This window comes from Melanerpes formicivorus, unplaced genomic scaffold (assembly GCF_026170545.1).
Source record: "Melanerpes formicivorus ecotype bairdi unplaced genomic scaffold, bMelFor1.0.p_v2 SCAF_33, whole genome shotgun sequence".
Taxonomy (NCBI): Eukaryota; Metazoa; Chordata; class Aves; order Piciformes; family Picidae; genus Melanerpes; species Melanerpes formicivorus.
This window is the reverse complement of record NW_027142385.1, coordinates 3745204-3888693: the sequence shown is the minus strand read 5'-3', so window position 1 is coordinate 3888693 and position 143490 is coordinate 3745204. Positions and strand designations below refer to the sequence as shown.

At 46.5% G+C, this 143490-nt stretch overlaps 1 protein-coding gene across 2 annotated transcripts; it reads left to right on the top strand.

Moving 5' to 3' along the window:
- The first annotated feature begins 40994 nt into the window (after nt 1-40994).
- Nucleotides 40995-141858, top strand: LMX1B (LIM homeobox transcription factor 1 beta). Of its 2 annotated transcripts, none has more exons than XM_068155706.1 (8): nt 40995-41529; nt 41804-41990; nt 130781-131013; nt 133912-134090; nt 135098-135175; nt 135574-135640; nt 136305-136466; nt 136634-137211. In XM_068155706.1, exons 1-8 carry the CDS (start codon nt 41391-41393, stop codon nt 136684-136686), a joined length of 1098 nt encoding a protein of 365 aa, XP_068011807.1. In that variant the 5' UTR covers nt 40995-41390; the 3' UTR covers nt 136687-137211. The 2 variants fall into 2 exon arrangements, with proteins under 2 accessions (XP_068011807.1, XP_068011806.1); XM_068155705.1 differs by lacking the exon at nt 136634-137211 and adding an exon at nt 138196-141858 and having other exon boundaries at nt 40996-41529.
- The last annotated feature ends 1632 nt before the right edge of the window (nt 141859-143490 follow it).

Genomic DNA, 143490 nt, shown 5'->3' with positions numbered 1-143490 from the left:
AAAACCAGAGATACAGCTTTGTTCAAGTGGGTTTAAAAAAAAAACCCACCAAAACATCCAATCAATGATTCGAAATAGTTAAACATCTCCCAAATAAATTTTCTCAGGCAAATCTACCCTCACTGAAATATCTAAGGTATGGCATTACTGCTAAGGATTTTGTTAAACTTTCTTTCTACTTGATTCTAAGCAAATTAAAGAAATAATAATCCCCTGAATAGTCCAACCCAGAGAACTTCCTGCACAAGAAAAAGGACAATCTACCATGCATTATTTCCCCCTGTTCTTTAAAGTGTAATTATAATTCGTGCTGCAATTTTAGCCAAAGCAGCAATAAGTATATTTTGAATACATAATAAATTCACCCGGTATTTATTTGTTAAGCTGGCTAAACACAACTGTAAAAACCCAAGCATTTACCTTGCTGTGATTAGAGGCAGCAGACGCCCTAGAAGGGGAGGCTCGGTGATGGTCTATGTGCAGTTGAGGAGAAGCCCGTGGAGGATTAGGGTGTGTTAAGTCTCTCTTCAGACAGGTGCACAAACACTTCCCCCTTTTAGGTGCTACCTGCTCTTTACTGGACGTTTATTACAAGTCAATGCAATTTCACAAAGCACCTGCATGCAATAAAAACCTATTACATGTGTGAGGCCTTAAGGAAATTAACGGTTCCTCCCTAGGGATGCATATTTTGTTAAGATGTTTATTACAGATGAAGTGGTCCTGGGGTAAAACATTAACAAGTTGTAGAGTGATAAAAGGAATTTTATCATTTCTCAGTGACATAAATAGGAAGAAACCTTTAACTAAATCTATAAAATTCCTGTTTCCTAATGAATTTGCTTTAACTATTTATTAACGGGATGAACTTGCTTAGGCCACGATTTGGTTTTCTTCTTCATCACCCCCTCCCCTGCCCTCCTAAAAATCCCAAGCAGGAGCAGTCCAGGGTATTGTCTGGGTAGTACTCCAAAAAAAAGAACACAAACCTTATCTCAGGATCAGGTTGTTTTGGTGGTTTTTGGGGGTTTTGTTTAAAAACATTAGTTTTACCCTTATGACTTTAAGGCAGAGTCATAAAACTCAGCTCACTCTTGTAATACTGAATTTTAGAATTAAATACAACCTTTAAATTCTGCATTATTATTATTATATTCTAACTCATAGCACTCAAATTGTATGTTAGAATTCAGGGTTCAGTCCAGCAATTTATTTTTGGTTACCACTGCAAATGCAAATTCTTCTTTTAACACCATATTAACCAGGTTTGCTGTGCACCATTATTAGAGATGAAAGCACAGAATACTGGCTTTGGACTAAGAATGCTCAATCTAATTGAATTATATGAATGTAGTTAAATGTCTACTTCAGAAAGGCTATATTCACTTTCAAGATTAGTTACTCCAAGAGTTAATGGGCTATTTAAACAACATAGTCCAAGAGCCAAACACAGGTGGGCTGTGTTAATAACTTTATTTAAACCGTTTTTTCCCCTTTTGAGAGGCACAAGCCATCCATTAATGCATTCATTAGAGTTTATGGCATAGTTCTGCTTTTCTCCTAATGACACTATCCAGACTCAAACTTGCTCAGCTAATTTAGCCCAGCTGCCCTTTGCCTCTCAGCAACAGGTCCCTTGTTCTTCGGCCGTACATGCTGAAGTGTCATGATGATTAGTTTTTTGGTCACTGCCGCCCTTTGCAATATTGTTTTGTGTATTCTCTGCATCAAAATTTACTTTGTCTTCAGAACTTTTGCTGAAAAGTTTGTGTGAAGCAGCTGCTGGAAAGAGCATGGCAGCACCGAGGCATCGCCACGCTTGCTGCAGCCCTTGCATTCCAATGTGATTGAACATCGTGGTTTATTACTTTACCCTGACCAAACAAGCTCACAGGTTTTAATATCCAGCTCTGCTGAAGGTATTTGTGGCAGTTCCTTGCAACTGCGGCATCTCAGCTTTGCTTTGACTTTTGAGTTCTAAATCCGATCCAAAAATGCCTTTTACTGATGTCATTACAGTTGTAAAACATATAACTGAGGACAGAAGTGCCTGTTTCTTCCAGTAGCTACAATGGGGGTAACCTGTATGTGCTTAGTAACGAATTCCCCAGGTACTAATGAACATCACAATGAATAAGAATGACCAATGCGTCACCCTGATCTTAACAGCCAGGCTGGGTTAGACTCTGCACTGTCAGCTGCCAGCACTTGTCAGGGTTTATTCTGGAATGTTTTCTTCTGGGTCAGTTTGGGTTTGCATGTCTGATGTTCCTGGGAGTTCTGTGTTAGCTGTTGGTTTTCAGTCTGAAACACTGCCTCTGCCCTGTACAAACAGTGAGGGCTGTCTTGACCACCGTGAAATGCTGGACTAGCCCCACTGCTGGGCAGGGAGGATCACAGTGACATGGAACTCAAACAGCCACAGGGATGAGTGTTCATAGATGCTCTCTAACGGATGTATTTGGAGGGAATAACAGCTTAGAACACCTCTATACCTAGAGATAAGTAATGTAACTTCAGTGGGAGTACAGTGTGCTGCAGATATAACATGTGTTTCTACTTTCTCCTGTGTCAATTGTATGAATAATTTATACTGATTCCCACTGCAGAATCTCTGTGCTGGCAGACCACAGCACTAAGGCGTTCCCTTGTAAAGTGGCATACATGCTTCTAGCACTGTATAGTACTTGTAATTATATACCTTGCCTTTTAGATCATTTTGTGCAGTAGCTGCTGTGTGGTGAGTTCTGCCCAGTCACTGCTGCACTTTGCAGGTTCAGTTTGGTACCTGCAGTCAAGGCTGGGATGGGCTGGAGATGAGCTCTGGCCAGGCAGACCACTCTCTGGCTGGATAGCCACTGCCAAGAGGTGTTGAGCTTTCTTGAAGTTCATCTTATCTTGTGTGTCATTGCCTGGTGTCACAGGCAGCACATGGCTCCTTCCCAAAGCAGAAGTGTTCTTTGACCATGCAATAGCCTCCCAAGAGGAAGAGGAACAGCTTCATATACCTTGGTGACTATATACTTGTGCCAGGCTCAGTGGGACAGCACTCAGGCATGAGGATACATGCAAGATGTTGTCCACAACCAATACATGAGGGAGGGACACTAATGTTTGTGCTGTGGTGAAGGAGGGGTGGATACTGTTTGCATCTGACTTTGTTCCTGATAACTAAAGCTAAAGGCCAATGTGGAAGAATAGAGACCAAATGTGTGCCAGGTCCCCTCAAGTCTTCTGCTTATGTTGTTGCACCAAATAGCTCTTCTGAGAGAGCTGAGTACCTGAATGCCAAGCATTTCCTGCCATGAATAAGTTTTAAATGGCTGGTGGAAGAAGGCCTGCACAGAGCAAGGGGAGAGCAGGAATGTGGCATCGAAGAACACTGTGAACCCCAAGAGCTGCATACTGGTAGTCCCAGCACTGCCCATGCATTTCCAAGAAGCCTGGGCCCTCAGGCTGGACCTCCTGCATCCATCCAGTTATCCAGTGCTTACTACAGCTGGGCCACCATGAAACCTTTGGGAGCCTAAAGCTCTCCTGCAAGTTGTGTGCTGATTCCCAGAGTGATACAGGGCGATGCTCTGTGTTGGTAACACGTCTTGCAGTTCATCACAGGGCTGCCTCTGAGGCTGTGGAAATAACAAAGGGAGGAGAGGCAAGATTTGAAGACACATAAATCTCCCTGTGTGCTGCTCATATATCACAACCTGCAAACCTGCAGGGAAGGAAACTTTACCTTAAATACAAATGAATGGAACATTTTCCAAGTCAACTTTATTTTGGGTGGTCTTTTTTTCTTCGAATTATTTTACAATTTTTATTTATTTATTTTTGTCCTGGAGAGTTGTTTGGTGCTGCTTGTACTCACTTGGACCCCCAGTCCTGGGGCTCTGTCTCCCTGTAGGAATGCCTGCATGGATGGTGGGTGTGAGAAGAGGAAGATTTGGGTGGAGAACATCCTCTCCCCTTTGTGTAGGAGGTAAAGGTCGGGGCAGAAGTTTTCCGGCTGTTCTTTATCGCAGATCGTCGCTGGCGACTGGTGCAGGACGGTGATGTCCAGGGAAACCTGCCACCTGCACTCACATGGTCCCCTGGGCGGGGTCGCGGCGCTGGCTGATGGGAGGCCGCTGCCGCCTGGGCCAGCTAAGCTCTGCTCCAGGCCCCACGCGTGTCCCTCCGCCAAACGGCCGCTAGGGGTCAGGCCGGGATGGCGCAGGGGCCGGGCTGAAGGCAGCGGCGGGCTGAGGAGCCGCTGCAGGGGCGAGAGGTAGCGTCAGGCCGGGGCGCGTCCCGCTGCCCTCAGCCGCCGCTCGCCAGGTCAGCCCGGTCCCGCTACTGCGGTGCAGCTGCCCCCGGGAGCTCGGCTGTGGAGCCTGGAGCGAAAAACCCAACTCCAGCACGGGCACTGCCCACTGCGTAGTGTCTGACTGTCCAGGACAGGTGGTTCAGGGCTATATGGGAATGCAGCCTGCTGCAGACAGCGTTTTTGGGGTGAAATGTCATGGAATGGTTTGGGTTGGAAGCAACATTACAGATCAGCTAGTTCCAACCCCCCTGCCTTGGGCATGGACACGTTCCACTAGAGCAGGCTGCTCAAAGTGTCATGCAACCTGAGCTTGAACACTTCCAGGAATGGAGCATCTATAACTTCCCTGGGCAACCTGTTCCAGTGTCCCACCTCCATCACAGTGAAAGATGTTCTTTCGTTTAGCCCAGCTCCCTTCCAGGAGCGTTCATCGGCCCTTCTGGCCCACCAGGACAGCATCTGCTGAAACTGCTGCAGCTGGCTAGAGGACCCTCTGCAGCCATACTTCCAGAGTAGCAGGAGGTGCTGTACCTGTCATGATACCAGGTGCACCCCTGCCACAGGAGCAGATCCCCATGAGATCTGACATCCACAAGTTGTCCCACAATGTGCTCTTTAGAATTTCTGCTAGGCAGAAGTTTGGAGATGTTCTTCCCTTCCCATTCTTCGGTGTGAACTGCTCTATTACTCCAAGGCGCTTGTCTGGCATGGGGAGCAGTCATGTTGCTGATGCTGCTGTGATGCAAACCATCTGAAGGCAATTGTAGCAGAAGTCAGGTTTTGTCACCCTGCCCAGTTAATGAGTTTATCCACGTGCTGGGATCCCTATTCCTAGCAATGGGAGAGAGACACTATAATTTTACTCTCTTTCAAAACTGCTGGGAGTTGTGGTAGGACTGGTGATGCTGTCAGCCAGAGGATATGGGTAAAAGGTATGAGGTTACCACACTAGAGTGGTCAAGTCCTTAGTGACAGCTCATGCAGTTGCTTCTAAAGCTGCCTGTACAATAGCAGTGCAAGTGCTCTTCAAAACCAGAATTTATTTTGTAATTAGCAGCAAGGACAGACATTCATCTTGAATCATTGCTTCCTTGTGCAGCTCTCCCTGCACCTGGAGAGTGCACACAAATGTCCTATGTGACCCATAAGCTGGGACGGTTCTTCCATGCTGGCTGTCTTGACAGCACTGGGCTGAGAGCATCCCTCCTCACCAGTCACCTCTGTCCTGCAAGGTTTAACTCTGATCTGTTGTAACACTTGCACAGTGAACTCTATCAGGTTGGAGACAGAAATGAAAACAAAACAAAACACAGTGGCAGGGCTGCTTGCTTGCTTTGGCTGTGAAGCAGCACAGTCTGGAGCAGAGCAGAGGCAGTTGGCATTGGAGGGTGTGTTCCTTGCTAAATTCATTTGTAGATGGATGTTATCCCCAGATCAAACGGTGTATGAGGTCAAAACATTGTTATTTACTGTTTCCACTATGCTATTTTAACAGGGAGTATATTTATGGGCACAGCTGACTGTGTGTGCTGGAGAGCTGGCCCCGCCAAGTGCTTGGTGGTGAAGGGAAGTCAGTACCAGCAGACAGCTCCTCTGCTGCCCAGCGCTCAGCCTCACTGCTGGGGAAGGGGAGGGAATGGACATGGCATGAGGCTTGGTAGGCTCATGGATGGATTTGTTTCTGTTTCAAAATGTTTGTGAATGAAATTCAGTGCTGCACTTTGCTAGACATTCTGCAGACAGTCATGTCCTCATATTAATCAATATTCCTGAGGTCAGACGTGCTGTCTGGTATGCCTGCCTGGCAGTGGGCCTGCCTGCTCCCCTTGCTCACAGGCTGCTCCACTGCCTGTTTGCTTCCAGGAGGGAACAGGCAAGTTCTCCAGGACGCCAGTGTTCAGTGGCTCTAGGAGCCTGATGAGGTTTCCAGCAGTCAGAAATGAGCAGCCGGGCAAGGTCACCTCAGAAAGCACTCATCTGCTGTCCTGCTGCTGGAAGTTACCTGTTGCCTGAGCCTCTTGCTTGCTTACAGCCAGGTGCCACTGTCTCCACAGAAAGAAGAAAGGGGCTTTGAGGTGCTCTGACCACAAAGGTCACTGGGAGCAAGATGGAGCATGAGGGAGAAAGGGAGCAGCAGCCCTATGGAAAGGCTCAAGGCATCTAAATGACTGTGATGTGTTTTGTGTCGCTTCACCTCCTCTGAAGAGCCTCTGTTATTAACCTCATGCCCAAAGCGGCTGCATTCTCTATGCAGCTATTCAGAGCAGCATGCCACATCCCTTTTTGTGCCAGACACCTCTGCCTTCACTGAAAAGTAGTGAGGAGCATTGCATTCTGAAGGGTGGAGGTGAAATCACAGAAGCTCCTGTGAACTGAACCCAGGCAGCAGAGCAGAAGAACAATATTGAGGCATTAAGTCGAGTCTTCTCTGTCCCACTGCAGCCAGGAGTGCAGAGCTGAGTCCTCAGGGTGGGGGGATCCGCTCCAGCTTTAGCCTAGAAAGCGCAGACATGTGTCCAGTGCTGGCACAGCCACATCATAGGGAGCTGCACAGAGAGCATTAAGCAGGACAGAGATTCTCTTGCTTGTGGGTATTTATGTCTGCAGCAGATGTAAAGACAACATGGACCATTCCACAAGAGCCCAGGAGTCCTGTGCAGCACTTTTTGAGGGGAAAAACAGCAATGAATTACAACTATAGATGATTTTTATTGCTTTGTTTTGGGGGCTGGGGTTTTTTTTTGTTTTGTTTTTAAGTCTCTGTGCAAGAATTGCATGTTGCAGACTGTGAGCATCGTTATGAGGGATTACCAGTACCCTCCTTCCCTTTTTCATGTCGCCTTTATTTGATGGTTTTTTGGCAGACTTTATGTAGGCATGTGAATTCCCTATGTTTTCTGCAATAGTCTAAGGATGAATTAGCACTCTCATCAGCTTTGAATGTGAAATCTCACTCTGCAGAAAGGGGAATTGGGTCCAGCAGGCACCTACCATATAGCTGGATGAATTGGAGCAGGATGTTGGAATTGTAACATCTCGTGACCCTGACGCTTTCATCTGTGGTAGCAGTGAAAGAGTTAATGCATTAGTTAAAAAGATTTTTAGCACAGGTCTGAACTGAGGCTGACAATCCATTATTCATAACTCCTCAGAAACCTGTAGCTTAATTCTTTTCTCTTTCTTTTGTGATTTACAGAATATTACAACAACTGTAAGCACTTTGCAGTTGGATTTTTATTGCATGCTCCAAAGTGAAGAATTACGATTCAGGATTCACGATGAGCAAATGTGTTCTGGTGTTTGTACATCCTTTTCATCTTCTCTGCCCCCATCTAGAGCTTGCCCCTGCTCAGAGCAGAGAACTTCTGCTGTCTGTAGGAGTGAACACTGCTGAAGCAGCTCTGCTGTTGCTCTCGTGAGAGATGACACACTGCAGGCCCATCTGCACCTCCACACAGAGCAAGCCAGCTCTGGGTGCAGATGACAGCTCCTTGTGTATCCCAGCAAGCAGGGAAAGGCTTGTAGGACCTCCCAGCAGTGCTGGGACAAGAAGGGAATGCTACAATGGGTCTAGCACAGGATTTTTTGCAGTTGCACTCATTTTGCCCTTGCACTGGACCCTGAACATCAGATCAGCCCTGAGCAGTGGCAGATGCCAGCCTTGAGTGTGGCCATCACTTGTGTTATTTGAAGTAAAAGTCCTGTTCTCAGTGAGGCACAGCCAATTGGGAGAAACAAATTTGGGGACTGCTTTGGGACCAAAAAGCTCCCTGCCCTGCAGCAGCCTGCACTGGGCTGTGCTGCCCATGCCAGTGTCTGACAGCAGTCACTCATTTCTGCTCTGATCAGCTCCTTGAACAAAAAATTGGCAGGAAAATCACTGCAGTTACAGTTCAGAAACACCTCCCTCCAAGGAGGTTTGCAGGGACACTTGAGGACTGAGAGGTGGTCCATCATCCAAAAAGCATTTGGATGCCTTTGCTGCAGCTCTCCTCTGCTCTGGAAGGACAACTGCAACAAGAGATAATTTTTCATTATGGACAAGAGAATTATGAGGTACAAACAAGCGCGCACAAGAAGATTAATAAATTACTCGGGATTAGCTTCAGTGATGGGAATATCTGCTGTGTGCAGCACTGGCCTGGCAGGACAGACAGGATCCTGTGCAGTGTTTGTCACAGATCAGAAACACTAGCCCTTTGACAGATGCCACGTAGATCTTCATTTCCAAATTCACCCATCTGAGAAACATCTGTGTGCTTAGGCTGGCAAATCTCAAGGAATGCTCTGCCAAGCAGTCCGCTTCCGCTTTTATAGCTCCGTAATCCTCACTGGGGACTCCTCCCCTGAAAAGAACAGAAGTGTGTGCACCTCTTCAGGGAAAATGCATAGGTCCAGGAGAAGTCTGCGAGGAAAAGATTCATGGCATGATCAAAAAGCACCCAGGCCTTTTACAGACAGGGCTCAATAGGTGCTTTAAAGAGTTATAAATAACAGCAAGGAGGAAGGGAACAGATTAAAGAGCCAAGCGCTGTGCTCTGCGCTGTGCTAGTCTAGGCACAGCCGTGATGTTTGCTTGCTGCTCTTGCACAGCAAGATGGCCCCAGCACCTCAGCAGAGTTGCACACATGCAGAGAAGTCACCCAGCACCAGAGGATGATGCGGGCCATGTGGATGTCCCTGTTGGTCACACCAAATCAGATGCCTACAGGGCTTGGCTTAGGCCTCTGCTATTTAGAGACTGCAGGATTTTCCCTGGAAATCCACTGCAAAGTGAGCTCTTGAGAAAAGCATTGAGTTAGCCCCAAGTTTCCATCAGTGCTTTTGGTTAGGAAGGTAATTATGCAGCTCTGTAGGACACACAGATAAAGACAAACATGTCAGCAGAACGCCTAGCAGCAGCTTAGATGTGTGTAAGCAGAGGTGGGAGATGGAGGCTTCACTGTGCTTGCCAGGGAAGTGAGTTATTTAACACAGGAACATTTTCCAAGCTGCTTCTAATATTGGCACATAGCATTTTTGGAGTCCAAAAGATCTTCTTGGCCCCTAATTCCCAGTGGTGCTCCAACACGCAACTGTTGTGCAAGCACACTGAGATAGTGGTTGGATGGGGGATGTTTGCTGTTCCCAAATAGCAATGGTATCTCTCAACATCCTCTCTCCTGCAGCAGTGGATCTCTGGCTCTCAGAGCATGGGCTGACTCCATACCTGCTCCTCTGGCTGCAGGCAGTCCCTGGGAGCCGCAGAGATACGGTGCTCACAGGGCAGAGGTGTGAGTGAAGACGCTGGTATTGCTTACTGTGTGCTCTAGAGCAGGTCTGTGACCATTCTCAGTGTCCCTGCTCTTCTCTCTCTCCTTTGCAGCCTGTGGGTGGATTCCCTCAGTGCCCTATCTCTTTGCGTGTGTCCCTCCAACCTTTTTGGAGTCACCAGCTCCTGTGCTAGTTATGAAACAAGGCCATTTCCCCAGGGGCTTTTGAATTTGGAGCAATTCTGGGAAGGCTCTGGATTTTCCATACACAATCTGCAGCAGTCACTAGGGGGGGATTTTTGTGCTTTTGGTTTTTGTTTGATTTTGAGAGAAACCTTTGGAGAAGTATTAATAGCCTAGGGGCTGCCCCAATTTTTTCCATTTGTGCAGGCAAAAGAATATTGATGGGGAGGGGCAGAGACACCCACAGCACCCTCAGGGCTAAAGATCTTTCATAGGAAATTGTTGTTTTCAGACAGATGAAAGCAGATCCCTTTCATTTTTCATAAGTGCATGCAAGGAAAAAAGAAGAAAGTGCTGTTCAGGTGTGCTAATGTTATCCTCTCAAATTCAGGCTCTGTCTTGGTGGAGCTTGCTCTCAACTAGTCCAAAAATGAGAGGCTGGAAAAGAATAGCAGAAGTGGCTTGTTTTTAAAGAAGTGTCCCCTGAAAATGGGTCCCAGCAAGTTGAAGGCACAACAGGGCTTTTGGCTGTCTTGACGAGGAAAGGCGACACAGTGACAGGCCATGGTGGGGTTGGAGAGAGGGATTGCATGGCTCCAGTTTACCCAGTGCTGCCTCGTGCAGCCAGCTGGGGCTGTCACCAGGCTGAGGCCACGGCCCCTCGCCCACCCTCCTGCCCCAGCAGCCTTTGGCCTGGGCTGTTTGGCCACAGCACCGGGGGAAACCGCACCTAATCCCCTGCCCACATCTGTGCATCTACTGTATGGTCTTTTTTTCCCCCCACCCCACCCCACCCCTCCTGCCAACAAGGAAGGCAGTGTGTTTTCTTAACATTTGAGGGCATGATTTATAAACAACCATTAATGCGCCTTTTAACCTCTTTTTTTCATTGTTTAAATTTCAGATTTTTTGGATGCAAACTCCTTAAATCAGTTCAATATGCTCCGAAGGGCTTTGCTCGAATTTGGGTTTGAATTGCTTCCAAATGGAAACACTTACACCACACACTCCAAAAGCAGAGAAAAAGAAAACCAGGAGGCACGTCAGTGATTTTAATTGACTCTCCACTGTGCATGTACTTCTAAATAATTGAAGTGTTTCCAATACTTATAGATGCCTCAATTTGGCAGCAATTTGGGTATAGGCATTGCAAAAAAAAACACAAAAGAGGGGGAAAAACAAAGAAAAGGCCAGAATCTAGAGGTATTATACGTAAGGCTTCACGAGGGATTCACTCTGGATTTAATTGGGATTCCTGTAAAGCTATGCAGAACTTTGGCAATGGGACTGGAAACCAGGTGAGCTCCTGGTGAAGCCGTGTGAGTTTTGGTTATGGCCTGAGTGGCTTTGAGGTTTTGGATGGAAACCAGGCGAAATTCACTGATTTCACCTGATCCTTCTTCTCAGTTTGGGGTTTATTTTTAGTTTGATGCACAAAACCACACTGGAGGGCTCTGGATTTCCCTATTTGGGGGCCTTTTTGAATGAGGCAGATTGAAAACCAGTTGTTTAAAGATTGGGCTGTTCCTCCCTGGAGGACCTGTAATGTTCTCCACTGGCTCCAGCTGCCCTGGGATTGGTTTCTGCACTATGTTACAACAGACTGATGATGTATTTCTTCTCTGTCATGTGCCAGCTTAGTGCAGGCTTGATCACTGGTTGCAGACAAGAAAAAAAGTCATCAAGAGAACAGAAAATTCACACCTAAACACCATAAAACTACAAGATTTGCTCTCCTGAAGTTTCACTGAAGTGAATTCCTCTTAATCCATCTAATATAAAATTTCATAGGTGTTATTTTTACAGTTGCAATACCACTGGAGTAAGTGAGACAAGGTATCTCCTGCAAAAGCTGCTTTTGTGTGCAATGGAAGTGCCCATCTACTGCCACCCCAGCAGGATAGGTCTCTAATCTCCTTGTCTGGGCTGGACAAGATGCTGCCCTTTCCATCTTCTTTCTGGAGAGGCACCTTCCCTGTGTTGGGTTTTAACATAGGAAACTTCTTGCACATGGCTTTGTTGTTCATGTTTGAACCCCAACAGCTTTTAAATATCCATTTTCCTATCAGACAGGCTGGTTCTGATGTTTCTTCTCACTGGGCTGGCAGAAGCTGCTGTTAAGGCTGCAGTGTGGCCCTGCTTGGGGTGGGAGGGATGGCAAACAGGTCAGTTCTCAGCTGTGTGGCCGTGCCCAGCATAACCAGGTGGTCATAGCAAGCTGGGGACAGTGGTACAGAGCTGGCAGGGAGTAATCCGCTCTGTGCAGGGGCAGCCATGAAGCTACCAGAGCAAATACCTCAAGCTGCACTTCCCTGGTAGCTTAAGTGTTTTGGTTACATACCAGCAGGATTTGACATGCATCTCACTTTTTCTTTTCTGCTTGTGTTTATTAGATATTCCTCTGACCTTTCTGATTGTCCCTGAAGAAGGAAGCTGTGGTTTAGTAGTGCAAACACTGCGAGCACGCTAAAGAAATGCCAAAAACATTCAAAACACATGTATGATCCTGTGTTAGTTTAGGCTCAGTCTGAAACCTGTTGGGATGATGCTCAAGGCACTATCTGGGCCTATGTGTAATCTTCTCACGTTTTATTCCTGTGCACTATGTTTAATGAAAACCACCTGAAGCCCTCATGCCCAAGGTTGGGGAGATGGATTCATTGCCAGGGCAATGCTCCCCTTGGGTTTCTCCTCCCAAAGCCCAGCTCCTCATTACTATCAGGAGCAGCAGGTGTTGGATACAGGGTGGTCATTGTGCTTCCCCACAAAGCCCCTGTGAGCTGTTTGGGTTTGGTAGCTGGAGGCACGGAAGAGCCCAGCTGCCCCTGCTATGGTGTGACCAGGGACATGGGTGCAGCCTGGCTGTAAACCCCAGCGCTGGGCCTCTCCTCAGGGCCATCATAATGGCACCCACAGCATGAGGGGCAGTTCTGTGGGCATCCTGGCTTTCCTTTCATTCTTCTTTCATTCATTTGTCACCACAGAGACAGGCATGGGCCAACCCAGCCAATGCCAGCAGCAGGTGCTGGAGTTTGACCAAACAACATTGCCAATTCTGTTCATGATGCCTTATTTACTGCTATCATGAGACCAGCTATAGCTCTTTAAGTCTGAGGGGGAAAAGATGTCAAGACCCCAGGTCAAGTGGCAAAGGAGCTCCCAGGCTGCATCTCCTGCACTGAGGTCAGTAAGGCAGTGGCTGAGACACCCAGGCTGCTGCTGACTTCCCAGGGGCTCCCAGTCCAGGCTAAGGTGCTCCCCAAGGCTGTGAGGCAGGCAGGACCAGCAATGGTGAGAAGTGAGCAGCAAAGCATCCCTGGAGACAGTATGAATCTGTCCCTGTGTGAAAGACCTCATAAAGAAGTGTAACCCTTCAAGTTACACTTGACACTCTGAAACAGCACTGAAAATACAGTGTATGGCTTCCTTTTTCATGGGCATAGCCAGAAAGGTTTCAATATTCACAGAGGCACTGAATCCCTGGTCTGTGAGGACCTGAACATATGCTTATAGATTTGGATGAGGAAGCAAAAGGACTCAGGGATTTTTAAGATCTGAGTTGGGAAAGTTATCCACAGAGTTAAGTAGGAAGGAAATGTTACTTTGAAGCTTTGTTGTGAGCAAATACAGTTCTAGACTAGTTTGCAGTTTGTTCCAGACAATGCTGACCATTTCTGTGCTATTCCCTCATTTTCAAAGGCTGCTTTTATTTTACTATATCTGTTCCTTTGCTTTTTAAGAAACCTCAGATATGAAATCCAGATTCCAGGCCAAATTCTGCCTGTCTCAACTATTTAATATCACTTCCCACACCCCTCACAGCCCGCTCCCCAAAGTTTCTAGTATGGATAAAATAAGTTAAGTTTGGCTTTTGTGTTTGCTGCACAAAACCATACAATCCTTAGCAGCACAATAATTTCCCTATCATCTTATACCTACCATACAATCCTTAGCAGCACAATAATTTCCCTATCATCTTATACCTACCATGCAATCCTTAGCAGCACAATAATTTCCCTATCATCTTATTGCAGCGCATCTCCTCAACTGGGTTTAGCATCCCACAGCTAGGCTGTTCAGATTTCAGACCACTGCCATCAGAACCCAAATGACCAGGCAGCAAAAGGGACTTCCCCCACCACAACAGACTGAACATTTTCTTTCCCAGATACAGCATGTCTGTTATTCTGACAGCATGCATTGTCCATTTCTAAAGTATCTGTTGTCTGTATAGTGGTGTGTGTAAAGAAAGGCATCCTGTGGATTCTGCCATCTTTCCTTTCTAGCGAGGAGAGGACACTAGGCATGCTGCACCCCAGCAGAACATACACAGATGTATGTTTTCCAAACCAAAGTCCAAAACATCACCTGCTCCTGCAGCAATCAGTTCATCGGGTTTCACGATGCTTTGGCACGAGTTGTACAATCTTTTCATGTCCGCAAACCAAGCAATCAGAAAAGCATGTGGGCAGGGAAGCTCATCCCCTGGCATGCAAACTATGCACACAGGGGGAAGATGCAGAGGAAAAAGAAAAAAGCTGGAATTTCCAGTGCCTGCGAGTCATACCGCCCAGAGCACATCTCGCAGGATGAGTGCTCTAATGAAGCACAGAGCAGGCAGCCTCACTTTCTGGGGTCCAGGCAGTAACCCTATCCTCCGACCTTAAACATTGGCTGCACAGCATCATCTGAGGCCACATCATCAGGGCATCCACAGCAGAACAAAAATTGAGGGGTTTGTTCCTTCTGTTTCCTGTTGTTCCCAGTGATGTGGTGCATGTCCTTTCTCCCCAGCCTCAACATCAGACCCTAACGAGGTCTAGGGTGACTGAAGGGCACGGTTCAATTCGGTTGGAGCGGCATCAACTAAACTAAAGATGCTAACCTCTGCCATCTGGCAAGACAAACTGTACATAAATAAAGACAAACTTTCTTTCAAGCTTCAGAAGGGAATCACATGAAGCCTGAGAGCACCCTGCAGTGTGAGTGTGCAGAAAGCTGTGGTTCTGCAAGCCTCCCACCCCACTGGAGGCATCCCATGGTCCTAAGCTCTCCCAGGCAGAGTGGGAGGCAGCAGAGGGGCAGCCCAAAACTTTTGGTGGCCCAGCTGCTGGTCATGCCCTCAGTGATTTGCCTATTGCTTGTTACTGCCCAAGATACCGAGTATCTTTTTCCCACAATTTGATTGCCTTCATCCTTCTTCCTGTGCCCTGAGCTTCAAGAACAGAGGAGCAGTCCAGATTTGGCCAGGAATTAATACATACTAAAGCATCTCTGCTTTAGCTGTCGACATGTTTCCAACCTGGAATAATTAGGACATATCAAGCATGTTGGAAAGCAGTTGCCCCCCATTGGATTTCCAGCCTGATCTCTGAGCCAAAAGAATCAGAGAAGATGCAGTGACTTGGGGATATGCTTATACAAACCAGACTCTCCCTTCTTGCATGCTGTATACATGGATGTGTTACATGCACCAGTCTTTCAGCAGACATCTCAGTAAGTGGCCTCCAATGCATAAAATAATTCAATCCTCTTCATCTCCCTGTTAAATCCTTCCTGTATTTTTCTACTTTGTGATATTACCTCTCCTCCTGAGCTGTCCTGCTGGCACTCTTGTAAGATTTGACTGATTGCAGTCTCTCATGCACATGTGGTAGGACTGGTTGCACACATGTGCCTGTGACCTTGTGTCATGGCCCTGCTTTTCCTTTGTATGGGTGCTGGCTAACTCTGGGAAAGAGGTCCAGAGATGATGGTACAAGCTGTGACCCCAGTAGTCCCCAGGTTCTGAAAGATCCCAGGACTGTGCACTGGATGCTGTATCTGTTCTCTGTGTGCTCTACCCATGCACTTCATCAGCCCACATGAGGCTGTGACACTGGCGGGAGGCTGCTAAGCTGTTGCTGAGGTCGTTTGCCAGATTCTGAATAATGGTGCTGGCCAGCACACAACACAGATGATCAGCTGCAAGAAGCCCCTTGTTTGTTTCTTGTTAGATGGTAGAACCAATTATGCAGTCTTGGTACAAGGGTAGATACTCTGGGTTGGGTGGTGGTGGGTTGCAGGTGAAGCACCCTGAGCTCAGGGTCATCTCCTTCCATCCTCACTCCTGTGCAGCTCAACATGCAGAAGTGCAGAGGAGGATTCAGTCTCCCCCCAGCTCAGCAGCAGTACTCCTGGAGGTAGCCCGTCACTGTTCTCTCAACTTTCAGGTCGTGACAAGAAATACAAGAGGTTTGAGGTTCCTCTGTGTCACACGCATAGGACATTTGTGCTATGTAATTAATTGCCCCCACAGTGCAAACATACAAGAGGAAATAAATAGTATTAAAGGTGCATAATGCCTGGGAAGCATGCGCTGTGCTCTGGGCTCTGGGGAGCAGCTTGATTTCCTGAATGCATTTTGAACCTACCACTTCTGACGGATCTCGGTGTTTCTCCAAGCTATTTGCCCATCAGTTACAGGGCCCACTTCAAGCCCAAAATAAGGTTACCAATGTTTTCTACTATTTTTTTATTAACCACCTCCACCATCTTGTAATTTAAAGCACCTGTCCATTTAAATTTTCTTTCTGACCTACTAAATAACGCTGCATGATACACACAATGAAACTAATGGCTTTTGGATGATGTTGTTGAAAACTAGCTTATGAAAAGTGAGTTGAATGAACCACACTGCAGGAAATCCTTTTCATACCCCCTGGAAAAGTGAGCTGGAACACCTTTCTGGTTTGGCTTATGGGGCTGAATTCTTAAACAGTTATCACTCACTTTGCACTTGAAAAATGAGGACTGTCTTGTGATTTCTCAGTGTTGTTGGTGTCACTGTGCAGCCCTTCCTGTGGCATTCTGTGAGAAATGCCAGAGGCTTTGCACACCCAGGTGCGTGGCAAAGCCAAGAGTACTTGCCACTACAGACAGCACCGTGCAGAGACTATCTGCTGCCTTCTGCTTCACCTACTCTTATTCTTACAAAAATAGAAGGCTTTGATTTTTTTCTCGGAGTAATGAGTAGATTTTCTTCCAGCTCTGTGCTTTTACTCCAATTACCACTTTAGTACCTGTGAATCTTTAAAGCACAAGCTTGGCAAGTAGAAGGGTGCAGGCAGCACGCCAGGTGGAACAGGACTTTGTTGTGGTGCTCCAGGTATTTTCAAGAGAGGTTTCTGGGGGGCTCCTGAAGCTGGGAGTGCCAGCACCAGCAAAGGAGGTGTGTGGAGATGACAGCCCCTCTGAGCAGCTGGCCAGCTGTGCTGTGTCCTGTGCCGCCTGCATATTGGGCAGAACTGGCCCAGACCTAGCTCCTGACAGCAAGCAGCAGTGCCAGTGCTGGGGAGATCTCCTTTCTCCAAGCACTCTGCTGAATGAGGTGGCCATGCTAACTCTGGCCACAAGTGACATAAAATTGTCGAACTGACATGGGGATTTGCAGGCTCATCCTCTTGCAGGTGTCCCTGCACAGGGGACAGCAGCCCTGGGAGCAGCCCCTCCCAGGAGCCACAGGGTACTGCCAAGAGTTTTGAGTGCTGACAAGAGCTCCCACGAGTGCAGCACAGCCCAGAGCTGCTGCGGGGCCAGTGGTGACAGCCTCACTGGCGACCGATTTACAGAGGGGAAAGTCCTTGCTTTCAGAACAAAGTGTGCAAATAAACTGTTACCAACCCAGAGCGACACAAGGCTTTCGCTCCCGTCAGGCAGCTGTGCTCAGGCTCTCCAGCAGCTTCCCCAGCACAGCAGCAATGGTCAGCACGGAGAGCAAGTCCTCCCTAGAGGGAGCAGCAGCCGCTCCATCGGCTGCCACCGACACACACCGCTCAGGCAGCGCTCAAAGTGCCAACTCCTGTCAGCGGAGGTGAAAAAGCATGAGAAAGGACCTGTTTACCGAATGCTTTCTCTTCATTTTCTGTGCTTGGGCATCACATCTGTAACAGAACTGTCAGAGACTAGGAATGCGAGAGGGGGGGGGGTGGTGGGTGTGAAACCCCAACACAACAGAACAACCAATTTTATTATGGAAAATGTCACTTCTGAATGGATTTCTATTGTTGCCTTTGGAAGAAAGTTCTAGAGGTTTTGCTGTTGTTTCATTTGGACTTTAAATGTCTTTGTACAGTCATAATTTGGGGGGGAGGGGGGAGGAAATAATGAGTTTATGCTGCCATTAGTCTAATGAAGAATTTTTAATTTTGAATAGGAAAAAAGAATTGGTTTGACTGAATTCTACCTGCTTCTAAGTGCTATCCAGGAGCTTTGCTATGAATCTGACCAAATAGATGAAGACTTTAACAAACAACTCATATAGATCAGATGTAATATGGCTTTATATATATACACACACACACACACATCTTTACAGAAACTTTCACAGGGGGGCTTTTTACTTATTCATGGGAAAACTGGAGAAGTAGAGATTTGATTTCTTCCAATCCTGAGGAGTTTTACTTGGGCAGGGAGACACACTGTGTGCCTTTCATTCCATTGGCTGAACAGACTTTTGTTTCATTTTCTTATTTGGTTGCTTTTCTTTGTTGCATCACATGGGAATGAGCAGGAGCAAGGGCACCCCAGTGCCCAGGTAGTATGGCATGATGCCTTCTCTGGCACTGGGAGCACACCACTGGGGTGGCCATGCCCTGGCACCACACTGTCCTTTGGGGAGAGCATGCTGCTCACACACCTCACACCTCGAGTACTGTGTCCAGTTCTGGGCCCCTCAGTTTAGGAAGGAGGTTGACTTGTTGGAACGAGTCCAGAGAAGGGCAACGAAGTTGGTGAGGGACTTGGAGCACAAGCCCTATGAGGAGAGACTGAGGGAGCTGGGGCTGCTTAGCCTGGAGAGGAGGAGACTCAGGGGTGACCTTATTGCTCTCTACAACTACCTAAAGGGGGGTTGTAAACAGGCAGAGGTTGGTCTCTTCTCCCAGGCAGCCAGCACCAGAACAAGAGGACACAGTCTGAGGCTGCGCCAGGGGAAGTTCAGGCTGGAGGTCAGGAGGAAGTTTTACACAGAGACAGTGATTGCCCATTGGAATGGACTGCCCGGGGAGGTGGTGGAGTCGCCGTCACTGGAGGTGTTCAGGAGGAGACTTGACAGGGTGCTTGGTTACATGGGTTAGTTGATTAGGTGGTGTTGGATGATAGGTTGGACGCGATGATCTTGAAGGTCTCTTCCAACCTGGTCTGGTCTATTCTATTCTATTCTATTCTATTCTATTCTATTCTATTCTATTCTATTCTATTCATCCCACAGCTCCTGCTGTGAAGGGCACAGGAAAAGTTGCTGTATTAAATCTCAGTTGTGATTTTTGAGTCTTCTGCTCTCTTCTGCTAGCTTGCCATGACCTGACTTTGTGTGCATCGCCAGCAGCTTATGAGGGGCCACCCATGAGGCCTCTTGTTCCTTTGTGCTAGCAGCTGGCCCCACTGAGTTCCTGGCTAGCTAGCCTCACATCACTCTGGGAGTCAGGAGATGCCAGGATTTCTCTGGAAATTGTCCAATGGACTTGTAGAGATAGCAGATAGATAACATTTGTCCACTGCCCACAGATGAGCCTTGTAATAACTTTGTCCATGTAGGTACTAGATATCATGTTACCCCTGGATCAGCCCTCCACAAGCTCAGGGATGGTCTCTGGTAGAGTGTCAGAGCCTGATGCCACTAGAAGTGCTGTGACAGCTGGGAGGGAAAGATTACCAGTCATCTGAGATGAGGGAGGCCCTGGAGTCTGGGGTTTGGTTATACATTTAGAAGCTATTCTTAGTAACGGTGTAGGATAACGCTATCCGTAGTTAGTTACAGATTGATGCTATGTGGTGTGCTGTGGTGGTGTCTGTGGAGCATTAGTGACATCCACTTTGGAATTAAGAGCAGAATGAAATACAAATAAATAAGCCAGACAGTAAGGTGACCATGCACACTGCCCCATGCAGGAAAGCAGCTAGAAAGGGAGAAGCCTGGAAGAAAAATAATAATCATGAAAGCACAGAGACAAGCCAACATAAACAGCTCAGATCCTCACCATCAAATTCTCATACTCAAGGGGAGCTCACAGGGCCATAAGGAACATTCTGATCAGCACTGGATAGCATTCGATGGGTTTTTGCCTTTTTATGCAACATCTTCACACCTCTGAAGGCCCCAGCACAGCCCTGACATGAGTCTCAGGCTCCCTGCCTAGCCTCATGTGCCATCCCGCTTGACAAAGCAGACCCTGACACCCAGATCTGGAGGAAACTGAGGACAGGACCAGGGACCCACAGATGGGCACAGCCATGGTTTTAGTTGTGGGGTGCCCCAGGTTCTCATGAAGCAGGAGGAGCACAGGTTTCTGTGCCATGATCCCAAGATAAATCTGCTGTAGTAGAGCATCTTGTGCTCAGATGATGCCCAGAGCCAGAGGTGCCTGGCAGACACCCACATCCACAGCTGGGGTCACAAAGCCAGGCAGTTTCTGGTTTTTCACGGAAAGCCACCGCTGCTGCTGGCCGGTCAGGCATCGTTAGCTACATCCTGGCAAGGGCTTGCCACTGGCCTCTGAGGTTTGTCATAGCGAGTACGAAAAAGATAGTTCAAGAGCTAGGTAATGATGTGCACTGAGAATTGGAGACTGCAGAGATAAAAGGCAACTAGTAGCAAAGCAAAAAGACTGACACCACTTAAAAGGGCAGGAGAAGTAAAATGGCTAGACACATCATAGCCTTAATAGGAAACACATGAGAGATGTTGATCAGAGAATGCTGGCAAACAGATGAGGTCTCTGGAAAAAAAAAAAAAAAGACAAAAAAAAGAAAGGAAAAAAAAAAAAGAGGAAACAGAAAACAAGATGGAAAGATAAAATTTCAAAGCAAGCCCTAAATGGGTAGCAGTTCCAGCTAATAGGAAGACCTGTAGCAATTCTGCCAAGTAGTACACAGGGAAGCTGATGATCATTAACATCTTGATAAATTTATTATCAGGCAGTTCTGTCCTGTCATTGACAATTCCTTCCAAGAGATTAGAGGTGGTTTGGTGATGTGAGTAAAAGTAAGTGAATCCCTAAACCAAATGGTCCAACTGGTCCTCATTGTTTACACCTTTATGTACTGAACATGCAGGAGTAAACAGAACCGCAGGCATGAAAGCAACCACCACCAGAGTCAGGGCCTGCAACTGTGTCACTTTCTTTGATCTTCACCCAGCATCTCCTGTGTCCCACATGGGATTGCCCATTGGCTTCTGGCACAGTGAGGAAGAGCAGAGCAAGTCTACACCAGAGTTTCCTATCTGCTGCATGGTTTCTACTAAAAGCTCTTCTTAGCATCCACCCTGTGAAAATACAATCAGAGAGGCTCCAGCAGCAGGTTCACAGCAGTGAGCTGGAGGCACACCCAGGGACCCTGGTACTTGCTGCCCGGAGATGCCAGCTGGGCTCAGGGGCAGGCTCATGCTGGAGAGATACTAGATGTATGTATGCCACTGCTGGCAGGGATTTCTGTAGTGCAAGAGCTGCATCTCTGCAAGCCAGCTCAGCAGCAAGGGCAGCCTCACTCCACACACAGAGCCACTGAACCTACAGAGAGGAGAAAAACTGAATTTCAGCAGTCCTGCTTGCTCCTGCCACCACCTGGAGAGCCACTCTTGCATTTCTGCCATCATTTTCTGAAGGATGTGCAGGCTCTAAAGCCATGCTGAAGCTGTTCACCGAGCAAGGAGCCCCTAACTTGTAACTCACTGCTAGGAAGGCACAAAATAAAAGTGCAAAAATGAGCTGAAGAGCTGACTGTGTGCAGGAGGCAGGTCTGCTCTGCTGCACTCCGCACAGGATACAGCACAGGCAGTGCTCTGGGAAGATTCCCTCAATTGCTTTATGCAGCTTGATATACCTTGATTAGTTATCTTTTTTCTTAAGTTAATTATTCATGCCTCACACCATGTTTTGCAGCGAGGCTTTGCCACATTTGAAACTAAAAATAATCTTCTTACATTTTTAATCAGGCCTCGTTATGAATGGCAGATGCTTGAAACTGCAGTGAAAATCATCATCAGTTGTGTTTTTTGGCTAAATTCCTGCTACACTCAAAGCTTGAGAAAAATCAAACACATTTGACAGCTGGTAGAATGAAAGGAAAGGATAAATCTTATCCCGACAACATACACCATATTTACCATGAGCTGTTAAAGAAGCATCAGCCTTCACCCAGAATACCATGGCTGCAGTAACAGAGCCCTTAGGTTACTGTGATCTCCTCAGGGAAGGAGAGATTTGCTCTGAGGGTGCTGGGTGTGGTGCTGGGTGAGCCTATTGTCCTTGTTTACACAGTACTGCTTCATCCAGGTGCCATGGCATGGGAGCACAGCTGGGGCGGGCAGGGGTCTGTGTTCCTTTAGGAGCACAGCTAGGATGACTAAAGTTCCATGTCCCTTGGGAGCATGGCTGGAACAAGCAGGGGTCTCTGTCCTTTGGGACAGGAAGGGATCTGTGTTCCTCAGCAACATGTCTGGGACAGGCAGGGGTCCATGGCCCTCAGGGAGTACAGCTGGGACAGGACAAGGTCTAAGCCCCTTGGCTACTGGGTCCCCCAGCAGAGCCATGGCTATCCCTGGGTGCTTGAGAGCAGCACTCACCACTTATTCCCAAGTAAGGCTGGCAGCTATGCTCCAGTGGCATGGAGGTCGTGCAGACATGGAGAGCTCCTGAGTGTCTTGTTAGCTTCTCATTTTGCCACAAGCTTCTCTTGTTGTCTGTAGATAAATACCTAATAAACATGACCACTTAGAAGGCTTCAAGACAAGAGATGTGTTTCTGTGCTTTCTCCAGCTCCCACATGTGTGAGACAGAAACCACATGAAGCTTCCTGGTTGCAAAGCACAGGCTGGAGCAATGGGGAAGGGAGGATGAAGGTGGCCAGGGTAAGGATTGGAGGACTGGGACAGCTGAGGTTATGCTGCAGCACTAAGTCGGGGACAGCATCTGACCCCTGCAGCCCTTCTATAAACAAGGGGTGATCAATATCACCCTCAATCATGGCACCAAGATGATTTCCCAGTAATTTAAGTACAGAAAGATAAAGTTTCAGCTAACTTGTTAACCTGATTGGTGAGCACTAACTCCAGTGTCACATTTGACCCCCCATATAATTGGGGAATTATGATTTGCATTCATTTGCTCTTCACATGTGGGTCAGAGGTCTGCTGTGTGTCCTACAGCATTTGAACAGCTGGTTTGAGGTAGTGGTCGTGCCCTTGGAGTCACTTGGGCTGGTCTCATCACGATGAGTGGACTTGGCAAGGTGATCTACCCCTTCCATCCCACCTGGAGAGCACAGCATAGCCTTGGTGTTCATTCCTTATCACAACTCAGTTATGGGACTCCCTAAAGTTGTGAACTTTCTGCTGGTACATACTGCGTAGCGTTGCTCGAAGGCTGTCTGCCTGTGAGATACATTCCTGAAGGGAACGGGGAATAAAAAAAGCATGTCTGAAATCAAAATGCACAAGTTACAGAAAACTCTCCAGTTTACTACCAGAGGTTTGCATAATTATTATTTTGGCCTGTTTTCACTTGGTTTCACACTATGCAGATTTACTAGTTCACAATTAAAGACTGGGGTAAAAGAGCTCTGCGGATGAGTGACGTACCATGTTGGTAACACGATGCTCTGTGTCTGTAGCAATTAGTATGTTACAAACTCAGTATTATATTTAGCTGTCTATGGGATGTAATCAACCCCAAATTCCAGCAACTGCCACAACATCTGTCTGCAAAGGGCAACAGGAGTGGCTAACCTTATCTAATTTTAAAATGAGCTACAGCCTCACACTAACAACAACTCCACCTTTTCCAAGTAGAAGGTATTTTATTTAGCCAAGGAATGAGCACTTCTAAACTTCAGATAGAGTTAGAAGATGTGATGCCACAAAAAAACTAAGGAAGTGTGTAGCAAAAGGGCATCATTTAGGTTTTGAGCATGCAAGAGGCAGCGTGCCCTAAGAGATATATGCGCTGTGGGGTAATCAGTGTTCAGAGGATATTATGGCAAGGGTGGACTCTCATCTTTATTTCCTATCTTCATCATCAATCCTGGGCAGTTTCACCCTGGCCCAGCCTCTTCTACACCTCCCACTCTGCCCCACCCCGTTGACCTGTGACAGTACCTGAAGTACTTTGCCATGGAGCATTCTCCAATTGAAGCTGCAGTGAGGTGTTTCTTGTGTGCTGTGGTGATCACACTGGCCTCAGCTCTTGCACCATCAGCACCTTTCAGTGCCATCTAGGAAAATACTTCACCCTCGCTCTGGGTGGTGTCAGAAGCCTTTTGCCTAGGAACAGCATGTTTAGCAGAGTGGGGAGAGCTGGTTCAGAAACTTACAAATCTGGCCTTTAAATGCATGGTTTAGCAAAGGACATTGGTCTTTGTGTCCCTACCATGAACAGCAGCTCTGAGCCCAGCAGCATCCTTGTTTGTAAACTCACTTTCCTGATAATAAACAGCCTGTGCTGGACAGGAGCTTTTGCCAGGTGAAGGATACTAGACTGGCAGAGAGAAAAGCTGGGTTTTCAAACTTCAAAGTGCATTTTGCCAATTCTGAAACTTACTGAAGTCAGTCACTACGAAGCGTCCTATGGTGGGTTTGTGATGTGCGTTCAGCCTGAGGAGCAGCTGGGGACACTGAGCAGCGCTGATTGCTGGGTCCACCTGGCCTGGGTGGGCTGGAGAAGCTGCATCTCCCTGCCAGTCTCCTTTTGTTTGCAGAGTGGTGCTTTACACAGGGCCCTAGTGTAGACAATGTGTAAACTGTTGGGAAAGAAGAAAATGATTTTGGGTTGAGCGCTTTGACTGAACTTTGTCCTTTTCTCAAGCAAAAGAAAATATTATTTCACCCTTTAAAGAGCCACACATAATAAGAGGCAAAATGTCAAGACCAATGTTGATATAAACCCCCAAGGAAAACAAACATCTATGTGGCTTCTCCAAAAGGTCTCACTTCCTCACCCCTCTCCCCTAGTTTAAACAGATTTAGTAACTGAGGAGGAAGGGGGGAAGGAGGGAGGGCTTCTCCCCTGGTCGCTGCTGAAGGTCCTCTGCATGGACCTGATTCTGCAGCGTCCTCAGTGTAAGGGTCCAGTCTTGCACATACCACCTGGCAGGATTCAGGCCTTGGGGTGGTAAAACCTCCATCTCCTCTGAGAAAAGCTGGATACACAAAGCAGAGAGGGAAACATGAAGTGGCATAAAGCCATGGATCCATGTTACCACACAGGGTCACACAGACTTTGCCACAGAAAGTGTCCCATGATGCTCGGGAGGACAAATGCGTCAGAGCTGCAGGATGTCCTTGCCTGCTATGGGAGCTCTGCCTCATCTGAGCAGATGGGCGCACTGAAATCATCAGACTGTTACCTGTTGGAATGTGTTGGCTTTTTCAAAGAGTTATGTGGGGTTAGAGCTATTGGCAACTGGCACTGAGGAATTAAAATGTGCTTATGTGTAGAGTCACCCTGGTCTTGTATCATCTTTAGCACAGTGAAGTCAGCAGCAACGTCAAGGCTGTGCTGTGTGTTTACAGAGCAAGTTGCCCACCGCATAGAGTCACAGTTCCTGCTGGCTTTATCTTTCCCCTTGAGCATCCTGATGCTGCAAAGGTTCTAGTTTTAAATTACTTTTGTTCCATTGCTGGGGACAGGTTCAAGCTGTTCCAAAGCTATTCAGCAGTTAGCCTGAAATATGAAATTCCCAATGACAATGCTGTTACCAGGAAGCACAGGCACAGTAATTCCCACCCACAGCAGCAATAACTGTCACATGGTGCCACACAAAGTACAGAAATTAATAATTAAAAGCCTTGAACAGGCTTTGGAAGAGCTGTGTTATTATGTGCATCAGAAATAGGATAAATCACAAGCAATTCAGAAGTATATTCCCAGGTTCACTCATAACCATCATGGTATTTGGAGTCCCTTTGGGAGCAATAAACGACAGAGAGTCCATATTATAAAAATAAACATGAACTTAAGTGGCAAGGATTCATTTAAACCAAAAGGGAAAAGACTTTACTACTTCCACTATCAGTTTAGCATAAGTAGAGCAAGTTCCACCTCAGAGCATATGCCCAGTGCTAGGAGAAGTCGACAGTGGAGGGAGATGGTTGACAAGGTCTGCTTCTCCTTGAAGCTGTTTGTCCCAAGAACAACTGTGAGCTTTCTAACTGAACTGTGCAGAATGTGAGCCCTCAAAGTGCTGTTCCAAAGTGAAAATAAAGGGCAAAATGCAGCTGTTTGTGATCCCACTGTGCTTTTATTCAGCCTTTTTCCTAAATGAGTGACTATGACCCCCCCCTATACACAATATTGAGGTTGTATGTATCATAGGTGTCACAGGATTCATTTTTGCCTTTAGAGCCCCAGATCCAGGAGCCCTGGGGCTCTATGGAACTCCCAGCACTTCCTTTAAAATGTGAGATTCTAGTCCCTGTGCTCACATCTCAGAGCTGACAGCACCACTTGTGGTACTTGAGAGCAGGAGGAAAACTCAGCCATTATTTATTGATCTCAGTGGGTTTAAGCCACCTGAATGGACTTTAAAAACTATAATTTTTAAGCTTTTTTTTTTTTTTAGAATACAGATTTCAATATTTTGCCAAAAAATTCTTGTTGAAGCTAAAATGACAGCAGGCTTCTCCAGTCTGATATTCCTTTATTCTTCTTCTGTAAAAACAAGCTTAGAATGTGCTGCAGCACAGACCAGCAAAATAACAACAATCAAGCAATACCACAAGAGCAAACATGAAATGCTAATCAGTTCATGCTGGGAGGGGGACCCAGCTTGGCTCAGTGGTCAGGTTCTCAGCAGGATGGAGAAGGGATTCAGAAGAGCCATGAGACAGGGTGTCAGCGCTTTGAAGGCAGACCCAGACTGCAGCCCTGAGCAGCCTCCTGAAGCAGGAATGGACAAACCTTTCCCTGCAAACTGCTTCATGACTTCAGCCCACCCCATTCAGTGGGAACTTTACCTGGGTGAGGGCTACCAGGTTTGGCCTCACACACACTCTTTGCCCACAAACGCTGCCTTTTCTCAGATCTTAGCTGCATCTTGCCTCTGATGTTGGCTCCTCCTTCCAGGCTCCATTTCAATTAGCTCCCCAGATAAATGCGATTCTGATGTGTGGTCTCACGGTGGGTTATTGAACTGGCTCCAAAATGCTTTTCACCAAGCAGCAGCTTACTTTCCACTGGGTTATCATACCCTGTAATTCACTTCACACTTCAGATGTAAAAACCCCGCGGGGTAAAGATACACAAGCACTTGTCTTTTGCTTGATAGCACGTTTTTTCCTAATCTCTTGAAGAACTAACATTAAAATTACCCCTGATGGAAGACAGAGCGCGGCTGGTATGTGCAGCGCAGCTCGGTAGCTACGTGCAATCTGCTGTAACATCAGTAGATGGAGCTAGGTGAGAAAAGAAAGATTCGAGAGTGTGAGTGTTGCTCCCACGACGCAGGTTTAGCTCTTGATTTGACCTGATTACGAAAAAGAATCTCTCATTTAGTTTCTGATTCTTTGAATGTAATATAGGGAATAGTTCTGTGTAGCTCTGCCAAGATGATATCCAGTGGGAAACAGCGACTTTTGGAAAAGTAAAGACTTGGAGGCAGTTTAGCCTGAGGGATGAAGTGTACCCCTAGGGGAAGGGAAAGAGGATAGTTGTATTATTTTTCTGGGAAGTGAGAGATGAGGACAGTAATCTGTGACAGTGGCAGCAGGGGCTTTAGCACTGAAATACTCCTTCCTCTTCAGTAATCTCTGGAAAGTTACTCAGGTGAGCACTAGTTATCTTCTGCATCTCAGAGGATGCACTCTGGGTGTGTCAAGCTTGAGAAGCAAATTCAGAGAGTAGGTGCAGCATCCATGCAAGCACCTCTCTGCACATTTGCAAGTTCTCTTCAGTGTCCTATGGTGAAACGTGATAAAGATAAGCAAGATGTAATTTAGTGTGGCTCTTTCTCTGGTTTGGCATCCATTTTATTTTCAGCATCTGAAGTTTAAAACTTTACCAGGAAATATTTTGCATGTTGAGAATAAAGAAGGAAAAATTGCTTAACGTTATTCCAAGCTTCCTCTGCTACTCTCTGTCACCCTTCCTGAGACTGCACTGGGTGTGATGAGGCCAGCATCACTCCAAGGACAGAGGTTCCCAGGTGTGTCTTAACTAGTCTTAGACTTAGCCATGGTCTAGTCATGAGGTCTGTGGTGACAGGTTGGACTCGAGGATCTTTGAGGTCTCTTCCAACCTTAGTGATACTGTGACACTGTAACTCTCACAAAACACACTTTTACACCTTTTGTGTATGACCAATGGTACCAACAGATCTAAAACAGATGAGTCAGGTGTTTTAAGGAGTCCTTTCATTGCCAGCACTCTTAGGGAAAAAGGAGCATGGCCGTGGGAGGGTGCACACGTGCTCACCCTTCCTGAATTCCCTGGGGAGGACCAAGACCTGTGGGCAGGTGTCTGGGAAGGGCTGGCTGTGCCTCACACCTCTCAGTGCTTCTCTGCTTGCCGAGATCACGCAGAGACAGAAAGGAGTAAGATCTTTTCATGAAAACAAGAGAAAAAAAAATCTGAAGATATTCTATTTCTCTAGAAGTATTCAAAAGGCAAATAAAAAGTGTAGGGGTGGGGAGTAAAAAGCCCTCTAAAACCCCAGCCCCATTGCTGCAAACAAATTACGCCTGCAGTGCTCAGATATAAGTCAGTCAATGCAACTGGCAAACAAACCGATGCTTTACGCTTGTAATTACCCAAACGTTCCACACTTAGCATATAAATATTAAATCCTCATAAATAATGTTGTCAGGTCTATTTGATTTCAACTGCATTGTGTTGCTGTTAAATGAAACAAATGCTGTATTTAAATTTATTCCACTTGCAGTTCCATTGTTCAACTTTATTTTGATTTCTTTTGAAAGACAAAGAGGAAAGCACATCCATCCTATACAGCAGGCTACAGCCAAAATAAATGCACATCAACTAAGTTTATTTAAACAGACACGCTCATAAAAAGTTAACAAGACACCAAATAATTGCAGGAAAAGGCTAAAGTCCAACTCTGTATGGAGCCCAGAGGTCTGAGTTGTATTTAAGGCAGAGATCAAATAAAATATGCATTGACAGTATAACACCAAGTCTTCTATCATCAGTGATGCATCCATTTTTTCAAGGCCAATAAACTTTAATGTGCTGGTGGGTTTGTGTCCAAATCACATAAAATGTCCTGCCATAGAGCATGTAGAATAGACTAAAATGGGGTTTACAGTTCAAATCATTATCCTATTACTTTTTCTTTTATTCTTCCCACTTCCATTTTGAAGCAGGAGCTAAGTTGCTCACTGGTGCTTTAAATGTGTTTCCGCTGCAGAGGAAAACACATCTTGTTATCTCCAAACTAAAACCAGTTATCTGAATTTACCTAAGTCAGCCCCCAGGTCATGCTGATCACTTCAGGTGCCACATGGGGGTTTCTTAGCAGGTAGATGAGGGACCATTTGCTCTCTCGAGTCACCTCTGAAGGTCTCTCACACTGGATGCCATCTCCACTACCAGCAGGGAGAGGACTGAGGTCTTGAGGAATGGGTTTCTGTGGGACTTAGGCTGCCTTTGCCACCTCTCATCCCTATGTGTTATCAGTGCTGGTTATCAGTGCCAGTTCATTCTGCTCTTTTCCTGTGTGTATGGCACCCAAACATCAGCTTGGTGTAAGCTTAAAGGCCAGAGAACTTTGCATGTAAAATCTTGTGGTTCTAAATAAATTTATTCTCTATTTCAATCTCCTACTTATGGAAAAAGCCATCATCCCCTCAGTAGGGGATTAAAACATCCTCCCCTTGGTAGGGGATCCTCCTGCTTTGGGGATCTTCTCCTGTGCTCTGTCAGGTGCAGGTACCATACCAAACCTGTGCCCTTATCTGGTGCACAAAGAAGAGGGCTCTCTCATCTCCCTGCTCACAGATGTGTGCAGGTGTGAGGTGCCCAAAACTGAAGGAGGTGGAGGGTCCCTCTAAAGCCAGGAGGACTCTGGCTTGTGCAGACAATGACTGTCCCCAAGTGCAGGTGTCAAGGTTGGGTATGGCTCTGGGGTAGGGGATGTCGGTCTCCTCTCAGTCTGCACTGAATCCATATAGGATGCTCGGTGGAGAGGAGTTTGACTCTTCCCTGGGTATAGACCCATCCCAAGCAATGCATTACCTCAGAGGTTAAGAAAATTCTTTTCTTCTGGCTGCAAAGAAAAACTTAGAAACCTGCCCAGAAGATACTCTCTGCTTTAGCCTCTAGGAATAAAAATGAAGGGTGGTTTAAGGTCCTGCGTTACTGCACTACTCTGATGAAGCTTTAAAGCTAAATGGATAGATTTCGAACACCTTGGCTTAGTGATACTAAAATGAGCTGCCTTTCGTTGATTAGTTGTTATTATTATTATTATTGTTGTTGTTGTTGTTGTTGTTGTTACTATTATTATTCTGACAGACACTAACGTTCCTGTCTCCACCTGCTGGAGACCTTGTCTGCATCCTGCTGGAGAAATTCAATTCCCATTTGAACGTTCATTCCAAATTATGAGCTGGCAGGTATCGTTTGGACTCAGGAGTGCCTGTCTGTAAATATTCGAGGTGTATTGAGGTTGTAGGCTGGCAGCCAGAATGTATATGTTGGCAGATGCTCCTTTGGAAGGATTTCACTGTAGTGAGACCAGGGCTGAAATTTTAGGGGTTTTTCAATTATTTTTTTTTTTTTAAATATGCCTATATGATTCTATATCATTTTAGAATACATAAATAAGCTTTACATTGTTTTCCCTGGGCACTGGCAGGATTAGAACAGCAGTTTCAGAGGTGAAAGGCCTGTAATTAATACAGCATGCCAATCAAATCCCGTCAGTGAAACACATTTCATTAATATTTGTTTTTTTTTACTCTTAAGCCATGTTATAAACATTTTTAGCAGTTCACATCTGTCTCTCATAGAACAATTGTAATTTAAATTAAAATGCTATTTTTTTCCCCAAGATAATGACATTTTAGAAGCAAACACTCTTGCTGGTGGACATGTGATGTTTTCAGCTCTATATCTCAGTGCTCAAAACTCTGTTTCACCATCAGTGAAATCTGCTTTATACATCTTTCACCTGCCAAAAGGAAAAACACTGTTTCCCTAACAATTCCTCTTCTTCTTTAACATGTTCTACCCTTCACACATTCTGTTACCTACCTCTTCCCAGCCTTTTCATTGTCTATATTCAAGCAGTTCCAGCCCATCTTTTTCCTGCCGTCCTCTGCCGCTTCTTCACTCAAAGCCCAGCCCTGCCCAGGTCCTGGCCATAGAGACATTGTCCCTTCCTTTTGGGGTCTGGAGGTCACCGCGTCTGCCCTCAGGTGATGAATCCAGAGATTCAGATCCAGAGATATCTGACACTAACAGCAGTTGTTCAGTGAGCAGCGGCTGCTCTGGCAACGGAGATGCTTTAAGATTTCATAACAAAAAGGTCAACGCCGTGTAGCATTTCTCCATCTCCTTTGGCAAATTGAGCTTGGAAATGAAAAGTCTTACGGGCTGCACAACTGTCTGCCCCCACTTTAACAGAAGGATTTTAATATCTTATCAATAACTTATATTGAATATATCTTATTAATATCTGATTCTAATATCATCTTTTACTACATCACACTTTTTCTTAACATCTTGATTGCAAGTCCCTCTTCCCACACAAAGGCAGAGAAAAGAATCTCTTGCATTAAAAGTGCCAAAAGCACGATTTTCACAATCCTGCATGCTGCTGAGAGATCGAAATCAGCTAATTGAGGTTCTGTCCGTTCCGTGTGTTCTGCTGTGAAATTCCGCCGTGTGATAAAGGGAGTCTAAATGTGTATGACCCCTAATCCTATCACTTCACCAACTTTCATAGCAGAGGAAAACAGGACGTGAAAGCCCCTTTAATGTGCTGTATTGGCCTCCAGAGTAATCTTATAACCTGTCATATAAAAAAACCGGTATAACAACACATCAACATACTCGGTCTTCCCCCCACATTTATGAGCAATGGGTTTATTCCTTGACACTAGTAAAAATTAAGACCCGGACGTTAGTGTGCTCTTGGTATTTAAGAATCTGAACCTCGATATCTGTCCCAGCAGATCCCGACTCCGCAGCCGGTGAGGGGTTGAGTCTGGTGCCCAGCCCGCTGGGGCTTGCGGGGGTCCCGTACCGGGGCTGCCCAGGGGGATCCCGGGGCTGGAAGTGGGTCGGATCCTCCGCTGAGCACTGATACGGGGCAGAGAGCAGGGCAAGGCGGCTCTCTCTTGTCTTTTCCCCTTTTTTTTCTTTCCTTTTGGAGCCCTCCGCGCCCCGCGCAGCTCCGGGCCGGGCTGAAGCGCCGTGGGTTCTCGAGCGGGGCTCGGGGACGTGCCGCCCTCACCTGCGGCTGTTAGAGCCCGGGGAGCTCTACTCATGCTATTGCAGCCCAAATCAGAAATATAAACGCATTTATCGATTAGTTTATATTACGGCCTTCTGGGGGGCGTGTGGGAGGCGTTTTTTTGTTTGTTTGGGGCTTTTTAAAAATATATCTGGCTTAAACAATGCTGCGAGTCGAACAAGATTTAAAACCATGTGTGGACAAGTGGCTGAAAAAATCAGAATTTATGCTGTGAAACTCGCTGCTTCAGGAGTGTAAGATCATCACCGAGGAGGTGTGTGTGCGGGGGTGGGGATGGCATACTATCCCCCAAGCATTTAGGTGACCGAGGCTCCAGCAATCGAATACAATCCCGTCTGCAGGGACACCATTGAAAACGAGACTTTGAAGTTCTCTATCCACTGTTCCAGTTATTTGCTTTATGGTCTCCCTTCACCCGGGTTAAAAGGGTGCTCCAAATCGGTGCTAAACGTGATTCTTTCGGTACACGTTTGTCGGATAGCCAGACTTTTCTTCCGGAACACCTTTACTCGTGTGTTGTGCAAATATTGAACTCCAGAAATACTCAAGGAATTCCTACGGGAAGAGCAAAACCAAGGCTGGGTCTGGAAGTGGCGAACCAGCCCCATCGCCCCCGGAGCACTCTCCCCTGTTTCCCACCCTCGGAGCCTCAAGACCACCGAAATGTGAATAGAGGGGAAAATCAGTCCCGGCAGTCCCGGCCAAAATGACGCAGATCCCTCATTCTGACCCAATATAAAACCGGTGAAATAATTAGAGGAGCAAATCAGTAGTGCGGGGAGGAGTGTCAAACGGGCTCATCTGTCATTGTCTAAATGAGGGTGAAAGTGTTTATTTGTTCGTGATAACCTTTGAGCCCCAGGATCAGAGGATTTCTTTTAGGATTTCTTTTAGGAAAACACCTTTAGAGGGGATTCCTCTTCAGTGTGATGCCATAGCTGAGTTTATATCAACTTTCGCTCCGAGATAACGAGAAATAGTAAGCTTTTTGCTTATTGATAAAGGGAGGAAAATAACGGTGCTGTTGAGAACCTGCTGGTGTCCAGAACGGGGCGGGAGGGGAGAGGGGAGTCGGGTGTGGGCAGAGCGGGCGGCGCAGGGGGCACAGCAAAGATAGCCCAGGTGCTAGGCAGGCAGAATCCCCGCGTCCCGGAGACCTTCGGGGCTGCCCGGGATTTGCTCTTGCCAGCACTCGGCATGTCAGACATTCAGGAGAGAAAAGGGACGAGAAAATGCTGCCAGAAGAGCTTCGTGAACATCTCCAGAGCGATCAGTTGGCATCAGGTGAGAACGTGTCATGCTGCGGGATTACATCACGCCACCGCTCTGCGTGGCGAGCTGCCAGTCCAGTGTGTGCTGGGGAGCAGCAGCCTGTGAACAAGATGGATCCGATGGACTGCGGGGCCGGGGGCTCTCGGCGGGTCCTGCCTTCGGGTATCCTCTGGCTTTACTGAGCGTTTCTTCGCGGCACAGAAAACGCTTTCGCATTTGGCTTCCTTCTTGTTGTACCGCATGTACTCGGAGTCCCGAAACAAATATTTCCACCCCTGCATTCCTCAATGACAGTGAAATAATCACTAATACAAACCAGAGAGGAGCGCTCCGCTCTTCGAAGAGTGCTGGGACCGGCCAGGCTGCAGCACTATTTATTTGCGCCGTTCTGATATTTCCCTATTTTCGGTGATCGGTTGTGTTTGCAAAGGCGGTTCAGAGCCACAACTGCAAAGCCCAATCAGATAATGGGATACGATTACCCACCGACTGCATTTTCTGCCAAACTGTTAATTTCTTTACATAAAAAGCGATGCCGTCTCTCAGGCAAAGCCCTCTTCTCATTCCCTCCAGACTTTTTGTTTTTCCTTTCTCCCTTCGAGCAGGGGGAAGGGCCTCGGTCCATCCCGGCACCGCACCGGGGATGCGGCCCAGGTCCCCGGGAGCTGCAGGGCCACCTTCCCTACGAGAGGGTTCTACTCCGCGTCCCCCCTCCCACTAGGCCCCTCAGGAGCAGGCAGTTGGCCACACTGTGCCCTGGTCTTCTGCTCAGGAACAGGACCTGGTCTCTCGCGGGAGCGGATGCACCAAGGCACGGAGCGAAGGGAACGTCCCGGTCCCCGGGGCAGGACGGTGCAGCCTGAGGCTGCGGGTAGCGCTGCGTGGGCGCACAAACGGCCAGACCGGTAGCGGTTTGCGCGTCTCCACGCACCGGCCCCACGAGGGGCTCTGAGACAGTGTGAAAAGGGAACAAGCATCGTCCAGGGCTTAGAGGGTCGGGCCCCGGCTCCCGGCGGAGAGCGGACGGGGCAGCTGCGAGAGTGTGGGATGAGCAGACCCGCGGTTGGCCGGTGGAGCCTGTTTCGACAGGGCTTGCCGCTTTCCTGCCCGCGCTCTGCCGGTCCCGGTGCTGTGGGGAAGATAGGGGAGCGGCTTGGGGCACCGGTGGTTCGCGCTCCCGTCTGCACGGCGAGGGGAAACGTTCGTCGTGACCTGGAGGCTACCCGGCCCCAGGAGGAAACGATTTCTTATCGTTATTATTTCGGGATATTTTGGTCCCGAAAATCGAGTTTTATTTAAATTCCTCGATTAAGGGTACACAAATGATGCCGCAGCGCGTCGGAAAAAGCAGAGGAGCGTCTAACTCCTTTTCTTCCTAGCACCGTGCCCCTCCGACGGGAGCTTGCTCTCCTCCCGATCTCGCCGCCCTCGGCAGCCGCAACGGGAACTCCCGCGGAGTCGCTCGACACCGGCAGCCCGCCCGCACTGGAAGCCGGGGCTGCTGCTCGGGGGACGGCAGTTCCCGCGGGTGCCGGGATCCACCGGGCAGCTCAAAGCGGCCATCCTACCGCAGGAGCGGATTCCCGGCGCCTCCCTGCAGCACCGCCCGCCCGACAGGAGTGCTGGCGCCGAGCGCTCGCTGTGCCCGTGGGGCCGGGCCGGGCCGGACCGCTACCGCCGGTCCCTCCTGCCCAGGCCGCCCCACGCACCTGCCAGTTCGCGGGAGAAAAAGTGGAAGGTTTGGCGTCGCCTCATCCCTTTCCGTCCCGCCGACGCGCCGCCCCGTTCACGCCTGTGAGGTTGAGACGGCTGCCTACAGCCAGTATCTGCAGGAATGCGTCCCGCCGGCGGGGACAGTCCTCGGAAGCAGCATCGCCGGGCCCAGCTCTGTGGAGCCCCTGGCATCTCCCGTGCCCTCGGGGCACCTGTCGTTCCGCAGCGCGGGGAGGGTACCGACACGGGCAAGGCCTCCGCCGCGCCGGCCCAGCCCGCTCCCCGGGAGTGACGAGGCCCCTCCAGCACCCCCGGGGGCTGCAGATCCCCAGGGCTGTGAAGGGGCCCCGAGGGCCCGAGTGGCAACACGGGTTTGGAACACCGCCGCCTCTCCCGCTGCCGGCCGCCGGGCCTGTTGTAGCGGCCCCCAGATGAAAGGCTGCGCTCGCAGGATCGCTCCGCGCTGGCAGGTCCCGGCCCCCCCAGACCTACTCCCCCCGCGGGTGCACATGTCAGAGTTCACAGACCTGGCTGCTGCCTTTACAACACTGAGCTGTAAAAGAGCGGATATTAAACCCTTATAATGGATCCAACTCCAAGGAGAGGTTAAATTTCCCAGTGAAACGAAGGTATTTGCCCTGAACTGGGAAAAGACACCCCCCCTGCCCCCCGGGCTGGGAAACCCGCGGAGCCGTCAGAGCCTGGCGGTAAACTCTGCCCCCAGCCCTGCACCTGGCACCCCCGCCGCAGGGACACATGTGCGACCCACGCCGCTGCCAGCCGGGCCTCGGCCTGGCCCGGTCGCCCCGTCGGGTCCCTTCCCGCACAGGGACGGAGAGCCGAGGTGGTGGGGTGAGGCGAGCGGGTCGGGAGCGAGACCGCTTCGGCTCTGTCCGAACTGTATCCAGAGCCAAGAAACCTCTCTGGCACCAACCATGATGGCTGCTGCTGAGCCGGGCCATGCGGCTCAGAGAAGGGGGCGTAGCGGGGCAGCTGCTCCTGCTCTTGGACCGGGCGAAGGATGCGGCTGCGCCGGTTACATGGGCCGTGCCCATACGTGGGTCAGGGCCAGCCCGGTGCAACAGGGCTGGAGGGGCTGGGGGTGCGTCGGACAGCTGGAGACGGGGCTCCCGGTGCCTCTCCAAGACATGCCCAGCGCCGGGAAAGCCGCTGGCTGCCGGGAAAGGGAGGACAGAGAAGAGTCGCGCCTGTCGTCGCAGCAGGAATCGGGCGGCGGAGCGGCCCCGCTCCGACGTAGCGAGGCCCGACCGGGGACTTGGTGCCGAGGCCCGTCCCGCGGGTCCCTCGGGCGGGCGAAGGGTCCAGGACCTCCAGCCCCGGGTCGTCCGTTCATGCGCTCCACCGGCGGAGCGGGACGCGGAGCCCCAGCCTGTCTGCCGCGCTGCCCTCAAAAATCCACTTAAGGAAGATGAAGGCGCATGCAAATGTGTGGCGCCTCCGTGCTTGTGCCTTTAATCATGGTAAATTGACTCTAGTTCCTCCAGGCCCCCCGAAAATGCACCCGGCGCGCCCCGCACCACAGCAGAGCTGGAACTCCCAGAGCGCCGCGCACTCGCACCGCACCCGCCGCCTGCCCCGGGGCTTTCTGGCGCTGCTCTGAGTGGCTCCGGCACTCTCTGATCCCGCTTTCTCAGCAGTTTTCCTACCCAAAAGCTGCCGTGAAGGGAACAGCGTGCATAGATATCATCAGGCTGCCTATATCAAAGAGACCCTGCTTAATTAAAATACCGACTCGGTGTTCTCCGCCTTCCACGCGGCGCAGACTCCAACCGCGGTCTGCCGGCCCTCTCCCCCCCGGAACAGCTCGGGGGTTCCCCGGCTCCCCGGGCGGGTGTCGACCTCTCTGAATGGCCGCACCGGTCCCGAGCGCGGCGGGCCCGGGACGCAGACTCGGCCGGCTGAAGCGCACACACCGGTGCCGGGCGTCCCATCGGCCCCGGGCACTAGTCCGACCCCGTCCCAGTCACCTGCTCCGTGAGGCTGCCGAGCGAGCGGGAACCCTCCTGGGGCCAGGCACAGTCGGTCCGGCAGAGACCGGCTCTTGGGGGGCGGCCGCCAGGCGCAAGGATGCTTCGCGTGGTTGAAGGCGACAGCGTTTGTTTGCGCTACTGAGCAACAGCCCGATAATTTATTGTTATTGTTATTAGTAACTACACTTTGCAGCTCGCTTACATTTGTCCTTCCGAGGGAGGCAGAACGGGATGAATCAGTCATCGCCGAGCGCACCCGGCGGCGGCTCATCCCGGGGCCGCTCCACCGAGGTTCCTGGGCTGGAGGGGCCGGACATCGCGGCTGTCCCGCACAACGGCGCGGCCTGGCCCGCTGGTCGCCGGGGCAGAGGACGGTCGGTGGGGAGGCACAGCCGCCGGGAGCTCGGTCGGAACTGCGGGATGCAGAGTCATTCTGAGGAGCGACCGGTGCACGGAGCGAGCTCCGTAGGTCGCCGGTAACGAGACCTCCCGAGGGACGCCCTCCGGCCTACACCCCGGTGGCTGCATCCGCGACAAGCTCCGTCCCTATCCGCTGTGCACCCCGCTCTGTGCTCCCGCTCTCCCGAAGCGCCGCCCGCGTAGTGATGCTTCTGCGTTGGCCGCTGACAGGAAGGGAAGGCCGGGGCTCTTCAAACAGCAAGGTGCAGAGTCCAGCTGCGGAAGGAGAAAAACAGGACAAAGTGAGCGGCAGCCCCCGTGGTTGTCCCGCGGGCTCACCCCTCGTACTCCCACAAGGGTTCCGTAAACGGAATCGCAGAGGCGGGAGTCCGGTCCGCCCCGTCTAGGGGTGGGCAGCGCAGCCGGCTCCCTGCAGAGTAACACCCGGGCCGGCTGGTCCTGTGGGCGCTGATCGCCCCGGCTGACCCCAGTCTCGCTCCCGGCCCGGCCCCTCCGGGCCCGCCGAGCCCCGGCCGTGCCACCATGCACCGGCAGGGGGCAGGCTGCACTCGGGCCCCACCGCACCCGGCAGCTGGGCGGGGGTCAGCAGGGCCAGGCCAGGCCCTACGCCCTAACCGCTTCCCCCGGCAGGGACGCAGTCCCGCACTTGCGGATCCGGCATCCCACCCCCGGGGTTACACGCCTCGCACCGCCGCACCAAACACCGCAGCCTGCAGAGCACCCTGCCCGGTGCGAGCACGGCGCCCTGAGCAGCACACACCGCAAACGGGGCAGGTTGTTACGGCGGGGGGTCCGCACTGCTCCCGTACACAGGCAACTGGGTAGGGCCATGCACGGGCAGAAGCGGGGCAGCGCACGCCTGCAGGCAGCTGGGACACCCCGGCACCGCGCTCCGAGGCCGGTGTCCACACGCAGTTCACTGTGGAACAGCCCGGGGCCCCGCGTCGTCCCGAGCAGTCACACGTGGGGACACTCAGAAAGGCGGTGCTGTCACGTACATGCCTGCAGATCCACGGAGGGGTCACGCACACGTCTGAAGACCCACGAAGAGAGGGGGGTCTCTCCGCCGAGCCCCCGCAGCGCTCCCCGCAGCCCCTGACACATGCAAGCGTGTGCGGTGAGCAGCACAGAGGGACGAGGAAAAGGGACCGGGCGGCTCGCCCTGCGGGCGCTGACTGCCCGCAGCGGAGAGTTCATGCGAGCACCGAGCCGGCGGCCGCCTATCCTTCCCGGGCGGGCTCAGCCTCCGGTTACAGATACCGGTGCTTCACTCTTCCCTACTTGTGCACGAAATGCAGAATTGTGAGCGGCTGCATTTCTTGTTCGACTCTCAAAATTAAAACAAAACACCTCAAAACAAAAAGATTTGTCTTGCAAATAAAGAAAGAATTAGACCCAAGCCGCGGGGAGGTGGGGTTGCATTAGGCTTGGTTTGGTTTTATTTCTGTGATGGTTTTGCGCGTGGGTGTTTTAATTGTATTTTGTTTTTCGTTAAAAGCACTATATAAACCTACTCAAACACCTCATCGAATTGTTCTCGGGGTAAGAGGCAGGGATAACAATTATCTGGTTCAGCGTTCGTCCACACACATGGCAAGAAACAACAAATCTTTGGTGTGATATTTGTGAGTAAAAAGCCCACGACCAAAGATTAAATTATTGCTGCGGGTGCGAGTTTGGGAGGGCTCCCGATCCACTCTCAACTGTCCCGCAGCAAATATTTACCATTATTAATCTTATTAAAAAAACACAAACCCACACCCCCACTCCCCCCCCCAAACCCCAAAACAAAACCCAAAACAAAACCGAGAAAATGCGAAAACTACTGCAGAAAGAGGGGCTCTAATTTTTCTCGCAATTATTGAAGATAATTTGATGGAAGCCTTGTGTGATGGAGAACACTGAATCCTTGCGTGAAAATAGGAAGGGAACACAAAAAATTAATGTAAACAAGAAGCTTTTTCTCCATTGATTGAACTGTGAAATCTAAGCAGCTTTTATCTTGATTTCAGAATTAAATAATCATATATTATTTTTTTTTTCAGCATTAGTAACAAAGGTTTTCAGATTTGTACTGTCCAGAACAAAACCCAAATAAGCTTCATTACTGAAAATCAATCCCCAAATATTTGACTAAAACATAACTACAATTTTCTTTCAGAGAGAATTCTGTATGAAAACGGCATAAAAAGAAGGCTTTATCTTAAGACTCAGAAAAAAGAAGCATTAAGTAATTCAAGTTAACACTTGTCCTGCTTATTAACTATCAATATTTTTGGAGCATTGCAAAATAAACTCCTTTCCTTCGGCAAGGTCACACCATATCGCGGCTCACACTAAGAAACTTCGCACGGAATCTCTTCCGGATTTTTATTTCCTCAGATATAGATTTTTAACTGTATCGGCAAAAAAAATAAACAAACCAACAATAAAACAAACCACAAAACCGAAAGGAAAGCCCGAACCGCGGGTCCCAGGCGTTCTCCCTCCAGAACGCGGAATCGCCGGGCATCGCTCTGCTCGTTCGGTTCATTCCCTGAAACGGGGTAATTAAGCGCGATGGGTTCAGACACGGCTAACGCTGCATACCGGGTGCACATCCCCGCACAAAACTGAGACTCGACGCACGCAAACGCTGTCGCGATTCAGCGCGCTGATCGTGGCACCCCCCGGCCCCAGCGGCGCTCCAGGTAAGCGCTGCTCATGAAGAGCAGACACGGCCCCTAGGTCCCGGGTCGCCGCCGCCGCAGTATGGTCCCGCAGCCCTCGGGCTGCTCCCTCCGGCGCCGCGCCCGCCGCTGCCCTTCCGCGGGCAGCTCAGCCGCGACGGCGCGAAGCCTACCGGCAGCGACGAGCAAGCTCGGTGCCAAACCTCGTGTCCCGTCCCGCGTCCCCGCCGGCGGTGGCTGCCCTAAGGAGCAACCCCGCTGCCACCTGTCCGCGGCCCGGCGGGGACGCGCGCTGCTACCTACCCCAGGAGGGCAGGAGCCAGGAGCCGCCGTCGGACCGGGAACGGAGCGGCCCGGGCCCCGCTCCATCGCGATCCTCGGCGGCCGCGCTCGCTCTCCCACCCCGTCCCCGGTCCCAGTCCCGGCCCGCGCTGCCCGCCCCACGTCGCCGATCGCCGCCCCGGGGTGCGTGGAGCCCGCCCGCCCCGCGCCCCGGGCGCCGCTGCTCTTTGGGGGCCGCGGGGGACCGGCGGGGCCAGGGCACTATTTGACGTCGAGGAGACGGATCACCGCGGCGCAGCGATACGACGCGCACCAATGGAGTTCAAATGTCAGCAAGTTTGAGGAGGGGTGAGGCGCCGGGGGGTGTGTTCCTCCGCCGCGGCCCCTGCTCTAAACGGCGCGGCTCCTCGGGACGCCGCATGGCACATGGGCTGCGGAGCGCCGGGGAAGCCCCGCCGCCCCGCCCGGCCCCGCCGCGCCGCTCCGCCCGGCCCGGCCCGGCCCCGGGAGGGCCCTCCGCGGAGGGCGTGGGGCTGCCGGCGAGCAGGTGACACCGCGGGCAGCCCGGCGCCGTCTGCGCGGCATGTGCGCGCCCGTGTAGCGCGGGCAGCCCCCATGGGCAGCGGCGCCGGCTCCTTCCTCTGCCCCCCGTCTCTGGAAGTCCAGGCAGGAAACGCTCCTCATGTCTCCCAGATAAAAATAAAAGCGTCTCCCTCCTCCCGGCCGCAGAGTGCCCCCGAGCTCGGCCAGACGCGGGGCTGACCCGTCCCCGCCGCCCGGCAGCGCTTCGCCCCGCCGCCCCGGAGCGTCGGGCTGCGTCGCCGCCCGCCCCATGGATATCGCAACAGGTCCCGAGTCCTTGGAAAGGTGCTTTACGCGGGGCCAGTCGGACTGCTCAAAGATGCTGGACGGTATTAAAATGGAAGACCACCCTCTGCGCTCGGGTCCGGCCACGTTAGGAGTGCTGCTGGGTGAGTTGCCGCTCGCTTCTCGGCTGTGCCAAAAGCCACCGCTCGGTAGCCGGGGCTGCTCTCCGGCTGGGTCGACTGGGCTGTCGCGGACTGCGGCCGCTGAGCGCGGAACTTCCCCACCGACGTTTGCGGGACGCGGGCTCGGTGGCGACCGTTCCAGCTCGATGTCACCGATCTATGGGACCAGGGGGAGTGGGCCTGGGTAGGGTCGGGGGAGACGGGCGAGGGAGCGGGGCCGGGACAGGCGCTTCACACCGCTGTCTGCCGTTCGCAGGGTCGGACTGCCAGCACCAGGCCGTCTGCGAGGGCTGCCAGCGGCCCATCTCGGACCGGTTTCTGATGCGGGTGAACGAGTCCTCCTGGCATGAGGAGTGCCTGCAGTGCGCGGCGTGTCAGCAAGCCCTCACCACCAGCTGCTACTTCCGGGACCGAAAGCTCTACTGCAAGCAGGACTACCAACAGTAAGAGAGCAGGCGGCCCGCGGGGCTCGTCTCGTCTCGGTACGGCCCGGTCCACCGGCGCGCTGCGCGCTCGGAGCGTGTTTCCGAGCGGGCCGCTGCCCGGAGTCCGGCGGAGCGGGGGAAACGACGCGCCGGGGCCCGCGGCTGCGCGAGTGGCGGCCCCGGCGACCGGGGACCCCGGGGCCGGGCGGGACTGGAGAAACTTGGAGCCACGGCGCCCGTCTCGAGCAGGGAGCTGCCACTCGGCCCCGGGTGCTTGGACTCGCCGCAGCCCGGGACGCGGCGGTGCCGTCGGAGGGGGCCGGCAGTGGAGGGGATGCCCGTTACGGTTTGGCCCGGCGCTGCCCCGCTCGGCCCGGCCTGACCTGCCGCGGCTCCCGCAGCCTGGGCAGCACCGCGGTCGGAGCTGCCCCGCGGGGCCCAGAAGCCCGCGGCTGGACCCGGCCTACCGCCACAGCCCGCAGCCCCGGGGCCGCGCCGGGAGCCCCGGGAAGCGCCCCGCGGCCAGCCTCTGGGCACTGACCCGTCGGCGGAGCGGTTCGGCCGGTCCCGGCTGCTGGGCGGCGGGGCCCGGCGGGGCCGTCATTGCGCTGCCGCGAGCCAGTCCTTCGGAGCGGGGCCGCCAGCAAGCCGCCGTCGGGCGCGTACGGTGCGCGGGCGGCCACGGCGATGCCCGCGGGGCTCGGCCGCAGGGATTGGCGCCGGCCGAGCCTCTGCGGCCGGCCGTGGCAGGAGGAGCCGGCGCTGGCCCAGGCTCGGCCGCTGGCCGCGCTTTTTCCTTCGGCTTTCTCCCCAAATGTCAGGCTTTGTCGGGAGCTGCCCCCCCGCCGCGCCGCGGCCCTGCGCGGAGACAGAACCCCTGCCCCGCGCCGCGTTTGTCCTCCCCTGCAGAAGCCCACTTCATGCTTGTCACCGAAATTGAGGATCTTTTTTGTGCCGGGAGGGGGGCGAACATGGGCACTTCAATCACTAGGACATAATATGGCTCTGCTAGAAGTCTGGCAACAAACAAAGAACAACAACTATTGGTTTGCATCAACTTTTGTCAGGCATTCAGCAGGCTTCCAGAAAGGCCTGAAGTGGCTTAGTGGCAACAATGTGCATTTCATAGCTACAGCATGAAAATCCATCTCCATGGAAACTGGTAGTAAATGCTAACATGACATGCTGAGTATAAATATTGTTAGGGTTATAACTCTTGTATAAATGGCCCAGATAAATGTCCCCCTGTTTAGGAATTACAACAAAATGTGTTATTTCATACTGCAGCCCTCACCAGCATGCTACCAAAGAGTCTTCTGCGGGCCTGGGTGCTTCCCATGAAAATATCCCAGAGCTTGTCTTCATGGTCCTACCCTGCCTGAGCCGGGGCTGCAGCTCAGGCTGTGTGCCATCAACCCCTCTACAGGGACTATGTCCACAGAGTTTTAGCTGTTCATTCTACACAAAACAAACCACCCCTGCTAGCTGCAGATCAGGGAAGCTCCTGCCTCTGTAGGTAGTGCTACCTTAGGTATTTTTGTTAATTAGGAAAGAGTTCAGAAGTCTTTAGCTTACCTAAAAACCACATTATTTGGCAATGTACATATTTACATTAATTACAAACAAATGTACTTACTAAGTCCCACCCTCAGTTTCTGTGAAATGAGGGATTATGCTTTGTGCCTTAAAAAACAGAATCGTAGACTATGGCTTTGTAAAAAAACAAAAATACTTTTCTGACTGAGAATAGAAATGTCACCGCTTCAGAACTTTCTTTATTATCAAAGGTGCCCAATTGTATAGGGGGGAAATGGGGTAACCAGGCTGACGAGCAATAAAAAGATATCAACATGTTAGCCTTTGTTGAATCCCAGCACCTAGTGTGACATGACATGGTAACCTGCTGTGCGTGCCCCTAAGGACTGACAGCAGCAGCAGCTCGGGGAAAGGGGAGGGAAGACACGGTAAATCAGAATTTGTTTTCTCTGAGATTTTATTAGCCCCAAAGAGCAAACATGTGAAACTGCTCGGACGCTGTTCGTCTGCCTTCCTGCCTGCTGCCTTTGAGTCGTGGAGAAATAACTCTTTTATGGTGGCTAAAGGGTAAAAATAGCTGTTCATAGATGGAGGCAGCTCTCGTAGGCTGTGCGATGCAGATGATCAATTTCATCAGGAAGAGTGTGGAGGAAGGAGTGGAGCCCTGATCAAGTTGTGCAAGTCCCCTCAGCGTGCTGGTCCAGCCTCCGTCCTGCGGCGTAGCGTTCCAGGGGTGTAAAACGCCTCCGTGCTCAGCGCTGCCGAGGGGGGAGATGGAGCCAGGTCACTGCAGAGGGAGACCAGTATCAGTCAGATCAGATGCTTTTTGTTATCCTGAGTCCTGTTTACAGGTCTCTGGGGGAACCAAAAAAAAAAAAAGGAAAAAAAAAAAAAAGGAGAATAAAGATTACTTAAATATCTTAGTTACTGAAATTGGCTTTAAATAGATTTTTTTGTACATTTAATGTAATTTAAAGGTCAGATTTCTCCAGAGCTCCCAGGACTATAATCAAGTGCTGTGTGTGTATCTTTGGAAAACTGGTGTCTCGTCTTTCTAATGAAAGCAAGCTTCTGATGGGTCAGATATCAGACCTTAAACCTTTCACTGGGTCAGGAATGATCACTGCCCATCCTTGGGTGAGGGCATTTCACATTAGGGGGAAGGGCGAAAAGAGTTCTCTTTTTTTCTTTTATTTCTTTCTTCTTCTTCTTCTTTTTTTTTTTTTTCCCCTTTAAAAAAATGTTGGCTGTTTGAGGCTACCCCTCTGCTTGGAATGTTCGAATAAATCCTGGGGGAGATGGATTAGTGGCCCAAGCACAGTATGAAGTAGTCAAAGGTGGCTGATAAGTGTAATTTATCACAAAAAAATATCGTCAGGACGTTGGTGGAACCAGTGGGACAAGCTCTGCATGGATTTTAGACACTTTTGAGACAAGAGATTCAAAGACATTTTTGCACGAATATGCCCTGATCTTTTGATTCAGTACAAAGCTCTTACTTTGCTAGAATTTAAGATTTTGAGGGTCACAGGTACATTTGATTGCGAGGATTTTAAGGGGGGGGGGGGGGGGGGGAATAGACTAGGACAATGGCCCCAAGGAGGCTGGCACTCACAAACCCAAGTGAAACAGAATTGCTTTGATTTTCATGAGGGCTTTGCCAAATTGCAGAATTGTTGCATGTTTGGAATCTTGCACTTCTTTTTTCTCTCTCTCTCTTTTTTTTTTCCCCCCTGTAAAAGTTTCCTTTCTGACAAACTGAAATCTTCAGAATGAATGTTTATAAAAAATAGGAGGGGTTGTGGTAGTTTGTATTCCGGTTCTTTGCTTAAACGAATTTATTTATTGTACCACTCGTAACAGTGCTTCCTGCTATAAAACATTAATAATTATAAATATTACATTTCTTTCCCATTTGTATCTTTTTTTTTTCTTTCTTTCTTTTCCTTTTTCTTTTCTTTCCTTTTCTTTTTTTTTCCCCTCCTGATTGTGCTTTTCTGGTTTGTTTCTATCTCGCTGCTCAGTGTTACGTAACGATTTGCCCTACCTATTGCTGATACTAAAAAAAAAACCCCTCTATGCTATGAAAAATAACTGTTTCAGACTACATATTTCATATGCAAGAAATGCACATAATTTCTAAAAATGGTCCCCATTCCTATTCTGGAAATGAAGGCTGTAAAAGAGGCCATTTATTCGAGGCGTAGACGCTGACAATCACAGTTGCCATTCCATCGATTTCATGGATATATTCTGAGTTTTGTTTAAGGTGGGAAAGAGAAATATTTAGATCTTTGTTACATTCTCCAAGATACGTCAGGCTCGTTGTTTCTGTTGTTGCTGGATGCTGTTAAAAAAGACTTACTGCCTATTTCTGGTATGCTTTTATATTGTTCTTCATCTTTGAGCCCTTTCTGGTCCGTGACTGGGCTGATTTTTTTGTGCGCAATCAGCTCGGAGCAGTGTGTACCTCGCAGGGAGGGAAGGGAACGCTGCAGAGCCTCGTTGCTGCAGGGAAACAATATCCTCTCCAGATTCTGGAAATTCTTTCACATGTATATAACACTGAGGCTAACGTTTCCCAGCTCAGTTGCATTTTATATTCTATGACCAAAGCTTCCTATTAGTAAATGTCTCTTATTTTTGTGAATGTTGTTTTTCTTCTAGAGAGAGCGAATGCATGTCTGTCGTGAGTGCAGGCTGTGGAATGTAGGCAGGACCCGAGGTGCAGGAGGTGACTTGAGCTCCCAGATTCTGCTCCATGCAGAATGGGTGATCACTATTGCTTGCAGGAAGACTTTTTTTTCCTTCTTCTTCTTTTAATGGAGAGCACCAGACCTGTCCTTACGCTCAACTGTACATCAAGGGAACTCTGCAGCCTTGTGCCGAGCAGTGGTGTCCCTTCCACTCCGCTCGCCTCTCGTGTCAGCCTTGTGCCTGTGTCGTTAGGAAGCAGTATAAAAGCTGACTGAAACCAAGAGATGAGGAGTAGCCTAAGCACATGCTCAGGACATGGAGTAATGATTAAAGTTATGTCATCTGCTAAAAATACTTTTAAAAGTTGCTGAAATGCTGTGGTGTTTTCGCTGAAAACCCAGCCAGCCCTGCGCTATCGGGCACATCAGCCTGATCAGGAGTTCTCCGTACGTTCAGCCTTTCGTAGCGCCTCAAAAGAGTTCCAAAAGTGGGACGTTGAGGAAACGTAGCTGTTATTTCTGCCGATGACGTCAGCAGAGCAGCGGCGATGGGGCAGAGCCCCTGCCGGTCCCCCCTTGCCAGCAGGGATCCATCTCTGCAGCATGATGGGAGGCTGTGGGGCAGAGAACAGCACCGGCCACGAGCTGGTTCCATGCTAGGCTGAGTCAGTACTAGTGGGGATCTGGATCTGGAGTGGAACGTGCTTGAAGATTTTGGGGAGACATTTTGGTTTTCAGCTACAATCATGGTAACCTTTCTGGACAAAATAATTGCCGTGGTAATACATAATTTGCACTAATCCATGGTAGAAAATAATAGGGAGGATCCTTCTGCAGTGTAGGCAGTATGCAATTAGATTAATAAGAGGATAATTTATAATGCTCAGCTACTAACCTGAGAGAAAAATAGCCAGTACACTTGAAATACACTGCAAAATTTCTTCACCAAAGTATAAACCAAAGGGGAGTATTTTGTGTTCTTTTCAGAATCTGTGCCTATTATTTTTTTGGCCTAAACTTTTGAACTGGTTAGAAGAAGTACGTCACACCTTTTCAGCTACCAGTAATACATCATGATAAAATAGCTGGGTTATAAAGGGTCTTCTTAGACTAATGATGTTAGTAGTGTATTTCAGTTGTCAAGATATACCCCTCCTGCCCCCACTGGGGAGCAACCTGTGAAGCTTGGTACGTTTCAAAATGCTCACTGGTGAGCTTGGAAGGTGGGTGTATATTTAGTAACGAGTAGAGGCTGCTTGATTTAGATATCCAGCAGAAAAAGCAGCGTGCTTTTCATAAGGCAGCTCTGATTTTTGTTTTTCATTCCAGACAAAATTTGAATCTATACTAAATGTACAACTTCTTGTTGTAGCAGGAATTGGTTTAATTTTATTTAATCTCTCCTTCTCCTGGAATGAAGAGCAGAGCAGATACAGTAAATTGTTAGAGGAGAGCTTGAGTTCCCTGCTCTCTTGTGGAAGTCAGCGGGAGGTTGCAGTGCACACCACCAGCCGGGGCCCTCCCCGTTGTGGGGAAACCCACGCTGGGAGCCCCTGCACTGGGGAACGAGGGGGTGACAGGCACATGTGTCCACATCCCACCCCAGCACACAGACGCAGGACCCCCAGATGTCTGCAGACAGGCTCAGTGGGGTGGTTTGGGGGAAAAGAGATGGTTTGTTAAAATGCCTCATTTTTCTAGGGGCAGGGAAGTACATGGTCTGTCTGTCTGTCTGGTTTGCACAGCCCTCCTTGTGCTGTTCAGTGCTTGTGGCAGCTCTGGGAGAAATGTGGTGTGTAAATACAGCAGCAATATTTTGTGATAATATCAGAAAGGGATTTTCTGCTGCTTGGGCTACCTTGGGCCGTGTCACAAGTTGCATAAAACACAGATTCACAGAAAGGCAGTGAATTTTAAACCCCAGTGAGATGGAAAAGGACCGTTACAGTATCCACTATAAAGCCTGTACTAGATCAAACAACAGACATATATTAAAACCAGGGGTAAATGCTACTTTTTGCCTACATTGGTTTCTTTTATTTTCTGTTCTTTCCATTTCCCCCCCCCTGCATGATGTGTCATGTTACTGCTAAAGTGAAGTAAGCAAGCAAGTGAATAAATAAATCTGTGAAGGGAATTGTGCAGTAATCTCCAGTAAAGGTAAACAAGCCAGGTATTGCTCTTGGATGGTTTAGTGTGGTAGAAAGGGGGTTTTGGCTTCATTTGGGGATGATTGAAATGCTCACCATGAAATGACAGTTTCTTGTTCATTACAAAATACAAGAACTTCACATTTGTTCTGAAACAAAGAATAAGATCAGTTAAAAATAATAACGTGAGTTACTCTGGGTTTAGATGGGTGGAAAGAGGAACAGAAATTTCATTTCAAGTGGGCAGGGAATGATTTGAATATACACCTTGTGGACTCTAGAATTGTGGTATGCTGTATCTAAAGCTGTGAATCAAAACTGATTTTTGTTTGTTTGATAAAAAGGTAATCATTTTATTACGTAAAACAGAGGTGTTTTCTGAGTTAAGAGTTAAAAAAATGTAACAGGGGGGATAAGATTATTTTGTAGCAGTGGGAGCTTTAGCAGCTCTGGTAACGTTTAGGGAAGGAGATAACCACTTTTCTGTGTTAAAAAGCAAGTGAAAAAAAGAAAGTGACCAACTTCATATCTAATTTGAAGTAAATGTTGGAAGTAAAGCCAGACTTCTGAGTTAGAGAATAAGGCCACAAGAGAGAAAAAAATGTCAATACTTCTAAGGTAAAATTAGGTGACTTTTGGTTTTAAATATAATGCTCTTTAGGGTTTATAAGATGCATGTTACTATAGATCCAACTCTTGCATACTTTGTTCAAGATGCAAGTTACTATAGATCCAACTCTTGCATACTTTGTTCAGGCAAATTATTCACTGTTTCTAAATGCCTCTTTAAATTCAGCGTAAAACTGAGGCAGCTCTTTAACTTTTGTTTTCTTTAAGTGCTAGCTGTACTTCTGCTTTAAGTTCCTGGACATGCTTTGGCTAGGCTGATATTCCTCAAATGAAATGCTGTCTTACTCTTGTTTAACTTTTTGGTGCATCTGCTTTGAATGTATCTTGACAAACTTGTCCAGTCATTGTAATGCAGTCACTGGGACCAGAGCCCAGCCCTGGCACCAGTGGGCACTGGGGAAGAGTGGGGCAGGTAATTGTGCTATAAGGGACATGAGGAGCAGACAGTGACTTGTGTTCCCTCGACCTGAGCAGGCTGTTCTCACAGCAGCCATTTTGCAAAACAGATTCTGGTTGATCCCAAACAAATTATTGATGATAAATATTTTCTCCTTTCATCTGACTAACACAGAATATTTGTTGCCAGGGCCCTTTATTGGATACTAAATATCCCTTATAAGTTGAAAGCACCATGTGTGTTGTATTATGCAATCTTGATGCAGATTATGTAGAAGTAAAACCCTTAAAATGAAGTATCTTGTATGCAACATTAGGTACCCACTGTCTGGAGAAGGTAAAACATTCAGGTCAGTATTACCAGAGGACACCAGGATCTGTTACACCAGTTTCTCTGGACCGAGATGGAAATGCTGCAGCCCAGCTGAACCCACCTGCGATGCTCACACACCACTGGGGTATTTCACTCACCTTTCAGAAACTATTTGCCTGTGGGCAACTGAGCAAGTAGACATTTGTGAGATTGTATTACAGTGAAGGAATTGTTAATACCATTAATTCCAGTTTGTTATTTTGCTGGGTTTGAAATTTTACAGTGATCTTTATAGCTGCAGCAGAGCTGCTACGGCACAAATGGATTAAACGCCCTTATTAACAACATAAACAAGGAGTAGCCCATTCCTTGGGAATTTTATAAGAGTTCATACTCTGATGTTCATGTAACAAGGCAGTAAATTTTCAGAGAACACTTGTCATGGACATCATTTGCTTTGCCTCCAAAATGTCATCTATTTTTTAATAAGCACAAAATAATTTTCCTTTGCAAGTGCTGAGGTGGAGAACTGTGGACACGCACTTCCAATCAACTTCAGTGAGGGCTGTCTTCACTCATCAAAGGGTAGAGTTTGGCTCTTGATTTTCCTGTGATCAGTATATTAGTTATCATGTACAAGAGTGCATGTGCACTCTCCCAGTAAGAGCTAATGGAATTTGTGTGCCTCCTGTTAGCTATTAGAAGTTTGCTGTCATGGGTTTGTTCCTCCATGTAGCCTGAATTTGCTGCTTACAAAAACAAACCCAAAAAAGATTAGTCCCCATCAGTAATGCTTTTTTTCTTTTTTTTTTTTTTTTTCAGGCATTACTTTTGTCATGGCTTATTTTTATCATAGGATGCAAGAAAAGTTGAATTAGCAGGAGTTATTAATACCGTTTTCAAGCGTTTCTAATCACAGCCAGTGGTTACTCCTGGTTCTCTCAGACTGACAGAAATGCCATCACTGCTCACAGTAGTTTCTCCTTGCAAACAGAGTACTGGTGCATTCCTGGTGTGTTAGTGAGGAAGAACATTTCTTATGGAAGGTGGATATGGCCAGTGGAGCTGGGGACAGCATCTGCTTTCCAGAGTTGGGGCTTGGCTGGGCGCTGCTGCCTGCCCCAGCTGGAGCTGGTCTCACTGGGAGCTCTGCGGTACAGGACCTTTGGGCTGCAGCATGATACCTGCCAGAACTCATTAGTGAGAAAGGTTACAGTTCTCGTTAGTATCCACTCCACAGAGCAGTTGTTTTCAACCTGTGGGACCCTGTCCTTTGATATCATCAGCTTGCCTACAGCTAGCAGTTTTGTGTCACCTGATAGAGCTTTTCCTGCAGCTTCCCAATGGAAGCAGCTTCTCTGGTTTCTGATTGTTCTTCCTCTCATGTCACAAATTTAATCTTGTTTCATGGGGGGGTGCTGGTGTGCATGCCGAGGTTTCTTTTGACAGTACATTTAAAATGAGACAAATATTTAATTCTGTATCATTCAGAGAGGTTTATTGGCAAGTAACAATGAAGCACTATAGGGAATCTTGAACCCAAGACAAGAAATACAAAACAAAACACTGAGATGACTGGAGAAGAGACAAGCTACCTTTGGTTAGGCGAAAACTTGTACAATAAGGTCCAGCTCTAGGTGACAGTCTGGTAGCCCCAGCATAACTACTCAGTATCTTCTATAGATGTTCTTTTGTTGTTGAAGGTCTATGCTGAGCCATCTCCAGTGCAGCAATGCCTCAGCTATTGGTGTTAGCAGTGCTGTGTCCTCAGTTCTGTGGCAGAACTTGTCTGGAATTGGGCCAACTTGTCCAGTGCTTGAGCCTCATCATGAGCCTTTCAGATGTTCATGAGGCTATGTGGGGAGCTGTGGGAAGGTGGTGAGAACTGGGGAGCAAGGTCTGACCCAGGTCCCAGCAAAGCTGCACAGGCTGGAGCAGGCCAGACATACAGCCCTGTTTCCACCTAAGGGACTTCTTGAAGCAGCTGGGGATCCAGGTTGCCTGGTCCATTCTTCCTGCCAGTGGAATTACTTGTCCAGGATATTCGAGCTGTGCAGACCCCACTTGTGAGCTCACAAGCTACACAAGCCATAGACTGGCTCTTCCTGAATGTGGTGAGTGAGCAGGAGCCAGTGGAGGAGAGTGAATTGGGGTTCCTGTGTGGGATGGGGTCAGGCAGGTTGATTACCTGTTCAGGTGGATCTGCCTGGACATCAGGAGGTTGTCATTTCTGATTTTTCAGGAGAGAAAGAGCTGATCCTCCCCACCTTGCTACTAATAATCATGGTTTGCAGGTTGAATATCCACCCCATGAAGGTTTGTATGTACTTGCATGCTTGAGTTAGTACTTTGAGAGCTATCTTCAGAATCCCAGTGCATGTGGCGGGCTGTGAGTGCTCACACAGGTTGGTAGCACATTCTTCCTGCAGCAGTCACCAGTGCTGGGAACACTCCCTGTGTGGAGGGCTGGCACTGCTGGTTCGTGGGCCCCAGTGGGGGCCTGAGCCAGCAGATCCCTGCTCCCAGAGCTCCCATGAGTAATGCCACTGAAGCCAGTTGCCCTGGCATGCAGTGGCTTGCAGTGTCATGTAAGGTCAGTTTACTTACCTGGCAGCAAGTGTCTAGGGAAAGCTGGGGGGGAGCTGCTCTCTGAAGTTTTGGGGATGGGGATCTTTGGAGGTGAAGCCCACCCTAGACTGAAGTTACAGTTTAACATTATGAGTTATCTTTGCTGCTGGATCTTGGCTTCATCTGATGACAAGTTTCATATGTGGAGCATGACCCCATGGGTCAGCTCCCTCTCACACTAGAGCTGATAAAGACAGTGTGGTGGGACCCTGTGTGAACATCAGTCCCAGCAGTGAGGCTTTACAAATCCCATTCCTTCATTAAGCAGTCTGACAAAGCCAAGCATGTGCTCTTCACTCTGCTGCTGGCTCCATGGTCCTCTGCAAGCCACTCAGCTTCTCTGTGGCCATGTCTGCACTGGGGAGATGCAAATAGTGTGTTTCAAGTGCTTCCCAGTCATCTTCTGGCCATTAATAAGCCCAGAGTGAGAAAGAAACAGTGAACAAGACCTGCCTCTGCAGAGGTCAAGGCAAAGCCAAGTCTGCCCTCAGTCCCAGTGAATGAGTTTTGCATACTGTGTGCCAGTGTCTTGAAAACTTCAGAGAAAACGTTTTTCTGAAGTGCCTCAATTGATGCTGTTTTATTACATGTCAGTCAGGGCTTTATTACACAAAAACAATCACAGACTCAGCATCTCTACTTTGTGACAGTGACAGGCCACTAGGGAAGGCTCAGTGGAATTTAGGGGATTGAAGCCTTACAGAGAATGTCTCCCAAGCTACCCTGCTAGTAGGATTTGCATTCAGGTCTGGGAAAGGAGAAGAGGCTCCAGGACTGCTGTTAACCCTGTGGGTGAGGGTGCAGGCCTTGCTGTGGGGGCAGCCAGGACCCGGTGCCATCTCATGCTGCTGAGGCTAAGTGATGGCTGTTGTTAGATGTCCCCAGCACCTGCTGCCACGAGGGGACTGGAGTGATCCTTCATGTACTTCTAGAGCTCAGGTTTGATGTCCTGTGCAGCTCTCTTAGCTGTGCTGCTGCCTGCCACAGTTCCCTTTTCCAGCTGTCTCCTGTAGAAAGGAGCAGTGGGTGCAGGAGCAGCTGTGTGCATCTGCTGGATGCTCATGTTTTGCTGCCCAAAACTGGGCAGCTCCTGTCCTGTGCCCATGGGCTCTGGCCAAGCAAGGGTCTGCCCTGCAGTCAGGCAGGGACTGCAGTGCCAAGAACTGGCTGAAAGCCTTGCTGCAGTGCCAGTGGCTCTGCATGCCTGGCAGCACCCACAGCCCCAGCCTGGGTCTTCACACCCTGTTTCTCCTTGAGGTTTCAGGAGGAAGAACTCTTTTGTTCTGGGCATCGCTTTGTCCCAGGGGCAATTACCTTTTTTGTTAGCCAGACATGCAGAAGCTCTGCACTAGCTGGATCCTTTCTCACTTTTATTTATTTATACACACATGAGAAATTATTTACTTCATTTACCAGCATTTTCCCAAGCTGCAAGGAATCTGTCTGCACATTTTCCAGTGAGACCAGGAACGGGTGGCAGCCACAGTGTTGTAGCCATGTGCAGTTTGTGCCTCTTTCAGCTTTTGCATCAGCACTGATGCTCACAGCAGATACTGCCGTGGCCTGCCTGTGCCTTTCACTTTGTGTGTGTGAGAAGAAAATCAACACTCCTTTTTCACAGATGAGAGCACTTGTAGCACTAAAGGCAGGTTATTGTCAAAAGTAATTTATGAAAAGCTGCATAAGTACAAATGGAGTAAAACTATTTGAGGGAGTAAACGGCATGTGAAAAGCTGCAGCGATGCTATCTCTACTTGGTATCGTTGGTTTGAACCTGCCAGGCTTGGTGGTTAGAGCTCCAACAAACAAGTGATTCAGCTGATGGGAGTAGAGAGTGTTACAACCAACAGCTACCTCCCTAATGGAGGGGCAGGCGGAATCCACTGCTGGGGGGCTCCTGCCTCCCGGTGCTGCACCCTGGGTGCTCCTGGCTGTCACAACACTGGCAGGAACTGCCGTGGGAGGATAATCTGTGGAAGAGGAAGAGTTTGTATTTTGGCAGCAGCTTTCCATCGTGTCCTGTGCTGGGGGCTGCATGGCCTTTATGAGGTGCCTGATCTCCTGGGTGGGTGTCATGAGCTGGAGGGAGCAGGTGGTGCTTTGGGGTTGTGCAGCCCCTGCCACCTTGGTCCTTGGTGTCGTGCTGCCTCAGTCTCACTACCCATGCCTGGGCCAGTTCCCCGGCATGGGTTTGTGGGTGTGGAATAAATTATACTAGATGGCGCCTGCATTAATTTTATGTGGGAGAATCTCCAGAGATTCCAGGGCAATTACAGGGAGAGCAGCCTTGCCCCATCCAGACTTGGAAGAGATGGGAGGACTCAGTGGAGCAGCACTGGCACACTGGCCATGCCTGCAGGCTCCCTGTGGCCCTGCCCACAGCATCTTTCGTGGCAGAGGCCAGAGCAGGGTGGTCCACAGTCCCATACATGACCATGCTCTATGGCTGGCCAAGAGTGATGGACCACGTGCTGGGCGGCGGTGGAGCTCGCTGTGCTGACCCATGTCTTACAGAAAGGTTGGAAGGCAAGCCCAAGGCAAGCAAGCTGTCTTCATTTCACCCATGTCTATGAATATTGGTTGTCTAGCCTAATTGAAGCCTGTTCCATTTGTGGCTTTTTTTTTTTCTTACTCAAAAATTCAGCTCATATTTTGGCAAGGGTTTGTCTGAGCGCGTAGCGGATACATTCAATGACAAGAGCTATAACATTCAATTTGTTGGATGCCACAATTAAACCTCAGCTTTTTCACCCAGCCATCTGAAAGCCAATTGTGAGTTGTCACTCAAGCAAGAATACACACAAACAAGGGCAGTACACAGCCCCTGGATCCTAACAATGTGATTTTCATCGCCTTACCATTCTTCGGGGAGTCTTCAGCTTCCATCTGGAAGTACCTTCAACCCTTTCCAGCTACGGATCTTGAAATAGCTAGAACAGAGAGAAAACCAAAATTACATGGAGTTTATTGCCATTTCAGAAGGAAAAAAGTGTTTGAAAAAGTTTATTCAGGAAGCCAGGGGAAGTTAAGTGGGAGACATTTGCCATTTCATCAGTCTGTTGGTGATAGCCATTCATGTCATAAATGGCTTGTGTCATTTGATGCCAAAAATAACACAATTTTCCTCCCCAAAGGCCTATAGGGTTTTTTTGCAATAAATGTTTATTTGTTAATAATATACTTTAAACAACCCAGTCTTGACCTCAAGTCTCCAAAAGAATCCATCTTCTCTCTGAAAAATCCTACCAAGTTTGTGTAATTTTTTCTGGGAAGGTGTAATTGATGGCGCAGTGAAGGGTCGTGTGTTTGCTTTAACTACTGCAGCTGCGTGGATTAACTGTTTATAAGGGCCTACTGTGCTTTGAATGGTGACTTTCTTAGATTTCAGGCTTTAGTTGACAGCACTTCCTAATGGCTCCTTGGATTTGCTTAAGTTTGATCAGTAAAAATAAATTTCTGTGCTTAGCTTGCCCATTGTTCCTTCCTCAGCTGCTTCGAAAGCTTTTAAAGATTCACTTGTAGGAGCTGGGTTGCATTGATTAGCCTCCACCCTCCACCATGCCTCAAATAGGCATGGCCAGGGTGATTACCTGATGGTTGAGCAAGGGCTGATCTTGTTCCACATCTCCTGTGGATTTCAGGAAAAAAAAAAAGTGAGAGGAATTTGGGTGCAAATAACCTGTATGCAAATGTTTTTGACAGGGTGTCTCTGGAGTCTAACACAGAACCGGGCAGGTATCAAATATGTGTGATTCAATATTTGAAAACCTAATGAAGGGTTTTGTAAATATGCATAATGTAGAAACTGTTGTTTTGAGAGAAAATAGTGAGGCAGGTAATTAATTTGGACTATGTTGCACTGTTTTGAAATTGTCATCCCCAAACCTGGAGTTAGATTTCCACTGGGAAAGCGTTTGTGGAACGCCAGTGACATGCGCTCAGCCGCCCAGTAGTGCAACGATTGTCTTTTCAATACACTACCAACTGCCACTGATTTAACCAATGGTAAATCACATTTCTCTGCTGGTTTTGTTCTGCTATGAACCACTCTGGTCCTTCTCCCTAAGATTTTCTCTGCATGCTATTAAAAAAAAGCTAAGCATTAGGACAATTTGTGAGGATTTCTGGGTTTGTTAATGAAATTTGTAAATGAAAATGTGGGTTAGAATAAACAATAAACCTTTATTAGAATAAACCAAACCAGGTTGGAAGAGACCTTCAAGATCATCGTGTCCAACCCATCAACCAATCCAACCCACCCAAACAGCTAACCCATGGCACCAAGCACCCCATCAAGTCTCCTTCTGAACACCTTCAATGACGGCGACTCCACCACCTCCCCGGGCAACCCATTCCATAGCGCAATCACTCTTTCTGTATAGAACTTCTTCCTAACATCCAACCTGAACCTCCCCTGGCGCAGCCTGAGACTGTGTCCTCTTGTTCTGGTACTGGGTGCCTGGGAGAAGAGACCATCATCAGCCTGTCTACAACTTCCCTTCAGGTAGTTGTAGAGAGTGATAAGGTCACCCCTGAGTCTCCTCTTCTCCAGGCTAAGCAGCCCCAGCTCCCTCAGCCTCTCCTCATAGGGCTTGTGTTCCAAACCCCTCACCAACTTTGTTGCTTTTGTTGTTTTTGGAAGAACTCTGGAAGACTTCTTTAAGATCATCTGAGTTACTGGAGAGCATTATACATTTCATTTCTCAAAGCATTTCAGCTTAAAGTGCTGGTTTGTTCTCTGTAAGACAGGCTCTTGGATAAAATAAGGAAGAGTATGTGTAACATGAAAGGAATTGCTTTTTCTTTAAACATCTCAGATTTGCAGAGCTAAACTCTTTGGATAAAATGAGCACTCAGGTGCTTTGTGTGAAATTTGGTTTAGTGGCACTCAGTGGCACTAAATGGCACTAGTCCTTCACTGGGAATATGTTTGTAGTTTATTAACTGTGACAATTAGATGACACTTAAAATGTATATATATATATAATTTGAGAAGCATATCTGCTAGCTCGTGCTGTAACCCTGCCTTAATAAGGTGGTTAATTTTGCTCAGTCTCTTCAGTAGCTATTTACAAGGTGAAGTTGCATGCACAACTAGTTGAAGAGCTGGGGGCCCTAGGGTGACTGAACTGTGTGGTGAGTGCTCATTTAATTCCCAGAGGCATTTTCTGGGGCAGTCTGGGCCACAGCAACCTGAGCAACTCTCCTGTACTGGCAAAGGCTTGGCTAATCTTAGTGTCCATTTGGATTTTTGCAGGACAGACTTCTTGACCTTCCATTTAGGCTTTGTTGGATTAGTCCTGTTAAAGCAAGATCACATCCAAGCTCTCTTTCCCAAACTGAAAATATTTGGAAAATAGCTTTATAACTTTGCGTGGTTTCCAGCTCTTCCGCTGATTCTGGCTCTGCTGGGGAGTTTGAGCCAGACCAAATAGTCCTGCTACTGCTCGGCGATGGCTGATCCCTGCCAGGCGCCGGCTGTAGGCAGAGCTGCCTGGGTGGGGGGAGAGCCACCATGCCCAGGGGGAAATGACAGCGAGGGCATCTCATCCTCTCTTTCCTGGACTTGATGCTTGTGAGTGCTGGGCTGCAGGTGTGCACATAGAGCAGTGTGGTGCACAGATGGGCACATGCAAGGGAGTGCCCATGCTGTATGGTGAGCATGTGCAGCATGGCAGAGAGTGGCACATGCAGTGTGCGATGCTGTGCCACTGGCACTTGCCCTTCCTAGTCTGTCTGCTGGTTGTGCGGGCAGTGGCCTCCTTTGGCTCAAGGTGATGGCTGGGTTGTTTTGGGGATTTTGGGAGCTGTGCTTAGTGTGTCCAGGGCAGGTGTATGTTCATGCTGCAGCCACACAGGTGACCAGCTGCAGGTTCCCCAGGGACAGTGGCAGCAGAGCCACCTTCTCTACCCAGGGTTCAGGGTCTTCTAATCCAGCAAGGTCTCCTGTGCTTCTCCTCTCTCCCCACAAGAGAGTACTGTGCAGACCTCATGTATGCTCTCTCAAGCCTTCCTCCTGGGCACAGGAAAGGTTCTGTGCTGGCAGGGTTACTTGGTCTGTATGACAGGGACCAGATCCTGACCTGCTTGTGGCTGAGCCCATAGTGCAGTATGGCAGGTCCTGGGCACCACGTCGGGCACGCAGGGCATGCAGACACTGAGGCTCTCTCGCTTGCCCCTCCAGGCTCTGGTGAAGTTTCTCCTGATTCACCCCGGCTGTGTGCAGTGATTCATGCTATCAGCAGTAGCCGCCTGTTTGTGAAACCAAAAAGAAACAACCTGAAATTGGCTGAAAGTGAAACAGTTGTGTTACTGCGGTGCATATGGATTTGCTCCTGTAAGGAGGTACTAAAAGTCTCCCTTTGTTTGTTGTACAGGGCCTGATCTTCAGCATTTTTTAGTCTTTTTGTCAGCTTACTTTGGTATTAAAGCAACTGACATAACATTTAACTGTATCCTTGTGCAAGAGCACTCAGGCTAGTTAATTCAGTAACTCTTTTGACCTTGTGGTTAAAAGATCACAACAGATGCTGTTTCTCTGCAGACACTACCACCCTTCAGGATCCTTCACCATTCATTTATTATGAGCATAGCTGTAGTGTGGATCCTTGCATCTCTGCGCCCTTATATTCTTGTAATAGCTAACGTTAACAAAATTAAATGGACAAATGAACAAGAGAAAGAGAAGAAAAGCAAAGCAGCAATTAAATGTAACTTTTCATCATGAAAAGGATTTCACTGGTTTATCTTCTAATAAGATTATGTCACCGACACAAGTACCTAGGAGCCCTTGATTGACAGCCTCCTGTACTTTTATCAGGCAGTGTGACACTAAACCTCAGGGCCTTTTGTCCGATAGAGTGAGCTCACGGAAACTTGCCATCCTAATCCCCTTATTCATGTCAAGCACAGAAAAGAAGTCCTGATCAGATGGCACCTTACAACAGTGTCACCTCCACCCCCTCGTCGCTGGATGGACATGGGACATCTCCTGCTTTGTTTGGAGTCTGTGCTGTGCTCCATCAGAGCCGAGCTGCTGCCTGAAGTATTACCCAGCCCTGCACTCAGTTCCTGGGAGCTGAGACTATTGCCTGGCTGTCATCTATCCTGTCCTGCACTACCCTGCGTGACGAGCGTTTATGTCCTGCTTCCATCGTGGGGAAGCTGGGTATGTGGTGCAGAAAAATCCCAGGGAGGTGGTGGGAGGATTTACAGGCTAGGTTTTTTGTTGGTTGGATTTTCTTTTTGTTTCTCTAAAGGAAGAAAGGCCTTTAAGGGAAATACTTCCATTTACATCGTGTATGGAAGACCATGTAGTGAAATTTATCACTAAGCTGCTTCAAACCTTCCATTCAGAAAAAAATCACACAACAGAGTTATGTGGAACTCAGGAAAACCTTTCCTTTCAGAAGCATGGAATCAATATGCAGTGCAAAATTCTGCTTTTGCTTACTGGTTGCTGTTACTGGGTGTAATACTTCCCAAAGCTCAGAACAGAGTTTTATGTCCTCCTCAAAGTGTGGGTGCTTCTAGAATTCACTCCTAAAGTGTTGCGGAAGTCAGCAATTCATCCCCATCACTGGTATTATAAGTTTCATAGCTCCGGCCCTTTCTTAGTTGTAGGAATTCCTTTGTGTGTATCCCTGTGGTAACCTATTTCAACTAGGGGTTCCCTGTGGTGCTTTATTTACTTGTCCAACTGTTTGGAAGTCTGTTAGTCTAAAGATCAGATGCTCTGAAACAAATCTTATTACTTTAACCAGCTCTGCAAATTCTTCTTTCTCCATTTTTATTGACTTCTCTTCAGCTAGAACTAATACACATGCAGCAGGTGGGCAAGTATGTCTCTCAAAGTTTAGCCTCTCAGATTTAACATGAGAAACTATAAATCTTTTTGTTTTCCTTGGAAAATGTGGGAAACCACAGGTATTTGAGGAGTTGCCTCCTTGGTGGATTTGTGAAGTTTATGCTGGTTGCTGTAATTTTTGAAACAGGAGTCTGGGAAATTTTAAAAGAACACAGCATTCTGGGGAACAGGCTCATCGTTGTGTTGTGTTTCTGTTTGGTTTGGGTTTTCTTCTGTTAAGTATATATATATATTTATTATTTTTTTTCCCAGGCTGTAATCAGAAAGAAGGGAATGGGAAAGTTTTTAAGGTTAGTTTCCTTTTATCCAGCCTGGCACTATTGGTGAAATACTGCACAAAACTTCCCTCAACTTATCTGCCACAAGCCGGTTCAGTCGGCAGGACTCAGCAGCCCTAGGTTTAGAAGGCGTGTTCTGCCCCTCTGTATTTCTCATCTCCACACACATTTAAAAAGTAATTTTAGATGTTAGAAGTAAGTTCTAATTAAATGTTTTAAGAAATTATCTTCCAGGAATTCCCCTTTCTCCTCCCTGTCCCACCCCCCCTCCCATTCCCCCCCCCCCCCGCCGCCCAGTCTCCTGGCGACCTCATGCTCCCTGGTTGGAGCATACATCTCGACTTCAGGAGATGCTTACGTCTCTTGTGGCACTTTCCTCCAGCAGATATCAAAGTCCTTTGCAGAGCGACCTGCCCAGGGTTCCTGCAGGCTGAGGCCTGTCCCAGGCGTTCTCATCTTGGGACACACCGTCTCTTCCCATGTCTCCTGAGGACCAGGCTGCACCAGGAGTCAGGATGGGAAAGTTCTCATGTCTGGGGTGTGCAGAGCAGTTTGCTGCTGCTTCACCAGGATTTGGTTTTCCACCTTAAGCAGCCGTGGCTGCCATCACATGGTTCAAACAAGGGAATGTACACCCTGCCTTATTGTGGAAAAAACAGCAAGGGAAGGGACCTACGAGGTAGCAGCTTTCCTTCAGCAGAGTGTGTTTGCTTTAAACACACAGCTCTGCTCAGATCTTGGAATCAGGTATCAGTTTGGCAGAGGTTTCTGCAGCAAGGACAGGGCTGGATGTAGTGAGCTGAAAACTGTGAAATATGCAGCTAATCAGTGAGGCTGGCAGAGGACTCTCTAAAACGTCTGTAAACTTTTAAGGTCAGTCAGTTAATAGGTGAATTGCAGCAGACAGTGTGATGTCAGGGTGTGCTTGGGGACAAGGTTCAGTAAAACTGTAAATGGCTGTCAAATCATCATCAGACTTTCAGAGAAAGCCTCCCTGAAATGCACAAGCAGGAGTGTTTTAACAACTGGAAATGTTAACTGCAGACTGGTGATGTGCTGTGTGTATTTCAGCAAAGGTAACTGCAAAAAGCAGTCTGAGATCCCACTAACCTCACAGGTTTAACCTTGGGGGCTCTTCACTGCTCCAGTTTGTGTGTATGAGGCAGTAGTTCTATCGGCCATGTGGGGTGTCCTGCAGGAACAACCAAAGGGTCTGGTCTGGAAGGATGTAGGCAATGTAGCACGTTCTGCATCTTGCAGAGGGAACCAAACTCTGTCCTTTCTGTGTGCCCTGAGGTTCCTCTGCTTCTCTTGACACGTCCTGCCCTTTTCTGAGCAGGAGGGTCAGTAAACAGGGGAAACAACCATCCACCCACAGTCAGTCTGGGGAAACTATGTTAGCTGCACTTTATGCTAAGGAGTTCTCATTGAAAGAAAAATAACTTTTGTTTGGACCCCCAAAAAAATAAAGGAAAAAAAATGAGGAGAAAAAAGAAAAAATCTTTGGGGATTGAATTTCAGAGCCTCCCTGCCTTCCTCTCAGCCCCCTCCAAAGGCTGAAATGATTTGTGTGTGAGGGCCTGTGACCCAGGGAGGCATCGAACAGTGGAGAAGGGAAACATTTGGAGTTCAGAGGGACAGTGGGTCTTGATGACCAGTGTAAGACAATGCAGATGTTTCAGATCATGAGGTCTCTGACGATGAACTCTACAAGCTGGGCTCTTCTCTACAGCCCCTTTTTCTTTTTCTTGGTGCAGTGATGTGCTGCATCTCACAGGATTAAGTTTTTAGGATTTGTCCTGGTGGAATCTCTGTGCTAATTGTATTAAGTAGCTTTGATGAGTAGGATGGGATTTAATTTCTGCCTGGGGAGTCTGTTGCAAGCTCTGCCCTGTGGGTGCTGGCAGTGGCAGAGGGCACCCAGACTGGCGGTGGTGGGGCTGGGTTGTGCGTCCTGCAAGCCCTGGCAGTAAGTAGCCTGTGGAGGAAGGTTGTCTGCAGAGGAGCAGAGCCAGAGGAGCAATAGTTTTTAGACGAGAGTCCAACTATAACTTCATGTCCCATTGCCTTGTCTGATATAAACAGATATTTCCTGGAGGGAGGACAGATTCTGGGACAAGGAAAGAAAAATACTGGCAGAGGGGAGAAGGAGGAAAAATCATTCAGGATCCTAATTCAGCAGCAGTGCTGCCCAGTGCCTGTGACACTGATGGCTCACCACAGCAGCTCTCTCTGTGGATCTCAGCATCCCTGCACTCAGGAGGAGTGGAGATCAACTGCAAAGCAGCCCCAAACCCTGCAGGTGGGAGCTCTGACACCCAGCACCAGCGCGTGGATTTGAAGCTGTGTTGCAGACAGGGCAAAGCATCTCTTGGCATCACAGCTGCTGGGCCAGAAATGAATTTTACAACTTGGCTCTGCTGTGACATAGTGTAGCAGAGTTAGATGTTGCTCACATGTATATGTGAGCAACGGCAGAGCAGCGTAGGCTGTGGAGCCCACGCTGGGGAAACAACTCCCAGTTGTATCTGGCTTAAGGCTTAATATATGAGAAACAGCAGTCCTGCTGTGCTGGGGTGTGGGCTGGGGTTTCTGTCCAACAGAGACCCTGTCCATACCTAGGGCTAGCGCAGAGCTCTGGTCCTTGGGGCCACATGGCGCTCAAGGATGGCTCCCAGCTATCATGCCGCAGGGATGGGAGATGCAGCAGGAAGATGCCCAGGAGATCAGCTGCCCTGTGGCACCGAGGTGGGTGTGGGCTGTTAGCACTTCACACCCTCACCAGGCAGTTACCAGTGTGACTGGAAGCAGTGGTAAGCAGCCTTTCCTAGGGGGGACTCCCCAAAGTGGTGGGGAAAGCCCCATCCCATGCTCCTGCTGGAGAAGGGTGAGCAGCAGGGCTGGGTGTGAGCTGGCTTCACCAGGTCCAGAGCTGCTGCTGCACCAGCAGATCCCGAATTACATGTTGGCAAGGGAGGAGAGAGGAGACAGGTTTTAGAATATTGTTTGCTTAAGAGGCCCCATATTGTCTGTTGGCTTGAGGGAGTGCAGAGGCCATGCAAGGTCTTCCAAGCATCTGTTGTGCTGGGAGGAGGATGGCTCCCCATGTCTGCTGCAGGAGGGGATGAAAAAGGCCCAAGCACCCGCTCCTGTCCAGCCCCTCACCATGGCTCCGGGCATGGCTGCTGAGCACCGGGGAGAGGCAGCTGTGGCGGGTTTGCATCTTGGCACCTCTGCAAGGGGGACTGTGGCTGGAGCGGTTCCCGTGGATGCTGCCAAGCTGGAGCCTGGCAGAAGAGTGAGAATTTCCTAACTGTGACAAATGCCTGCCTGAAAAAATGTGTCTTTATTTACCAGCGGTGTGTTCAGTTGGCCTATGTTTTAGAAAAGCTATCTTGTCCCTCTGACAGTCTCCCCTGCGATTCGAACCATCACTTCTCAGAAAAATGCCTAGAAAATGTTTTGCTTTAGAAAGGTTTGGGAACCCTGTAGGTTTGGTGCCCTACTTTGCAGCCCAGCTTTTACTTCTGATGCTAACTGACATAGGAGTGTTCCTTCCTGGCTATAGGTGCTACCAACAGCCTCATACATGAAGCTTTTTGTTGCCTTTTATATCAGATGGTAAGTCACTGTTTTCTTATCAAGTACAGCTAAAAAAATACAAACCAGAACACAGTCCCCAGGAATCTCTATCACAAGGGGTTGTTATTAAGAAGCTGCTTCCCTGATCTGTGGTGACTTTGACAGAAGTGGCCACCACCTCAGTGTGATTTCTCATCAGTGTGATGGACACAGCTCTGCTTTTGGATTTTGGCATTCAGAGTTGGCCTTATAATGGAAAGTGAGCAGGGCCTTTTATTATCATTATGGTTGAAAGAGCATTACTAGGGGCACAACTGAAGTTTTGTAAGCATGTGCTGGAACACACTTAAAATATTGAAGAGAAGTTCCCAATAACATTTGTGTTTAGAAACAAATTATCTTGGTTTTCCATTTTGGGGCCGTTCTGTGTGAAGCCAAGCGATCGCTGCTGCAGGGATACAGTCTTTCTGCAGCGCTGAGTTTGGGGTTTCAGATACAAGAGGAGCAAGCTGCCTTCTTTAAAATGGTGCTGAGCTAGCAACAATGCTTCTGAGTCCAAAACAGCTTCACAAAGTACCATCTCTGGTAATCAGCTGATATTTTTTTTTTTAGGTCATATGTAAATTAAGAACACATCTGCTTTCCATATGTCCCACATACACAGCTTACATATGTTTTTGGATGTATTATCTTAATCATATTTATTGGCCAAAGCAAAAAAAAAAAAATAATAAAAAAAATAGAAGTTTAAAATATTTTTGGATTCATAATATTATAAACCCAACAACTATAAAACAAATGAGTCATGTACTACACTCCAGTTACGGTGTACAATTACGGTGTGTATTTAAGGGCTCTATTTCTTAGCTGGAGCAAAACCTATGGGCAACAGTGCTATCTCTCCTGTACTTTTGTCTAACAGAGATCTAAGGAAAAATTAATTACACTTCTTTGACTGATTGTTATTCTGCTGAAGTATGGTTCTAATCCTTATTAACATTCTCTAAAGTCATGCATGAAATATGACTTTTGCACCACACTCTGTGGCATATGTTTTCTCTTTCCAGCGTATTTTTCAAACTATCTTCAACCCTCACTGCTGTTCATTATTTTAAGATAGGTTTAACGTTTGCCACAGTCTCAAAACTGATCCAGTACAGAGCGTTGCAAGGGGAAAAAAAAAAAGACACATCATTCTGCTCATGAACACAAATTGCTTCTGATTATTTAGCTTTGAATGTTCTCCTCATACTGTTTTTATTAAAAGCCCCCAGTATATTTACTCTTGATAGTGTCTTCAATTAAGTTAAAAAGAGTCCCTTTTCTATAGCAGTATGTAAAGAAAATAGTTGTTACAACCGCAAAATTACCGAAAAAACCTGGTTCTAGTAAAGTACTACTTCAGTTCAACAACCACAGCACGAAGTTTGCTGTTTTCTTGTAAACTTTCCAACCATTAGATAAACAGTGTCTGTATCTTCACATAGCGAGAAGCACCCTCTCTTTGTTTAAGGACAGTTGTTTTCCTGCAGCTCTCTGCAGAATATGTGCTCCATTAATCCATGTATCAACACGGAAAACTTCTCCATTCAGATGCAGAGTGACTCTGCGACCAGCGGTGAGTTAGGTCTTTGCTTCAGGAACCGTTTTGGTAACAAATTGCTGAAGGACTTCGGCGGAGCGCTGGGGTTGGGTTCATTCGCCTCCTGAGCGCAGTTAATTTAAGCTGTGACAAGGGGAAGGAAAGTTGTTACAAGTGGGATCCTGTGACTTCGGCACACATTGCACACAGCCAGGAATGTTTTCCTTTTCCTTTTATAAAAGAGCGATTTGGGGGAAAGGACTAAGTTTAGCAGTTTCTGGAGCTTCTCCTCTGTTGGCTTCACAATAACTGATCTTTCTTTTGCAAACATTGTCTTTTAGTGCTGTGATGTCACAGCCTAATATCGTACAAAGGCATAACTGGACTAAACATGTCAGGAACATGTCAGTAACTTTCCATAAATTATTCAGGCTCTTTGGGAAAACCCCTAATTATGTGTTAACTCATTTTCTACTTCAGAGAAGCTTTGTCTTGAATTTCAGAGTCCAATTGCTGGGGAGATTGTTTTTTTTTTGGTTACTGTATTCTGCTTAAAATTTTATGTTTGGGAGCTCTGACAGAGAACTGCAAGGCTCTGGCAGAAACAGGATGGCAGAAATCAAAGAATGGAATCGGCTTTAAACTGCTTTAGAAACAGTCCTGGAAGCACAAGGGATGTGAACGTCTGCACAGAGCCGCAAGCCTTCCTCTGCTACCAGCAACTGCAGAGCATCCCTGAATGACTCCTTGACATGCTCCGGGCTATAAAGCTGTTTGTACTTTGAAGGCAATGGGGTATGGAGGAAAGGACTGTTTGAAACATGTCACTTTGAACTGTGCTGGAGGGTCCTAGGGAGCCGGCCACCTCCGTCCGCCCCTGTTCCCTCAGAGGTCTGGTTCCAGTCTGTGAGCCCTGGAGCCAGCCCCATAGTCTGGTCAGGTGGCCCCACTGTGAGATGTCAGGCTGATAAGTGAAAGTAGAGACTTTCGAGTGAAGATCAAGAGTTTACTGCTTGAACTGCATCTCTTGCTATGTGTAACAGTTCAATATGGTAACAAAAGGGTTTTCCTGCCTGCAGAGACAGATGCTGCCTTTTCAAAATCTTGCTTTACATTTTGAAGCCTCAGCATATGCTGTAATAAAGGCCATCCTGAAACTTCAATGGATTGCATCATGAGGAAATTCAGAGAGGAAGGAGCTTTAGGTGGATCTGCAGAATCTTTTATGAAGTAATACCCCAGGAAAAAATGGTACAATTGAGTTGGGGTCAGTTGTAGCTCAGGATCATTTCTGCCAAGATGGATGGGTAGGGGAATGGGGGCTGGAATGCTGCTGGAACACTCCAATTCTGGTGGTGTGGAGGGAAAACAACAAACAACCAACCACCCAAACAAACAGAAAACAAACAAACAACACACAAAGAAAATCTCAATCCTGCATTTCCTGCCTAAAGGGTAGATCCTTTCTGTTAGCTGATATGCAGAAATTCTGTAGGTACAGGGCAGTGCCACATTGAGCTAGTAGCCATACCAAGAAGCAGGCAATAATTCAATCTTCCTCTCGGAGCAAATCCATGTGCATCTTCTGTAGTACTGAGACGGGCAGGCAGTGGTGAGCATACTCCTTCAGCCATTCTGCCTCACCTTTGCTGCAGTTCTCTCTCTTTTTCCTCACCACCTCCATTCTTCCAGACAAGTCAAAGACTTGCATCTTAAGAAAGCAAGTGACCAGAAGCAGGGATGTAATCCCAGCTCCCTCCTTGTGGGATGTTAGGGCAGCACTCACTGTGTCTTGTCAGCAGAGAAGAGTGAGGAACATTTCTCTTGGCTTTTTCTTTTAAAGCTGTTGTGTTCACTCTGCTTTTGCTTATCCCTTCTGAAACGGCCTGTCAGTTAAGCTTTACCTGCACGTGTTTGTGAGCAACAAAACAAAGAAACACTTCTTTATTCTTCAAAATGAACCTCACAATGTGCACTTCGTAATGCCATGATGGTTGGCAACAAAAGTTGTCCAAGGCAGTGTTTTGACTTATGGTGGTTAACAGACTACATGTGCTGGTTAGAATATGGAAGATGTGCAAAAACCCAAAAGATACAGTGTAAGTGATAAGGAAAAGAGGTTACAAAAAGGTGTGCTTACCTTGCTTACCCCGAGGAATAACTAGAGAACCCCCTGACCTGCAGAAAGAGTGGAATCAACAGATCTGCTGTCACTGTGACAATTTTGAGAGGAGGAAAGGCTGTAAATTTCAGTTTGTTTTAGTACTGACAGTAGGGAGCAGTACTAAGCTGGCTGCCAGCTGGAGTCACATGGCTGGAATGGATTCGTGCTTAAAAACACAAGAATTTTTAGAAGAAAATATTTCATGCCTGGTATTTGAATTCATTTTGTGTTATGCTGGGATTTTGTGGAGGCTAGATTTGTAATTTCACATTTTTACAGCCAAATTTTTGTCTCCCAGCAGTGTAAATTTACTTTCACTGAAGCAGGGCAAAGCCAGTGTGAAGTTTATGCAACTTTATCTACTTCAGACCTTCCAGAAAATGGCTGTCAGATGAGTGTGAACTCTCAAGCCCCCAATAAAGATGCTGTTATTAAGTATAAATACAGAGTAGCTTTTAATAGCTATAATTAACGTGTGTGGTTGTTTTAAATTAATAAAAACTGGTTTTGTGTTTCCATTTTGAAGGCGAGGGATTTACTTGATTCACTTGAAGAACATAAAAAGCATGAGTGGCTGTCGGGGTCAGCACAGGGCAGGTGCTCTGGAGGAGGAGACAGTGAGGCAGGGCACATGGAGGGATGCCACCCCATGACCTCTCCCAGCCTTAGAGAATTTGTGACATGGAGATTTCCAGGGCAGGGGATCGAGTCTCTAGAAGCTTTGGACTGTAGAGTTTCAATATTTAAATGTTTATAATGAGGGCTTGATTCAAATCCTTTTTTTCCATCCCATTCTCATGAAGAATGAGCATGCAGGTAGCAGTCAGGGTATGTCAATTACTGATAGAAATAATGTCCCCAGGTGTATTTTGTTTCCCTAGCACAGGAGTGAGGAGCTGGGGTGGTTTCAGCAGCAGCAAAGCTGTGGGGCAGTGTGAGCTGGGCTGTACTGCACTTACCAGCCCTGATACAGACCAGGGGCCCTGGTCCTTTTCCTGCAGAAACCTAGAATGTAGTATGGAGGCAGGCAGGTTGGGGCAATAGGGCTTGTCATCTTGTCATCCCAAGGGGAGAACCCAGCAGAGCTGGAGCTGCTGGTGAGGATGGGTGGTTTGCCCCAATCTGATGCCAAGCCCAGGGTGCAGGGCAGTCTCGGAGGCAGTGTTCTATGGGGTGTGGTTGTGAGCAGAGGGGCTGTGGCCCCACATGTGTCCCCACTCCCGCCGGCACAGGGCTGCGCAGGCGCTGGGGCTGCCTGTCCTCTGCAGGGCTCTGGCTCACACCCAGCTGAATGTGCTCCAAAAAGGAGGTGCTCCTCGCCCGGGCCCGCGGGCTCGACGCGGTAGGCATGCCGAGAGCACACCGCGCACGCTGACAAGATCAGGTTTCGCACAAAGTGCAGCGGCAGCCAAATCCTTCTCTTAGAGCACTGCCGGAGGAGGAGCGGATGGTGCTTCTCCCTCTCCACCTCCCTGCAACAGCCCAAAGTGTTCATGGGAGCCCTGCTCCTCCTGACAGCACTCTGGCAGCAGTGGTGGGTTTGGGCTGGCACTGTGGGCCATGGCTGGGCAAGTGCCTCTGCTGCCTGTGTGCCCAGGTCATACTGGCCCCTCAGATACTCACTTAGTGACTTCTCTGCATGGTACTGAAATCTGCAGGAGGATGGAGATGAGACCTGCCTCAGACACCTTGTAGGTTGCAAGTGAGGGTGTTTTTCAGAGTGGTGAAAGGTGTGAAACCCCTCAAGGGGAGAGAAGACTGGAACTGACATCTCCCACTTCCATAACCCACAAACCTGCCACCCACAATCTCATTTTTTCAGCCTGCAGGTGAGGGCCTCTCCATAGTACCATACCTTGAGTCCTAATTACTTTTAGCATTGTTGTGAGATAACACATGTTCACGTGTGTCCACAAAGGAAGCAGCAGTGCCCTTTACAGCCTCAGCACCTGCAAGGTCATCTTCACATCCATCAGCAAAGTTGCTCTACATATTTTATTCTGGGCATCTCAGCTGTGTGTGGCAATGGAGCACAGAGAAAGCCAGAGCAGCCCATTTCGCTTTTCTTATGTTTGTGGTAGAACTGTCAGTGCTTGGTACAAAGGTAGCAGCATCTTGATAGAGGAAGCATTAATTTGCTGCATGTTGTGAGATGGTGCATGCACTTGGCCGCTTGATGGGCGTGCATACCCACAGTGGAGAAGGAACAGCAGCATGGTGGAAAGCTCTTCCCTTCATGAGGGCTGTGGGGAGGTGATTAGGCAGGCTGGCCTTGAGCAAGCTACGGGTGACTCTCCTCTTGCATCAACACTTGCACTAAAACTTCTCCCACATGTGCTGCTGCTTCAGTCCCAGGGGAAACAACTGGTATGCACGTGTGAGCCTGCCAGGCTGATGCCTGCATGATACTGAGCATGAAGGCATTCCTGAGGCTTCCTTGGGACAGGTTGAGTGTCAACCAGCCTCTGTCAGCATTTCCCAAGCTGTTTTACCCCCTGTCCCACTTCCAGGTGAACTTGAGTCTTACGCCCCCACTTTTCTCAGCCTGGGCATAGTGCCGTGCTGACATGGCTGTTCCAGCTCCAGGAGCTAATCCAAAGCCCCCAAGCATTCCTGCATCCTGTCAAGAGGGAGTACCCACAGTTTGAAAGTATTGGCATGTATGCAAAATACTGGTGCTGTGGCCTGCAGAGCTGCTGGAAGTTACTACTCTTGCTGATGCACACCAGCATCATCAGCAGCCTCTTAGGAGAGGTCCTTCCTAGGACCTGGCTACTGTCTGTCTATGAACTGCCAATATTTGAGCACTGGGTTCTTTTGGACACAACACACAATGTTTTAACTGACCTCTTTTTTTTTCCCCAAGTCCTCAATTGTATTCCATATACAGAAGCAACTAATATCTTCATGTACCACATTTTAGAGAAGAAAATGTTCTTTGCAGGGACTTAAAACAAGGGATCCAGCAGTGTGCAGTCACTACATCTCAGAATCATTCTGGAGACAAAGATCTAAACCATTTTACTACTCTTCCCTGAGGCTCTGCTGCTTTTCTCCCAAGAGGCACAGGTGAGACCTGTAGCTCATTGGCAGCTTCAGGTGCTGCCAAGCTCCCCAAGAGCTTGAAAACGGTGACTAGGGTGAGATGCTGGGCTGTAGGACTGGAGTGGCTGCAGAACTGAGAGTAGGGCTACCCTTCAGGGTGCCTCAAGCTTCTGGGCAGATGAAGGTACTCAACTCCAAGAGTGCAGAGAAGCTGTTTTTGTGATTGAGCAGCAAGTGTTTCTTAGGTCCTATGGACTTGTTTGACTACTGTGGTAACAAGGTGGATCATCTGTCCAAACAGCAACAGGCATAGAGTGTCCTCCTTACTGCTGTGTGGGCAAAGGTCAGTTCAGCAGCACAACTGAGGATGTGAGCAGAACTGGAGAAGAAGAGCCCTGGGAAGCAGCTGAACTTCAGGCTGGTGTGCAGTGAAACCTCCCAGAAGAATGAGCCTGTGGCATTTCACTACTGTTGCTGAGAAGGTACCTGTGAATTTCTTGGTGATTCCTTTAGTCTCTGGTGGTCTGTAAATAAGCATAAAATGCATGTTAGTTTTGGCTCAGGTTTCTATTCTCAGATGAATGAATTTGAATGAACTTGTCTTATCTGTGGAATCTCTCTTGGAACTGATGTTTGCAGAGAAGATAAATGTGCTGCTGCCTGCCTGCTTGTCCTGACTTAATCTGTGATGCGCTGAGCAGTGTCCTGGGGGAATTAGGAGAGCTGGAAGAGAGCTTGGGATGTCAGGCTGCCAGGACCTGGTGCTGTGACCTCTATCAGCTTCTCCATCAGTGATAAGGCTGTGGGTTGCATGCTAGCAGTAGAGCGTCATGGTTGCAATGGTTTCCAATATGTTTTTTTTGTAGGGAGGCATTACATATTGGTGTCCTGTTATTACAGCATCCACATGAAGACTTGATGATCTCAAAGGTCTTTTCCAACCTGGTTAATTCTATTCTGAGATATGTACTGGAAAGAAACCATCCACTGTTGATGTGTAGGGCCTGCCAGCATACGTGTCTAGGATAGCACATAGCACTGGAGAAGTCTGGCTTTAGATGGGAATGGTTCTCAAGTTGATGTTAGCAAATGTTAACATCAACAGGTTGATTTGACTCTCTTTCCAATTCCCTGCATGTATTTCTACTTCCAAAAGCTTGTGAAAATCCTAGGTGAGAACAGGCTCTACACTGCAGTGTCAGTAAGTTACATTTGTAAAATGTGAACCACAAAGGCACTATTGAAACTGTCTTAACAGGGGTCCTTGTTGTATGGATTCAAACTTATTTAGTATCAATGTCCTTAGAAGGCTGCAACATGGTCTCAAAATTTCATTGTCTGTAAATGCAGTGCTTTACCAGAGAACTGCTTAAGCATCTTTTAGACTAAGGATTCATTCAAGGTGGAAATAAAATGAACTGAAAATGACTGAGGGGTGAGCAATGAGCAGTCCCCATAGGCCAAATCTCAGTAGGAGAAAACACTTAAAGTTTCTTTAGTGCTGGCAGGTTCAAAAGTCAGGGCTGGTTTCAATTAGCCTGGGAGAGTCTCAGTGATAAACAATTCCTGTGGTCTTGAAGCAAAGGGGCTAGCTGCATGCAGCCGTTCTAACTACTTGAGCTGGCCCTATTCCCTCTGCTCTGGGAGTAACTGTCTCTTTGAATGAAGTATTTGTCATCGTTTGTATATGAATTCTTCTGAGTTTTTGAGAGCAAGGAAAATACAAAGTTTTCTGGTTAAGGCATTTTTGGTCTGAAAATCCCCCAGGGTATCAGCTTAAAATATGCATGACGTTCATGCGATTTATTTTCTTTAAGGGGCTGGAAAATGTGAGTGTGTGCAGATGTGTTTGTGTGCACGTGTGTGCAGGGCTGTGTGATCCCCAAGTTCTGGCTGAAGGATAAGCCTGTGGGGATGGCTGCTCTGCAGTTGGGCAGTGCAGGCCTGCAGGTGAGGAGGCGGCTGCTGCCTGTTCCTATCCTGCCGACCGGCTGGCCTCTTTGTCATGCCCTGCTCTGGAAACCTTCTGCCCATATTCCTTCAAGAGATGAGACAGGAATTTCAGGTCCTTCCAGCTGTGTGTGTGGCAGAGGAGCCTATTCAAGGCTCCTGGAGCATCTCCACGTCTTGTGGTTGCGCGCACTGACAAAGCCCATTGTTACAGTTCTTCTGGCATCCTCGCTAAAGCATTGTAGTGCTGGGATGTAGAGCTTCACTGGCACTCACAGTTCATAAACGGTTGAGAAAATCCTGTTATGTCTTGGACATGTTATATAGAGGTAGGAGAGAAGCTGGGATTAGAAATACTATACCTGTTATTCAAAAAGATCATATCCTCAGTGTGCAGTTCTACCTAGGCAGGTGGTAAGGTGATAGTTCATGTGATCATTGCCTTAAGCCTCAACTTGGAGCTCATGCCAGTCATTTCTTTCCAGGCCTGCCAAGCCTGTGGTGACTGGATGTGTCTTTGCACTTACAGTTTATTTTCAGGTCATCAGAGCAGCCCTCTTCAAAAAAATTAAAGCTAAAATCAATTAGCAATATTTCTGCATCAAAATAATCTTGAAATGAGTTCTTGAAACCAAACTCTGTGTCTACCCAACTCTCATATTTTCAGGATCACCATTACAACATTTCAGGGTTAAGAGCGTTAAATAGTTAAACCCAACAAAGAACACTAATAGCAGTCCATAGTCTCTTGTTGGATTTACTTATTAGCTGTTGTGCTTGTAGACTTAAAAAGTCTGAAGTCACACAAAATACTGCTTCATGATCCTGGATGCCTCTCTTTAGACTTAATACCGTTAAAGATTTATGGTAACATGCTTGGGGATAAGGTTGGAGGATTATGTGTAATAATTATAGACCACTATATGCTCTTACTCCACAAAACTTTCATTTCTAGCCAAAATGCTAAGAAGCATAAGCTTGCCTTTTCCACTTGAAAAGGAGATGCTAGTGTTTTCCCATAACATGGCCAGTACAGCAGAACCTGCTCAAATGAATCTTGGTGAAAGGAAGAAATTTCTGACAAATATGATTTCTATGCAACAAAACAAACTGCACGGGATAGTTCAATAAGGCCCCTTAAATCATGCACAGTACAAATCCTTTAGAGCAGGAGGATCTATTTTTATCATGAGAGTTTCCATAGCAAAAGCTGATTTAACTCCTTAGGGTGAGGTTCACGCCAGTGCATGTCTCTGTGAAAGATCAAACTCCATTTAACACATGGATGAGGGACCTGCAGAAATGTTGCATTTGGAGTGTAGAGCAGATGTCCATACCCAAACATCAAAACGTGCATTGAGGAGCTTCTCTGTGGTGTGATTCCTCCACCAGCAGTGATGAGATTCCAGAAACCTGTGTTGAGCAGACACTGTGGTAGTTCAGCTACCAGCAAAAAGTCTTTCCATTGGGCTTTCTGGAGCAGAAGGCCTTGCATGAGACACCTTAGAGACAGTATTCTGGGGGAGGGAGGGAAATTATACAAACCCCACAGTTCAGCACAGTCTCTGAGTGATGATGCAGTTGTGACAGAAGGATTAATTTAACAGCATAGAAAACTTCTTGTTCACCTTCTCTGATATATCTTGCTTCTTCTACTGCCCAGCCCATGGTGAGCAGTGAGCATCTGGTGCTGCTCCTGGGTGATATGGCACAGACTTCTCAGGTATGCTGCAGTCTGGGGTCCTGGAGCAGGTTGTGCTGGCCTGACTTCTGCTAAAATGGCCTTTTCCAGTGGAGGAGAGCATGTCCAGGGCCATGGAACCCAGCTCTGCTCCTGGTCAGATATGAATAACCACTGTGTGTGCAGAACAGCCTTCTGCTTTACAGAAATCTGCATTTCAAGGAGGGCTCTGCTGAGGCTGTGGTCTGTCTCCATGGGAGTGAAGGTGATGGCACAGGTGCAACATCATGTTCTCAGCAGATGGGTTGGGAGAAAACAAGCTCGTCAGGGTTAACTGAATAGAGTTCTTGCAGCAAGCAGATGTAAAAAATGGGTTGGTGTAGGACTCCTGTGCCATCCCCAATCAATGATGGATGTGTTGACCTGGGACTTGTGATACCTGAGTCTTGTTGCCAAATCCATCACAGACTTGGGCTGCGCACAAGGGAGTGGCAGGATGATTTCACTGGCAGGTGTGATTTACAGGGTGCAAACTGAAGCAATTAGGTTCACAGGGATGTAAATCAGTCAGGATTTGGCCTTCTCTGATCCGTCACTGCCTCTCCTCAGCGGTCCAGCTGGTACTGAGGGAATTTGCACTGGAGGCTGGGCCCAGGCCCTGGTGCCCTGCGGCCAGGCTAGGATGAGCGGCAGGAGGCCCTGCAGCAGGGCTGGCCGGGGCAGTGTGGCCAAGAAGCCTTTGTGGGGATGGGGCTGGAGCCACTGGAGAGGATATGTCAGTGTTTGAAGGATTCTGCAGCAAATTCCTTCTCAGCAGAGCTGGAGGAAACTGCAGTGCTTATTCCAGGACTGGATTTTGCACACTGCAGTTTTTCCAATGAGCTGTAGCAGCCAAAAAGATTCTTTGAATCACAACACAATTATTTGGGGTTTTTTTTAATAAGCTTCTTGGTGAAGGCTTCCTGCAGTAGTAAAATGGGCATGAAAAAGTGAGCAGTGACACTGCCACATTATCTGAAGAGCTACAAGTTGACTGATAGAAGACTCAAAGTCTTGTTCTAGGTGTTGTGCTCTCTCCTTCACAAGTTTAACACACATGCTGCCAATTCACACAAGAAATGGGAACTCATATTTAAAGTAATTTGCTTGAACTCAGATACTTGAAAAATAACAAAAAATGCTGGGTAGCTTTGTAAACAAATCCAGATCAAAGTTTGTTATTGGATAAATACTATAGAAATGGAAAGATAATACCTCCAGACATCTCTCACTGAAGTAGGGTTTGGTTCTAAACGTTTTTTTTCCCCCCCCTTACTGAACATTATCTTTAGTCTGATGAAGCTCTGTTTGAAAACCTGAGACTATAAATTGTTTTGTGGGGGGAAAAAAAAAACCAAACACATAAAGGAGTTGAGTTCTGTGATCTGTAATCAGGCAGGATTTCCACTAAATTCAGAGCAGGCTATATGAATTTTAAAAAGCACTGAATTAATTCCGACTTCAAAAAAAAAAACCAAACCCAAATTTGAGTTGTCATGGGTAGGTAAGAATTCAAAGCAGTATGCAAGCTCTGCTGTTCAAATGGCTCGGGGTGTCAGTGTTGAGTTGTTGAGAGTGTATAAATCATATGTATGTGTGATTCTCGGGCTAGTACCTGGGGATTTGCTTGATATGATTATACACACTGCTCTGCTCACTTAGTTCATTTCACGTCTGCCTCAGGAGCGACCTCAGGAGGCGTTTACATTGATTATTTCTCTCACAACAGCCAACACAGTTCAAATAAAGCAGACTATGCATAATTAAAGGCATCATTGCTTTCTCACTCAAAATAGTAATGGGGCAGTGGATCTAATTTCCTACTTAACACAGAAAGGCTGTGCTTATTAACTATTCCTATGATTATTGTTTACTAAACTTATTTCAATAATGGCATGTTTGGTTTGTTTGTTCTGTGTTTGTTTGGTTGGTTGTTTTTTTTCTTCTTGGAGACCCCTGCTGCTCTGGGTATACTGTTAGAGCATGACAGGGTGCACAGCTGATCTAGAGAGGGTTATGCACAGCATCTCAAAAGACTGAACATTCAGCAGGAATTGCGGAGGTTCTCAGCTGACTGCTTATGCTGGTTCTGTGTAGCAAGATGTGCACCACTAGAAGAGTCATAAGTGAAAGGGAAAGTTACTATGTTAGAAACGCCCCAAGAGACCCTCCTACACCTCACCTTTAGGAAGATAAACAGGAAATCTGGCTCTGGCACAGCTCAACTTGATGCCTGGTACATGCCATGCCCTGTTATTTCTCCTCAGGAGCTCTGGCTGTTGGCACAGAGTGATGAGGAGCCCACAGAGCTGCCCCTTGCTGTGATGGGCACGGTGGGCACTGTGGGCACTGCCCTGTCAGCATGCCCCAACACAATTACACTTGAGTTTGCTCATGTGGTGGACAGCTGTGGTTTTTCTGACAATGCGGTGGTTGGTGTAGAAGACACCCACTTTCAAAGCCAGCCTTGTGTCTGTTTTTTCCTGTGGGAGAAGTTTTTAGCACTGCCCCTAGACTCTGACTTGCATGCTTCAGAGGACTGTTGTGTTCTTATTTCATTATCATAATAAAATCTGCACCTCCCAGTTCATTCCCCTGAGAACTGAAGCAATAGAAAAAGGGGGCAGAAAAAAAAAAAAGGCAGCTCTTACACTGACAACACTTGTGCCACTGAAAGAGAAAGTTGGCTGATGAGGAATGGTTGAAGGATTGTGCTGATGGCATGGAGAAGCAGCTGATCCAGACTGATGTCAGGCAGAAGCGTGTCGGCTGCAAGCCTTGATCCAGACACCGTGCCCTCGCAGCAGGAAATGATTACACCATGCAGGGTTCCTGCTCAGGCAAGACTTGCACATGCTGTCAGGCCCTAAATTATCAGCTCTCCAGAAATAAATTTAGAAAGTTTAGATGTTTTGTAAACTGGTCTGCTCATTATCTGCTGGAATTGCTAAACCAAGGGGTCCTTTGTAAGCTAAAAATCCAGGGAAGTTTGGGGCTAAATTCTGTGTGAATTTAGCCAGAGATGGCAAGCAACAAGCTGAGCTTAGGGAGATGTTCATTCAGACATTCTCATCTTCAGCTCTTGCCTAGCCTTTCCTTTCCATAGGGATTCCAATGCTGCATCTTGCAGTGGTGGTGACATAAAACCCAGAGTAACTTCAGAGTGAGCCATACATGCTCTCACATGTTTAAATTGTTCAGATTTTGTGGGAAAGATAGACATCCACCCAGACAACCTCTTTCTTCTGATGAGTGGGAAAGCCTCTTCCCATAATCCTTGAGAAAAATGTGTCAAACCTCATTACTCACAGTGAGTGAGCACCAGCAGCTTTCCTGGTGCATACACCTATACCAAAATTAACAACATTTCCCATAAAGCAAGGACACTGCTGGATGCTCACAGCCCCTCCTGTCTGTCGGCCAATCCTACCATCTTTGTCCACCAAAATCTGTGTCAGAGCTGGTGTGCTACATCTCAGTGCTGCTGGAGGGCCAGGGAGGTACATCAACCAGGCCAGCCTGGTGCCTTCTCCTGCCTTTCCTCCAGAGAATGGAATACCACATGTCCAGCTGCCTCTGAACTGATCCCCTGGGACACTTGTAAAGCACTCCCAGGAGGGTCACTCAGACTGACCTTTGCCAGCCATACTTGCATGGTGAGACACATAGCTAGGCTGCATCGTGCCTGTATGTGGGGCTGGGTGGCCTAGAAGACACCACTGCAGGTACCTAGGCACGTGTCAGCAGCCTCTGCCTTCAAGGCTTGGGCATTATTTTGTCCTGAGCTGAGCCCTTGATTTATTCTCTGAGCTCTGGCAGTGCTCCTGGGTGGTTTGCCTGCTGGCATCAGGAGGTGTTCAGTCCCAACTCTCTGCAAGTTCAGAGCAGGTACTGCATTTGCGCTTCTCTAATACAAATGAAAAGGAACATTTTGTGTAAATGAACCCAGCTTAAAAATCCCTCTACCACTTAGCCTCACGGTTTTCTTACTTTAGGCAGACTGAGTTAAACCAAAAGCTAGTGACTGCAAGAAAGAGCTGAACAAACCTCTGTGAAACAAGTCACAAACTGGGTTCACTCCACAGGCTGTTAAATATCTGACAAACTTCTGGTTAACTTTAGCAAAGACCAACGACAAGGAGGTTATGGCCATTGTAAATTGTATCTAACAGTTTAATAGTTGTGATACCTGGTATGTTCTTTTTAATCATATGTGTCTGGAGTGTTGCAGAACAGGGAAAGCATCTGGATCCATTGCAGCTGAAGTAGAAAGTTGTTTTTCTGTTTACAATATGACTCTGCTCATAATAATAGTGTTCTTTAAGTGCATGGTAACTGCATCTTGTGGGTGCATAAACCTTGTATTTAGTGTGTGAAAAGAATGTGTTTTTGTGTATCCAAGTAAGGACTCTAGTGGATTTTTTTGTAAGATTGGAAAGGGAAGCACAAACAGGGGAAGCAAACCTATGTTGTTTCCTCTGCAAAAGGTCTGTCAGCTGGTAAGATGGCTGTGTTGTGTTGAGCACAGGTGATGAGGGCTGTGTCACATCCCTGCAGACCAGGCTTGCTGAGTCTGAGCTGCAGAAGCTTGAAGTGTTTCCACTCCACAAATGCTCTACAGAGAAGGCTCCAGTACCTTAAACTTTCCCAAGCTGCAAGTATATGCCTGCTTAAACTGTCTTAATTGAGTAGCTGGTGTGTGAATACAGCAGTGTGTGTAGCTTAGTGGAAAGTAGTTGCAGACACAGCCATATCACTCTTATTTCAGAGACTTACCCCAACAGCTTCTTCTACAGGCAAGAAACATCAACTGATAGATTGCTGAGAGGTAATAAATGGAACTTTGCAGAGCTCTGTTGTGGTTCTGCTGTTGCTGTGTGTGAAAGCAGTTTTGGAGGTAAGGATTCTGCCTGTCTTACTCTGAAATGCAAAAGCCACAGGGTTTAAAAGGAGGGATGGTGCTTTTCAACACAGCAAGAGCAAGCTAGGGTGGACCTGCAGGATGTGTCAGACGAGGCACTGAGACCAAAAAGAAACAGCTAAAAATGAGCTATCAATGAAGTAAATGAAAAGTTATTCAATAACTGCAGTATACTCTGCCTTAGATGTGGTTGTAGGTCAGTAATTCAGAGACCAGCCTCAGCATGCTGCTTTACTGTTGAAGACACTGTGCTCAGGAGGTCAGCTGATGTCCTGTGGCGAGAGTTTTCAATCAGAGGCTCCTGGTGTCCCTGCCTGCCCCTTGCCTTAGGGCAGCTCCTGGGGCACAGCTGTCCCCGGACTTTGCACTTCCCTCTCTGGGATGGAGAGAGGAGGATTCACTGCAGACCTTCCCCTTGTGAACCCCTTTGGCTTGTCATGAATCTGTCTGTCTCATATATGATGCAGAGCTAAGAGCAAAAACATTAAAATGGGAGTGTTCTGAGATGGAAACAAAATACAGTATTTCTGTGCTGGACTTGCTTTGCTTCCCTCCCTTCTTCATGTGCAGGTTTTCAGAAGTATCCTGTTTCTAAAATGCAGATCTCTGTTAGGATCAGGAGGACCAAACCTGTTCTCTCTCGCCTGTTGCTCACGTTTGAAGCTGGTTTTGTGCTGGGCTCCAGGCAGGGTTTGAAGCTGGTTTTGTGCTGGGCTCCAGGCAGGGTTTGAAGCTGGTTTTGTGCTGGGCTCCAGGCAGGGTTTGAAGCTGGTTTTGTGCCGGGCTCCAGGCAGGGTTTCCAGGACTAGCAGAGTATCATATGCATTATCACAGGATACATGGGCACTGTGTAGGTGGCAGGAGGCACAATTTCCAGGCAGATGTCAGTGCCCCATGTAGGGAAGGCTGGTACAGTCCTATCAAGAAAATGTGAGAGCTGAGATACCATCTTCATCCCTCTGAAACTCTGTTGGAGGCTTTCAGTAGTTGTCCTGTAAATGACACATGTGGAGAGAAGACATGGCAATGGATGTTTTGGTGAAAACTGGAAACATTGGAGAATTTGTCAAAGCAAGTTGCCTCTTGTAGCTCAACTTTAGCCCAGCCAGCTGCCAGTGTTCATTCTTGCCAGATTTTTTCCTGCTGCTTCAAAAGGGAACAGGCTAGAAGTATTTTTAATCACAAACAAATGTTTCAGAAATCTAAATGGTGGGGGAGAAAAGCCTCTGTGCCATCTCTCCATTTGTGGGTAGATAGGAGGAAGCCATTGGGCCTCAGTTCCAGACTGGGATATCTTTTTTTCCATAGTTGTATGTGAGCCACTTGACAGTTAGGCTCCAGTAAAGGATCTGGGTAGGTGGTTACATGAATGCTGACACCTGCAATTAATGCAAGCTAAAAATACTGTGGTTGGAAGGTAAAGAGCTCTATGGCTGTCACCTTTCTGCCCCTTTATAGGGACAGAGGTATTTTTGGCAGAACATGTGCTGGCAATGTGACTCCAGTGATGCTTTAGGTCAGTGGGATTGTCCACAGCCATTTCAGGCTGTTGTTGTTGTGCATCCCCTTGCCAGGAAAGGCTGAGGTACCTTTTTGAAGTGGTTTATGGCAGTACTGCATGTTTGCTTTGCTGTGGGCTGCTGTTTTCTAGCTGGTAGGCTAATTGTGGCACTTTCCTCTTTTTAGTCTGGAATATTTCTTCTACCACAGTGGGAAGTGGTCCTTTGTTTTACTGACCATCAGGTGTGGCTTGGGATCTTCTCACAGTGTTCAGAGCTCAGGTGCAGAGATACCTTGGCTGACTTTTTAAAAAGCACACTAACTGGACAAGTTTCAGATGTGTGCTGTCGCTTAGCCCTTGTGCTGCCTTTCACTCTGCAGAGCTGACCAGAGTATTTTGTCTAAGATTTTGGGACAAACAGTATCAGCAGCATCTAACCTCAGGGAACTGGTTGTATAGAGTAAGATGTAGTTATTGAGTCTCTGATCTGCTCAGTCCTGAAATTATTCCTGGGATCAAACAAGTGGAATTGACTCATAATAATAGGGGTCCCAGTAGGCCTAAATAGAAATCAGTTTTCTCAGATTCTTGATTTGTGTTGGTGTTAAATACAATCACTGACACATCATTTGTGTCTGCAGATGTTGACACAGTACTTGTGAAGACCTGAAATGCAGGCAGCCCGCTGCTCTGTTTGCAGCCATGCTGCTTTGTGCTGTCCTAGTTCTCTAGCTCACAAAAGAAAAAATAACTGAGATTTGTCTTGTCTTGGGCTGACAGTATAGCCAAGTGATTGCCAGTCCAATTTGGCAGTTTTTAATCATTTTATCTCTGTTCTCTTCTCTCTGGGGAGACAGTCAGTGTTTAGCAGTCTGCTCAGAAAGACCTTGGGGCTAGTTTCAGCGGCAGTGGCTCAGAGCTCCGATTATTAGCTCTGCTCTTAGGAGCACACTGCGATCTTTCCCAAGGGAGTGGTGTGAAAAATTAACACAGGCTTAGAGCAGCAGTGCAGCAGCAAGCTATGTAACTGTAATTACTCCATTGATATTCCTCACACAATAACACTGTCATCAGTCATTTACATAAACTTTTTCTCCATGAAGAGGGAATGGCTGCTTATAACCCTATTGGGTGCTTCCAGAGCATGCATTATACATTTTATTTGTTCTAATTTCAGACTCAGGGCCTGTAGGAACAGAGAGAGGAAACATGCAGCCTTTTTCGTTGTTGTTTTTTCTACTGCAGCAAGTGCAAGCAGGCTAAAATGTATCTTGACAGGATATTGGGTACTGTTTCCAGGATTTGAAGTGTTGACTGTAATATTAAGAAATATGCCAGTATATTTTAAATATTTTGAACAGTTTGGTACTCAAGTTTCATTCTCTCACCCTTTCAGTCACGGCAAGTCCATGAGCAGCAACTCCTCTGGACATACTTAGATTTCTTTCTCCTACAAGCACATGGCATAGCTCTGTGTCCTCTACTTATCAGGCTCTCCTGCAGTTCCATTTTTCTCACTGTGACCAGAGCAAATGCCTGTGTAAGCCACAGACATGCCCTTCCTGGTAGCAGGTAGTCCATGAGAGTAACAAGAAATAAGTGTTTAATAAGATTCAGTCTTGGCACCATCCTGTCTTCTGCCAGGGACACTCACTCCCTTTGTGTCTCGCTCTTGCAGGATAAAAGCCAGAGCTACATAAAGCAAAGTGCCCTTCCCCAGGCCAGGGCCATGCAGGGATGAGTATCCCAGTGCCCAAGACAGCATCTGGGGCACTGAGCAGCACGCTCTGCAGCTCTCTAAATACAGACAAACATCTGAACATCAGCTGCCTGTGGACAGCTCAACCCTCTCCTTCTTGGGGTGCGCAGGATCACAGTCACTGCACCACCCCACCCAGCAGAGGCAGAGAAGGAGAGGAGGTGATTTAGTGCTCAGCTCCTTAAACAAGCGCCTTGTTAGGGAGGAGATGTCCCTGTCCTCAAAGGAGAAGCGTTAAACTTTTGTAGATATTACACTTCCTCTAATTAAAGTCTTTGGAGCCAGATAATCCTGGGGCCAAGGCTAATAATGTATTCAGAAGAATAATAACCCTGTCTGAGCTGCAGCATGTTTATTGATGGTGCCGGTACCTGCCGGTGCTGACCGTGTCCTGCCGCTGGCTCGGAGCTGCGCAGGCCTGCAGGGCACAGCATCCCCAATTGCTGTCACAGGAAAAATCCGGAGCGCTGCAGCGGGACACATCTAGTGGGAAAAAAGGCGCATGATAGTCAAATTTCAGTTGCTGAATATTTAATGAAGCCTGCAGTGTTTATTTGGTTAGCCTGTCGATTTTTATCGTTCTGTCAATAGCTTCTCATATGTGGCACGGTGATGATCTTTAGCAGCCTGTCCCCTGGGAGCCCAAGCGCTAAATGCAATTATGGATTTTATACCGCAATGTGTTTGATATTTCCACTGATCTAATTTGCAGTCTGGTAGTTTATTGTTTGGCATTTTAATGGCGTTCAAATGCTATGGAAAATTTGATTTCTCTTTATAATTCACCCTAACGTCATTAATGCTGGTAGCCGACTGGCATGGGCTTGAGAAAGCTAAATATATAGGAGAATAATCATAATAATAATTATTATTCTTTTTTAATATGGGCCAAAACAATCAGAGTTTTAACTAAAAGGAAAATTGTGTTCTAAATATATATATATATATTCCCCCCCCCCCCCCCCCCCCCCCATGCTTCCTTTTTGTCACTTTTCATTAAACATTAAGATTACTTTGAGGAGATAGTGAAACAAATGCTAGACCTTGCCCAAACGAAATACAAATGCAATGTGTCTTCTGATGGAGGCTTCACTGTAGAGCTCAAAGATCCTCAGGAGTCTTTTGAGAGAGAAACAGAATGAGAGCCATCTATTAAAAAGTCTTACTGGGCTGTTTCTCTCTTCCATTCCAAACCACTTTAGCTTGATAATTAATCCTCCATATTTTTTTTTCCCCCCCTCTGATGGCAGAAGCCCTGAGCCAACCACTTCATCAGATGCATCTATTTCACTAAAACGCTGCAACTACCACCAAAGCAAAACTCCAACCCCCATAACAACACCAACCCCAAGCCAGTTTGGATTGGGGCTGATGGCACAAAGAAGGGGCACACAGAACTCTGTGGGGCTAGGTGGCTTGGAGGAGTTAATCGTGGTGTTATTTTACACATCTACAACACTTTTATTGTGCAGTAACTCATGAGTTATGGGTCCTCTGCAATTGCAAAATAAATCCTTTAATTAACCACCTAGTCAGAAACAATTTAACCTCCTCAGTGTATCTCATAAACTACATTAGCCCCAGATTTATTTAGAATAGTGTCGTGTAAGTGTGATCTATTTACATTAAGAAGTATATGCCCTTTGTTATGTCGCCTGTACTGGGGCAAGGAAACACAAATCTATTTTATATGGTTTCATCCATGGCTTTTAATGATTTTACTGAGTGTTTCCCAAATAGAAGCAAAGGCTCTCTTTTCTACTGAGTGTTACATGAGAGCAGGCAGGATGGTAACTATTTCACATACTGATAGCTTCAAGTTTCGGTGTTCACTGCTTCTTGTTAAGGACTGCTTCGCACAGTGGTGTTAGAAAGAAACCTTACTCTCCTTGTACCGTCCAGGGAAGTCAAACTATGCGGTGGCATGTTGACAAGCAACCATTCTCTTCCTCTAATGCTAAAGAGTTTGTTTCTGTCTTTCAACAGAGGTGTGAACACAAGGCCAGTCAGTGTAATAAATCTTAGAGACTGCCAAAAATAGAACATGCTTTGTGGTTTGTGAGTTCAAGAACATTAAAGAGGTTCAAGAGAGTTCCTCTTTTAATGTAACCGAGTAGAAAAGCTGACAAAAATAAGTAGTCATAAAAGAGACAGAACGAGGTGCCAAAAGCACTAATGAATGGATATGGAACAATCAGCTTTGTGTTTCACAAAACATTTCAGCAGTTGTGCTGTTGGTCTGATAGACCAGTTTGCTTTTTGGATGAGACTCGCGCCAGCCCACAAGCTCTCTGTGTCTCTCCACAGTGTGGTGGTATGGATGCTTCTGCTGCTTGCCCTATATCCAGCAACAGCAGCAAACATCCATTACATTTGTAACTCGACTCAATTCTTTTCCCCAAATGAATTTTCCTTAATTCAGAGATTATATTTTTCCTTGTTAATTAGATGGGAAAAGCAATGGCAAGCATGTGGAAGAGAAAGCGTTTACTGCTGTCTTTCCTTCTGTGGGGCAGAAATCTTTCTCAAGGTTCCTCTTTTGTCCAATACTGGTAGCACCCTTGGGTCACAGCAAGGTAGGGCCCTTGGCTTGCCAGTGCCTCAGAGGTGGTATAGAGGTCACCTAGAGTCAGGAAAACCTTCTGACAAACTGCTCTTCAGAATGACCGGACAGGGGGAATGGAATGAAGCTGGAGGTGGGGAGATTCAGGCTGGATGTGAGGAGGAGGTTCTTCACCATGAGAGTGGTGAAACCCTGGAATATGTTGTCCAGGGAGGTGGTCGAGGCCCCGTCCCTGGAGGTGTTTAAGCCCAAGCTGGACGAGGCTCTGTCCAGCCTGATCTAGTGTGGGGTGTCCCTACCCATGGCAGGGGGGTTGGAACTAGATGATCCTTGTGGTCCCTTCCAACCCTGAATGATACTATGATTGGATCATGGGCAACAATTATTCTTTGGGCATCCGTATCTTTTACTGAGCCAGGCTCAACTGGAAGCCCATAGTCTTCCACAGGAGTAGCCAGAGTGAACTGGGATGGGAGCAGAGGAGATGGTGCAATGGGCAATCACAGTCCACCTGCTGTGAGGAAAATAAAGCATTTGAAGACTACTCAGCAATACAGAGACCATGCCGTGGCAAAGCTCGCTAGAAAGAAGCCAGTTCATCACAGCTCTGTTACCTCCAGCAAACACAGCCAAAACTCTACCGTGGTGTGTCCCAGTTCTGGCCCGTGATGTTTTCAGTGGACGTTTCTGTTTGTAGGAACAAAAGTTAACAGGGCTGTCACAAAACTGTTGAGAAACCTACTTAGCAGGAATTAAAAAAAAAAAAAAGAAAAGAAAAGAGGCAGCCACCAAGTTGTGGAGAGAGGCAGGCTAACGACATAAGGCCTGGCCCTCCAAGTGATCTGTTAGCAGATGATGGATGAATGCGCACCTCACTCGGCAGCGCCACCAGCCTTGCTCCATTCTTGAATATCTGTCAAGATGTTAAGTGGACGACTGCAATCAGCAGTGAAATAAGACCTGTGTAATCTGATGTTCCACTTAGAAAAGAAAACAAAATTCCTACCACCTAATATGAGACTACACCAGTCAACACACAAAGGCCTTTCAAGCAGTCGAGGTATCTGATAAAATCTTTACACCTCATTATCATTTGTAATTTAGAGATATGGGTACAGCTGTATCTACAAACGGTGCATGATGACATTTCCAGGGATTTTTATCTGTGGCTGTTTCCAGTGAGCAGCTCTCCATTCAGACATGTATTTCTTATTTTCCTTTAAATGTGTTCTTTTATTCAAACTTTATCTTGCTGAGAGGGGTGGGCTGCCTGTAAAAAAATATATCCCTTTGGTGAGGATTGATGTAGATTAGCAAGGAAAAGGCAGCCTTCTACATCTCTGCCAAGGAAATTTGGGGTTTGGGTAATTCCATGTAGTCAAGCTGCTTTTTAGGAAGTGACAAGAAATTGAGAATTTGCTCTCTTCAGACACAGAAAAGTTCTGTGTCTTGGGGAGAAAAACAATATGAATCTCAAGCAAAGTGCAGCTTTAAGTAAATACCTAGGACAGGGCAGCCCAGAAACAACATCGCTTTGTTGCTGTTTAATCTGAGCCTTCCTGATTGCTTTCACCCACATAGTTTGGATTACAGAGGATATTAGCAGATGCAATTGAATGCACAGCAGTTTGCTGTGAGAAGGCAATCAGCTGTGTAAGCACCTTGACTTCCTCAGCATTATAATAGAGGTTTGCAGGATGGATGTTGAGGCGGAGAAAGTGCACCTAGAGGGATTAACTCAATGCTTCAGCAGAAAACACTGAAGTGGAAATGTTCATACAGCTCAGTCTTGACTAGAGCATACCCTTGATGACTTGATGGTGCCAGGCCAGCTTCCACGCTTGGTTACTCCCATGCAGACTTCATGGGATATTGTGGAAGGGGATTCCTCCACATGTGCAGGGTGCTGCTGCACCCTCACTTCATGGCCAGGATTGGTGATGTCTCATCTGGAGCAGCCATGCTGCATCTCCTGTTTTGTGTTGGGGTTTCTCTCCACAACAGATCAGGATGCAGAGAAAGATGCTTTATTTCCAGCTCTTATCCCAGAAAGCAGTTGAGATATAGTCAAGGCATGGCCCCATAGTGGAGCACACCATCCCACTGTGCAGACACAGCTCCCATGAGCAGTGCTCTCCTTTGTGCTGGATACCATGCCTGGAATCTTACACAGATCACCAACAGTGTGACATGGTTCCTTTGTCTAACACTGCCCTGGAGCATGGCTTTTGCTCTGGTTCTCTGGCATGCACAATTTCATTCCTTCAATGGATTTTTGGGTTTTTTATTAAAGAGTGTATGTCTGTTTTCTGAAAATGAGTGTGACCATCCTAAAATGCCTGTTCTACAGCCCCTCATGTGTGGATGTGCTGATAACCTGCTGTTTCCCTTGTGTATGCTGGAAGGGACAAGTAGACATCTGAATTCAGCTGAGCATAGTGACTGAGATAGACATATTGCATTTGTTACATAAAGAGTGTTCTTAAGGCCATAGGTTTTTAAGTGTTCTATATATTATTAAGTTTCTGGGCAATTTCATTGAGAAGAAGGAAGGAAGAGAAAAGGTAAGAAAAAGAAAGGATGAAGGGTTGGAGCAAGAAGAGAGTATGGGTTGGATAGGCAGAGGTGGTGATTAATAAAGATGTAGGCTCTCTCTGGCACTGATACAGCAGCAGCTTGCTGAAAGGCTGGAGCAGGCCTGCAGTCCTGGGGAAGGAGTGTGGGTTTGGGGTGCTAGGAGGTTTGCAGTGGGTCACTGCTGTTCTGTTACTAGTCTTCCTGCTTGGCCCAGTGTTTAAAAGTCACAAATCCTTTGGCTTTCTAGGCTGAAAACAGCCTGTATGCCATTTCAGGCAACACAGTACAATGTACCATGAAACTGCTTAATGCTGTAGAAAATTGCTAATGCAACAAAACAGAGCCCCTTGAAAAATCAGCTAACACTTCATTATGCCTTCCTGGGTCCCTTTTGACCCCCGATCACAGGAGCATCAGTTCCTAAAGGCACTGTGTTGATGTCTGCAGTGACTGCCTCCCTGGGTTCTCCCTCATAACTGTGCTTTTGTAGCAGGCTGGAATACTAAGAAGCTTCTCTACAGTCACTCAACAAAATGCTGCATTGGGGATTGCAACTCTCCTGCAAAGCTCAGGCTAGTCTTATGGTCAGGGGAAACTCAGAGAAAAGAGGCTGAGGGATCCTCAACATAGATTTTGTTTCTCTTGCCCACTCTCCTACAGGGGCTGCTGCATGGGGGTTGAGAGAGGGTCATCCACAGATGTTGACAGTCAGCAAGTGCTCTGTGCAGGTGGTAGCTGGCCCTGTAGTCTGTGCTAAGGGAGTCACTGGACCTGCAGCAGTAAGAGAAGAATCTGCAGATGGAGCAGTGCTAGGTGGTAGATGATGTAACTTCAGATTAGCAAAACCACTGTCCTTTGGATTGGGCACTGACCTGCAGTATCACACTAACTGGGAGCCAGGCTCCCTGTCATTAAGCAATGAAGTATCACTGCTGGTTTTTATCACTCTTATTACTTGTATTATGGCAGTTTTTGAGGGTTGTGTCTAGATTGTGGTTTGATGCTATGCTGATGACAAAAGCTTAGTTATGGGCCCTAAAATACTTGATGGCTTTGAGTCTCTCTATTTTTACTAAAATAATAACAAACCCCACCACATATGAAACCTCCCTGATTTAGCAATGAGAAAGAATGTGATAGTATACACCTCATGTAGCTCATCAGGCCATAAAAGTTAGGTTAAAAAAAGATTAGTGAGTAAAGGAACTACATGTGTAAATGGAAGCAGGGGGAAAACCCAGCAACATACCAACCCAAGTATGTGCATAGTGTGTTTTAGGCAAAAAAACAATTGGGACTCCTCCAGGAAAAGTGAATTACAGAATTTTATGCTTTCTGGGAGAATAAAAGTTCACTGAGACCTGTCAGCCTTTCCCAAGGGGCACAGGAAAGTTAGAGCAGCAGAAACAACTGCTATGGTGATTCCATATACAATTTATCTGAGAAACTACCTTAGCAGGGCTACCAGGAGTGATCATGGAAAACCTTAAAAACAGGTGAGGAAGAGGAGGTAAGAGGCATGCTAGCACTTCCCATTAGCTACAAGGAGGAGCATAAAAATACTCAAGTTTGAAAGGAGCATAAAAATGCTCAAACCCAGAGTGACATTAGATGCATTTTGAGAGTGAAGGAGGTCCACATCCTTGAAAGTCAGGCAACATAAAAGGTGCTTGGGCCTTTCTGAAAGGAGGGGGAAGCTTGTGGTTGTGTTGATAGACTTAAGCCCCTTCCAGCCTCTCCGCAGCTGGGTAAATCTCTCTAGGATTGGGCTGGCTAACAGAAATATTGGCATTCCTCGGTGCTGGGTGAGTGAGTACAACTGATTCATTTCTTTGCTCTGCAGAGTAATTCTAAGCAGCTTCTTTTTAACTGAAAGGATCAAAGTCCCCAAATGAGAATGTGGTGAACTTGATACTTCTCCCCAAGCCCAATAGGCATGGACAATATACATTCTGTAACCGAAACCTTTTGGGGTTTGTGTAATACAATACCCTTTCTGTAACCCCCACCCTTCTCTCCATCCTCGTGACCCTGCTGCAGCTAAGGGACCGGACAGTAGAAAAACATGTCAAGCATGAAAAGCAGCAACTTGAGGGCAAACATGACCCCTCCACTGCTAGTTACTGAACTTCTGAAAGTACGTCAAGCAAGCAGAATCAGCTAAAAAGGGAGGCCAGGGACACCTCATGTTGTGCGAGATGGGAGGTTAGGTCTTTGCTCTTTAGAACTAAAGTGTTTTGTTTTAATCATGGGGAGAGCTGCTGGCTTGGCACTGTGTGAAATGGATTTTAGAAATCCCGAGGAAGGAGGAATTTCTCAAAACAGTAAGGAAAACAAAAGTCAGCAACAGGGAAGAATTGGCCAGCATTTTTACAACAGGAAATGTGGAGGATACTGAAAAGAGAAAATTAATGATACTGGGAGTATGATCCTGTTAGCTGTTATTGTTGACACCTCATCATTTCCAGACTAAAATGCCAGCTAAGGCCATGTTTCGCTTGACACTAACTTAGGTCGCTGTGCCTTGCACAGAGAAACATCAAGCAAGAGATATAAACTCTGTAATAAAAATGGAGTGCATTAAGAGGAACTCCTTTGGAACCGAATCAGCAACCACAACATGGCTGCTGCAGAATCTCTTTGCGTTGATTGCACCAAATATTTTGCTGCATTTTATTTTCTGAGGTGGAATAAATGTTCCATTTTGAGCAGTAGAAAATGCTAGCTATATCTATTTTAAACACAAGTGCAATGTTTTATAGCCCATAGAGGGATAATTACAAAGGAGAAAATCACAGATTTTATAGCAGATTTTCCCAGGAGTGCAGTTAGGAAAACAGTATGTGTCATGTAGCCAATTTAGATAATGATTCTGATAAAGATAAACTGAATTGTTTATAATAAGTAATTGGGTCTACAAAGGCCCAAATGACACAGACGAGTACACAAGCTTAGAGGCACAGGAGCTGCAGCCTCCGATCCTGTGCATTATCTCCTGCTTCATGGCTGCCATGGTCTGCCCAGATTGTTTCTGGCATGGATCTGGGGCTGATCTTTGCAATGCATTTCACCTTCCTCAGGAATAATAATAATGATTAAAAATCAATTTTATTTTTCCAATGGGTAAGGTGCCAAGGTGGTGGTGGCTGGTGTGAGGATCTGTGCTGTGAGGAGCCATGGTCAGAGGAGGCAAAGCAGCAGAGACTCCATTTTGGCATTTGAACTGGGAGAAACACCAGAAAAGCCTGAAAATGGGAAAGAAAAGCTACAGCTCTCTTGCTCCTAAGGAGGTCCTAGGGCTCATTCAGAACTGAGCCATGAAGAATACTGGCCTGGTAAATATACAGTGGCACTTTACCACAGGCAGGAGATTACTTGTTGAGTAGATTATCTCTCTTGAGATAAGACAAAATCCTTCAGACTTGAGTGGAGTATCTTGGCTAGCCTATTAGTAGATGACAAGATGCAGTTTGGGCCCAGTAAGCCTCTATCAATCACAAGATGAAGTAAAGCCCTAATTATCATTTAATTGCTGCCTTCAGCTTGAGCTGCCCTTCTTCACAGCTTTCTGCATCCATTTGAGATTAGGTTGCACTAAAATGAGAACCGTAAAGGGCCTGGCAAAGGTGTGAAATTCCCTGGGTAACTGAATTAATGGCAGTGTGTTCCTGCTGCTGGGGGGTGTCTGTTCTCTATGAAGACAGAATGAGTGAGGGCAAAGGGATATAATGGGGAATTGGCAGCGATAGCTCTCAGCCATTTGTTCACAAAAAGAATGACACAGAACATGCTGGTTTGGCCATACTCGAGGGGAACAAAGGAAATACCACTCTCAAACATTAGATTTTCTTTATGCTGATTTTGTGGAATTAGGTTGTGAATTATTTTAATCAACAACAACATTATCAATATGTCCAGGCAGGCCTGTGCGGTTGAGTCCGAGCTGCAGTGTCTGAGCACTGCGCATTGTACTTTCTCTTTTCTGCAGTATTCTTCTAGGGTGTTTTGAAATTGATTCAGATAGAGAATCAGGGTGTTGGGGGTTCAGTTTAGGTTTTAAGTAAGGCTTGGTATTGATCTGTTTTTCATGCATTCTGCATGGCAGGTGTGTTTTCTAAGCAAATTGCAGAAGCAGAACGGTGTTTTCTTATGATGAAACTCCAACAGCAGCCCTGACACTGACATTCATCATTAAGACACTTGTCTACACTATGGAACTTTGCAACATCAAATCTAGTTTCAAAGATAATTACAGGCCATTAGTGCCTGACACATGGAGTTTAATAACAGACCAAATATTGTGGTGATCTTTGGAAATGCATAAATAAATAGATAAATAAATAAAAAAATAGAGCTGTCTGGCTTTAAAAATGAGCTCTTTAAACTGGTATTGCCTGAGAAACAGGCAGAGTTGGAACTGGTCACTTAACCTCTTGAGATGAAAGCCATAGTTCTATGAATCCATTACTAGTCTGCCTGGCAAGCAAATGCTACTCTTCCTAACCAGGTATTGCACAGTGTATGTTGGCAGTGCCCTGTAACGAGGTGAGCTGTGAAGACTTAATACCTGGGAGCACAGGCCCAGCCCTTCTATGGTGGTTGGGGTCCAGGAGTTAAATTTTGGGAAGGTTTGTATTTCCAGCAAATAAGCATTAATAGCTCAGCAGATATTTTTTTAAGCACCTCTCTTCATTTAAAATAAAACCCCCAAGTGTTTGCAGCAATGCAGCTGGAATTCCTTTGTCCTCTTCATTTTAATTCCTTTAAAACCCTTCAAAGTGACAATGCTTGATGACATTTATTCACTCAACATCAAGGGGTTCAGAGTCCTTCTTGTCCCTGCCTAAAGACTTCACAGCTCTTACCCACACAGTTTACGAGCCTGTGCTTGGCGACCACAAAACAGTGGCTGGCAGAGCAGATTTTTCACTGTGAGTGGACATGCTCAGAGATGAGCAGATTTCTCTGCAGCAGCAGCAGTATCTGGATTAAAGACAGGAGTGTTGCTGGTGGGACAGTCCAAGGTTGTGCCATGCCATTGCTGCTGCCAATGTTGATTCCGGATGGTGAGTCAGGAAACAGTGGTGCATCTCCCGAGATTATCCTTTGCTTATGTACTTGCTTTGGCAGTTCAAATACTCCTTTTAGAATTGACTTTAGGCCACAAAATCTAAGGATTAGGAGGATTTTGTCAGGTAGAAGAGTGTGCACATCGCAGCCTATGCAGGACACCTCTAGGCACAGGGCTAGTCAGCTGCTTAGAGTGCTGGGAGATGAAATCTGCCTCACTGCAGAGGCTTTGATACTAAAGCTGCTGGTCTTGCACAGAACCATTAAGTACAGTTTAACACATTAGGGCAGGATGAGTAGTAGATTTGCCTAGAAAGAAACTTTCCTTTAGAAACAGATTATACTTGGTGTTAGAGGCAGAGCTGAAAGGATGTCTGAATCCTTTCTATTGGGAGAATACTAGCTTTATCTGGCCATTGTCAGGTTGTAGCCAGGAGGGGGTTGGTCTCTTCTCCCAAGCAACCAGCACCAGAACAAGAGGACACAGTCTCAAATAGCACCAGGGGAAGTTTAGGCTCGAGGTGAGGAGAAAGTTCTTCACTGAGAGAGTTGTTAGTTGTTGGAATGGTCTGCTCAGGGGGGTGGTGGAGTCACCATCCCTGGAGGTGTTCAAGAGGGGATTGAAAATGGCACTTGATGCCATGGTTTAGTAGTCATGAGGTCTTGGGTGACAGGTTGGACTTGATGATCTTTGAGGTCTTTTCCAACCTTAAATTGATTCTGTGATTCTAAGATTGTCAAAGTAACTGTAAAAGGCAAAGGATGGAACTGAAGCTAACAGAGCTTGTTGTTGCCATATTTCTCAGATACTCGAGAAAGTTTCCATGCTGAGACTTTGTACAGATGGATATAAGCCAATAATAGTTTTTGCAGCCTAGTTATATGAAATTAAGGCTCATAATATGACAGCTGCTGTTGCTTTACCCATAACACTGTGGTGGTCTGTTAATCCACTCCATAGTTAGCAACACCTTAGCTGCTATTGCTGTACAGTATGTTCTTATAAATGATAACAGTGTTCCTTCACTCCGTTCTCTACTGTAGGATCTGAAGGGCTTGATAGCAGGATCAGGAGTGTAAGAAAAGGGTAGGCATGTAATGAAGTGAGTACAGCATGGAGTTATGCCTCTCTCTCAGGAGGCTCAAGGACCTCTTGATACAGATGTCTTGTCAATTTATTTTTCAAAGAGCATGTTCATCTCTTATTACACTTGGATTTGCCAAGTACAAAGTTTCTGGAGTGCTCCAATATAAAAAAATTAAGTACTGTTACTCTTAGAGTACTAAGAGGCAGTGTTGTCCTAGTAATGTTAAGCATGAGCAGGAAACAGAATGGCTCAGGCTTATTCAGTCCAGCACGCTCTGCAGTCATTGGGATTTGTGTCTTGTTTGACTGCACAAAGCTGGCTTGTGGCTTGACAGAACATCTTTGGGCAGCTGGTCTGAGTGCTGTGTGCTGACCACTCTCAGATTATGATCAAAGCAAGAAGTAGTTACTCTGGCAGGTAACAATACCAGAAGACTGATGATTATTTCAGTTTTAATAGATCACATAAAATTCTGCTTGCTCCTAGGAAAGCAAAGATGGATCAGCAGTTTTCAGACTGGTGCACACATTCTGCACAGGTCACGTAGGGAGTTTGTGTCCTCTGAGCTTCTTCATGCCCACAGTGTCACCACACAAAGGCAGGAATTCAGATCACCCCAGACACTCAGTTTAGCTGTAATGAATCAGAAGTATATTGCCTCAGCTTTCTAGTCTCCCATTCTCTGATCCCTGCAAGCTCTGAAAGCTGATGGCTTATCTCAAAGTGTCTGCTGCAGGTACAGCACAACCCCTGTCGTGTGTTTGAGCTTCAATTTGTATTTAGTCCTTTTATCTCTCTGACCTTCTTCAGACTTGGGGAAGTGTGACTGTTACACTCAAAATCCTTCTCTGGGAAATCATTTCATCCACATAGCAAATGGCCCTTGGAAAAGTCAGAAACCTTTGAACCAAGCAAAGCCCAGCCTGCTCTGGGAGAAGATGCTTCTCACATCTGTGAATCCAAGCTAAACACCCAATGTTGCTTCTATGTACAGAGCTTCTCCTGTTCCCTGGCCTATGGGTACAGGCATGCCTCCTGAGCAGGACAAAGGGTTGACCTGCCTGAATGCAAGCACAGCCATTGGGGTGTGCTCTGCACTGGGAGCTTGGTTCACTTGAAGGCACCTCCCATCCTAAACAGCAACCTTTGTGGCTGCAGATGCTGGTACACCGGCTCACTTCAAAGCATCAGGCTCAGCTGAGTGCTCAGTAGAGTTCTCCTGATGCCATTGGATGTTCTGGAAACTCCTTCCACCCTGGTTTTGTTAGCTTTCCCCCTTGCTGGCTTTCTTGCCAAACATGCTTTTGCCTGTGTGCTGGGTGGGCTCATGGGGGCAGAATTCTCATTTGCAGGGCTTGGTTCTTCTGTAATTACATTCAAGTAGAATTTTCAGTGTATAGTTATAAATAAGGGATTAGGATTTTGTCCTTTTTAGACTAAGCTATTTTTCTAGACCTAGTTTTAGGTAGGCAGTCTGGATCAATATTTTAGGAATATTTGGGGAAATTTTAGATCGATTTAGGACTTCAGTTACAGAAGGGGTTAATTCTAGCTACAGCATCTCAAGAACTTGTATAATAAATTGTCTTTTTTAATGATCATAAACCATGTGGCATAAGTTCTCATTACCAATTCAGAAGATTTGTCTTCTAAATGCTCATTTTATTGTAATAAAGAACGCTCCTTGAAAGATCTTAACATAGATTTAAACAAATAACCTTAACGGGGCAAGCAAGAAGAGAGGCTGTGCAAGGAGGTCATCCTGCGTGCTGGTACACTGGCATTTCAGGGCTTCCTCAAACCTCCTGCAGGGCTGTAAGATTACAGGGAGGTGATTAACATTGTATTTCTTTTTAGGTGTAAACCAATGCGTTTGGGTCTAGTGTGAAAGCCAAAGAATAACAAATGTGGCTGGCTAATTGCCTGGCTTTGGGGATCAATTTTGTACTTGTCTATTTACTTTGCTGGCTCTGGTGGGGGAAGATTGCACGTAGAAGAGTAAAACGTGATTAGAAACGTAGCTTTGTTTGTTTGTTTTGCAGCTACTATGGTGTAAAACTGCAGAACTTTTAAAAAATCCATCTATCCCTTGTGCTATTTTTTTTTCCCCTACTCCAGCTCCTTCCCCCCCCCCCATTAATTGTTTATTTCTTAAGAATTCTGATGGAAATTTTCCTTACAGAATTTTTTTCATTCCATCAAAAGTAATTTCTTTCAACTCAGAGCCCCATTTGCTTACATCAACAACAACAATTTCTCATACTTTTCCTAAATAATAAAATAGATAGACCATAAATGGTGAATAAGGAGTTTACATTCCCAATGGAAAGAATACATCTGTGGAGATGAGTTTCATTAAACTGTTAACTGAAACAGTGACTTTTAAAATTGATTCCATCTTTAGCCAATGTAGTCAGTGCTCTCCTGAAGACTGCATTCATGGAGCATTCTTTATGTAAGACAAGCAAAAAAAAAAAACCATAAAAGGAGGCCTCCTCACACTGTTTTTCCCTGTCTCTGGGTCAGCATCTCAACCTCTTGATTAGATTTGGAACCTACTAATTAGATATAATTCATTACCTGCAAAAATGAGATCAGAAATCAAGAGCTGCTCTTCAGAATAAGGTGATCTTTCCCCTCATCCATCATGGCTATAAGTAACCAATTTAAAGTCAGACAAATGCATAACCAGCATTATTACCTTGTCATAACTAGTTAGGGAGAAAGACCTGGAATAAGCTGGCATTATAAATGGTTTTTATCACATTATTTTGCAGTTATTTGTCAGCCACTTTGTGTAAGATAAATGTAGAACAATAATCAGATTCTAAAACCGAACCGTGGACAAGATTTTGTTAATTGCAAAACCACATCTGCTGCCAGAACTCTCCCTAGCAGGGCACAGTTTATGCATTTCCTTATGAAGGAATTGTACTGAGCATATCTCCATGTTTGGACTTCATGGTCTACCAGGCCAAAATATAGGAAAGGGGTTCTCCTCCTTCCAAAATACTGTGAAGCCTCACACCTGCTGGTGTGTCAGAAGGACAGCTGAGAGCCAGGTTACGAAGGAGGAGTTTTCAAACTCCTGGTGGTTGTTCAAGCATCATGATTTTAATGCAACATACTCTAACTCATGGAACGAGTCTTGCAACAAGGTAGAGGAGCTGCTCCTGCTGTGGGAAGCTTCTCAGAAGTTCAGACAGATTCCTAAGGTTGGATTTTTTGGTAATCACTTGTGTCAGTGCTGTGCTTTGATAGAAGGAAGCACACGATTGGGTCCTAATGCAGAAAGATTTCATTGTGACAGCAACATCGGAGTGACAATGTCTGCAGCTCTCAATGCAGCGTGTTTCTGGAGGCCCATGTTCCCATCCTCCTAGGGGTGAAGGTGGTGGGACTGTGAGCTCTACTGGGATGCAGTGCATCACACTGGGAGATGCAGTGCAAACCACTTCTGAGTAGCTGTGATTTTCCCTGTGACTTCAGTAAACTGGGATTTAAAGTCATGTTTTAAAGAGGTAGACTGAAAGAATGTAAGGGTGAGGTTCCAGAAATACAAATCACAACCAGCTTTCTCATCTCTGTTTACCTTTAGACAAGGAGTGACCTCAAATTTAAAATCCTGCTGTGGAGAACCAGATCAGACTGAATTATCCAAATGATTTTAATGACCATTGGAAACCACTCTTAAAATTTGGAAACTTCAGATGTGGAGGAAGGTTTCTTCGAGCTTGCCAAGTGGGGCCAGAATGCCCAAAGCAATGAGCTGTCTTTCCATGGGGTGAGACAAAGAGATCAAAAGGGGTGAGCTTGTGTGTTCCCCTTTATTAGGAGGGGGGAAAGTTTTCATGCATCTTCTCTTCTGATAATAAAAATATTCTAGTTTGTATTCAGTTGAAGAGTAAAAGGGTAGTTTTTTTTAAAAGCAGCAGAATTACTACAGTGTGGTGAAGGAGAGCTGCTTTTCCAGTGTCTAAGGATGCAAAGTTAGTCAGCTGTGGTGAAGTACCAAAATGCACACAGAAGTCATGAAGTCGGCAGATCTGATTAACTGTAAATCCAGGGGTTTATTACACTCCTTTCCCCTGCCCCCTTTTCCTCACCCCCCCTCTTAGGTAGGTAAGGATATCAGCTTGATTTTCATCTCAGCTGCAGCACAAGTAAGATTTCAGCCAAAGATATTTAGTAAATTATTTATCTTACATAGTGCTTTCACTGAAACTATTATGTGTTTTCCATAGCATTAGCAGAGGAATACAGAGGTACATCTTATTATGGGGGGGAACAAAACACTTAAGGAGTGTTCACTGTGTGGGGTTCATCTTGGTTTTATGTCTCATTGGAAGTGTTAATATAATTGCAACTTAAAAGAAAATGTGATAGGAATAGGGACACTTTCAAATGCCAATCCTTTAGAGCTTGGATTCTTCCATCATGCCACAGCTTAAGCCATTCCTAGGCAAGGTAGAGAGGGTTTCTTTTCTGGGATTTATTTGTTTGTTGTTTAACTTCAGTGAAAATGCTGTGCCTTTTGTCAGCCTGTGAGTATCAGCACACTACTTATGTTCATTGAATCTGCTGCAGAGGTGGCTGTCAGCGTCCAGACTTCCATCCTGCTGCAGCCTTTGGGAACGCAACAAAAGCAGCGATGATTCTAATCAGATCCTGCTCTGTGCAGCTCGCCTTCCTGCTCCTGCCTGTGTAGCGCTGCTCGGCGTGCATTTGTGCTTCCAAACAAATAACATCCTGAAAAGCAGAGAAATGGTTTCACCTGATTTTTGCATTCCAGATTCCCTTTAAAGGGCTGATCAAATGTCAGGCTTTGGATGAGTTCTTTTTTTTCCCTCTTAGGTGGCAGTAGCATGAAAAGACTTGACAAACTGTTAGCATTAATGTACTGAGCATAATGAACACCAAGCATAGAGCACATGGTGCTTGTCTGCTTATTGGTGAATTTAACTCACTTTAATTGCAGCGTTACTTAACGTGATGGAGATGTAGCCCTCAGAGGGATCATTTGAGGGAGGAATAATGTATTTGTGTAAAATTAAAAAAAATAAAAGGCAAGACCAAACAACTAGCAGATAGTACTAGTAGCTGTAGTAAATTATAGTTTAATAATTATTATCTAGATAGTACTTGGCTTAAGGTTAAAAAAGAGTCACTTCTGGAAAATAGGATAAAAGCTTGCCTGGAGCACAGCCATCAGGACTGTCTTTGCAAGCTGTACTGGTGGCGAGACATTCACTGGAGCACCTGGGAATAAATTGAGTCTGCTGGGAGGAGAAAGTATCTACCCTCAGGGCACGTCAATGGAAATAGAAGGTGACAATGAGCCCAAGGCCTGCTTGGCCCTATCACATGGGTCTCCTGATTCTATTGAAGGTATTGCACAGCAACCTGCCCTCTGAGCAAATCTGACACCTGGGAGGTTTTCTGTGCAAGTGGGAGGTGTAGGACCTTTACCCTCTAGCACAGAGCTGGTGCCGTAGGCGGTGGGACGCTGGTGGTGTTAGAACCTCCTTATGTCTGTCATTTGTACCCTGAACATTGAATATCTTCCTCATTATTCATCCTACCACACTAGAAACAGCTGGTCTTCAAGGGAAATTACCTAATGAATCAACAATAAGTCTATTGTGTAGGCGTGACATTTCTGATAATAAATTATTGCTTTCAGGAGGTTGACCACACTTGTCAGGGTTTTGTGAGTTACAAATTCAGCTGCCTTGTCTTATGCTGTTTTACATAACTGACAGTGTAAAACCTTGGCATTTGAATGTAAGTTATTCCCTCAACTTCCAGATCTGTATCACAAAACGTCTCTCTCTATTTGTTCAGAGTACTCTTCGCACGTTTCCAACCTATACTTTGGAATTATACTCATTTAATCAGATAATTCTTTCTTGTGTCATATCTATCTCAGAATTAAACATGAATTTAGTATTTTTTTTTTCCAACTAGAAATGTAAACAGGCTACAAATGGAAGGACTGCCTCAGTTTTAATTTCACTTAGATGAATGATGTTTGCATATTTCTCGTATGCTTACCCTTGAAGGAGTAGTTTTTCAAACAACCCAGGGCTTAAAGAAAGATCAAAATATTCCCTTCCCATCTTTCCAAAAATATCTGGATGTAACTAATTAATTTAAAAGTCCTTGGCCCCTATGAAATATGCTTCAAGGATTAATATTTTAAAGCATGCTGCTTTTGTCACATGCATGTGTTGTTTGCCTTTTACTTTGTGTATACAGGCATGTGACTGTGATTAAAAACAAAAGTCTTTGCTCCTTCTTAGCTGAATGCAAATGATACTGAAATTCAGTCTATATCTGCAACAAATTGTATGCTTTATCTCTGTGGAATTCTGTGGAACCAGTTCTTTAGCTTTTAATACTGTAAGTCTTTTCATAAGTAGCCAACAAGTAGAAGAGGACAGCACTTTCGTTTTCTGCCAGATTTCTTGGGGGCAAAATGCATGCTTGCAAATATGAATGAAGGAGGCTAAGGTAAGGCAAGCTGGAAAGGAAGTCAGTATTCTTATGCAAGTAGTTGTGGAAGTTAAAAATGAGATCTAAGGCAGGGAATACATGTTCTAGCAAGTACACTGTTTCAAGCACTCCCAGTGACTATTGTTACAGTGATTTCACAGGTTGTTGATGCCTAATGTCTGGACAGTGCTGCTGCTTCTGCCTCATGCAGAATATGTTATTCATGTCATGCAGCAGGGCATTTGAAGGTGTTATATAAGGCTCACTCTCCACTTAAGCACTGGTGAATTGTTTTTTAAAAATAACAATTCAGATTTTCCACAGGAAGAAACTCCCAGTGTGTCTTAAGAAGTACCTTCTGACACTTGTGTCTGAGAACTAGGGAACCAGCTTTGCTCAGTGTTAACCAGGGGGCTCTGAACTGGCCTCATGTCTGGCATAGTGCCATGGTCCCTCTCTCCAGTGTTTTCTAGGAAGGTCAGTCCTAAGTGGAGAAAAACTAATAATTATTGTCCTCAACCCACCCCCACAAACACTCCTAAAACCAGAAAGTCCCTGGGGGAGTCTGTGAAGGAAAATAAATGTGCTTCAGGGAGGATTGCACAAAAATCTTGAACACACTTGAGAGAGGTGCCTGGAGGCAGGATCTGCTGCCTCTGGAAACACAAGCATAGCAGACAGCAATCCTTGGTCCCTGCTGACCCCAGCCTGGAGGGGTTTCTGAAGCTGGCCTTTTCAAGTCTTCCTTTGTGTTGCATCCCATGTGAGGCTCTCCTGGGCACCCTGAGCACTTGCTTCTCACCAGCCATGATGACAGCCATAGGCAGCTCTGTCTCTGGCTGTGCCCTTCCCTTGGAGGAATCCAAACCAGTGGAGAATCGACAGCCCCTGCCTTTCCTTCACAGTCTTCTCATTTTGCAGTGTGTGTGAAGTGACCTCCATGGTTGCAGGAGCTTAGCTGTGTGCCCTCTGGGGAAGGAGGCCCTATGGCCCCAGTGCTGGTGTCTCTGCTGCTGTCCACTGCAGATCTCAGCCACGCTGAGCAGGAAGGACACCTTATCACAGGGAGATAACAGGGTTTATAATCTGCAGTAGTGGCCTCCTGGGCACAGCACCCCTTGCCAGGGCTGAGGGTGCTGGCAGGAGATACCTTTCTCCCAGGCACTAGCCTGACCCCCTCTCTCTCCCACACCATCTCTCCTCTGCCCTTGCCAGGGCAGTGCCAGTGTGCACTCTGTGTTGCTCCCTCTGGGGTGGCAAGACACTGCCAGGCCTCAGCTGGAGTGAGCAGATGTTGCCAAGCCATGGCCCTGGTCTGAGGTGGACATTTGCATGGAGGATTGGAGTGGTATGTGTCTGGCTTCAGATTTGATCTTCCCCCCCTCCCCAGCAGTGTTTTGCTGCATGGTTCCTGGGTGTAAACCCTTCAGCCAGTCCTGCCAGGCTGGTGAGCAGAGCTGAATGTGTAGAGAAAGCTGTGAGATGCTGTGACCTTTAAGCATAATATATCTTGGTATCAGTTAATTAATTTTGTGTGTTAAGCATGCTGATGGTGATGAGTTAGTGGTGGACTAACTGGTTAATTGTGGATGTGCTCTGTTTATAAAACAGGAGTTGTAACCAGGGCTGGGTACTCTGAGCAGCCAAAGGCAGGCGTGTTTGGGCAGGGGTAGCTCTGCAGCCTGAGCCTGCTGTCCAGTTGTCTCTGCCCCTTGGAAAGGGCCTTCCCCAACATCTCTCACCTTTGCTGTGCTACCTTTCTCTTCTGTTCCCTGCTGTTGCTCTGGAGCAGGACTTGTCCTTCTGAGGCTTTCAGCTGCTCCTGGCACCAAGTGGAGTGCATGGGGGTACTGAAGAGGCTGCAGTGGCTCTCTGCTGCAAGCACCTGGAGCGCCTGGAGACATGGAACTGCATCATCTCAAGCACGGTCACTCAGGTGTTAGGATAGCGGTAGTGTGTTCTCAGACCATTACATTGGTTGGGTTGGAGATCATTATTGACTACTCAGTGATTCACATGAGCATAGTTCAACTACAATGCAGAGATAAGATGACTGAAAAAGGGAGTGGGAAGAGAATTGAAAACCATGTAGCCAAAGACTGACCCCACACAATTTCTCAGTGGGATCATACCAACCCAGAACATTTAGCTAGGTGTTAATAATCATCAAAGTTAGTGTAGTTTGTGGGGTCCATTATGGAAGGGCCAGTGCCTGGTGTGCTCTTTCCTCTTTCAGATAATGGAAATCCACAAAGGTGTCGCAGTGGTGTCACGTCGTCGTTTAACTTTCCCCACCAGTCTGTTGATAAAGACACGTATTCAGCAGCATACAGACATAACAGCGGTTCTGTCTCCAAAATCTGGCTTTACAGCGCAAGGCCTGTTGAGTTTCCATGGCAATGGCCACAAATTCCTCCCCAGCTCTTCAAAGTGAAAGACATATTTGTTTTGCTCGCGCAACTTTGTAGCACAAAAGCGCTCTCTCTCCTTTTTTTTCACGTAACACCTGCTAATCTGCACTTGGGCCCTTTGAAGCCTCCTGCTGATCAGAAATTCAAATACATTTTTGCATGCTAATCTTAGTGGTAATCTAGAGCTTGTGTCTTTCATGTTCTGTCTATGAAAACAGTTTTCTTTATAAATCACCAAAAATGTTGGCCCTGGTCGCTCTCCATGGGAGGATGAGCCGAGAGGGAAATCACGCTGTCAGCAGCTTGCGTGTCGATTGTCTCAAGGTGCAACGCAGCTTGGACGGAGCTATCAGATCTGAGCTTTTTAACCATCCATTCACTCTTTGTGAAAAGAAGAAGAAAGGGGAGAGAGAGAAAGGAAAAACGAGGGGGAAGGGCTTCATTAGCTCCTGCTGAACAGGGCACGGTGTGTGTGGCTCCGGATGAGCAGTGGACAGGCTCATGAGGGGCAGAGCGTGGCAGCCTGGGTGCCTTCGGCCCTCATTCTGCACCCTGTTCTCTGTGTGTGTCGGCTCAACAAAGGAGCAAGCGTGGCTGCAAAGCAAAACAAATGAGCATTTGCTGCAGTGCTTTTCTGCTCATCTGATGAATAACCCCATGGCCCCAGTGCTGGAGTCACAGCCTGCGCTCTTCCCTGCAGCTGAGGCTGCTGCAGCACTGCCATCCTGCCCCAAATGTGGGTGTTGGGACCATGCAGGATCTAAGAATTCAATAAATGTATTTTGTTTTCTTTTTGGAGGGGGTAAACCATATATATCCCTTTTTACAAGACCTGTGATGTGTTCAGTACCCACTGAGCATGCTGGAAGCTGCTCAGTTGAATGGTCTTCTTACCCAAGCCTGAGCATCAACCTGGCCCCCACAACTGTGAACTGGATCCAGTCCTCTAGGAGTGCTCTCTGCAGTGTCTGGGGATTTCTGTCAGGGGACTGAGTCATGCAGCTCTTTCCTCCATACTCTGAACTTCATAAAATCTTGACTTTCAGAAAAAAAAAATATCTGTATTTATGGAAGCTCTCAGTGCATTTGAGAGAGGAATGCATAGCTAGTGATCCATACAGGATCACTAGCAAAACATTTGAAAGAGGTTTTTCTGTTCATTGTCTGTTGCATCTTGCTGTTATTTGGACTCTATTCTATTCAAATACTCTTCCTTTCTTTGAGGAGAAGAGTCTGAGTGCACAAGGGGGCTATGGTTTCTGCAAGCAGATAATATAACTATGTAATATAAACATGGCAATAATTTCCTCAGGCCCTGTGATCCATCAGGCATGTTGAGAACAGTTGGCAGAGATCTGGGGAAGTTCCTAGTGCTACACAGCAGCTACAGATAAGATGCCTTTCTGCCTTGCTCAGCGGCAGGATCCACACCCCCAGCACTGGAGAGGTCCATCCTGTCCTCTTTCCTGGCAGGGTAAACCTCTGCCTTTGAAGTCATATGCCCACAGCTTGCAGAGCTGACTAATACATCAACATCAGTAATTTACTAAAGGGGGGGCTGGGGAAGAGTAAAAGAAAGCTGCAGCATAAATCTCAGTCTGGCTTTATTCTTTTACTTTAGGTTATATGTCTTTAAAGGAAAAATGCTGACAACATGCTTGCTTAAAAAAAGCCTTTTGAGCCAATGCCAAGAGTTTGCTCAAAACTGGTAAGAAGTCAACTCTGGGATCTGAGAGCAGCACTGAATTATCCTCCACTTCCTTGCTTTATTTTAATTTTCCAGTAGTCGAGGAGATGTTGTGTTCCTGCTGCCTTTTGCTCTGAGGCATGGGTCAGAGCGTGCTTTTGTCTTCTGAAATGGGCGGTCGCTGGTGTCTGCCTTGCTGAGGATCCACTGGAGTTCGTGTGTTTGCTTTCTCTGTATCTGTTACTCTTCAGTCTGGCAAGTGTGACTTTAAAACAATATTATTTGGACTGAAATAGTGCAGCCAGGCAACAAGGGGCCTTGTGCCTCTGGGAAGGGCTTTTCTCCTCTGCAGAGAGCAGCTTCATGAATAGTAACATCTGCAGGCCAACGTGCCTGCGGAGCTCCCTGTCCCCTTGCAGGCAGGGCCAGGTTCAAGCCATAGTAACCAGTGCAACCAAAGCAACGGCCACCTCACCTTAAACATCCTCCTGCCTGCAGAAGTCCTTTGGTTTCTGCACACCCTCATCTAACAGTGGGATGTTGCAGCAGTAATACTGTTGGGCTTGTTTAGTGTTCAAGACATGAGGTTCTGGCAGCTAGCTCTGGGTCATCACCAAGATTTCCAGCCTTATAAATCACAGTCACTTTTTGGTGAGGGTTGTGCCTGGCTAAGGGAATGTGCCTCACAGTTTTTTCCTTTCTAATAATCTTAGTGCCTCCTCTAATATACTGGACAGTGACTGCTTGGGTCTGCACACAGGTATTTGTAATGCTGGCAGAGGTCCTCCTGCATGGAAAGGTAGTCCAGTAATTGTGTGTTGTGATGGCTTTCCACCTGAATGCTTGCACAGAGGAGCACTTTTGGAAGTGTAAGTGGATGGACCGCTTCTGCACCCACCAGGGCCCCAGAAAGTGCATCAGTATCTCTGCCTTCACACATACTGAAGCACTGCTGTAACTGCACAAAATAAGAAGAGCAGCTGATTGATCTTTCCTAATGTGTCTGCCCTCCCCTTGAAGTACAGAGAGCTCAAAGCCTCTAACTATTGAGCACTTTAAGATGTGAATCCCAGGGAATCTCCTGCCAGAATCTCCTTTCTCCCCGAACCAGGGAAGACCCAATGATGGATGAGCTGTGTTCTCAGTGATGCTGGTATCTTTCCTTACTTTCTCCCATACTGGTTGCCCCTCCAGCTTCTACTTCCAGCTACCTTACTTGTATCTAGAAGACGCAGTGTATTCTTTCCACTGAGGCTGATGAATCCAATCTTGTGTTCAAAGCCTGATGCTTTTATTTAAAAATGTGTACAATTATTGTAAAATGTTAACCTGGATGGAATGTCTGCATCCTCACAACTGTACTAGTGACAACAACAAGGCTCTTACTGTTTCTTGTGCTGTATCATGCACTAGTGTTATAGACATCCTCCTCAGGAAAATGCAGTAAAAGTTCTTCTTAAATCTCAGGGGCTTTTGTGATCTTCTTGCTTGCTATTTATAGCTGATTAAAGCTCAATCATGTGATATAATGGTAGTTTCCCCCATGCTATATTGATCCCAGTGGGAAAGAAGGGCATTCAGCACCTCACATGATCAGACCCTTCACATCCGTGTCTTGCAGCTCGTTACAGAATACGAGCAGTAAGACTGAGCGCTCCTAGATTTTCTTATTCAGACTCATTTCGAGCTCCGGCTCAGACTGGAGATTTGCTGAGTAAATAGTCTCAACAATAATCTCAGCCTGATTCCAACTAATTAAATCCTGTACAAACATCCCTCTCCGGGCCAATATAGCGAAAGACAACGAAAACACAGAAAACCAGACATAGCTTTCCTCCAGATTTTGCTCGGCCCTTTAATCCTGTATCTTTTGAAAGATAGTAACGTCCATAAGATGAGGGGTCAGCCTTCCTGCCCTCAGCATCAAGCAGTGGAATTTTTCAATAATGAACAGCTGGGTCACCAGCGACACAAAAGCTGCTGTAATATCCTGTAGGCTTACGGGGCACAACAGAAATCCCAAAGCAAATCATGATGTACACAGAAAGGGACCGTCCTTTTCTATTAAGGAGGCCACTTCAAACCAGCCTCGACACCACCTTTTCTCCAGCTTTTCGGAGGCGAGATTATCCCCTGCGTATATTTAATCACACATTGGGGGGTGGCTTTGATTGCCTTTTTAGAGTCAGAGAAGTTAAAGAACGTAGTTTGAAGGCTCTCATTATCAGCGCTCCGTCCGCGTGCTCTCAGCCAAGATGTGTTTACAAACAACCATTGAGACTGGGGAGAGCAGAAACACTGCACCGGGCCCGAGGCTGGGTTTGCACCAGTGTGACAGAACTGGTTGTATTAACCCAGACTCCAAGTAAGTGTGGAGAGAGCTGGTGGGAGGGGGACGTGGGGGGATGTTGCACTTGGGTTTTAATTTTTATGAAACCCCATGGAATTCCTGGCCTTTTCCAGAGAAACAAAAAGTTGCCTAAGTACCCAGTAAAGCAGAAAGTAAACCAGGGTAACATGACCAAAAAATAAATACTATGAAAACTTTTTTATGTATCACGAAAGTCAGTGTGAGATGTAGGCAAGATATGTTGGAGATTCCTGATTAAAAGCAGTTTGTGTCAAGGAAGTTACCACTTGCAACATGTAGAACATCTGACAGTGATTAAATGGAGCTAGCTATTAGATTTTCCTAAAGAAACAATAGTTAAACATATCTCCACAAGTATGAAACACTTTATGTACTGTATCTGGTACACCTCATTTAAATTGACTTAGATGGAACAGACACACTAAGTCTAACTAGTAGGTTATTAAGAATATAAACCTGGTGCCCAAGAATTTACAATCAGTTATATGGGAGGTATCCTGACTTTCCTCCTTTTCCCAGGGCTTTCATTTACTAAGCATATGCTGTAAAGATGTCACATTTACAGCAAGGGACATGTTTAGGATGTTTCTTACAAACAGTTTTAAGTTACATACCTGTAGCAAATGCATCTTGCTCTGCTGTAACATGCTGCATAGAAAGTCTGCCATGGGCTCAAGAAAATGTGTGCTAAATGAAGAATGTATGTGTTGGGAAGAATGTATTAATAATTATTATTTTCTTTCCAGTTTGCTTATTCAGCTAGTGAATTTTTGATTGAAAAAATGACACAACTTTTCTACAGGCTGAGGAGCTTTTCAACTCTGTTAAACCACTTAGAGGTTTGAGGAATATGGTTTAAATTAAGGATATCGTACTTCTGATTCTGGTGGGTAACAAAAAGAAGAGCTTGGAGATTCATCCAGCCCGTAGGGTTTGGTAGTTGTGAATAAACTGTGCAGTAATAACCACTTTAAGAGTTCCCTAAGAAATACCTTTTTGTGTCTCTTGCTTTTGGATCAGGAGGCATATTTGGATGGTTACTGCAGGGCTGTACTTGCACATAGGTGTTCGTACATTGCAGGGGAGGAGCAGGCAAGTCTGAAGACTTTGACTTCAGTGTCTCAATCTGCCTTTAATTATAGATTTCCCTATTATTTTGTGAGATGAGTGGGCAGAATTGCTGAGGTAAACCACTACAGTGCTATAAGCCCAATCAAGATCGCTGTTTCAGAGTGTGGAAATCATCTAAATAGTGTTTGTACCTCTTCTCTGTATGCCACTTACATTGCAAGGGTTTTAAAAATAATCATACTTCCATCAAGAGCTGAAGGAGCTCTGCTTTCCAGGCTGGCTTCTAAAGCCCAACCCATCTCACTCTCCCTATCCATACAGGATCAAGTCAGGGATTGCATTCAGCCTCTCCAGAGCAGAAGAATGCCGAGGGTCAGTGTTTAGTAGATGGCAAATCTCTGGGCAGCTGGCAGCTAATTTATGGTTAAGTTCAACTTCTCTAATTTGCATAATGCCAAATCTAATAAAATATTAAGGGTTGCTTATCTCACTTTCAGATCATTTCAGATAGACACAAATTAATTAACTTGGAAAATGCTGCTTCTAAAAGGTGAAAGGAAAAATAGGAGAGGAAAAATGAAGACAGTGCAGGAGACAGGTTTTGCTGCTTTTTATTTAACTGTAATTTTCAGATTTACATTGTTTGCTGAGTTAGTGCCAGGGAAAAGCCTACCTTGTACACAAAACTGTCCAGAGTTTGGTCTTTTTAATGGGAGTCACAAAGCCAGTGAAATCCTGAGGGCTGATGTGGGTCAGCTAGAGGATGGACTCGGAGGATGTGGTATGTTTGCTTCATGGGGTGGCAGGAACAGCTCTGCTATAAGAAATGACAGCTTTAAAGGTAGTTGTTCTCTTGCAGTTGGATTCGGTTGAAATTATTAGGGCTTGAAGCTTTGCCAAGAGTTCACTTTTAACCAAGAGATCGTTACTGCAATTAGTGATAGTCTTGACCGACACATTCTGTGAAATGTCAAACGCTGAAGCGAGCATGGGAGCAAAAGAAACCACAGGGCTCAATGACGCTGCTGGGCTTGGTGTTCAGCTCCATGTGCGCTTATTCTATTCTGCTTCTGCCATTTGGCAGCTGATGACCAAAGTCAGCTTATATAATAAGCAAGGAAAATACAGGAGCCATAACCCTGCTCTGTGTAACTGTCAGCAGGGCATGACTGCGGCTCAGCAGGGGAAGGGAAGCTGGCCTGGCGCGGCAGGGACCGGCACGGCTGCTCCTCCAGCCCTTCCCCAGCTCCGAGCGCTCTCCTGCTTCCGCAGCCTTGGTTTTCCCATGCTCGCTGCTGGGGTAGATCAGTGCTTTCAATTGGGGTTGCTACAAAAGCGATCCTAGCTTGCTGTGCTCGGCTCTGTACAGCACGAGAGTGCAGAACGTTGTTGTCCTGAAGAATTTCTACGTGGCAAAGCCAGGCAAGGCAAAGCGTGTGCAGTGAACGGGAGGTGAATGCTGCGTTAGAGCCGCATTGCCTTGAGGGGGAGAGCACAGCTGGAAGGGGACACAGGGGTGGGATCAAAGAGTGTCATGTGGTGATAGGGAGTTAAAGATTTCTTCTGAATAAACAGCAGAAATTTGAAAAGTCACACCTCTACCCTTTTGTCTGCCCAGACTGTCCTTAAAGGGCAGTAAAGAAACATCTGTGAGCAGTTAATGACAGCGGTGCAGGGCTGGGATCATTCCCACAGAGCCCATGGGCATCACTGCTGAATGGCCCAGGGTTTGCAGGGTGCTGTGGACCTGGGAGTTCTGTGCTGTTCTGTGTAGTTGCTATCACAGGACTCCAAGGAGTGTGTTGCAGGTTAGATATGCACACACACATGCCTCAATAGTTTATAGACCTGTGCAGACTGCAAAAGTGCACAAATAAACACATTATGGATATGTATCTCTGAAACCTATAGGGGTAATATAATATTTGATATAATACAATGGGCTGTCTCTTGTTTCTCCTTCTGAACTGACCAAAATTTCATTTCCCTATTTATTCACTCTTACTATGTCTAGGCTGAGTCCCCTGTAATGTGGCAGTGTCAGTCACTGCTCTATAGGTGTTCTCTCTCCATGCAGTCTGACTTTACTATCAGTGCTTCTTACCCTTGGCAGGGCATTCTGCAAGGTTCTCCTGCAGTATCTCATCTGTGTTGGTGTTCTATGACACAGAAATCCAGAATCCATTCCCTACCTCCCCCTACTACCTCTATCTGCTTCCCTGCTGTCAGCAAGGGCATCATATTGACGCAAAGGAAGCGAACAGCGGCACATCAAGTCTTTGCTGTCTCCCAAAGGGGAAAAACAGTAGAAAAAACACTCCCACCAGGCAAACAGGAAAAAAAAACCCAACCTTCTCAAACCAGCCCCCACACTTATTTCTTCTGCTTTGTGTGCTCCCCATAGTATGGCAGAAACGTTCCAGTTCTCATCTACGTGGAGGCTGTGCAGTTCAGCACTGGGGACATGTTCCTGCTGCAGAACTTGCATTTAATGCTGGGAAGCAGAGCACTGTCAGCTGTGCATCCCTGCATTGTGACAGAAACCACTCTGATCACACCTTTTTGCATTTACAAATTAATCCTAGGCTTTACTATAAAATGGTTAACAAAATCTGGAGCAGAGCCTTATCAGGGCTTGGACTTTTGTTGAAAGTTGATGATAAGTTCTACTAATTTTTGGTGAAGTGACAAGTGATAGAAAGTTAGGGCAGGTTGTTAACCTGATGTTCATGAGCTTTCAAGTGCAAATGAGCAGGCTTGCACTGGATTTCTTGAATCTTCATGGTACCTGGTTCAGGGGCTACCGTTTTTGTTTTCTCTTTCCTGCCAGTTTCATCATAGAATAGAATCATCAAAGAATCAGTCAGGGTTGGAAGGGACCACAAGGATCCCATGGGCAGGGACCCCTCACACTAAATCAGGCTGGCCAGAGCCTCAAGACTTCTCTGTATGTATGACTTGGAAATGATTTGGGCTCATTTGGAAAGGCACCCTGTTAATCTGTTCATCCTGTACTTAACTCACAAAGTGACATGAACTTCTCTTGACCAACCTAGGAGCTCCTTACAAGTGGCTGCTGTGCTGCACAGTCTTGGTATTTCAGCTTCTTCCCAGAGCCTTGAGTTGTGCAGATGCTGATTTCTGCTGTGCTATGAACTACTAAACCTGCACAGAATTTCTCCTGGCTCTGAAGAATTTGGAAATAAAATAGGCTATGTATTTTCCAAGTGAGATTGCAGCTCAAGTGGTTCCATGGGTCTGCCATCTCACTTAGATAAGGGTTTCAAAGACTAGATTAAAAAGTGAGTAATGAAGAAATAAATTCTGTGCCCATTTGGGAATGTGTGGATTAGCACAGACAAGGCTGTGCAATTTTTGTAGTGAACCAGATGGGTTCAGGAAGGAGACTGTGGTGGAAAAAATGGTCTGTGGCACTGCTGGCTGATTTCTGATCCTGGTCTTTTGCAGGTATGTTGTTCCCCAAATTTAAGCTCTTTGAAGACTGTCAGGATCCAAATACTGTGCTTTTCACGTTGTCCTTTTGCTTTGGTAACTTACGAACGTGCTTCCAAGTTATAAGGTAGCACCTTGCCTGGGTCAGCAGAGTTGATTCTGGACTGACATTTTGATCTGTCAAGAGTTGAATTTTCAAACAAAAAAGTCCATGTGTAGCCTTTTTTGGTTTGTTTGAGCAACCATGAAGTCCATCCTCATTATGAGACAAAGGATGGTGTGAGCTTTCAACAAGCAATGGTTGGATATTCTTTGTCCAAAAGATACTGTGTTACACTTTACCAGTACAAAACACACTCCCACCAAGGGGACATTAAACAAAAGCACTCATTTGGGGAGGCAGGGGGGAGGCTGAGGCTGCCAGCCACGATCAGATGACAGATATTTTTGTTAGGAAATAATACCTTTCTCTGATTTCCTGAGAGGTTGAATATAAAGCGTAAAACAAGGGACAGTGATGAAATCCAGAAGAATTACCTCTGTGTATTCTGCTAGAAGAGAGTAAACAAGTACCTATATGCTGCCCTGGTACAACAGGCACTGTTTGGACAGCTGCATTGCCTGTTGAAAGGTGCTGCCTGATAGTGGCTTGGTGATAAGGCTGGTTTCATATAAGGCTGATATAAAACTGTACATCTCTATAGAGATAGCTGTGTTAATAAACCCTACTCAGCAGCGAAGCTGGATTTTTCTGATGCAAACCAACTGCTAATGTAAAACATGCTCCAGTGAGAATTCCTTGAAAAACTGCATTTACTGCTGCAATAATGGTAAAAGGTCACCTTGGATCACATTTGCAAAAGGTCAAGATGCTGGTAGAGATAACAACCTGCGCACACAGAACAAAAGTTGGTAGGTTCATTGTAGTTCCATCCACAGCCATAGCTGAAAACCAGTCAGGGTTTGATGTAGGAAAAAGTTTCTTCCATTTTGACTGATTCTGTGGTGGGAGAGGGATTATTCATATAGTAAGGAATGTCTCTGGGCCTGGTAAAAAACGTCAAAAAATGCAGAAGTATTTTTAAATGCCCTATTGTGCTGAGCTCCTCTTGTATTTCTGCGTTCCTGAGGTGCACTGGGATGAATGCTTGTCTTCAAAGTGGTTCTGCCAGCACAGTTTCATAGAACAGCTTGTTTAATGTGACATGGCACAGGTATGTGATGCAGACTGTATGGACACATGCTTTCCAGCTTGCCATCCCTAGTATAAATCTTGTAGGCACAGGGAATTGTAACTTGCAGCTTGCTGGGAAGTTTCAGGATGAAATGGCTGTTGGAGTTCAGTTGTTTGCTGCGTTCTCTGAAGTCAGTTCTGCAGGAGTTTGAGCAATGCCTCCCTCACAAGTTGCTGCTCTCTTCTCCAGCCCCCTGGAGCCCCACCAATAGCTGACAAACCTCAAGCACAAGGATGAAGAAGTGTGTGCTGAGCACTGCCTCTCCAGCTGTTCTCAACCAGATGTGCTGAAAATGTTGCAAGCTTATTCTCAGCATTGTGGCTTTTTGCTGTAAAGAAAATGTATATTCCTGGAGAGGTCCCCAGAGCTGAAGTGGTCCCGGGAGGAATTAGCATTTCTGTGCACCTAAGGTGTCTCTTCATCAGGCTTAGCAGAGGCAGTGAGGAGAGGGGTTGTGAGACCCAGCATCCCATCTAAGAAACTCTTGAGTCATCTTACAGTCCAGCTTCTCTAGTTCTTATGTAAATTGTATGTGATCTACTCCAGGGTACTTTAGGGGAAGTAAATTCAGTTGTGATGGGTTTAAGATGATTTGAGTGGTTCTGTTGGTGATATTTATTTGTGACAGGGCATGATCCAAAGATGCCCGGTGAAGTTTGTAATGCTTGTCCCTGTGCAAGGGGTAAATTAAGGTCATTGCTAATGAATTTATACGCCATTATAAGCAAAGTGTATCCTTCTTTCTCCAGATTACCTGCTATCAGTTAAGAGACACAAAAAATGTTGTTTTCTCTCTGAAAATTGTATGTTAAAACACGTCAGAGGCTCCCAAATGCTCCAGTGAAAGAAGGCAGCGTATATTCATGGCTGGAGTCTGCCCTTAAATCTGATCACATTCTCTGTCGGCCTCTAATTCCATCACGCTGACCCTTGTGGTATAAGGTGTAATATAAAGCAGCAACTGACAGTGGTTACTGCAGCTGCCTAAGACCTGACAGGGTTTTACTGAGTACACAAGAGCATTCGGTACCATTTATTTCGAGTCTCTGAAGGATGCAGAGTGATCAGCGTCCTTGGAAATGAATGGGCTTTTCATGTGGTGGATTTCATTTCTGGGGATGGACGCAGCTCCCGAAAGCGAGGGATTAATAGTCCTGGCTGGATGCGAGCAGAGTGCAGCCAGCACTTCACACTGACGCCTGAATCAGACTGAAAATAAAGTGTGGGACTCAGAAGGAGATTTCCAAATATTTGACAGAGAGCTACCAATGAAACTCAGTGCTGTTCCTATGTCTGGGCTGCCAGCAGTACCCAGTAAATTTTCCCAGAGAATCGCTGCTGTCCAGGACGTGGCTTCGGCATTGCTCTTTCTTAACCCCCTTGTTCTGCCTAAGATTTACCTTTGCCTCCGGGGCAGTTTGGTGTTGCTAAGCAAAAAGGAGTAGCTGTGTCTCCGGCATGTTTGGGGCACTCGCTGCTAGGCAGACACTTCAAATAAGCCTCAGGGGCTGAAGTGCCGACCAGAGCTGCTGCCGCTGGCATCCCCTTAATGTTTTTGTACAAAATGCAGCAGAGGCTCCAAGGAGGCATCGCCAAACAGTGAGCACTGGAGTTAAAAGAGTGCGAGAGGGGCTCTTTGTCTGAGCAGAGAGAAAGCTGTAAAGGAGCCAGGAGCTCAAGGCAGAGGCCCTGGAGCTGGGATGCTGTTGTTGCAGGGCTTGGAGAAGGAGTGGACCTGGGCTGTGAGCCCAGCAAGCAGGGACTGACACAGCCAGCCTTGGTGGTGAGCAGCGGCTCCAGCCATGCAATGCTGGCCTCCTCTTGTCCACCAGCTCTCCCCTGCTCTGCCCTGCTGCCCAGCTAGCTGTGGGACTTGAGCAGATGGCATCAAAGCAGGCATCGCCCCCTGCTTTCCAAGCCCCAGCTTCATGGATGCTGCCCCACGTGTGCCCAGCACAAACCAAACCGCTGTCCTGGTGCCAGCGAGGCAACGGTGTGCAGGTCCTAAACTGCCATCCCATATGGTCCTGCTGCCACTGAGAGTCTGTGTCTCACCTGGCCGATGCAAATGGTAGTGGGTGTCACAGATCAGCCTCACCATCTCAACTTTACAAGGTGTCTAGATGGAATATTGATGGATTTGGGCCTCAGAGTGACTAATTAGCATGCAGGATTCCTCCAAAGGGTTAACATGGGATCTTTTTAATTGTCAAAAGAGTTTCAGGCTATTAGTGTTGGCATATTCTTCAATAATCTGTTTTATTTTTACCTGCTGGGAGCTTAATTAAAAAACAAAGAGGCTCAATTTAAAGCCCATTACTATGCTAATTTTGTAAGAACTGGGCGGTGATTAAGAAGCTTTAAAAAGAGGAGTTTAGTTTGCTCTAGGGAACGGGTTGGAGGCAGGTTTTATTTCGTTTCATTAGCTAGCTACAATTATTTATAAACTAAATGGAAATGATATTAAAGAGTAATGAAAAAAAAAAACCATCCCAGCATCTATGTATTATTGAACAGCAGAACTTTTTTTAATTTAGTATCGAAGTGTGCAGAGCCTTTATTACTGCAACTTGCAGTTAACACAGCTAAATGCAGTTGTTAAATATAAGAGGCTTTTAAAACGTGTCCATAAATACAGGGCTGTCTGGTTTGCTTCTCCTATAGATCACGGGAGTAGGTTTGTAAAGATATCAGCGTGACAATAAAGATGAACCACTGTCTCTTTAAAAAAGGGTTTATGAGGTTTTATGTAGGGGGGGGAAAAAAAGAATTCTAAACAGAATAAATTGTGAAGACTTTGGGGGGGGTTATGCTCTGCTTGTAATGTTCTGTAGTCGACAGCGCCACAAACTTTCTACTGTCTGTTGCCTGTCATGCAAGCCCAAAATAACGCGTGCAATTCCAGCAGTGTACCTGGGAGGAGAAGCTGCATGGAATGGATGGCCAGAAGCTGAATTCCAGGCAGGCACCAGTGCAGTAAGGGCTGGAGACGTTCCTGGGAGGCAGTCTGGGAAAGGGTGGGGACGAGCAATAAGAAAACCTGGCTCTGATTTGTGCGAGTGGGCAGAGGGAGGATGGTGCTGTGGGGAAGCTGTGAGGTTGGCAAGAGCCCAGGAGAGGGCTTCAAGCCCAGGCAGCAGTTCTGAACTGAATCCCCAAAACAAGGGTATCTGCCTGTGGTATCTGTGAGGATGTGGGCAGGCAGATGCACCCTGTATCTGCCAAAGGAACTGGTAAAACTGGTGCGTATCTTCCTAGCCACGGGAGGAAGAGGAGGTGCTGTGCCTGGAGATGCCACTTCTCTGGTGGGACCAGAGCCTTCCACAGAAACAAGTTTCCTATGAAATATGGAGCCTTTCCAGATCATGGGGCCAGAATGAGATGTGGTTAGCCTGGCCACCTAGTAGCCAAGTTCATTTGAATTCACACTGAAACAGTCACTCCAGTTTTCTAAAGGAACATAAACTCCACAACCCAATGCCCACAATGCTGTTCAGTGCTGAAACTCTTTGTACCACTGCTCATTTTGGGAAGGCTCCCTTGATCAGCCAGGGCTAGGAAGTCTTGGACCAGTGATCTGATTACAGTATCCACTAGACAGAGGGTCTGATGAGGAGAGGTGGCTGGAGGGCCAGCAGCTGATGCCATCCCACATTCATGGACTGCCCAGGTCAGCTGGTGTTTAACCACTGTAAGGGTCTGTGTCAGTCTGGCTGGAACTCAAAGGTCTAGGCACAGGCAGCCAATCTTCTCCAGAGTGTCTTTGCTCCCATGACGAGGGAACATCTGCATGCATGTGCCTGGTCTTTAGAAAGCCTGTCCTTTCCAGCACACCACAGAACAGACACTCTGCTTCCCTTCCTCCCAAAGGACACCTGCAGTGGAGCTTAAGACTGGCCTGAGGCCTCCATTTCTTTATGATGGGAGCCAGTTCTTGGCCATGAGACTGACATGTGGGTTGTGGGTATGGGCAGGCTGCAAGTGTTGATGTATCTCCTGCCCTTGCTTGAGCACTGTGAGGCTGCAGGCAGCCCCACAAGACAAGCAGGGTTCCTGGACAGAACCGTATCAGGGGACCTGGGTAGTGTTGCAGGGATGCAGAAGTGAGGCACCCACTGCCTGAGTGAGTGCTATGGCTATGCCCTGCCATAGTGCCAACAGCAGAGCTGAGCAGAGCCTTGTGCTAGGTTTGTCCATGCTCCAGAGTGCCCCCAGGTTTGGAGTCCTCCAGCAGACCACCCCAGGGCTGTCTATACACTGCAGATTACTCCCCACTCACCTCTGTCAGTGATGCTATTTTATGCCCTTCCTCAACCATACCTGTACATTTCTTTAGTCCCTTATTCCCTGCTGGAGTGGGATGTGGTCCTTTTACATGGTATCATGATGATGGGGGTGGGCCTGAAACATTACATAGGTTTATAGATAGTTTCAGGATTGGATCCTGCAGGAGCCTCTCTCCCCACTCACTCCATGCACAGGGGGGGATGGGATTCCTGCCAGCACCCAAAGCTACCCTAGTGTTTAATTTTCTAGGAAATGGTGTGGATGGAGACAGTGTGAACTTCCATTATGAGGAATCTGTAAGAATTGGGCTTTATTCCCCCACTCAGTTTGAACTTTGCAACTCAGACTCAACACCTAAGCTGTTTGACCTCTCAAACCCTGACTTTTTCTCTCTTAAATTTACATTTCTGGAGCTAGGATTTGCATGTTTACTCTGTGTTTAGAAAGTGTGTAGCAGGTACCACTGCCCAAATAAAGACATTGAAGTGTAAATTGAAGCAGAGGTATGGAAGAAACTATTACTGTTTATGTATTTACCTGCTTGAGACCTCCTCTAACCGTGATGCCAGCAGTAACTGAGCTGCCCCACTCCAGGAAACAGAAAAGATCTGACGCTGTCAGAGTGAGCTGAATGACAAAGATGGGACTATACTGCTTTCTTCTGATGACTATGAACCCCTTCCAAGCCCACATCCAAGAGCAACTGTTTTCCAAACAGAATCTGTGAATTGCCTAAGCACCCTTGAGACTCTTGTCCTCGGGTCTGGGCTCTGTGCTGGTATGTATCTGATTACAAGAGGATTTATAACTGTGGAGACAAGTTTCATGACAGAGCTATTGCTGTTGGGTCTCAAACTTATTTTTAATTACATTTTTGGTCTTCCTGCCATTTTGTCTTTAATTCTATAGCAACTTTATGCTTCTCACACCAAAATGGTTGGTGTGGCATCTCTTATATAGCTGTTACAGCCAGTAAAGTGATTCTTGATGAAAGAAGCAACTTACAAGAAGGGTCAATACAAGAATTGAAATTACTCAGAGTGCCCTGCACATCTGTGACTCAAATATCTACAGGGCCCAGCAGGACTTCTGCTCTCAGAGCCTTCCATGTGGATCCTGAGTTTGTCTTGAGATACAGCATTCTGGAGCCGTTTAGGCTCTGTCAAATCAAAGTTCACTGTGTTGCTTCCACAGTCACGCTGAGGAGAAAAACCTCACCCTGCAGGTCTGCTGTTCTGGGTAAGCTCAGGGCTGAGCCCAGCCACAGAGCTGCCTCTCGAGATAAAGGTCATGCAGCAGAATAGCTTTAAATCCTTTTTGGTTCTAAAGGCAAACCGGGCTATCCAGGATCCCTGAGGTCTTAAATGTCCCTTGGCCTTCTTTTGACCCTGTATACACCTTACATTCTTCCTTTAATGATTGACACTCAGTGGGTATGTGCCTACGGGCATACTGAAGTTGTAGCTGCTTCTTCATCAAAGCAACTGTTTACAGCTGGTTTGAGTTGGATGCTAATAAACAGTATTCTTTTTGTCTTAAAATAAAAAGCAGCTTAAGTCCCTAATGATAAGGATTTTGTGCTTTGTAGGGGAAAAAATTCAGCTAGGTTGGGACAGCCAGCCACTCAGCTTAGCAAGTCAGAGTACTTTATACTTACAGCTAAACCGCTTTTATCTCCTCAAGTGAGTGGGCTATAGATTCTTATCATTGTGGCAGAAGTGATGAGGGTAACATCTTTAGTTGGAAATCATTGGCAACATGTGGAGAAAGCTTAAGATGTTGTCACACTTTAACTTGGTCCTAATCTGTTCAAAGGCAGTTCATACTTTCTAACTGTGCCAGCAGGTAGTGAGAGGGAGTCAAAGACCGTCAGGGTGAAATAGCTCGTGCTTTTCTTTGGAGAGTTTATGACTTTCATAAAGCGGTACAAAGAAACTGCAGCGGTAACTGTTATTGTCTAAATGAAGAGCTTATGTTCACCCAACCATATTTCATTAACTTGTACACCCAAGCTTCTACATTTCCTGCCTGCTTGGTGCAGTGCTACAGAGCAAGTCTTATATATTTTAATGCCTGTTGTCAGTGAAATGAGCACAAGAGGAATATGCAGATCGGACGTGCCCCTTGCGTGGGCATCGGCTGTGTCCACCAGCAGCAGCGGCAGGTACGAGCATGTGCTGCAGTGTCACTCGTGGCAGTCACAAAATTCACAGTGCAGCCTGGTTTGTGAATTCTGACACATGTTGAGGTAAGGTCCAAAACAAGAATCGTTTTCCTTCCAACAGCAAATCGTGACCCTGCCAACAACACTTTAATGTCAAAGCTGGGGGTTCTGTGAGGGAGTAGGAGAAAACAGATTTAGGAGCAAACTCCCAGCGGAGCAGAGTGGTTTTGTAAATCTTGCCTGTGGATGAGCACCCAGTCCTGCTCCTGATGCTATCAAAGGAGCTCTTCTTGCACTTACTGGAAGCAAAAACTGACACAGCTTCTCCTCATTTATTTATCTTCAGCAGATGATCTTGAGAGCCTCAGAATTACTGGTGAGCAAACTTCATTCTGTTCCAGCAAATAATCTGTAAAACATAAAGAGCTTTCTCAGCTTTGCAGGAAGGACAATACAGTCAGACCAGGAGGGTTTTGGGTTTTCCCTGCCAAATATTCAACAAAGTACCTAACTTTTGGGAACATTTGTGGAACCCTCAGGGATACCATGAGATATTTCCCTGCTTTTATAGAACAGCTCCAAGCGATACAGATTTTCTCACCAGAAGAGAGGAATGCTGTACTGATGTGATGTGGTGAGGATTTTGTAGGCTTTCCCTCTAATAGGCATCTCTAATTTTTCTCTCTGTGTGTGTGTGAGTGCATGTGTGTGTGTATAAAACACACACAACACCAAAAGTTGTCTTTTCCAGCTTTGACCTACTTGCAAGTTTTCATTTAATTAAAAAAAAAAAAAAGTTCTGCAAAAGTTAATAAAATGTTTAGACAAACCTTTCAGTCTTGTGAGCTTAAGGGAATAATCCTCTTTGCATGCCTAATAATGTTGTTGGTGTCTAATGGGATTTCATTTTCACACATGTGCAAGTGTCCTGTGTGATATATGTTTAACTGCTGGAATAACTTAAAACCTGTGTGAACGTTGCAGGCAAAAGAAGGGTCTGGGCATGCTGTAGGACCTTGCTTATGGATAAATCTTTTTGTATGGGTTTGGAGAGTCTGGTTTACCAAAGCCTGAATACAAACACAGATGCTGAGAGCTAAGTCTTTGGGACTCTATCAAGTAGATCTGGCCTCACAGAAGCTAGGAGATTTTGGTAGTTTCGTGCTAATCGGAAAATAAGGTTCATAGAACAACTTTAGTAATCATCCATACAAGGATAACTAGGCTAGTCTGTTCTCTAACTTTAAAAAGATGAATCAGATGTTTGGAGTCTTCAGAAAAGCCTGTGTTAAGTGAGCTGTTTATTTTCCATTGTAATACTAAGTAATTGACCTGATGTTAATAGGAGTGACTCCACATTACCAGACTAAATTGTCATTCCTAGACATTGCAGGACACACCTGTAGTTGCCTGGATTTTGGGGGGGGTTGTTTTGTTTTCCTTTTCTAGTGGCCCTTTTTACAGTTTCTCCCAAAAGCTCTGTGCTTCTGACAAGTCTCTTCTGGTTTATCACAAGAGCAAAGTTTGTGAAAGAAGGACAGTGAAGAGAAACTATGAGAAGACTGGGGGGAAGAAAAGTTTCATCCATTAAAGGTCAGGCTAATAGAGCATGATTTAGAGCAGAATATAGCAGGGACTTTTGTAAGACAAGCAGCAACTTTTCATGCTCAGATGGGGATTCTTGGGTTAAATTGCTATCTTTGAGTTCTGAACTTGGAAAGGTATTAAAGTGGAATTAAACCTTTACACAATCCGGCTCTTGTGTCATTCAGGATTTTTTTGGGTTCTGTTTAATTGTACATCACAGCAGGGTTCTGAGTGACTGGTGCTCTAAAGAAATGAGGGGTAGGGTTAAGTCTGCAGCCCACTGCTCTCTGCTAATCCTTCTTGTTCCTTGAAGAAGGATTTACTTTTGCTGCCAGCTTGTGAAAGACTTTCCTCCTCCCGAAGAGATTGTTGTGGCTTTCCTGGGGAGGTGTGGTTGCTATAGCAAGGAGTCACGCCTGGGTATTCTCTCAAACCCTACTGAGAATGGGCCAAAAAAGAGCCGAAGAAGAGTAAAACTGGGGATTAAAAAATGGAACAATGGGAGACAGGAAGATAGGAGTGGGAACAAATGGGAATTACAGCACCAAAAATAATGCAAAGTGACAAAAAGAGGAAATAGAAAAATAATAGCTGCCAGTCGGACTGAAAAGAGAAACACTACAAAAGAACAATTTATTTTCAACAGGCAAAGAAAATAAAAGGGCATCTGGGAAATAAGACACAGGCCTGTGTGGAAGGCTTTTTTGGTCCTTACTGTATTGCAGACATACATGCACCAAGTATACAAAACTTTCTCGTATCCCTTTCTCAGTTCCACCTTTGCCACAGACTGTTTATTCAAAACAAAATCTTCCTGGGTTTTAAACTGTGTGTTTCCTTATTTGCTCTTGAAGAACCTTTCAGACTGTCTCTTCCTACGGACTAAGTCTGGGGTAGTTCTGGGATTTTCATATAAAATAGATCAATAACAGAAGAAAGGATCCAATTCTGCTTAAATTCTGTTCTTGAATGCTTTCCAAAGAAGTAACTGCCTCCAGGAAAATGCCACTGGGCACTTGGTTTTGCTGCTGCTTACTGGAGACAAATTCTTCAGCTCTTGCCATGGCAATGCCCTGACATAAGTACCTGGTCCTGCCTCTGCATGGGCACCGTGCTCAGCACCACCGGAGCACAGGCTGTGCCTCCCTTCTCATCCCACCATAGCCGTGTCCCTGCGTGGTGTTGACCAGCTCATCACTAGACCAATAAAGAGCTCACCTTCAGGCTTTTTAGCAGCCACAGTTTGCTGCTACAGCCCTTTGCTTTGCAAGTCACATGCAGGCTCCTTTTGCAAAGCTGTGAACGTGTTTGTTGCAGTGAAAAAACAAAGCAGAGGTTTTCGTTCAGTTTAAAGTTGGTCACATTGCAAATAAAATGTAAAAAGGAGCTGGTCCCCACATCTAACAGCAAATCTCTCGGAATGCCTTTCCTGCACCCTACTGCTTTATATATAGGAAAGGCAGAGAGATGTAACAGATGAAACATTTTGTTTATGAAGTGTCTATGTTTTGTTTTATTTCACATGTTTTTGCAATATAGATAACAGATTACACCACGGAGCTTTCATTGCCTTGTGCTATAAAGATACTATAAAGCCTTTCTGGGTATTAATAATAGATTGTGTTGATGAGTTTGGAGAAGCTGGCAATAGACCCCCTACTGTAAAGACATTAACACCACAGGACTAAGGTATCTTTCCCTTGCAAATCAGTTGCTAAATTGGCTGCGCTGATGGGTTTGGGCACAAGCTCTTGTACGGCATCAGTGCAGCAGGCACAGGAAGTTATTGTGTTTTATACTGGCAAATAACGGTTCTTCCTCTTAATGTTCTTAGTTGTGAGGAAAGGCCCTGTGTAAATTCTTTCCCTGAGACATACTTGCCAGCTAAGAAATAACTTAGAAATTACATTTGAATTGCTTTGACACACGATTATTTTTTTTCCTGTAAAAGTGAAGGCCGGGGCAGTGAATCACCGACAGGACAATTTCCCTGCTCAGAGGGCCTTTAGGGTGAATTTTCACATAAAAATTATATTAGAAGAATTTCCCTGTGTTGTTGGCAATGTAAATTCAGAGGCAACTGTAAATTCAGTGTGCCACTTAGTGAACAAGAAGGATAAGGCATCTCATCCAACTGGTGAACATTCAGCGCTGGAGACAGGCTGTGGTGTGAGACCTTCACACGCAGAGCACCCACTGGAAGTCAGGGAGGTTGTACAGGCAGGAAATACAGACAGATGTTCTGGGCTGCCCAGTTCAAGAGAGACAGGGAAATACTAGAGAGTGTCCAACACAGGCTATGAAGATGGTTAAAGGGCTGAAATACCTGCCTTATGAGGGAAGGCTGAGAGACCTGGGGCTCTTTAGCCTGGAGAAGAGCAGACTGAGAAAAGATCTTACTAATGTTTATAAATACCTGAAGGGTGGGTGTCAACCAGGGGCAACCAGTTGCTTTTCAGTGGTGTCCTGTGATAGGACAAGGGGTACAAACTGGAACATAGGAAGTTCCACCTCAACACCACGAAAAAGTTCTTTCCTGTGAGGGTACTGGAGCACTGGACCAGGATGCCCAGAGAGATTGTGGAGTCCCCTGCTCTGGAGACTTCCAAAACCTGCCTGAACACGTTCCTGTGTGACCTACCCTAAGTGATCCTGCTTTTGTAGAGGGAGTGGGACTGGATGATCTCCAGAAGTTCCATCCAACCCCTACCATTCTGTGATTCCATGTTTTTATGGACTTAGTTTAATCTGTGTAAAAAACCCTGTGTAAAAATCCACAGGCAGAAAAACAACCAACCCACTGCTTTTGGGTAATGGCCTAGCTCATGAGTTGCAGCAGAAGTACAAACTCCCCGCTCAACACACACTGTGCTTTTATAGCACTTTGGTATAATTTGAAGCCACACAAAAAGCCCAGCAGCAGAAGCCCATTTTGCATTTTTAAAACTTGTAGGCAAAAAAAAAAACAAACATTATTTCCCAACTGTTTGCACTGCCTAAAAATACAATTCTAACAAACTCGTCATATTTTGTTAATTTATTAGGCTTCTTAATTGCAGCCCTGGCTTTATCAATTCAATTGGTGCCCTTAACTTTTTATAACAGTTTCTATTCTACAGAACAGATTAGGAGAAAATTGCAGCCATAATCTGTACAGTGCAATTGCCGTGCTATAAAGAGGAATGGGAGTAGCTGAGAAGAGCAATTGGATTCCCAAAGGTGGAGCACAGTAGAGCAATATCAGTGACTTTGTAAATGAAAAATTGTTTTAATTCCCTTCTAACAGCAATAATTCGATTCTTCATAAATTTTTCCATCAAAGTGTTGTAAGGAAAAATGCTATAAAATAGAACTGCGTGGCAGTGATGGAAGACAGTTGAGCAAAGTGGTCAATTAGGGGGATGAAAATTAAGCAGAGAGAAGAATCCATTCTGTCACATTCTGCTTGAAGCAAGAAACTCTTCTGCATTTTACATTGTATGTTTTACTTTATAGTTAAGGGAGATGTAACTTTTTAGGTCATTCTGGTCCCACTTGAGCAAGTTTTGTTAGGATAGCAGCTTTGAATTCCATCTGTCCTTATGCATTCTAGTGAATGTATTTGTTGGGTCTTTGCTATTTGTCTTATTGTTGGGTCTTTCCTATTTGTTCTCAGCATCATGGTTCTGACCCTGGAACCACCAGTGCACAGAGCTCTGGCATGGCCAGCAAATGTTGGGCCTGCCAATGGATGGGATCTTGAGATGCCTCAGCTGTAGGAGCTGGGGTTGGGTACCAGGTGTCTAGGGGAGTCCTTTGGCTGGCGCTCTGCATGATGGTCCCTTTGGACCAGCCCTTGCTGGTGTAGCAACTGTAGGGACCTTGCAAGGCCCTAAGCTCTGCTCAAGAAGGAACATCAGCTCACTGTCCACAGATGGTTTTTTTCCTTTACTGAGGCCATGTAAAGAGAGAAAATTAACATGGGGCAGGAGACTTTTTGCCAGTTGTCATTTCAAGGCCAGCTGTAATGATCCAACTGGGACTGCCACATGGTACAGAGGTATGCTCAGCACTGCAATTCCTGCTGATAATTGAGAGTCCAAAGATGAATCAAATCTTGCTCCTATCAAGGAAAATGGGAATTTTTCCCTCTTATTCCAGTGGGAAGGAAATCAAACAAAGGGCAATATTTTTGTGGTTATGGCTGTGACACAAGCCATTGTCTGGGTGTGGCCGTCCTGTGATGCTACCTGGAACCTGACAGAGTGGTGACATGACCTTGTTGGTAGATTTGTCTCATGGATAGAGTGGTTACGTGAGCTTGTGGCTCTGACAGTGTCCATAGTCCCATCTCCCACCAGCTTCAGAGCGAGATTTCACTTAGCATATGATAACACGTGGGCTCTATTGTTATCTTATCCATTAGGTTGCCTTTGCACGGCAGTACAGCACTTCTCATGAAAACACAGGTGAAATAGTCACAGGAAGAGAAAGTAACACAGCACCGAGAGAAGTGACATTTTAATCTGTGCATCCAAATCCCCGTGGTGAAGCAGAGCTTTAACCACAAGCTTTCACCAGGAGCTGGTGTTCTTATTACAGCACCTGTGGATAGAGGGTTAATAAATATTTTCTTCGTGTCTCCCTGAAGAAGAAAAAGGTTTCTTTGTTCTAGTTTCTCCCTAAATATTCCATTTTCTTTTTCTAGAAACTTTTAATTTTTGCACACATTTTATTGCTACTCGGTGAAAGGGAATTAGCTTTCTTTTACTGAAGTTTCAGCTAGGAAATTGGCTTTAATAAACTAGGTAATTGGCTTTTTTTCTGCAGGGAAAATATTTTATATGGATTCTTTCTTTTTTAGGGTTTAGAGTTTGGGGGTTTTTATTTGTTTGGTTGGATTTTTTTTTTCTTCTAATCATAAAATTATAATATTTCTGTTTTGTTTTAGTGCATTTGGGATGTTTTGAATGTTGAGAATTCAGTGTAACCAAGCAACCATTTTTCTTTCTTTATAAGCACCCATGGGCTGTAAGATGCTACAAAAATGCTCAAGTCCTATGCTGCAAAAGCCCTGTGCATAGTGTTTTCCCCTTTCTGTGTCATCTGAAGAAGATGGAAGTATCAAAATTTCTCCCAAAGAACAAGTAACAGATGTCATTCATTAGTAATTTAATTTCTTCTCTTAATAAAACTCAGTTGTGTGAAGAGTACAATATATTTTACTTCAGCTCTTAACATATTTCCTACTACTTGAGTGCCAAGCAAGCTCTCAGCTGCCTTACAGGCACCATAGGGATATCATATACAAGCTGATATCAGAGAGAACCAGGGCAGAGCTACAGCTTGTACCTACAGTATTTACAAAAGCTTGTGACCACCATCTTTGCATATTTATTAAATAAAGAAAAGCCAGATATCTGCTGTGGTTTCTTGCAACACATAATGTCAGAATAATGCAGAAAGGAAAATGATTTGACATCTCTGATAGGTAGGCAGCAGCATCTGTCCTCTTGCATACATCAAACATGGCTTAATAACTTCCTATTTACTGCTTCATGGCAGAGGTCCAGTAAATAAGCAACCTGACTGAATTAGTCTATTTTTATACCCCTGTCCTGTATAACAAACCTCTTGAACCACACTTAATGTGAACAGCAAATTTCGCACTGCACACGGAGATCTCTCAGCACAGATCAAATTAGTTATAATAAAACAATTAAAATCTATTTACCCACAGACAGGAGGAAATGAAGGACTCGGGTGAGGAATAGAAAGGTAAAGGGTGGGTTGTCAGGATGTCAGGAGAGTAAACAGCAGAACCATGATTCTCAGGAGCATGGCAGGGTCAAACTTGCTGCAAGATAACTATGCGAGAGACAATAAATCAGTGGTACGTATTAAACACCAGATGGTTGTGCCCATGCAGGAAGGCACAGTGGATCATGTAACTGTGGTTGCTTCTAAGGATTACTGATTCAGCCTGACTTCACAGGGCTATCCTCACAAATAAAATCTTTATGGCCTCTTCCGCTGATGAACGTTTTCATCTACCGTTTAAAGACGAGACCACAGGTCTCAGCATTTCCATTGCCTCTGATATATATGCAAAATTAATTTGGGAAGTTCACCCAGCTTTAGCTGGTGAAGACTTATTTTTGCCTCTCTGGTACTGTAAAGTTGCTTCCCAGTGATGATTACAAATACTCAGATGGACAGACAGGCCATTGTTCCAAGCTTTAGCTCAGCCCAATCCCCCAAGTGTTTTCGGGCATAGAGGCAAACACACTTAAAAACTCCTAAACCTATTGAGTTGTCTTTCAGAATTGTCCAGGCAACAGAATTTATTTATAAAACTCTTGCGATCGTTGATTCAAAACAAGGTTTTCTTGTTCTGCTTTTCTCCTTTGTCCTCTTTGAACAATTTTCTTTGGAATGTTTTCGTTGTGCTTAGGAGTCGGAGATTTCCTGGGGCTTCTAATAAAGGCATTTGATTTCCACTCTCCACGTACTTTAACAAGTCCAAGGATTTTGAGGTCTGACATTAACTTAAGAGAGCTGGAGATAATCAGCCAGGGGGGTAAAAAGTCGGAGTTATGCAAATTATTTGTGCAATGTATAGAAAGCAAGAGGAGTATTTCTTTAAATGTGTGTGGGGCGGTCTTTGTCTCAGCGCAGAGTTATCTGTGTGCTCCCCTTCAAATTTATGGCTTGGATTGAAACCTGTAAAGGGGTGATCTGTAAAGTATTCCTGCTATCCTACACTTCCCAACAGGTTTATTACCATTCGTTTATAAAATGAACAGTCTAATGAGCAGTGGTTTAGATCACAGATATCAAAGTCTGGTCATTTGTCAAGATTAGTTTCCTGTTGTGAGATTGCCTTGTGCAAAAAAGAAGACCAAAAAAAAAAAGGTACATAACCTTGGGTTACTCTCTGGAAGCTGAAAAAAAAAACTACCAATAAACTCTTTATAAGATAGAATTAACAAAGATCTTATCATCTCAGAATGAAATCCAACACAGTGCACTACGTGTGTGTTGTGTGAATGCAGAAGGATCCCAGAACAGGGTGTGGAGGATGGACAAATTAAAGCCCCGAAGTCCATGCAGTCTTGTCAGACCCATCTAATGTTAATTTGAATGAGTTGATATTACACTGAGGACAGTGTTATTTGTTGTAAGTAAAAGGCTGCCTTTGGAAGCAGTGAAAGCACCGTCTTCCTGGCACTAGTCAGTTGCCAATAAATAACGCAAAGTATGTTCTGTTTATGTGTTAGGCATCTTTTGTTTTGAAGAAAAAGAAAAATAATAATAATAACCACCCCAGACACAGAGTGGCAGTGAAGGAGCTGCTCAGGTCAACACCACACCGCCGAGAACAAACTGGAGTATTTTGCTGTCCCTGTTCGAGGAGTGTGAAGGGGGGAGCTTTCCCACTTCAAACCATATGTGAACCCTTTGACACTTGTGTCCTCACTGGTTTGCGTCTCACTTTTCGGGGTTTGCTGAGAGAAGCCGGAGGCAGTTACAGCGTCGCCCTGGGCCGTGAGCCCATCTCCTCCGCGCCGGGCTCGATCCTGCCGGTCCCGTACCGCCACCTGCTCTTTCCATCCCCATGATGCTGGGGACGTAGGAACCTGCCCACTGCTGCCCGCGCTGTCTCCGTGCAGCCCCGCGCAGGCTCGTCGGCTGCAGCGGAGTGGGGAGGGAGGGGCTGGTTCGGCAGCGCCCGGTACCGGAGCAGGCGTCCCCGCCAGCCTCTGCTTTCAGAAGGGCAATCTTCCCGGTGTCTGTCGGAGCCCGGGGCTGGGGGAGCAGCACCCCGCGTTCGCTCCTCCAGGGGACTCCCCCACGGACCGCTCCGTGTTATTACCAACAGCGCGGCCGCGGCGCGGCGGTTGTCGCAGCAGCCCTGTCAGAGCATCTTTGTCACTGCAGCCTTACCACAGCAGCCCTGCGGAGGTGTTTAGCAGGTCGCAATACCCGCAGCGCAGGGTCGTCGTCACTTTGTGAAGTTGCTAAGGTTTCTCAGACCATCAGCCCTAGTTTGAGGTGCCAGGGAATGAAGCCGGAACTGGAAGCTGCAAGGAACAGCTGCAGCAGTCACCTCTCCTTTCCTGGCTGTTCCACCTGCAGCCCCCAGAGCTGGACCATGTGTCTGCTCTGTCCGTCCCTCCCGGGAGCTATTGGTCAGATTTTACACAGGTTAACTGTCACAGTGCAGATGCTGGTCAGGGAAGCCGGATACCTTCACACCAGATTTGCTAATCTTCAGGCTTTAAGTGTGCTCCATCACCACAACAGTCCTCAGACAAAAGATACAAGCTTAATTAAACTCAGTCAAATAGGTTTAAGCAGTTAAATAGAAACAACTTTTTTTAAGTGCTTAGAATCTGTTTGCTCTTTTTTTCCCTTTGTGCTTTAATCCTTCCAGATATGTTATTGTGTATAGATACAAATATTTCCTGCTCAGGAATGTGCTAGCTAAAGCATTGTAGGAAAAACCTTGCAGGCAAAGCCAACAGACTGTATGAAATAAGATGACAGTGCCTGTGGGTCATGCAGGGCATTGGTTCCTCTTTATTAGATTTAATTTATTATGGACCCAAAGAAGAGCCACTCTGTTCATCTCACGTGGCTTGAGCGGTGTCCTGTGGCTGTGGTCTGCAAAGGTATGCACGGAGCCGGCAAGGTGAATAGTGGAGATCTCTTCTGTTAGAGCAAAAGGTACAGACAGGCACAGCCCGCAAGTTCTTGGGCACTCAGCCTTTCTTCGGATGCTGTATGCAAATGCATTTGCATTTTCTTTTCCCTCCTGCCTATTCTGTGACTCCCTCATTTTGCTGAGGAGCTGGTGACTGCCATTTTGCTGTACTTCTCAGCTCAGACAAAATGGAGGCTTTGGAGGAATCAGTAGCTATCACAGCCTGTGCCTTCTAAAATTGAAGATAATCTCCTTCTTATATGAAAAATGATAATTCTGAGGGTGAAAAAAAACCCCACCCAGCTTACCCCATCCTAAAAAGCAGAATCTCCTTTTGTTCCTGTGGACACATGGGTGCAGTTGTGTTAATTTCATTGCTGAACTGTAAATGTTAATGCACCTTGCACTTTGATGTATTGCCGTAAAAGACACTGAATTTCAAATCGCCAAGCCCACAGTGTGATGCAGTGATGTAACTTAGCTATTTGTCTTTATTTGAAGCAGCCCTCTTCCTAAAAGCTCACCTAAGGAGATTCCTGGCTGCCATTAGAAAAGCAAAATAAAATTCATCTAAATCAGCCTAACTTTATGTGACAGAATTAATGATGGATGAAAGAGGGGGTTTGCAGAGGTTTAATAAGAGCTAGTCTAGAAACAGTGTATTTCTAGAGCCTGTGATTAGAGTGGTAATTCAGCAGATTGTATCACTGCCTGCCTCTGCCAAAGGATGTTTCACACCATTTAAAATGCACAGTACTCCCTTCAGAGACAGGTTGTTCTGGAATAACTCAACATCCAAAGCAAAGCCATGTTATTTCACTCCTCTCTTTATCAATTGCATGTGTGCGACTCCATGTGTGCACAGCCTCTTCTCAGCAACAGCGCTGAGTTTTCATGCTTTTTTCTGCCTTCAGTTATCAGCCTCCTCAGAGACAATACCAAAAATGGAAAGTCGTGAAATCTAGAGAGCCTGTATAAAGCAAAGCAGGAACTGGCCCTTCCTCTAAAAGGTGACTTAGAAGAAATTTAGTTTTGAACAAGTTACCCAAACTCCAGGAGCCCCCTTTTGTTTCTCATTTTGAAGAGGAACAAAACAGTGAGATAAGGACAAATCTTAGCATTTTTTATCCAGCAAAGGTGATTTGGGAATCTCTAGACCAAAGGGATTGCGATTTGAATAAATTACCTGCCTGTGATGTTTTCAAGACTAAGGATGCAAGTCTCTCAGTGTGCAAAAGCATGAGCCGGGCTGAGCTGTAGTTAAATTAAAGAATTTGCTGTATTTGAATTCATGCAGCCTGTGATCTGATGTTCCCTTTGACTTTACTGCCTCTCTCTCTTACAGGCTGTTTGCTGCAAAGTGCAGTGGCTGTATGGAAAAGATCGCCCCAACAGAATTCGTGATGAGAGCCCTGGAGTGTGTTTACCACTTAAGCTGCTTCTGCTGCTGCGTCTGCGAACGGCAGCTGAGGAAAGGGGACGAGTTTGTTCTTAAGGAAGGGCAGCTGCTCTGCAAAAGTGACTATGAAAAAGAGAAAGACTTGTTGAGCTCGGTCAGCCCAGACGACTCAGACTCAGGTGAGCTTTTCCCACCCCTGCTCCGACTGGAAAAGCCACAGGGGTTTGTAGAGCTTTCTTGCAGAAAAGCCTATCCACTCTCCCATCCACTTAGCCATATGCATGTGGCCCTTACATAAATTAGCAGGCACAGCTGAAAAAAAATGCCTATTTGCAGTCTGTTCTCCCTAGCTTGACTCCCATAACTTGTTGCTTAGTAAAGGACAAAACCTAATCTGCAGTGTGACCTCTTCCTTCAGAGGGACCTGGGCTTTGAACAGGGGGATTGCAAGTCTGCACTCCTTGGCCTAGGACTTAAGGCAGAGGGTCATCATACTGTGAACAGAGCTTTTGCCTTCTCTTAAAGAGAACAGTGAAGCCCTCACACCTGATAGCAGCTTCTGGGTATCTTCCCTGAGTTCTTCAGGTGATGGAGAGACAGATGCTTCCTTTCCTCCACCCATTGCCTTGGGAAGGTTTTAAAGAGAGTAAGCAAATGCTGTCTGTCCAGGGCTGGGAACAGCGTACTATACAGGACAAACAGTTCACACACTGGATTTGGGTTCTGCAGCCCAAACCCCGGGGGATCTAGTGGTGTAACAATGTGGATTGGCATGCAAGCAGTTCCAGTAGAGACCCGAGGTCTCCTTTCTGTACCTTTCTGTACAAGGACACTGGAAACCTGCTGTCAGTGTGCCCTGGCTGATCCCAAGACTAGAGAGAGTGCATACACAACTTGCTGCCAGCCATCACAAACCTGCACTTGTTTCCCAAGAAAATATCTAAGAAAATCAACAATTACCGTTCCATTAAGCTACAAATGACCTGAATGTTTGCCTCTCGATTAGGGGAAAATGCATTATTCCAATTTACCTGGGAGCTGTAATTATCCCTAATCTCTAATCTGAAAGCCATATTCTCCATATTGTTGAAATTTATATTTTCATGTCAGGAATGCTGTGAGACAAAGGTCACTGCTGACTCAGCAGGACGTGCAGGACTGGAGCCTTTTCTTGGAGCAGCATGTTATTTATTGCCATACTGTATTTGCAGGACCTTGAGTGCTCTGCTCTGTAAATCTCACCTCACAGGGTTTGGGCTCTATGTGCATTTGCCTGAGGCATCTGAGTTCCCAACTTGCCCTTCAGCAGATCATTCTCATCGCCACCCTCAGCATCCCACTGCCTGCCTGGCTGTGCCTGCAGTACCCACTGTGAAAAGCTGCATGTGTGGGGCTGTCCCCATGCACAGCAATGGGCATGGACCCTCCTCCCCTTTCATTCTCACTCACTACCGCAACACTGATGGCTGCTGTTTGCCAGCCACATTTGAAGTCTGTGTGGGCATGGGTGGGCTTTCTTTCAGGACAGGATTTTCTATGCTGTGATCAGCAGCATGCTGCCACAGTGGCACAAAACAGCCTTGGCTTCCATTTCATTTCCCCTTGGCACAAGGGTAGCTTCTTACTGCTAGAGATGCTTTTTTTCCCCCCTCATTATTATCTGTTAGCCAAACCCAAACCTGAAAAACAAGTTGACAAATTAAATGGGATGTTTTGTCTTCCATTGTCTAATCCACTGAAAACACAGATCTCCCAGATGCCTGTGGGAGTGCAAATGATTTCACATAGCCCTGACTGAGAATGTGTCCTTCTCCAATCAAATATTTATCCGCTGGACGCAAAAGTAACTCTCCAGTGAGCAATATTAATCCTCACAGACCTTTCCTTAGAAATGGCATTCTGGAAAGTTAATAATGTCATGGTTATTAAAATGACTGAACTTCTCTTTAATCATTAGGCAAAAGATGCTTATTAAAGTAAAAGGTGATTAGATTGCTAGGTGCATAATAATCAGACCCTAAAATGAATTAAAGTCTAATTTGTTAATTCCCCAAACGTAATCTTTGAGTATATAAAACCTGCAGTGTGCTTCTTCCTATTGGAGCCCCTATAATAATTATATGAATGTTTTCTGGAAGCAAAAATCAGTAGTCTGGTGAAATAAAATATGCTGAGTGGAGAAGTTGGTTTTCACAGCAAAACTTGTACTTACTCTTCAGTCTTTGCCATCAGGATTGAGATTTCCCAGGCCAAGACACAGAAAGGTGTAATCTCTCCAGATTGTACAAATAGTCAGAACTGAATTACTGAAAACACAAATTACCTCTCTGATCTACACAGGCACTTACATGCTTGTATGCATTTACCAAGGGAGAGAATGTGGTGCATGCATGCATAGACACATTGTAACACACAGAGAAAAAAATAGTGATGTTTTCTGTAGGATACAGAAACAAGATGGCAAAGATTCTATCCAATGTTGTCTACTAGAGCCTCAAAATGTTCAGAGCCATAACTGGTATCTACACTATATTTAGCTAAACAGACTTTGAGCTGTTGTTGTGATATTTACATTGTGGTGTGCTGCCATTGTGGTACCTGTCTGCAGCTAATGCCTGGGGAGCAGATGTGGCTCTGCTGTAAAGGGAAAGGTATGTAGCAGTTGGTGTTGTTAGTGAACACATAGGGCACCAAGCCTCTCTGCTTCATTCCTGGAAGTCACAGTATCACAGTACATTAGAGGTTGGAAAGGACCTCCAGAGATCATCGGGTCAAACCCCCATGCCAAAGCAGGATCACCTAGGGTAATCAAATATTGAAATATTGAAACACATTCTGAATTTCCATCCACTGATCAGTCCCATGCCCCCATTTAAAAATTTATGCTTTTGTGGCATTTGATTTTGGCAGGCACATTAAGATCATCTCTTCCTGCCTGCAGTTGCTTTAGGTATTCAGATAAACCCAGGCTCAGAGCTGAACCTGTTGGCATGTTTGGCAGCTGAAGAACAGTTCTTAAATACCCTGTTACCTTGATGGAACAAGTACAATTTTATACCCTATTTATTTTTCACCAGTTAAAAGTGATGATGAAGATGGAGATGTTAAGCCCACCAAAGGACAAGTAGCCCAAGGAAAGGGAAGTGATGATGGGAAGGACCCAAGAAGACCTAAACGACCAAGAACAATACTTACTACGCAGCAGAGACGAGCATTCAAAGCATCCTTTGAAGTGTCTTCCAAGCCCTGTAGGAAGGTAGGTGCTTCATCAGGGACCTGAAGTCAGCTGTTGTCAGGGAGTGACAGTCCTGTCAGGGATGACAGGATCAGACCACCACTCTCAAGAGCCCCTGCCCCTTCCCAGGACAGCAGCAGGTGCCTTGGGGTGAACACAGCGACCAGGCCAGTGTATGATGATGCTCATCTAAACACCATCTCAGCCTGGAATGATCAGCAGCTTGGGACCAGCTTATTGTCATTTCTGGATATTCACCCACAGTATGCAGAGCAGCTCCAGAACTGATTCCTGCTGAACAACAGTATTTGCTTCTTATAAAACATGAAATAGCTCTTGAGTACCAGAGCCCAGGTAAACAAGTGGCTTTTGCCCTTCTCCTTCCCACCACAGAGGGAGTTGCCCAGCTTTGGTCCCACTGCTTATCCTTCCAGCCCTGCTTTTCTGTGGAATGTAACCCTGCTGCTGATCTTGTTTATGGCAGCTAGGGAAAGGCATAGCATATTGCTTCACTGATGGAGCTGGGGCAAATCAAATCTTCGTGAAAAGCAACCTAGGTAACTGGTTCCTTCTGAGTTTGATTGGAAAACAATGGAGTTGCATCCTGAAAGCTGTCACTGTTGCAAAAAGTGACATTCTCCTCCTGACGTGCAAGGTAGGTCTTTTGGGGCAGTGCAGTGTGCCTTTTAGCCATTTCAAAGTATGAAATTGTTCCTCAACAGTATGAAAATTGTTCACAGCCGCATTTGTGTCTTGCACAGAACTGGTTTGTGGGCAAAATAAAACTGCCGAAACGACTTAGTGTTGTTTTGCGCAGCTCAGGTTGCTCAGCCTTCAGAAACTGGTAGTGACATGAAGGGCAGAACTTGAACAAACTGGGCAAAAATATGAGGAATTAAAAAAAAAAAGTAATTTCATACATGCAGGGGTTTTTTTTTGTAAGCACACAGGCTTGTTCTTCTTAGCATAACTGATTAGTCTGGAAAAAAATCCTATAAGCCTAAATTATCAACCGTTTTGTCCTGTAGGTCAGAGAAACACTAGCAGCTGAAACAGGACTCAGTGTGCGAGTTGTCCAGGTCTGGTTTCAAAACCAAAGAGCAAAGGTAGGTTGTTTGTCAGGTTCTCAAAAGTGGAATGCAAATTGTCCTCCAACACAGATTCCCCCCTCCCCTAGCACACACCACAGGGATCCCAGGACTGAACTGTAGGTATTTTGCATGCGCTGCTGCCTACATCCATACAAGAAAGGCAACTTTCAAACACAGACATTAGGTTCATGTGCTCAAAGCAGCATGAGGTTGGGAGTAAATTTTGCATGCAAATATGAACTGGAAACTGAAATGTTTAAGCTTAGAAATGAAACTGGATCCACAGTGGTGTGTGCATGAGTATAAAAATGGCTCTGCATTAAGTGATTCCATGTTTGCAGAGAGTTTTGCAAGGAAGCAAAATTGTTGCATTCAGAGCTGTGAGCTTGTTCTGCTTTTCCTCTTCCATTCAGATGAAAAAACTTGCACGAAGGCATCAGCAGCAGCAGGAGCAGCAAAATTCACAGCGACTAGGGCAAGGTAGGGGATTTGTGATGAAGACAAAGCAAGGGGAAAAGAATCTGCACGGCCAATGGCATCCTGGCCTGCGTCAGGAAAAGTGTGGCCAGCACGAGCAGGGAAGTCATTGTGTCCCTGTCCTCAGCACTGGTTAGGCCACACCTTGACTAGTGTGTCCAATTCTGGGCCACTCAGTTTAGGAAGGAGGTTGACTTGCTGGAACGTGTCCAGGGAAGGGCAACAAAGCTGGGGAAGGGTTTGGAACACAGCCCTATGAGGAGAGGCTGAGGGAGTTAGGGTTGCTTAGCCGGGAGAAGAGGAGGCTTGGGGGAGACTTTATTGCCTTCTACAACTACCTGAAGGGAGGTTGTAGCCAGGTGGGGGTTGGTCTCTTCTCACAGACAACCTGTGTAAGAACAAGAGAACACAGTCTCAAGCTGTGCCAGGGGAGATTTAGGCTGGATTTTAGGAAGAAATTCTTCACAGAAAGAGAGATTGGCCATTGGAATGAACTGCCCAGGGAGGTGGTTGAATCACCATCACTGGACATGTTTAAAAAGAGACTGGATGAGGCACTTAGTGCCATGGCTTAGTTGATTAGATGGTGTTGGGCGATAGGTTGGACTCGATGATCTCAAAGGTCTTTTCCAAGCTGATTAATTCTGTATTCCTGTTTGCTTTGCAGAAGTAATGTCCAACCGAATGGAAGGGATGATGACATCCTACACACCACTTGCACCACCACAGCAGCAGATTGTAGCAATGGATCAAAGCAGTTATGGCACAGACCCGTTTCAGCAGGGTCTTACCCCTCCACAAATGCCAGGCGACCACATGAACCCTTATGGTAAGGCATGCATCATTCTGCCACATCAGAGTTAGCAGGGTTCCTGTGCTGGGGCACACACCACAGGTTCAGTGGAGTTAATTGCTCTTCTAAGATATTTTTTTTCTAGGATTTGTATCAGGGAATTTGTACCAATCAGTTTTGTGTGTGTGTTTTCATGTACACAGAAGGGGGTAGAAGAGAGCTCAGCCCAGGCTCTGGACACTCTTCAGAATCATAAATCAAGCGACATCACCTCTCCAGCTCCACTTTTTTAAATCCCCGTCCAAGACACTGAGAAATAAACAGTACCAAATTCTAGCTCCCTCTCAAGTTTTTTTCCTTTGTCTTAGAAGCTTTGGGGCCAAAAGTGCCTTCAGCAAAGAGTAGCAATCTATTCACTCCCAAAAGAATAAGCACCTCTGTCTATCTATCTCTGAGATACCTCAGACTGGATGTTTGGATTTGTTAAAGAACAGTTCTTGAGCTACTAAGAGATGTATCTCCATGCATCTCTTGTGCATTTCTCCTGCATAATTTTATTGTCTGCCCAAGATGATGGTTTGCTTTCATGATTTCCTGACCACACACCCTCAAGTGGATAGGAACACTAAATGCATCACAAGCATGAAATGCCTAATAATTGCTTCTGGACGATTGCAGTGTGGCATTTAAATAAAATTTAAGAGGATTTCTCAGACTGTGATTATTGGCCTTGCTGTAGCCCCAAAGGGCCTCTTATGTCAGACTTGTTTCTGCTGACCAGGAGCACTTGGTTGTAGAGGTCCATGTGCATATATCTTTTGTGAACATGGCATGCAGAGACCAACAAGGAATCTGCTTTGGGTCTGTGTTACTACTTCTCCCACTGAGACAAGTCCACAGGACACACCAGGCAATTTGGTAAATCCTGTAAGGAGCTGAGGACATTTGAAGTGCCAATGAGCATTAGGTGGCTCCTCAGCTTGTTGCCAACAGTTTGCTTGGATTTCTAAGCAAAACTCCTTGAGTGGCAAGTTCTGTGCTCCCGCAGGAGAAAGCACAAAGCTGTTTCAATTGAGTGCAGGAGGAAAAAGAGCCAGAGTAACGCTTTCTTAGAGCTCACAGCTAGAGCTCTTTCTGGCTCCTCCAGAGTTGAAGTAAGCTGAAATCTCAGTTGCTAAGGGAAATAAAAGGTGCTGTTCCAAACCAGCCCAAAAAGAGTGGAATTTTCTGAAAGCAAAGTGTGTTTACAGCAGTAGCTCACTTGAGGCCAGGGAAGCTGAGTCTCCTTCTGCGTCCTGTCACATTTGTAGGTCTGTCTTTTACATTGTGCATAAATGAAGACCGTTACTGGTGATGGCTCTCAGACTGCTTTTTCCTGTTTGGGCACTCAATGTCTGGTCCCACCTTTCTCAGCAGCCCCAGTGCCCCAGCAAATGCCAAATCCCAGCTCACAGAAACCTGGGGACTTGCTCCTCCCTGGCGCTGTTTGCTCCCATTGTCAGCCAAGACTCTTTTGTGCTGCTGACTGAAGCATAAATTAGATCCTGGCAAATCTGGGTGGCACTGCTGCCAGTTGAACTCTGCGAATTGCTTGCTAGCCTTCCTCTTTGTAGGTCAGACTCCCAGAGTGAAATTAGATTAAGATGTAAAAACAAACCCAGGAGCATTCCCTTTTGCTGCAGTGCGCAAGGTAGGAGCATCCGTGTGTACTGTGTCCCGCCGCGGCCGCACAGAACCCAGCTTAACATCTACGTTTCCTTTGCAGGAAACGACTCCATTTTTCATGATATCGACAGTGATACCTCTTTAACTAGCTTGAGCGACTGTTTTCTTGCCTCTTCCGAAGTTAACTCCATGCAGGCTAGAGTAGGAAACCCCATTGACAGGCTGTACTCTATGCAGAGCTCCTATTTCGCCTCATGAAACTAAAAGAAACCAAGCAGCCGGCGTGTATTTAGCCAGTGACTTTTTCCAGTGCAGACTCTACAGCCATATGTTGCCCAGCTCTTCCTTCACAGTGACTCCTGCTGCCTCTGGACTGCAAAGAGCATTTTTAGGAAGACTGTATCTGTGTGCATATATGTGTATGTATGTACATATATATTAATAGCTACCTACATACATACATATATAGAGAGAAACAAAACACATCCACCGGTCCCACCCCCTTGATTCCCAGCTTGCACCAGACCACGAGACAAGCACAGAAGGAACAGAAGACCCTGCTCGTCAGCAGCCTTTGGTTTGGGTTGAGCTCAGCGTTGTAAAGGAAATGGATTTTGTGGAAAGCCAGACCTTTCCCTCCTTTCTCTCTTCCTTTCTTTTGGATGTTTAAACTCCTTTTTGTTTTGGTTTGGTTTTTTGGTTTGGTTTTTTTTTAAAGCCACTGATACTGACATCAGTCGACCATATGACAAATAAATGGAAGAAACTGGAGATCCCTCCCTTTTCTTACTGCATGATTCATGCTATGTTGTGGATAAATTGCCATTTGAACTGTGAGAAGTTAATGTAAATGTGACGTTCAACATTTGTTTCCTTTCTACACTGTTTCTACATAACCTAGATCAGCTCATTAGTTTATAGCCCTTATGCATATGATACTGGGGAAGCTGGTTAATGGTGATATTTGTGGGGAAAGCCACAAATTTGTGGAGAAAGCCAGGGATTTCAGAAGAGGGTCACAGAGCACTGGAACAGGCTCCCCAGAGGGATTGTGGAGTCTCCGTTTCTGGAGACTTTCAAGACCCATCTGGATGTGTTCTTGTGTGACCTGTGTTGGATTCTATGGTCCTGCTCTGGCAGGGGGGTTGGACTCAATGATCTCCAGAGGTCCTTTCCAGTCCCTACTATCCTGTGATCCTGTGAAGAAAGGTCTATGACCCTGGAGAGGAGATGCATGTTATGGGCAGAGGCTTTTAGGTTAGTATTGATCTTAAATAATTAAAACTAAAGGTGCTTACAAGACAGAGGTTTATTTAATTATTTTGGGGGGGGTTTGAAATGAGAGAATGAAACATTTGCATTTGTTTGTAAGTATTGCAGTGCCAAATTTCAAATCTAGATCATGATTGGCAAACATGTGCTGTTCATTCCATTCTGTTTCTTCATGTTTAGCATGAAGCATAAAGTGTGCTATGTTCCACTGTCCCTCTGGAATAATTAAGCACTAACTTTAATTAATTGTCACGCCTCAGCAAGAACCTGTGATACACAATTCTAGCCTAAACCATCAGAAGTCCTGGAATCTGCACTGACTGGGGGGAAAAAAATGTGTAAGAGATCACAATGGGAGGTTTAGATATGTTTGAGCTGGAGTCTAACCCAAGTCCTGCAGATTTCACACTGCCTGGACTCCTGTACTTACCTTAAATAGCCCCAACTAACCTGGTAGTGCTAACCTAGGAAGAACAAATGCACAAATTGAAGGGAATGTCCCAGCTGAAGTCTGAATGTCTCAGATGCTGAAGTTTGAGTATATGTCATATAGATTTTTTTTTTTGTAGGGCATAAAATAATCATAAATAATAATAATAGTATAGTTATAAATATTGCCTGGTGATAATTATAATGTGGAGAGGCAGACAAGTATGGTCATGGCTCTTAGTGGAGAAAACTTCATGGGGAAAATTTGCCAGGGTAATATCAGTAATTATAGGGTGTGTTCAAAATAGAGCTCATGGGGAAAGATTGGCAGGATAGGCACTTTCTTAAATAAATACCTTTAATATATTGACCATAACAGCCGAAAACAAGTCCAAAGCGTTGGTTAATCTGAATCCTCCAGGCTGAGGACTGGTACCCGGCCAGCACTGCAGAGCCTGTCATGGGCTCAGCACCTTCTGCAGGAGTCCAGGACTCTCATCACTGGGGGAGGCCAGTGTGGGACTCCCACAGCCTCAGGACCCAGGGAACGGAAGCCTCAGCGGACGGGGGTCCTGCTGGGGATCCCTGTGGACAGCTGCCCACCAACCACTTTGCTGATAGAGGAGGGCCCTCTTTTGTCCCAGAGGGATATAGAAGGCCAGGATCAGATGATAGGTGTAAGAGGAAAAATAAGATCACACTCCCCCCCAGTGTGAAAATGTGGACCAAGCACGTTAGAGGTTTCTTGAGAAAGCAGTTTTATCTGCAACCGAAGTGCTTGCATTTTCCTTCTGTGCAGGAGAGGGGAGAAGACTCCATGTGTGCAGTGCAGGAGAGCAAATGCAGCCCCAAGGCAGCCCCTTCCTGCTGCTGCAGTGTGGCAGACACTCCTCTGCCACACACAGAGTCAAACAGTGCAGGGACGGATGGCTCTGTGAGGATGCTGGGGTGATGCTTCCCTCCCTGCAGGTCCACATCGCCTTCCTCCATGGCAGCAGCCCCAGCTGCAGGCTGCCATGCCCATGCAGCTGGGTCTGTCACACCTAAAGGCTTTTGCTAGCTCCATTCTCTTGCTTTTAATGCCAAGGGTGTGGATTTTCAGCTGATGGTTGGGAGCCCCTGGATATGGTTTGAAATTGGAAGAATTTTCTTTTCTTACCCAACCCCTTCTTTTATTTTCCCCTTTCCTCAAGTATCAAAAGAAATCATATCCTTTCTCTCTGCATGATAGCAAACATCTATAAAGAACTCAGGTGATCCTCACTGCTTGCAGGGCAGAAGGCAGGCAGATTTCACGTGGCACATTATAAACATTTGTCACCACTGTCTCAATGGATTCGTCAAGTTTTCCTCCCCACTCTTCTGCTGTGATCCTGTAGAGTCACAGAAAAGCATCTTCACCATCTCAAACATACTGGGTTTGTAGACTCTACCTGTAGGCAAAACTTTGCTTCATCCTTCATTATTGGCAGGATCAAAATGGCAATTTTAGTATTTACAGGGACTTAAATGAGAACTGTCATGTGACCTACAGTTTGGAGAGCTGCCTTGTCCCAACTCTACCTCTGCTTCTAGGCTGGATGTTAAAAAAACACCAATCCATTTCCAAGGAAAGAATCAGATATCCCATTTTATAGCTGAAGTAACCATAATCCTTTGCTGATTTTTGGGATGACTGTTTGACACCTTTTTGTTGTTGTTGTTCGTTCCCTTTCATTGCTTGTACATACCATCTCCTCTTCCCTTGGTGTATTGTATGATGATGCCTTAGCTGTTTGTTCCCCCCTATTCTACCATATCTGGTGCCATGTGCACGACACAGTCGAGCCCTCTGGCATGTGGAATGTTTCTCATGCCATGGTGGGTTGCTGCTGGTCGAGGGAAGGAATGCATAGCCAATGATTGGCAGTGGACCCGTTATAGCTGGCAAAGGCCAAAGTTCATTAAAGCAAAATAAATGTCACTTTTTTTTTTTTTTTGTGGAATGAATTACCCTACTGGAGTGTGATCATTGTGGTTTTAACCTGGGACCTGCAGTAAAAGATTATATGGCAACCTCTGACCTATTTGATTTCTGCTTTGCTCTTGTATTGTCAAGGGAATGTCACCGATCAGGTGAAAGTAAAATGTTTAATGGGCCCTATCACAGTAATATCTTACACTGAGTCAAATTGATAAACTCTTGCCAAAAATTCTTAGCATCTGGCACTTCCACGGAAACCACAAACAATGATTGCACATATGGGAGCTTGAAGGCTAGAGGTCATGACAGCAGTTTATTACATGCACCTTACAGTGATCATTTTCCCTAGGAAATTAACCCCTCTCCAATATAAACGCATCAAGTGAGCTCTTCACCGTGTTTCACTCATGCTGTTTTGGCTAAACAAGGAATACATGCTAAACTCAAGTGGTGACAAGATGCAATTAAGTGAAAGATGATTGATTAGGTTTCGGTGTCTGCTCACTAGTGTTTGAAAGAGATGATGGTGAGATCAGAATGACTGTGTATGGCACCAGCTTCCTCACAGGTCTTTATTGTGCAGCTACCAGATCTGTAACAGGGGCACACAGGGATTCCCAGCATTCAGGAATGGTTCCTGAGCAGTGTGGTCCTTGATTCTGGTGCCAGGCTCTTGGCTGGGCAGCAGCACATTTCCATGGCATGGCTGACTGTCAAGGCAATTGTTGCTATAAGGCACTGATGTTCTCAGCCCCTCATGTTCCATCTAACTGTGGGTTAAACCCTGTGCTGTAAGCAGTTAGAGGCTGGAGGTAAATACATTTCACAGTCACAACAAGGAAGACAATGTGAGTAAAGTGTGGTGGTTGTGACCACTAATATTGAAACACCACCCTAGGCCTTTTGATCTCCTTTTCTTCTTTAAACCCTGTCATCAAAACATCCAGATCACGTGGCTCAGTTGCTGCTAACTATGCCTGAGGTGTGACTCATGTTGGTCTCACCACCATGGCTGCTAAGTGGGTTTTTCAGACCCACCCTGCTCAAGTTGGATGAGTATTACCAGGTCCTTTGAAGGGGTCATTGCCACTCTTGTCAGCAGCAACTCAGCCACCTCGCTGTACCATCGTTGCATGGGAAAGGTCCTTCATGCTGGCAAACCTTCCAGGGATGATGTGAACCCACTTACCTCTTCCTACTGTGCTCAGGACTCCCTTCCAGTTTCCTTAAGGATCAGAAGTATATCCCAAGCCACCACCCCAGGAACCCCAGGGAACCCAGCTCTGTGATGCTGCTAGGGATGCTGCAAGCTGGGGTTTGCAAGAGCACCTCTTTGAATCGTGTCAGAGTAATTTTGGCTGTCCCCAAAAGTCACTAGAGATTAACAGCAGACTCCAGGAGGAAAAGCCTGGAGCTTGGTCATAACATTCAAAGGACGGAGAGGCTATTGAAGCACATCAAAGCCATGGGAGCTGGAGCCGCAGTACCCAAAGTCTCACATGCTCAGGATAGTGCTTTACCCAGTCCCATGTCCAAGCCACGCTGGGGGTCTCTGACCAGCAGACACTCCCTGTGTGCAGGTCTGTCTCCAGCCCAGCCTCCTCACCCTCGTGGCAGGGGACAGTTGCACCTACAGCAGCGTGGCCAGGGCTTCAGGCAGCTGCTCTCTTCATGGGGGGTTGCCTACCTCTTGGCTGGTATTCCAAGCCTTTAGGCTTTGGTGGGGTTTAG

Coding starts and splice junctions, on each gene's coding strand:
- LMX1B (XM_068155705.1), top strand. CDS start 41,391: ATGGATATCGCAACAGGTCCCGAGTCCTTGGAAAGGTGCTTTACGCGG. Junction 41,530..41,803: donor CACGTTAGGAGTGCTGCTGG/GTGAGTTGCCGC, acceptor TGCCGTTCGCAG/GGTCGGACTGCCAGCACCAG. Junction 131,014..133,911: donor CCCAGACGACTCAGACTCAG/GTGAGCTTTTCC, acceptor ATTTTTCACCAG/TTAAAAGTGATGATGAAGAT.